The sequence below is a fragment of the Pristiophorus japonicus genome, chromosome 1, assembly GCF_044704955.1.
Source record: "Pristiophorus japonicus isolate sPriJap1 chromosome 1, sPriJap1.hap1, whole genome shotgun sequence".
Lineage (NCBI taxonomy): Eukaryota > Metazoa > Chordata > Chondrichthyes > Pristiophoridae > Pristiophorus > Pristiophorus japonicus.
The window spans coordinates 6,523-150,701 of NC_091977.1; positions in this window are offsets into that span (position 1 = coordinate 6,523).

Genomic DNA, 144,179 nt, shown 5'->3' on the forward strand with positions numbered 1-144,179 from the left:
ACACCTGGAGTATTGCATACTGTTTAGTTCTCCTTATTTAAGGAGGGATATACTTGCATTGGAGGCATTTCAGAGAAGGTTCACAAGACTTATTCCTGAGATGAAGGGTTTGTCTGATGAAAAAGGTTGAGTAGGTTGTGCCTATACTCATTGGAGTTTAGAATGAGAGGTGATCTTATTTAAAACACATAAAATTCTGAAGGATTTGACAAGTTAGATTAAGAGAAGACGTTCACCCTTGCGGGTGAATCTAGAACTAGGGGGCATAGTATGAGAATAAGGGGCCGGCCTATTTAAATGGAAATGAGGAGGAATTGCTTTTATCAGATGGTCGTAAATCTTAAGGAATTCTCTACCCCAGAGAAGTGTGGAGGCTGGGTAATTGAATATATTTAAAGTGGAGATAGACAGATATTTGAATAATAAGGGAGTCAAAGGTTATGGGAGTGGGCAGCGATGTGGAGTTGTGGTCAAAATCAGATCAGCGAGGCTCGAGGGGCCAAATGGCCTACTTTCCTGCTCCTATTTATTATACTTTTTATGTTCTTTTGAATTGCTGTTCCCAAAAAGCTTTGTCTGCGAGTTCAATTGACAATATGAAAACTGAAATTGATCATTTCTTGTTAGGCAAGTGTATGTAAGGTTATCGAATCAAGGCAAGTAAATTGAGTAAAAATGCGGTTCAGCCATGTTCTGATTAAATGACGGAACATGCTCGAGGGTTTTCAAGGCCTACACCTATTCCAATGTCCCACCTGGATTTCTCTTTTTTAATCCACATCAGAGAAAGGTTGTGGCCAACTGTCAGAAAAATGAAGAGGAAAGTCATGGGCTGCAGGAGGATATCAATCCACTGGTCAGGTGGGCAGAGCAGTGGCAAATGGAATTTAATTTGGAGAAGTGTGAGGTAATGCACTTTGGGAGGGCTAACAAGGAGAGGTCAGAGGGCAAGCATCGCGAGAGGTGAGCGGCTGTGGTGCTTCAAAAGGCAGCAGCAGGATCGGGAGGAGCTATCTACAGCAGCAACAGGAGTAAGGGACAAAAAGTAAAAAGAATCAAAATCGAAGTGTGACGTCACAGACAAGTAGGTAAGTGATTGGCTGGTGGATTGGTGAGCATTTTTCTTTTCTTTAAAAAAACCTTGGGCATTGGTGTAAGTTAGGAACTGCAATTAAATAGATCAGTGATCTTTATTATCTAAAGAGAACTAATTAATTCAATCAGCTGTTTGCTGAGTAGTGACTGGGTGTGTTTTGCGAAGGTTTAGAGTTTACTTCTACTTGATAGCTCCGAGTGTAACGAGAGGGATGGCAGGGCAGCTCAGTCCCGTGGATTGCACATCCTGTGGCATGTGGGAAATCCTGGATGCTTCACACAGCCGGGACGACCCTGTGTGCAGGAGCTGTCTCCAGCTGCACCAACTCCAGCTCCGTGTTTTGCAGCTTGAGCGGCGACTGGAGTCACTGCGGTGCATCCGTGAGACTGAGAGCTACATGGATAGCACGTTTCTAGAGGTGGTCACCTCGCAGCTTAAGAGTGTGCAGGCAGAGAGGGAGTGGGTGATCACCGGACAGAAGGGGAGGATTAGGCAGGTAGTGCAGGAGTCCCTGAGTCCATCTCGCTCTCCAACCGGTATTCACTTCTGAGTACCGGTGAGAGCGATGGTGGCTCTGGGGAGCGCAGACAGAGCCACATCCACGGCAACACGGGTGGCTCAGCTGCACAGTGGGGAGGAAAAAGAGTGGAAGAGCTATAGTGATAGGGGATTCAATAGTCAGGGGAGCAGACAGGCGTTTCTGCGGCCGCAGACCTGACTCCAGGATGGTATGTTGCCTCCCTGGTGCCAGGGTCAAGGATGTCACTGAGCGGCTGCAGGGAATTCTGGGAGGAGAGAGGGTGAACAGCCAGAGGTCGTGGTCCATATCGGGACCAATGACATAGGTATGAAGATGGATGAGGTCCTGCAGGCAGAGTTTAGGGAGCTAGGAGAGAGATTAAAAAGCAGGGACCTCAAAGGTAGTAATCTCCGGATTACTCCCAGTGCCACGAGCCAGTGAGTACAGAAACAGGAGGATAGAGCAGATGAATACGTGGCTGGAGAGATGGTGCAGGCGGGAGGGCTTTAGATTCCTGAGGCATTGGGACCGCTTTTGGGGGAAGTGGAATCTGTTCAAGCCGGTAGTGTTGCACCTCAACAGAGCCGGAACCAGTATCCTCGCGTGGGAGCGGGGGGGTTGTTAGTGCTGTTGGGGAGGGTTTAAACTAGCTTGGCAGGGGAATGGGAACCTGAAAGTAGATTCAGTAGGGAAGGGAGTAGAGCTGCAATTAGAAAACAAAAATAAAGAAAATGAGTCTGAAGGAGAGCAGGAAAAAAATAACAAATTTAAAGGCACTTTGTCTAAATGCACATAGCATTTGTAACAAGATAGATGCGTTGACGGCACAAATTGAGACAAATGGGTCTGATCTGATAGCCATTACAGAGATGGTTGCAAGGTGACCAGGACTGGGAAATAAATATTCAGGGGTATTTGACAATCCGGAAGGGCAGACAGAAAGGAAAATGAGGCGGGGTAGCTCTATTGATAAAGGATGGAATCACTGCAATAGTGAGAAATGATTTTGGCTCAAATATTGGAATGTTGGGTGGGGATAAGGAATAATAAGGGGAAAAAGTTACTGGTGGGCGTAGTCTATCGGCCCCCGAACAGTAGCAACTCTGTTGGTCGGAGCATAAACCAGGAAATAGTGGGGGCTTGTAAAAAGGGAACAGCAATAATCATGGGTTTTTTAACCTCCATATTGATTGGAAAAATCAAATTGGTCAGGGTATCCTTGAGGGGAATTCATAGACTGCATAAGGGATGGGTTCCTTGAGCAGTGTGTAACAGAACCAACCGGGGGGCAGGCTGTTAGGTCTTCAGAAGCTCTAATAACGACTCCATGAGATAATGTATTGTGCTTGAACTGTAGTAACCTTAGTACATTTAATGGCCCCAAGTTTCCACATGATTTGCTCCTGATTTTTAGGAGCAACTGGTGGAGAACGGAGTATCTTAGAAATCGGAATTCTCCACATTTAAGTTTTCTGCAGTTCTAGTCAGGGAGAACAGTTTCACTTTTGAACAGAATTGTTTTTTCAAAAGGGGGCGTGTCCGGCCACTGACGCCCGATTTGAAAGTTTCCACAGTGAAAACGTACTCCAAACTAACTTAGAATGGAGCAAGTGAAGCTTTTTGTACGCTTTAAAAAACCTTGTCTACACATTAAAAAATCAGGCGCAGGTTACAAATTAGGCGTCAGGAACGAGGTGGGCGGGAGGGGGGCGGGAAGTCATTACATTCTACAATCAATCCTTAGTTATACTGATACAAATATTATACAAATAAATCCAACCTGAATAAACATTTATAAGCAAAGAAAAGATTAAATAAACCATGTTCCTACCTGTGTGAAAGTGCTTCAGGCAGGCCTTTCAGGCAGTGGTTTGTTGTCAGGACTGACCGATGGCAGGGACAGAAAGCAGCAAGAAGCCTCAGTACTTGAGGCAGTGGTTTGTTGTCAGGACTGACCGATGGCAGGGACAGAAAGCAGCAAGAAGCCTCAGTACTTGAGGCAGTGGTTTGTTGTCAGGACTGACCGATGGCAGGGACAGAAAGCAGCAAGAAGCCTCAGTACTTGAGGCAGTGGTTTGTTGTCAGGACTGACCGATGGCAGGGACAGAAAGCAGCAAGAAGCCTCAGTACTTGAGGCAGTGGTTTGTTGTCAGGACTGACCGATGGCAGGGACAGAAAGCAGCAAGAAGCCTCAGTACTTGAGGCAGTGGTTTGTTGTCAGGACTGACCGATGGCAGGGACAGAAAGCAGCAAGAAGCCTCAGTGCTGATCATGGAGGGGCAATGTGGTTTTATTAAAAAATGTTAAAAATTGAACAGCTCCAAAGAATTTGAATAGTCTCAAACAAGTGCATGTGTCCCGTTTATCACAGTCTATCTTTAATTACTTAATGAGTGGTGGAGATTGAAACGGTAACGAGTTGTAAAGGCTGAATTAAAATGCACAGTTGCTGCAGTAAAAGAGCCAACACTGGTTAAAGAGCCAACATTAATTCAGCAGATGATTTATTCAGCAGTGCTGCTAAATGCACTCCCTCATACATCGAAATATCAAGAAAATTAAAATGCAAGCCTTTGCAAGGGTTCAATAAACAAATTTTCACTTTTTCTGCAGCACTTTTTAAAATGGCCGAGTGCCAATGTTTACTTCAGACTGCGCATGCGCGAACGCTCCAACGCGCACGCGCAGGGTTGCCGGCACCAAGAAGCCTCATTTAAATTATACCCGCCCCCTCCTATTTACAAAATCGGCGCGAGTGATAGGCTCCGCCCCCTGTGCGCCGCGCCAAGCAGACATCGAGCTCCAACGAGCTCGAGAATACCGCGGTTTTTTTCAGGCGCCGTTTTCGGCGCGAAAAACAGGCGCCCAGCTCTGAGGGGCGCCTTTTTCACCGCGTGTGGAAACTTGGGGCCAATGTAACTCCAGAGTGAGGATCACACCTGGTGGCCTGCCTTTTATACTAGGCCAAGCAGACCTGTACAGATAACCTACAAGTCTCCCACTGCAGTGACCTCTGATGTTACCCCTTGTAATAGTACAAGTAGTAACCATGTAGGAGACATGACATCACTCTCCCCCAAGTCCTTAGTGCAAATCGCCTTTGCATTGACTGTGCTCTGGACTTAGCTCCATCTGGCTGACCTTGGAGGGGTTTCCATCCTGGGTGAGTAGGTGGTGTTTCGCTGGCAGTAACATTGCTGGTGGTTTGTGCGTCCGTGACCACTCCAATCTCTCCCCCCCCGCCTCCCACCTCCCGCTGCCCGGCACATGCAGATTGTGCTGTTGGCTCATTACATTCATATACATTCAAGTATCAAATAAATTTGCATTTACAGTATTGCATTCGTGGTACGGTGGTGAGGTAAGTACATTTGAATGGTGAGGTACATACTTGGAGTCAGTGCTGGGGTCAGCACCGGTGCATGAGGACAAACTAGTGCCAGGACTGCAGGATGGTATCCAGATAGTCTGGTGGTGGCGCGGTGCCCAGTGCTGGCAGTGGGTACCCGGTTGGCTCAAGTTGCCTGCTCTTGGGGCTTTTGCCGTTGCGTCCAGCATCGGGCAGGTTCACTCAGGTCCTCTCCTTGCGTCCCGGGTCGCTGCTGCTCCCTGAGGAGCAGTCGTCTAGCAGTGCACAGGGAACTGCTGACTCACTTGGGAGATCGGTTGCGAGTGACCCTTCGTTCCCGGGTGTAACCTTGGTGGCGATAGGGTCTGGGGGCTACGCCCGAGCACAGTTTGCTCTGTCAGGCTCGTGGCGGTTGGTGCCATTGGGTGCCTGAGAGGTGGAGCCGATCAGGGGCAGGCTATCGATACTGGTGCCGTTGCCCTCCTGAGATCGCTTGCTCTGCAGCTTGTATATATTTGCTGCTTGTGGCCACACTCCGTTGTGCATCAGTCTGATCCCAGGGATGCAGGCTACACATTGGGTAGCTCGCTGGACCTGTGTGCTCCCGATGCGTGTTTGCCCGCTGCATTCACAGTATGCAGTTGAAATCCTACATCGCACAATGTTTCATTCCTCATTGTAAATACCCTGTAGTTCCGATCGCAATCGCATGACTTTTCCTTGCTTATTGCCTGTACACAACCCTGATCATCAATTACACATTTTACTAACTCACAGTTACTGTTACATTGATTGAGAGTGTGGAACTGTCATAGAAACATAGAAAATAGGTGCAGGAGTAGGCCATTCGGCCCTTCTAGCCTGCACCACCATTCAATGAGTTCATGGCTGAACATGCAACTTCAGTACCCCATTCCTGCTTTCTCACCATACCCCTTGATCCCCCTAGTAGTAAGGACTACATCAAACTCCTTTTTGAATATATTTAGTGAATTGGCCTCAACAACTTTCTGTGGTAGAGAATTCCACAGGTTCACCACTCTTTGGGTGAAGAAGTTTCTCCTCATCTTGGTCCTAAATGGCTTACCCCTTATCGTTAGACTGTGACCCTTGGTTCTGGACTTCCCCAACATTGGGAACATTCTTCCTGCATCTAACCTGTCTAACCCCGTCAGAATTTTAAACGTTTCTCTCAGGTCCCCTCTCATTCTTCTGAAGTCCAGTGAATACAAGCCCAGTTGATCCAGTCTTTCTTTTTATGTCAGTCCCGCCATCCTGGGAATCAGTCTGGTGAACCTTCGCTGCACTCCCTCAATAGCAAGAACGTCCTTCCTCAAGTTAGGAGACCAAAACTGTACACAATACTCCAGGTGTGGCCTCACCAAGGCCCTGTACAACTGTAGTAACACCTCCCTGCCCCTGTACTCAAATCCCCTCGCTATGAAGGCCAACATGCCATTTGCTTTCTTAACTGCCTGCTGCACCTGCATGCCAACCTTCAATGACTGATGTACCATGACACCCAAGTCTCGTTGCACCTCCCCTTTTCCTAATCTGTCACCATTCAGATAATAGTCTGTCTCTCTGTTTTTACCACCACAGTGGATAACCTCACATTTATCCACATTGTACTTCATCTGCCACGCATTTGCTCACTCACCTAACCTATCCAAGTCACTCTGCAGCTTCATAGCATCCTCCTCGCAGCTCACACTGCCATTTAACTTGGTGTCATACACAAATTTGGAGATACTACATTTAATCCCCTCGTCTAAATCATTAATGTACAATGTAAACAGCTGGGGCCCCAGCACAGAACCTTGCGGTACCCCACTAGTCACTGCCTGCCATTCTGAAAAGTACCCATTTACTCCTACTCTTTGCTTCCTGTCTGACAACCAGTTCTCAATCCATGTCAGCACACTGCCCCCAATCCCATGTGCTTTAACTTTGCACATTAATCTCTTGTGTGGGACCTTGTCGAAAGCCTTCTGGAAGTCCAAGTATACCACATCAACTGGTTCTCCCTTATCCACTCTACTGGAAACATTCTCAAAAAATTCCAGAAGATTTGTCAAGCATGATTTCCCTTTCACAAATCCATGCTGACTTGGACCAATCATGTCACCTCTTTCCAAATGCGCTGCTATGACATCCTTAATAATTGATTCCATCATTTTACCCACTACCGATGTCAGGCTGACCGGTCTAAAATTCCCTGTTTTCTGTCTCCCTCCTTTTTTTAAAAGTGGAGTTACATTGACTACCCTCCTCTCCATAGGAACTGATCCAGAGTCTATGGAATGTTGGAAAATGACTGTCAATGCATCTGCTATTTCCAAAGCCACCTCCTTAAGTACTCTGGGATGTGGACCATCAGGCCCTGGGGATTTATCAGCCTTCAATCCCATCAATTTCCCCAACACAATTTCCTGACGAATAAGGATTTCCCTCAGTTCCTCCTTCTCACTAGACCCTCTGACCCCTTTTACATCCGGAAGGTTGTTTGTGTCCTCCTTAGTGAAAAGCGAACCAAAGTACTTGTTAAATTGGTCTGCCATTTCGTTGTTCCCAGTTATGACTTCCCCTGATTCTGACTGCAGGGGACCTACGTTTGTCTTTACTAACCTTTTTCTCTTTACATATCTGTAGAAGCTTTTGAGTCCATTTTCATGCCCCCTGCAAGCTTCCTCTCATACTCTATTTTCCATGCCCTAATCAAACCCTTCATCCTCCTCTTCTGAGTTCTAAATTTCTCCCAGTCCCCAGGTTCGCTGCTATTTCTGGCCAATTTGTATGCCACTTCCTTGGCTTTAATACTATTCCTGATTTCCCTTGATAGCCACGGTTGAGCCACCTTCCCTTTGTTATTTTTACGCCAGACAGGAATGTACAATTGTTGTAGTTCATCCATGCGGTCTCTAAATGTCTGCCATTGCCCATCCACTGTCAACCCCTTAAATATCATTTGCCAATCTATCCTAGCTAATTCACGCCTCATACCTTCAAAGTTATCCTTCTTTAGGTTCTGGACCATGGTCTCTGAATTAACTGTTTCATTCTCCATCTTAATGTTGAATTCCACCATATTATGGTCACTCTTCCCCAAGGGGCCTCGCACAACGAGATTGTTAATTAATCCTCTCTCATTACACAACACCCAGTCTAAGATGGCCTCCCCCCTAGTTGGTTCCTCGACATATTGGTCCAGAAAAACATCCCTTATGCTCTCCAGGAAATCCTCCTCCACCGTATTGTTTCCAGTTTAGTTAGCCCAATCTATATGCATATTAAAGTCACCCATGATAACTGCTGCACCTTTATTGCATGCACTCCTAATTTCCTGTTTGATGCCCTCCACAACCTCACTACTACTGTTTGGAGGTCTGTACACAACTCCCACTAGCGTTTTCTGCCCCTTGGTATTCCGTAGCTCCACCCACACTGATTCCACATCATCCATGCTAATGTCCCTCCTTACAATTGCATTAATTTCCTCTTTAACCAGCAACGCCACCCCGCCTCCGTTTCCTTTCTGTCTATCCTTCCTAAATGTTGAATACCCCTGGATGTTGAGTTCCCAGCCTTGGTCACTCTGGAGCCATATCTCCGTGATGCCAACCACATCGTATCCGTTAACTGATAGCTGCACAATTAATTCGTCCACCTTATTCAAAATACTCCTCGCATTAAGGCACAGAGCCTTCAGTCTTGCCTTTTTAACACACTTAGACCCTTTAGAATGTTGCTGTAAAGTGGCCCTTTTTTGTTTTTTGCCTTGGGTTTCTCTGCCCTCCACTTTTACTAATTTCCTTTCTGTCTTTTGCTTCTGTCTCCATTTTGTTTCCCTCTGTCTCCCTGCATTGGTTCCCATCCCCCTGCCATATTAGTTCAAAGTGTAGGACGGTTGATGAACAGTGCCGTACATTTAAGGAGTTATTTCACAACTCTCAAGAAAAATATATTCCAGTGAGGAGAAAAGGGTGTAAGAGAAAAGATAGCCATCCATGGCTAACTAAAGAAATAAAGGATGGTATCCAATTACAAACAAGGGCATACAAAGTGACCAAAACAAGTGGGCGGATAGAAGATTGGGAAGCTTTTAAACGCCAGTAAAGAATGACAAAAAAATGATTAAGAAAGGGAAGATAGACTATGAAAGCAAACTAGCACGAAATATAAAAACAGATAGCAAGAGCTTCTATAGGTATATAAAAAGGAAAAGAGTGGCTTAAGTAAATGTTGGTCCCTGAGAGGACGAGACCGGGGATTAGTAATGGGGAACATGGAGATGGCAGAAACTCCGAACAAACATTTTGTATCAGTCTTTACGATAGAGGACACTAACAATATTCCAACAGTGGATAGTCAAGTGGCTATAGCGGGGGAGGAACTTAACACAATCACAATCACTACGGAGGTTGTACTCAGTAAGATAATGGGACTAAAGGCAAATAAATCCTTTGGACCTGATGGCTTGCATCCTAGGGTTGTAAGAGAAGTAGTGGCAAGGATAGTGGATGCATTGGTTGTAATTCACCAAAATTCCCTGGATTCTGGAGAGGTCCCAGCAGATTGGAAAATTGCAAATGCAATGCCCCTATTTAAAAAGGAGGGCAGACAAAAAGGAGGAAACTATAGACCAGTTAGCCTAACATCTGTGGTTGGGAAACTGTTGGAGTCCATTATTAAATAAGCAGTAGCAGCACATTTGGAAAAGCAAAATTGAATAAATTTAAGAGAGAAAGAGACAGTTTCTTAAATGATAAGGGGATAAGGGTTTATGGGGAACGGGCAGCGAAGTGGAGCTGAGTCCATGATCAGATCAGCCATAATCTTATTGAATGAAGGGGCATCAGTTACATAAGGTAGTATACAGGGGGGCATGGTTACAGGAGGTATTATACAGGGGGTCAGTTACAGAAGGTATTATACAGGGGGCGTGGTTACAGGAGGTATTATACAGGGGGTCAGTTACAGGAGGTATTATACAGGGGGGTCAGTTACAGGAGGTATCATACAGGGGGTCAGTTACAGGAGGTATTATACAAGGGGGCAGTTACAGGAGGTATTATATAGGGGGGTCAGTTACAGGAGGTATTATACAGGGGTCAGTTACAGGAGGTATTATACAGAGGGTCAGTTACAGGAGGTATTATACAGGGGGTCAGTTACAGGAGGTATTATACAGAGGGTCAGTTACAGGAGGTATTATACAGGGGGTCAGTTACAGGAGGTATTATACAGGGGGGTGGTTACAGGAGGTATTATACAGGGGGTCAGTTACAGGAGGTATTATACGGGGGGTCGGTTACAGGAGGTATTATACAGGGGGGCAGTTACAGGAGGTATTATACAGGGGGTGTGTTAGTGTGAATGTTTTCTCAGAAGAATCACTCAACACTCAGAGTCTGTGCCAACGCCAATGCAGCCTTTATTTTCGCTAGCGGGGAGGAAGCCTCAGGACTGGATCCAGGCACTTCTCTCCGACGAACAAAGAAACTCAGCGATATTTATATGTTTTACAACAGTTCTTTATAGTTACTCAGCCCACTTCGGCTGAACACAATCCAATCATAACGATTATAGATTACATATAGATTTCTTTAACCCAATAGAATTCCCCAGATACCTCAGGGGCTGTATGTTCGGTTTTTGTCAGCTTGGGCTGATTAATGACCTCGTTATGTGAGGCAGGTTCTCCCCTTATCTCTGTTCCTCGGGGCTCGGCTGTGTGAAGTCACTGATTATACCAGTGTACTATAATGGTTCGTTATAATTATCTTGTATCCAAGGCATTCCCGGTAGTGGGCCTCACAGGGTCATTGCTCGGTCAGTCAACAGTTCATTACTTGACGAACGGGGTTCCCATCATGCTTGGGCAGCCATTTTATATGTGGCCACTTTAAACCTATATGAGTTTAGATATATTCAGCAGGTGCCTAATGCCTACAACAATTCCCTCCTTTCGGTAAAGGGACTAGTCCTAGTCTCCCTTTAACCGACCGCCCTACCTTTATTAGATTTTGTGCACGGCCCGGTACTCCCTGCCTCAACGTGCTGGCCAGTCACGCAGTTTCAGGAGTCCCGGTTGCTTAAATCAAATTAACAAAGGTCAAATCCTCCTGCCCCTTTATTAGACAGGCTTGTTTAGTATTTGGGGACCGGTCATGGGTCCCTCTGCATCGTGCTTGGTGCCTGCATGCCTGGCAGACCATTATGCCCCATGTTATTGCTAAGATCAATTGTATCCCGACCAGTATGTGTGAAATTATTCGAATCCAAGGATGGATATTCACATTTATTCCCCAGTCCCAGACCTTTCTCCACCAACTCTGACTTTGTAAGTCTACATCGATATCTTCTTCCAGTACTTTGATTTTAGTTTGCAGTTGGTGGTAGAGCTTTACGGATTGACCCACCCTGAGCCTCAATTCTCGTAATACTTCGGTTAGCTGTGGGTAGGGACCTGCTCTGGCTCGTCATAATCCTGCAAATGATCGTGGAGCTGATCGGTTACATCAATAACTTCGGGCTTCCGGTGCCTAACCTGGGTGATATGCGCTTGCCCGATCGCGACAGGTCATAGTGGCATAAAGCAAAAGTTCGGCTGTCGTATCGAACACTGCAGGTCATTATACCGATATGAACACTCTGTGGTAGAGACGCAGTCTCTTCCCTTCCCTCCGTAGCCTGCTCTCGCGAAGTGCCTGTGTGCAGGCACTATTTCTAGTACACACCCGTCGGTTCGGTTAAACCCGCACTCGTCTAGCTCACCTCGGCCCACCGGGTGAGGACATACTGTGATCTCCCCCTTTGCTTGCATTCTGTTAGGGAAATCCCGGTAAGTATGTTGTTTCGACGAACGGCAGAGGTGGTGGTCAGATAGTAACGTATGGAGACATTTTCCCGTATTACTCCGATATTGTCTAATTGGTACAGGGGGAATGGCCCTGAGTCCGGCGTGGCTATAGGGATCACCAGGACTATCCCTATCCCAGTATTCCTACCCATCTAGCAATCTGGAATTGCTGGGTATACTCGGGTCAGTCCCTTCAGAGTACAGTTATCCAGTGTCCCCCTCTGGTTAGCCAACTGAGCTAAATGTGAACTGTCTATCCAATCGGGTACCTCCCCGCGTTGGATCTGGTCGAGATTGTGGCGGATCTGTCCCACCATCCACAGACCATAAGCGTGACAGAGTTGCCCCTGTCTTTGCTTTCCGGTATCTTCTCTTTCTCTATCAATGAGGTGATTGATGGTTTTGGCGTGAGCTTCCAGGACTGAGATGCCATCCAACTGGATCTCGGCACCCTCTTTTCCTAGGTTGGCTTGGTCTTCCTGGTTTTGCTCCACCCTTTCTAATAACCCCTTCATCACCCCTCTAAGCTGTTCCACCCTCTCGTTTAACCCTTGTATGTCTATCGAGTTTACTACGGAGGTCCCTGTATTGAAACCGGTAGCAACATCATTAACTATTCCCCTCTTTATCCTGGGGGCTGACCCCTGTCCTCGGAATCTACTGGCACCCATTGCATCGGCAGCCTGCTGCATTACAACTTTACTTAATACATTGTACATTTTCCTTGACTGTTCTGTACAGTATTCCGGCATCTGGATGCCTGAAATATTGATCAGGACAGGCACAATTTCATGTTTAACATTATCATACAATAGAAACATAGAAACATAGAAAATAGGTGCAGGAGTAGGCCATTCAGCCCTTCTAGCCTGCACCGCCATTCAATGAGTTCATGGCTGAACATGAAACTTCAGTACCCCCTTCCTGCTTTCTCGCCATAACCCTTGATCCCCCGAGTAGTAAGGACTTCATCTAACTCCCTTTTGAATATATTTAGTGAATTGGCCTCAACAACTTTCTGTGGTAGAGAATTCCACAGGTTCACCACTCTCTGGGTGAAGAAGTTTCTCCTCATCTCGGTCCTAAATGGCTTACCCCTTATCCTCAGACTGTGACCCCTGGTTCTGGACTTCCCCAACATTGGGAACATTCTTTCTGCATCTAACCTGTCTAAACCCGTCAGAATTTTAAACGTTTCTATGAGGTCCCCTCTCATTCTTCTGAACTCCAGTGAATACAAGCCCAGTTGATCCAATCTTTCTTGATAGGTCAGTCCCGCCATCCCGGGAATCAATCTGGTGAACCTTCGCTGCACTCCCTCAATAGCAAGAATGTCCTTCCTCAAGTTAGGAGACCAAAACTGTACACAATACTCCAGGTGTGGCCTCACCAAGGCCCTGTACAACTGTAGTAACACCTCCCTGCCCCTGTATTCAAATCCCCTCGCTATGAAGGCCAACATGCCATTTGCTTTCTTAACCGCCTGCTGTACCTGCATGCTAACCTTCAATGACTGATGTACCATGACACCCAGGTCTCGTTGCACCTTCCCTTTTCCTAATCTGTCACCATTCAGATAATAGTCTGTCTCTCTGTTTTTACCACCAAAGTGGATAACCTCACATTTATCCACATTATACTTCATCTGCCATGCATTTGCCCACTCACCTAACCTATCCAAGTCACTCTGCAGCCTCATAGCATCCTCCTCGCAGCTCACACTGCCACCCAACTTAGTATCATCCGCAAATTTGGAGATACTGCATTTAATCCCCTCGTCTAAATCATTAATGTACAATGTAAACAGCTGCGGCCCCAGCACAGAACCTTGCGGCACTCCACTAGTCACTGCCTGCCATTCTGAAAAGTACCCGTTTACTCCTACTCTTTGCTTCCTGTCTGACAACCAGTTCTCAATCCACGTCAGCACACTACCCCCAATCCCATGTGCTTTAACTTTGCACATTAATCTCTTGTGTGGGACCTTGTCGAAAGCCTTCTGAAAGTCCAAATATACCACATCAACTGGTTTTCCTTTGTCCACTTTACTGGAAACATCCTCAAAAAATTCCAGAAGATTTGTCAAGCATGATTTCCCTTTCACAAATCCATGCTGACTTGGACCTATCATGTCACCATTTTCCAGATGCACTGCTATGACATCCTTAATAATTGATTCCATCATTTTACCCACTACTGAGGTCAGGCTGACCGGTCTAAAATTCCCTGTTTTCTCTCTCCCTCCTTTTTTAAAAAGTGGGGTTACATTGGCTACCCTCCACTCCATAGGAACTGATCCATAGTCAATGGAATGTTGGAAAATGACTGTCAATGCATCCGCTATTTCCAAGGCCACCTCCTTAAGTACTCTAGGATGCAGTCCATCAGGCCCTGGGGATTTATCGGCCTTCAATCCCATCAATTTCCCCAACACAATTTCCCGACTAATAAAGATTTCCCTCAGTTCCCCCTCCTTACTAGACCCTCTGACCCCTTTTATATCCGGAAGGTTGTTTGTATCCTCCTTAGTGAATACCGAACCAAAGTACTTGTTCAATTGGTCTGCCATTTCTTTGTTCCCCGTTATGACTTCCCCTGATTCTGACTGCAGGGGACCTACGTTTGTCTTCACCAACCTTTTTCTCTTTACATACCTATCGAAACTTTTGCAATCCGCCTTAATGTTCCCTGCAAGCTTCTTCTCGTACTCCATTTTCCCTGCCCTAATCAAACCCTTTGTCCTCCTCTGCTGAGTTCTAAATTTCTCCCAGTCCCCAGGTTAATTCCCCTTCGTTGTACATTACGATCCCATTTTCTGGTCCTTTAGTCGTTGTGGGACAAGGCAGTTCCTTGGGCAATGTAGTGGTTCTTATGGGGCGCGGTGTCGGAGGGGGTGAGAAGCACACATACAATGATATTGCAGCCGCCCCCACCTCCTCGTAGTACCCACACAGCCCCACTCCCTTTTTGCGGATGACTGATTGTTGGGACTGTCCCGGAGGCGAGCAAATTATGCCGAAAGTACATTCATCGGGCCCTTTGACATCCCTCCGTTTAATGCAGCTGCTCCTTATACCCGTGGAGCACTGTACACATACCCGGTTCTTATTAGGATTCACTTGTAACCATGCATTAAAATAAGTCCTGCCCTTGCTCCAGTCCTTGGCTGCTGGGATGCACATTCCATCCGTTAAATTAAACAAGACTCCATAGTTCATGTAGTTGTTTATTTCCTGAGTGCGCTGCAATCCGTTGGTATCATCCAGTGTTTGCGTGGGTCTTGAGGTTCCCAGTATCATGAGTCCCCAGAGTCGGAGTCATCACTGCGGTCCCATCTTGGTGAGTGTTTTATCTGACAATTTTAAACAGATAGCCAGGTCGTCACCAGGTGTTAGGTTCTGGTCTACTTGTGTCGCTGTCACTCTGTGGACTCGGAGGTAAGGATTAGTTTATCCATATTCTTTATCGTCGTACCATCTCTATCACTTCATGTCCCTGTCTGGGCTGCCGTGGGTTTTGTGTTTGAGCCTGCTGTGCTCGAGCCTGCACGATGACCCATCTATATCGATATTATCCAAACTCCAATCAACACCAATGCCACTATTCCTCCAAACATCGCTGTCTGCTTTACCGTTAGGTTGGGTTTGTGAACTGCACCTACCCACCGTGGGGTACATTGGCTCTATTGCCATGGGTGATGGTGCTATGGCTGTGCACTGCACTATCCTTCTAGTCCCGTTTTTTAAAACATCTTTCCCAGCCTGTTTATCTTAGCTTTTAACTCTTAACCAGCTAGTTCCGTTTTATTTTTATTCTGAATATCCCACCATTTCCTCTGTCTGTCAGGTGAGTCTTCTTTATTTTATTAAGAAATCCAAATTAATAATGTCCAGTATAAAACAGCTGTCAATGGAAAGGGTTAACTCTTTTACAGGTTTGTAAGAAAGCCTGATGTCATTACGTGACTTCACGTAATCATCCGAAAAATTATTTTTTTTTTAAAGTCTCTGTGCCTCCGTTAAACAGCATAAATCATTAGTAAAGTGGTCATAATAAAAATCTTCTCATTGGGAAAGACAGCATTTTAGATTAAACTCCAATTTTTTCTTAACTTCTAATTCAAGTACTTGCCAAAGAATTTAAAAAAAATTGATTTAAAACGAGACCACACATTTTTAATAGCTATTTTGTTTACTGAAATTAAATTTTTTTTTTTAAATTTCTCTCTCAGCACAAAATCTAAACTTCTGTGCCAGTTCCATTTTTTCTTTCTATGCTGAGTTAGCATAGCTTAGATCTTTTCTTCTCGTTATTTTCATACATTCCAACATTTCGGGGGGTTTCTTACGGTCCCGTTCACTGGGCAAATCTTGTGTTTTATTTCTCTCTCAGCACAAAATCTAAACATCCGTGCCAGTTCCATTTTCTATAAGAATTTAAAAATTCAGTAAGATTCTCTAATTCACAGTTTTTTCTTTCTGTGCTGAGTTCGCATAGCTTAGATCTTTTCTCCTCGTTATCTTCAAAACCCTCCTGCTTGTTTAGACTTTTCGGGACTTTTCTTGATAAACACTGTCTATTTTGGAAATCTTTTCAAACTGCATTGAAACTTTCTCATAATTTAAAATCATTATCAATGTAGAGTGTCTTTTACCTCTTCCAATTTTTTTTCTTTTTCTAATTAAACCAATATCTTTTTCACAGCAAACATCAACTAGTATTTAGTAAGTTATGTCTTTTTCCATCACAAACACATTTTTTTTTTCAGCACTTATTTAGTACGTTACATTTTTTTTTTCAGATCTCCTTTCTTCAAATTAGGTTTTGTATTTTACACGGAGGGCTCGTGACTCCATAAATTTGTTAATTTAAAATCATTTGTTTACTTTCAAAGTAGCGTCTTTATCTTCTTTTTCCATAACTGGAATGGAGTCCAGCAAATAGGCTTTGAGGGCTGCTTTTCGTTATCTCAAAATGCTCCAGTTTCAAAGTCGTTAAAATGTCTCTTCTAAACTGCGAAAGCTTGCTGTTTTTTTAACATTTTTCAAAAGTCCCTTTTACACCTTCGCAGATAGCTCGCCACTCACCCAGGAGTTTGACCTGATCCCTGAAGGTATTTCTAGATTGTTTCCAAACCTTTTAGTTTTATATCTCCTTTTTTTTACTTTAAGAGATCAGATTTAAATTTAATAATTATTTTTTTTGAATCCCCCTCAGTATTTTGCTGTGCCTTCTCTGAATATCTCAAAATCCCAATTCAAACTTTGTAATTTCAATCTTTATTTAAAACTTTTTTTTGGAGCTAGAAGCTTTTTTAAAAGGCATTATTTATCTCATTCCGAGGCTAAATTTATGTCTTTCAACCCAATGTAATCAATCATTGCATGTTTTCTTTTGACAAGTAAGTGAGCGTGTCAAATAAATTATTTTTTTTAACCACCGGGACCATGTATTTTTTTCTTTTGCTCAACAAACCTATCCTTTGTACATTTCCTAGCTCTGTAACTTATCATCCGAATAAATCCACACCTGCGTTTCTAACTTAAAATGTCTTAAAACTTCCCACATACAGGGCAACACTACAAAGGGTTAAAAAAATGTTCACTCTGTTTAGAAAAGTGGGTGGAGCTAAAATAAACAGACACTTGCATTCCTCTTCCAACCAGGCTTTCGGAAACATGAAAACAGAAAAAAAAATTAATTCCGCAGTCAAAAAATCACACAAGGACTCTCAACGACAGACATTCACAAAAGTCTCTCTTCATTCAACAAAGCTTATTAATTTTTTTTTGGCCGGCTCTATTCTTGGATCCATATTTCACTTAAGGTAATCACTATCAGGTTTTTTTTGATTTCTTACATATTGATTTACTTCCTCTGTTAGTTTTATGTGGGCTCGCAGAATCAAGACCACAGCCTTTTCATTTTTATTCGCTGGCAGGTCCTGAGGATCCCACTCTGCTCTAATCATTTTCTCGATTAGTTTCTTTTGTTTTTCCACCAGGTGACGGGTAAGGGACCCTTCTGGTCCCCACTCGAGGTTACTTGTTTTCATGGCCATTCCTGGGTAGGACTAGAACCGTTAGGAATCTACTCTCAGAGGTCCGCTTTCTACCTAGCATGACTTGTAGTAGACCGTCTCCTGGCTACTGTCAGGTCACAAGTTCTGCTGTTACACAAACTTATACAATTCTTAAAATGTGTTTAAGCAATTCCTGCAGTGCGCTACGTATCCTTAACGACTACCTACCACCGCTCTGCCCGTAGGTCCGACCCTGTTCACAGGTTTGGATTCCGTTAGCCGCTGTACACCGCCTGGTTCTACCCCGGGGTATATTTCAAATCACACTACTGGGTCCGGAAGATGTCTTTCGGTATCACGATCCCACGGTCCAAGTGTGTTCCCGGCACCTACTTAGTTCCTGGCCGTCACATGGGACTAAAGTCCTCTTAATTCAGGCTCAGGTTAGGTGTTTGAGATATTGGACCATCTCCTTGTGTCGATCAACCAGCATCCACCTTCGGCACCCATTATAAAATGTTGTTTAAGGTATACTCACCCGGTTTCTCCAAGGACGTTCAGTGACCCCGAAATCCTGTTCGTGACGCCACTGTTAGCGTGAATGTTTTCTCGGAAGAATCACTCAACACTCAGAGTCGGTGCCAATGCCAATGCGGCCTTTATTTTCGCTAGTGGCGAGGAAGCCTCAGGACTGGATCCAGGCACTTCTCTCCGACGAACAAAGAAACTCATCGATATTTATATGTTTTACAACAGTTCTTTACAGTTACTCAGCACACTTCAGCTGGACACAATCCAATCATAACGATTATAGATTACATATAGGTTTCTTTAACCCAATAGAATTCCCCACATACCTCAGGGGCTGTATGTTCGGTTTTTGTCAGCTCGGGCTGATTAATGACCTCGTTATGTGAGGCAGGTTCTCCCCATATCTCTGTTCCTCGGGGCTCGGCTGTGTGAAGTCACTGATTATACCAGTGTACGATAAATGGTTCATTATAATTATCTTGTATCCAAGGCATTCCCGGTAGTGGGCCTCACAGGGTCATTGCTCGGTCAGTCCCAGTTCATTACTTGACGAACGGGGTTCCCATCATGCTTGGGCAGCCATTTTATATGTGGCCACTTTAAACTTATATGAGTTTTGATATATTCAGCAGGTGCCTAATGCCTACAACAGGGTGGTTACAGGAAGTATTATACAGGGGGGCAGTTGCAGGAGGTATTATACAGAGGGTCAGTTACAGGAGGGATTATACAGAGGGTCAGTTACAGGAGGTATTATACAGGGGGGCAGTTACAGGAGGTATTATACAGGGGGGCAGTTACAGGAGGTATTATACAGGGGGTTAGATACAGGAGGTATTATACAGGGGGGTAGATACAGGAGGTATTATACAGAGGGTCAGTTACAGGAGGTATTATACAGGGGGGGGCAGTTACAGGAGGTATTATACAGGGGGGTAGTTACAGGAGGTATTATACAGGGGGGTAGATACAGGAGGTATTATACAGGGAGGCAGTTACAGGAGGTATTATACAGGAGGGCAGTTGCAGGTGGTATTATACAAGGGGTCAGTTACAGGAGGTATTATACAGGGGGGTAGATACAGGAGGTATTATACAGGGGGGTAGGTACAGGAGGTATTATACAGAGGGTCAGTTACAGGAGGTATTATACAGGGGGGTAGATACAGGAGGTATTATACAGGGGGGGTAGATACAGGAGGTATTATACGGTCAGGTAGATACAGAAGGTATTATACAGGGGGGCAGATACAGGAGGTATTATACAGGGGGGCAGTTACAGGAGGCATTATACAGGGGGGCAGTTACAGGAGGTATTATACAGGGGATCGGTTACAGGAGGTATTATACAGGGGGGCAGTTACAGGAGGTATTATACAGGGGGTCAGTTACAGGAGGTATTATACAGGGGGTCAGTTACAGGAGGTATTATACAGGGGTCAGTTACAGGAGGTATTATACAGTCGGGTCAGTTACAGGAGGTATTATACAGGGGGGCAGTTACAGGAGGTATTATACAGGGGTCAGTTACAGGAGTTATTATACAGGGGGGGCAGTTACAGGACGTATTATACAGGGAGTCAGTTACAGGAGGTATTTTACAGGAGGGAAGTTACAGGAGGTATTATACAGGGGTCAGTTACAGGAGGTATTATACAGTCGGGTCAGTTACAGGAGGTATTATACAGGGGGGCAGTTACAGGAGGTATTATACAAGGGGTCAGTTACAGGAGGTATTATACAGGGGGGTAGATACAGGAGGTATTATACAGGGGGTAGTTACAGGAGGTATTATACAAGGGGTCAGTTACAGGAGGTATTATACAGGGGGGTAGATACAGGAGGTATTATACAGGGGGTCAGTTACAGGAGGTATTATACAGGGGGGGCAGTTACAGGACGTATTATACAAGGAGTCAGTTACAGGAGGTATCATACAGCGGGGTCAGTTACAGGAGGTATTATACAGGGGGTAGTTACAGGAGGTAATATACAAGGACGTGGTTACGGGGTGTAGTATAAGAAGGCAAATACAGGAGGTATTATACAGGGGTGTGTCGAAATCTCGACCTCAGAAAAGAATGACTCCGACGCTTACAGCTCCGATAGAAGTTTCCCTTTTAATTTACTTGCTCGCAAGGGGTAGGTTTCACTCAGTCAAGGGCTAAATGAAACCTCCGCAATGGTACAGCTTCACAAGATATTTATACAGTAAAACCCAAGTTCTGGCCTCTCCCTGTGTATTGCTCTGTCTCACAGTCAGTGAATACAGATAAAGAGTTAATTACTATATCCTGGTACTGAAATGGTGTCAAGATATTTCCTTTTGTCAGGGTTATCAGAAAGCCAAACGGCCATTACTCCATGAGTCATAGGTAATGGGCTATCACCTGTCTTGTATTGTATCAGGATTATCCAATTTCCTGGTCAGTTTACCTGTTTGCTTCAAATGGATGAGGTAAAGGAAAGAGATAATGGCTAGAAGATAAGGGTGGGGTGACATGGAACTCCTGTAGTGTAGACAATAGGAGAGCACCATGGGGGGTTACTTGTCTCAGCATGACTTGTCTCCTAGCTGTCTGATAACCATCAGCCATCTAACAGCAGGTTTAGCTGTTCATAATAAGCTGGCTGCAAAAATGCAGAAAGTTCTGGAAGGGCCAGGACTCCATTTTAATCAAAAGGCACACAAATACCGTATGGTATCAGCTTAGATAAAAATACATTTCCACATTCCCCCATTTTGTCCTTCACAAGGACAACTCAATCCATTCTGATCTTGTACAGTCTCTCCATTTCCATTTCTTTTAGTTTCATTACTCACTAGGCATTATACCCTCAGGATTTCCTATTCTGGGAGTAATGCTTAGGAAGGGAGGCTGATGGTTATTATCATAATTGGGCTGGTACCATCCCTGGAAGGCTGTAAGTTTATACCCTGCCGACCTCCATTCTGTTTGCTCCTTTGTTTCTGGCCCCTTAGTTAGTTTTGTCCTGTTTTGCACTGTCAACCATTCTACCATTTCTGATTCGTTAAAGGGGACAGATCTCAGGGGAATACTCCCCCTGGAGTGGACAGGTACATGGGAACATATCCAGCAACTCGACAAGTTTCTTTCTTGAGCATACCTATGACTCAGTGCCATAAATACGTTTACGTGCAATTCCCTTCGGTGGTGGGTCTGTACCCCTGGTGTAATCAATAATGCGAAGTAAAACCCTGTCAAGCCCAGCACCATCAGTCCCCATAGTCCATACAGTTCCTTATTCAGTCTTCCTTTTTCTGTTCCTCTGAGTCCTTCGTCCCTTCCTCCTGGTCGGGTGCCCGTTTGCAATGGGATGCGTGGATCCATGTTGGTCTTTCCTTTACCTTGATTGCAGTATTGGTCGCCAGCAGGACCTGGTATGGTCCTTCGAATCTTGGCTGTAGACTGCTTTTCCTTTTAAAAATCTTGATGTAAACGAATTCCCCTGGCTCCAGGTTATGACACTTCCCTTCCGCTGGCTTGACTTGGGCTTCCTTTACCTGTGAATGAAAGCTGGAAATACATTTGGTTAGTGCAATACAATAATTCAACATATTTTCCTCCATTTTGTGGATGTCCATCTGTTTTGCAGTAAATGGTGCTGTAAAAGGTAGTCGTTGGGGACGTCCCATAACTATCTCATGTGGTGACAGGCCTGTTGTTCTGTTGGTTGCAGATCGCATTACCATCAAAGCTAAGGGCAGCAGTTCTGTCCATTTCAGTCCAGTGTCATTGCATAGTTTTGCCAGCTTATTTTTAAGCATTCCATCATATCTTTCAACAAGTCCAGCTGATTGTGGATGATAACTGCAATGAAAACGTTGGTTAATCTGTAAAGCTTTACACATTTCTCTTATAACAGTTCCCGTGAAATGTGACCCGTTATCACTAGAAAGCTGAGCAGGGATTCCGAAGCGCGGTACAATTTCTTTTAACAAACATTTAGCAACAGTAGTGGCATCGGCCTTTTTACATGGAAAGGCTTCAATCCATCTAGAGAACACATCTACAATAACTAATACATACTTGAATCCCATACACATAGGTAATTCAATAAAATCCATTTGTAAATGTACAAAAGGCCCGACTGGATTTGGGTGGGAGGCAGATTCTACTTTTTCCGTCTTACCCGGATTCATTGTCTGACAGGTAACACAATTTTCACAGATTTGTTTTGCAATTGCCGAAATACCTGGTGCATACCAAGTTGCCAAAAATATAATCTGCCAATCCCCCTTTGCCTGCATGTGTGAATGTATGAACACATCGGGCAATCCATGGAAGTAAGGATCTAGGGGCCACCACGCGGCCGTCATGGTGAACCCATATTCCTTCTGGATTTTTATAACATTGATCCTTCGTCCAGGTCACCACCTCCTCCGTACTGGCCTGTGCCTGAAAGGTCAGCACGTCATTAATAGTGGGTGGTGGGTCTGTCTCCTCCTCCTCCTCCGTACTGGCCTGTGTCTGAAAGGCCAGCACGTCATTAATAGTGGGTGGTGGGTCTGTCTCCTCCTCCGTACTGGCCTGTGTCTGAAAGGTCAGCACATCATTAATAGTGGGTGGCGGGTCTGAGCAATTATTTTTCCTTAGTGGGAACAATGACACCTGCATCCCCCCTTTCGACAGAGCTGCTGACTTAGCTGCATTATCAGCTCTGGCATTCCCAAGTGCCACCTCATTCGACTGGCCTGTATGTGCTTGGCATTTGATAATGGCAAGTTTTAAGGGGCATTGAATGGCTCGCAGGAGATTTTCCACTTGTTCTGCATTTTTGATAGGGGTTCCTGAAGAAGTCAGGTACCCGCGAATCTTCCAAATTTGTCCATAGTCATGTGATACCCCAAAAGCATACCTGGAGTCAGTGTAGATATTAACTGTGTGTCCTTCAGCCAGAATACAGGCTCGAGTTAACGCAAACAATTCGGCTTGTTGGGCTGAAAAGGAGTCTGGAAGAGAGGCTGTTTCGACAACATTAAACTGAGTTACAATTGCATAAGCCGCTCTAGGTTGGCCCCTATCATTTCGTAAGGCTGATCCGTCAACATAGTACACTAGATCAGGATTACACATTGGTACATCTGTTAGATTGATACGTGGTTTAGTCACTAATTCGGTTACCATTTCACATGAATGGGGTTCGCCGTCGTCTTCCGTGGGGAGTAGAGTGGCTGGATTTAAGGTCGTACATCTTTTGATGACAAGGTTCGGATTTGATAACAGTTCGACCTCGTATTTGGTGGTTCTTGCGGAGGTTAGGTGTTGGGTGGCACATTTAGTAAGTAAAATCTCGACAGAGTGTGGGATATATAAAATGGTCTGATGATTTAGAGTTATTGTCTGAGCCTGTTGCATAGCATAATAAGCTGCTGCCAATGAAGGAAGACATCCTGGTAGTCCGCGTGCCACTGGGTCTAGTTGGGTACTGAAATACGCTACCGGCCGCTGCCTGTCCCCATGTAACTGAGTCAAAACAGATTGTGCAAAACCCGACTTGTGATGCACAAATAAGTTGAATAGCTTAGTGTAATCTGGTAATCCCAAGGCTGGTGCTGAAGTGAGGGACTGCTTAAGGTTCTGGAAAGCATTCCGGGATACTTCATTCCACATCCTTTAAGCATTGTGAGAATATAGTAGATTCATTCACAGCTCGTAGGTCATGGACAAACCTCCATTTGTGTGGGCTTCTGAACTGGACAAATCTGTGTGTTACACGGACTTCTCATTTATGCTTATAGTGATTCACAGATCACAGAATGTAAAGTACTTGTTTTCTAATCTTATTAAAAGGCCTCCAAACCCAAGATTTTTCCAATACACTCAAAATGTTGATCAAGGAGATCACCTGAAATATCTCAAAATCCCAATTCAATTATTGTACTGCCACTCTTTATCCAAAAAAATCCTCCTACTGAGTTAGAAGCTTTTGTACCAAGATTTTACACCAAGGACAATGAGAGTGTACTCCCCCAGCCTACACCTCGAGAGACCCACAAAGGCTTTTTAAAAAAAAAGGCATTACAACTTTTAACCACCGGGACCATGTCTCAACAAACCTATCCTTTGTGCATTTCCTAGCTCCGTAACCTCTCATCTGAATAAATCCACACCTGCGCTTCTAACTTAAAATGTCTTAAACTTCCCACATACAGGACAACACTATGAAGGGTTAAAAAAACTTCACTTTGTTTGAAAAAGTGGGTGGAGCTAAAACAAACAGGCAGTTCCACAACCTTTCCAAACAGGCTTCCAGACACAAGGAAAAAAGACAGAAGCACTCTCATTCAAAGACAAGACATTCACGCACTCTCATTCAAAGACAAGACATTCACAAGTCTCTCTCCATTCAATAAAGCTTTTTCTTTTACTAGCTTCATTTTTTTTTTCATAAGTCACTATCAGGTTCTCTTTTTTTTTTCATTTGGTTTACTTCCTCTGTTAATTTTACATGGGCTTGAAGAATCGGAACCCAGGCCTTTTCTATTACTTTCCTTTTTTTTTTACCTGGATCTCTGTTTATAAGACATTCCTCTAGACACGTTGTTCTCTCTAAATTAAATGAACCATCGGGTGGAAATGGCCTGTTTTCACCCTTAGTCCACTTTACCGTTTTTGTTTCTTTGGTCAATTGAAGACTGACCACAATTCTGGAGCATGACATAGGCTGGTGTGCCTTTTGTGGTGTTTTAACTTGCTCCGGCACCCATTCTGGATGATTAAGATTTTCCCACAGTTTCTGATCTCACAATCCATTCGGCCAACCGAGTTCTCTACGCCCACTTCTCCTGGCCGTTACGTGGCCTGAAAAGGCTCTTAATTCGGGCTCAGTCTGGGTGTGTGAGATATGTTGGCACAAACCAACCGTAGTTGATCAATCAGTTACTGTTTCTTTTCTTAATCAATCCTTGTGTTTTTTTTTTCGAATCACAATTTTCCCTAGTGACTCTTCCCGTTTCTCTAATGGCAATGACTCACAAAGGTATTGCACCCAACAGTAGTACAAGGACAACAAACAATCTTCCCGTGAGTACACAAATCATAACCTCTAAACAAATTCTCAGTCTGCGTTGTACGCCACTACAGACCGAGTCCTTAACTTATCCTAATAACAGCTGATAAAACTTAAGGTTCCGTACCCAAACTCTTTGATCGATTGCGCTCTTTTTTTTTAATAGTCTTATCACATAAGAACCCCTTCCGAATTAAAAACAATAAAAATCTTATCACATAAGAACCTTCGATCGATTATTAGCGCTTTCTTTTTTTTCTTTTCTTTTAATAGTCTTATCACATAAGAACCCCTTCCGAATTAAAAACAATAAAAATCTTATCACATAAGAACCTGGAACCCTTTTCGATCGACTAGCGCTTCCTTACCTACTGAAACCTTCCCTGGGCTGTCTCGAGATTTTTTCCAGAACCTGTTCTCTTCTGCTGGCGAGCTGAGAAAGAAATGGTTATAAAAAAAATACCTTTAACTTTTAAATGCCGAGTCTTGTAGATGCAGTACCTCAGCTGTGGACAACAGATTACATCTGCGATTCAACAGTGAAGAAACCTCTTGTGAGCAAAGGCTCACCTTGTTTGGCCACCGAAGCCTTTCACTGGAGAGGCACTATGCCTGTATCCGTTTTACTCACAGAACAGAGAGTATGCATCTCGGTGGAACCTCCAATAACTGTCGAAATCTCGACCTCAGAAAAGAATGACTCCGACGCTTACAGCTCCGATGGAAGTTTCCCTTTTAATTTACTTGCTCGCAAGGGGTAGGTTTCACTCAGTCAAGGGCTAAATGAAACCTCCGCAATGGTACAGCTTCACAAGATATTTATACAGTAAAACCCAAGTTCTGGCCTCTCCCTGTGTATTGCTCTGTCTCACAGTCAGTGAATACAGATAAAGAGTTAATTACTATATCCTGGTCCTGAAATGGTGTCAAGATATTTCCTTTTGTCAGGGTTATCAGAAAGACAAACGGCCATTACTCCATGAGTCATAGGTAATGGGCTATCACCTGTCTTGTATTGTATCAGGATTATCCAATTTCCTGGTCAGTTTACCTGTTTGCTTCAAATGGATGATGTTAAAGGAAAGAGATAATGGCTAGAAGATAAGGGTGGGGTGACATGGAACTCCTGTAGTGTAGACAATAGGAGAGCACCATGGGGGGTTACTTGTCTCAGCATGACTTGTCTCCTAGCTGTCTGATAACCATCAGCCATCTAACAGCAGGTTTAGCTGTTCATAATAAGCTGGCTGCAAAAATGCAGAAAGTTCTGGAAGGGCCAGGACTCCATTTTAATCAAAAGGCACACAAATACCGTATGGTATCAGCTTAGATAAAAATACATTTCCACAGGTGGGGGGCAGTTACAGGAGGTATTATACATGGGGTGGTTACAGGAGGCATTATACAGTGGGTCAGTTACAGGAGGTATTATACAGGGGATGGTTACAGGAGGTATTATACAGGGGGGCAGTTACAGGAGGTATTATACAGCGGGTCAGTTACTGGAGGTATTATACAGGGGGGTCAGTTACAGGAGGTATTATACAGGGGCGTCAGTTACAGGAGGTATTATGCAAGGGGTCAGTTACAGGAGTTATTATACAGGGGGTCAGTTGCAGGAGGTATTATACAGGGGGGCAGTTACAGGAGGTATTATACAGGGGGGCAATTACAGGAGCTATTAAACAGGGGGTCAGTTGCAGGAGGTATTATACAGGGGGGCAGTTACAGGAGGTATTATACAGGGGGGCAATTACAGGAGCTATTATACAGGGGGTCAGTTGCAGGAGGTATTATACAGGGGGCGGTTACAGGAGGTGTTATACAGGTGGTCAGTTACAGGAGGTATTATACAGGGGGGGCAGTTACAGGAGGTATTATACAGTTGGTGGTTACAGGAGGTATTATACAGGGGGGTCAGTTACAGGAGGTATTATACACGGGGTCAGTTACAGGAGGTATTATACAAGGGGTCAGTTACAGGAGGTATTATACAGAGGGGCAATTACAGGAGGTATTATATAGGGGGGCAGTTACAGGGGGTATTATACGTGGGGTGGATACAAGAGGTATTATACAGGGGGAGGAATGCAGGAGGCATTATACAGGGTGGAGGATATAGGAGGGATTATACAGGGGGCAGTTACAGGAGGTATTATACAGGGGGTCATTGGAGGATGTATTATAAGGTTGGGGGGGTGTTTACAAGCGGTATTATACAGGGGGGAGTGTTTGCAGGAGGTATTATACAGGGGCATGTTTACAGGTGTTATACAGTGGGGTGGTTACAGGAGGTATTATACAGGGCAGTCATTGGAGGAGGTAGTATAAAGGGGGGGTATTTACAGGAGGTATTATACAGGGAGAGGGTGTTTACAGGAGTTATTATACGGGGGGGAGGGTTTTCAGGGGAGGAGTTTCACAGTGTGGGAGTTCCACAGGGGGCCGGGATGGGATGTGGGGGTGGGGGGCTTCATAGAGTGTGGTTTTCACCGAGGGAAGTTTCACAGGGGAAAGTGTGTTTCACAATGGGGAGTATCACAGGGAGTGGGCACTACACACGGGTATTTCACAGGGAAGTGTGGAGTTTACAGAGAGACGGAGTTTCACAGAGGGGTCAGATTCACAGAGGGGGGAGTTTTATAGGAGGTCTTATATTTCCTTTGGTGGAGGGGTCAATTACGAGTTGACATAGGTTTAGGGTGATTGGTGGAAGGTTTCGAGGGGATTTGAGGGGAAGCTTCTTCATGCAGAGGGTTGTGGGGGTGTGGAACTCACTGCCTGAAAGGGTGGTAGAGGCAGAAGCCCTCACCACATTTAAAAGGTGCTTGGATGGGCATTTGAAGTGCCGTAACCTGCAGGGTTACAGACCGAGAGCAGGTAAGTGAGATTTGACTGTATAATCTCTTATTGGCTGGCGCAGATGCGATGGTAAATACTGTAGAGAATCTAATACGGCCAGAGTGATATCCTGGAGTCGTTTTGATCGCCTGGATGGATTGGAGAGGAATTTTCCCAGATTTTTCTTCCCTAATTGACTTGGGTTTTTACTTTTTTTTTGCCTCTCCCAGGAGATCGCATAGCTCCTGGTGGGAAGGAGTGTAAAATGTTGCGATACATGGCTTATCACAGTTGTGTGGGGCGGACAGGTTGGGTCAGATGATCTTTACCTTTCTGCCATTGTTCATTGTTCATAGGTTGATATGTAAAGTTCATGCACAAGGACCCCCAGGTCCCTCTGCACCTCAGCATGTTGTAATTTCTCCCCATTCAAATAATATTCCCTTTTACTGTTTTTTTCCCCAAAGTGGATGACCTCACACTTTCCGACATTGTGTTCCATCTGCCAAACCTTAGCCCATTCGCTTAACCTATCTAAATCTCTTTGCAGCCTCTCTGTGTCCTCTACACAACCCGCTTTCCCACTAATCTTAGTGTCATCTGCAAATTTTGTTACACTACACTCTGTCCCCTCTTCCAGGTCATCTATGTATATTGTAAACAGTTGTGGTCCCAGCACCGATCCCTGTGGCACACCACTAACCACCGATTTCCAACCCGAAAAGGACCCGAAAAGGACCCGAAAAGGACACATTGATCGTACTGTTTGGTGGTCTGTACACAACTCCCACTAGCGTTTTCTGCCCTTTGGTGTTCCGCAGCTCCACCCATACAAATTCTACATTATCCAAGCAAATGTCCTTCTTTACTATTGCGTTAATCTCCTCTTTAATCAGCAACGCTACCCCACCTCCTTTTCCTTTCTGTCTATCCTTCCTGAATATTGAATACCCGTGGAAGTTGAGTTCCCAGCCTTGGTCACCCTAGAGCCATGTCTCCGTGATGCCAATTGTATCATATCCATTAACAGCTATCCCCACAGTTAATTAATCCACCTTATTACGAATGCTCCTCGCATTGAGGCACAGAGCCTTCAGGCTTGATTTTTTAACACTCTTTGTCCTTTTAGAATTCTGTTGTTATGTGACCCTTTTTGATTTCTGCCCTTGGGTTTCTCTGCCCTCCACTTTTATTTTTCTCCTTCCTTTCTTTTGCTTCTGCCGCCATTTTATTCCCCTCTGTCTCCCTGCATAGGTTCCCATCCTCCTGCCATATTAGTTTAACCCCTCCCCAACAGCACTAGCAAACACTCCCCCTAAGACATTGGTTCCGGTCCTGCCCAGGTGCAGACTGTCTGGTTTGTACTGGTCCCACCTCCCCCAGAACCGGTTCCAATGCCGCAGGAATTTGAATCGCTCCCTTCTACACCACTCCTCAAGCCACGTATTCATCTGAGCTATCCTGTGATTCCTACTCTGACTAGCATGTGGCACTGGTAGCAATCCTGAGATTATTACCTTTGAGTTCTACTTTTTAATTTAACTCCTAGCTCCCTAAATTCGTCTCGTAGGACCTCGTCCCGTTTTTTACCTGTATCGTTGGTATCTATATGCACCATGACAACTGGCTGTTCACCCTCCCCCTTCAAAATGCCCTGCACCCGCTCTGAGACATCCTTGACGCTTGCACCAGGGAGGCAACATACCATCCTGGAGTCTCGATTGCAGCCACAGAAACGTTTATCCAGTCCCCTTACAATAGAGTCCCCTACCACTATAGCTCTCCCACATTTTTTCCTGCCCTCCTGTGCAGCAGAGCCACCCACGGTGCCATGAATTTGGCTGCTGCTGTCCTCCCCTGATGAGCCACCTCCCCCAACAGTACCCAAGGCGGTGTATCTGTTTTGGAGGGAGATACCTGCATGGGACCCCTGCACTTCCTTCCTTCCAATGCTCTTCCTGCTGGTCACCCATTCCCGATCTGCCTGAGTAATCTTTACCTGCGATCAGACCAACTCACTAAACGTGCTATTCACGACATCCTCAGCATCAAGATAGGTCTCATTCTGCACTACTTCACTTTATGTTACCAATCTCACGGGGCATTCATACTCCACTGGCTCCGCGTCGTTATGGAACCACAAAGGCTTTGTGTTGTCACTGACTGTGGGCTGTGAATCGGATGGGATGCATCACAGTGACTGAAGCAAAGCGGAGTGAGAGCCAATGCTCCAGGACACTGGGGAAAACTCCCCTGCTCTTCTTCTGAATCGTGCCACGGGATCTTTTACATCCTGAGAGAGCAGACGGGCCTCGGTTTAACGTCTCACCTGAAAGACGGCACCTCCGACAGTGCAGCGCTCCCTCAGCACTGCAGTGGCGTGTCAGTCTGGATTTTGTGTTGAAGTCCCTGGAGTGGGATTTGAACCCACGATTGGGACCCACACCACCTCGTTTGTGTGTCAGATCAGGCTCTGAATCCAGAGTCAAACTGCTTTGATGCTGTAACTGCAGCCTCAGTCACTCTGTAGTTTGAAGGCCTTACTCCAAGAGGCCAGAACGAAAGATAGTGTGAAAATGGGAAATGTTACATTGGTGTTGAGGCCCCAAGCCGAGACCCTGGTCTCTGTCAGCCAGGAAAATCTCTTTTTCCGCTCTGCACACCTGTCATATGTTATGTGTAACATACTGGAAGCCGGGAAAAGGAAATGTGGCCTTGAATTTCCACCCCATTCTCGGTGTGATTTATAGAATCAGACAGCACTGAAGCAGGCCATTCGGCCCATCGTGCCCGTCTCAGCTCTTTGAAAGGGCTTTCCAATTAGTCCCACTCCCCGCTCTTTCCCCACAGCCCGGCAAGTTTTCCTTTTCAAGTATTTATCCAATTCCCGGTTTGAAAGTTACTATTGAATCATCTCCCACTGCCCTTTCAGGCAGCGCGTTCCCGATCACAACAACTCTCTGTGTAAAATAATTTCTCCTTCTCCTCCCTCTGCTTCTTCTGCCAATTTTCTTCAATCAATGTCCTCTGGTTACTGACGCTCCTGGCAGTGGAACCAGTTTCTCCTTATTGACACTATCGTAGAATCAGAGAATCATAGAAATTTACAGCACGGAAGGAGGCCATTCGGCCCATCGTGTCCGTGCCGGCCGACCAAGAGCTACCCAGCCTCATCCCACTTTGCAGCTCTCGCTCCGTAGCCCTGTAGGTTAAGGCACTTCAACTGCTCATCCAAGTACTTTTTAAATGTGGTGAGGGTTTCTGCCTCTACCACCCTTTCAGGCAGTGAGTTCCAGACCCGCACCACCCTCTGGGTGAAGATATTTCCACTCATAGCTCCTCTAAACCTCCCCAAAATTACTTTCAATCTATGCCACCTGGCTGTTGTCTCTTTGGGGAAAAGGAAGACTCCTCTTCCTCAAGGTGGACTCTGATATAAGGAATCGACACCCGCAAGCATCCCCTCCCGTATCCCCCGTATCCCCCCTGTATCCCCCCCGTATCCCCCCCGTATCCCCCCGTATCCCCCCGTATCCACGATGCTGAGAATGACGTGAGTAGCACGTGTAGCGAGTTGGTCTTACCGCAGGTGAAGGGTCCACAGCCAGATAGGGAATGGAAGACCAGCAGGAAGAGCAGTGCAAGGAAGATAGTGCTGGGGTCCCCTGCGGTCATCTCCTTGCAAAACAGATACACTGCTTTGAGTACTGTTGAGGGGGATGACTCATCAGAGGAGGGCAGCAGCAGCCAAGTTCATGGCACCGTGGCTGGCTCTTCTGCACAGGAGGGCAGGAAAAAGAGTGGGAGAGCGATAGTGATAGGGGATTCGATTGTAAGGGGAATAGATAGGTGTTTCTGCGGCCGCAACCGAGACTCCAGGATGGTATGTTGCCTTCCTGGTGCAAGGGTCAAGGATGTCTCGGAGCGGCTGCAGGACATTCTGAAAAGGGAGGGTGAACAGCCAGTTGTCGTGGTGCACATTGGTACCAACGATATAGGTAAAGAAAGTTATGAGGTCCTACGAGGCGAATTTATGGAGCTAGGAGCAAAATTAAAAAGTAGGACCTCAAAAGTACTAATCTCGGGATTGCTACCAGTGCCACGTGCTAGTCAGAGTAGGAATCGCAGGATAGCTCAGATGAATACGTGGCTTGAGGAGTGGTTCAGCAGGGAGGGATTCAAATTCCTGGGGCATTGGGACCGGTTCTGGGGGAGGTGGGACCAGTACAAACCGGACGGTCAGCACCTGGGCAGGACCGGAACCAATGTCCGAGGGGGAGTGTTTGCCAGTGCTGTTGGGGAGGAGTTAAACTAATATGGCAGGGGGATGGGAACCAATGCAGGGAGACAGAGGGAAACAAACTGGAGACAGAAACAAAAGACAGAAAGGAGATGAGGAAAAGTGGAGGACAGAGAAACCCAAGGCAAAGAACAAAAAGGGCCACTTTGCAGCAACATTCTAAAGGGTCTAAGTGCATTAAAAAGACAAGCCTGAAGGCTCTGTGCCTCAATGCGAGGAGTATTCGGAATAAGGTGGATGAATTAACTGTGCAGATAGCAGTTAACGGATACGATGTGGTTGGCATCATGGAGACATGGCTCCAGGGTGACCAAGGCTGGGAACTCAACATCCAGGGGTATTCAGCATTCAGGAAGGACAGACAGAAAGGAAAAGGAGGCGGGGTGGCGTTGCTGGTGAAAGAGGAAATTAATGCAATTGTAAGGAAAGACATTAGCATGGATGATGTGGAATCAGTATGGGTGGAGCTACGGAATACCAAGGGGCAGAAAACGCTAGTGGGAGTTGTGTACAGACCTCCAAACAGTAGTAGTGATGTTGGGGAGGGCACCAAACAGGAAATTAGGGGTGCATACAATAAAGGTGCAGCAGTTATCATGGGTGACGTTAATATGCATAAATATTGGGCTAACCAAACTGGAAACAATACGGTGGAGGAGGATTTCCTGGAGTGCATAAGGAATGATTTTCTAGACCAATATGTCAAGGAACCAACTCGGGGGGAGGCCATCTTAGACTGGGTGTTGTGTAATGAGAGAAGATTAATTAGCAATCTCGTTGTGCGAGGCCCCTTGGGGAAGAATGACCATAATATGAGGAATTCGACATTAGGATAGAGAATGAAACAGTTAATTCAGAGACCATGGTCCAGAACTTAAAGAAGGCTAACTTTGAAGGTATGAGGTGTGAATTGGCTAGGATAGATTGGCGAATGATACTTAAGGGGTTGACTGTGGATGGGCAATGGCAGACATTTAGAGATGGCATGGATGAACTACAACAATTGTACATCCCTGTCAGGCATAAAAATAAAAAAGGGAAGGTGGCTCAACCGTGGCTATCTAGGGAAATCAGGGATAGTATTAAAGCCAAGGAAGTGGCATACAAATTGGCCAGAAATAGCAGCGAACCCGGGGTCTGGGAGAAATTTAGAACTCAGCAGAGGAGGACAAAGGGTTTGATTAGGGCAGGGAAAATAGAGTATGAGAGGAAGCTTGCAGAAACATTAAAATGGACTGCAAAACCTTCCATAGATATGTAAAGAGAAAAAGGTTAGTTCAGACAAACGTAGGTCCCCTGCAGTCAGAATCAGGGGAAGTCATAAGAGGAACAAAGAAATGGCAGACCAATTGAACAAGTACTTTGGTTCGGTATTCACGAAGGAGGACACAAACAACCTTCCGGATATAAAAGGGGTAAGAGGGTCTAGTAAGAAGGAGGAACTGAGAGAAATCCTTTTTAGTCAGGCAGTTATGTTGGGGAAATTGATGGGATTAAAGGCCGATAAATCCCCAGGGCCTGATGGACTGCATCCAAGAGTTCTGAAGGAGGTGGCCTTGGAAATAGCGGATGCATTGACAGTCATTTTCCAACATTCCATAGACTCTGGATCAGTTCCTATGGAGTGGAGGGTAGCCAATGTAACCCCACTTTTAAAAAAAAGGGGGGAGAGAGAAAACAGGGAATTATAGACTGGTCAGCCTGACATCAGTATTGGGTAAAATGTGGAATCAATTATTAAGGATGTCATAGCAGCACATTTGGAAAGAGGTGACATGATAGGTCCAAGTCAGCATGGATTTGTGAAAGGGAAATCATGCTTGACAAATCTTCTGGAATTTTTTGAGGATGTTCCCAATTGAGTGGACAAGGGAGAACCAGTTGATGTGGTGTATTTGGACTTTCAGAGGGCTTTCGACAAGGTCCCACACAAGAGATTAATGTGCAAAGTTAAAGCACATGGGATTGGAGTAGTGTGCTGACGTGGATTGAGAACAGGTTGGCAGACAGGAAACAAAGAGTAGGAGTAAATGGGTACTTTTCAGAATGGCAGGCAGTGACTAGTGGGGTACCGCAAGGTTCTGTGCTGGGACCCCAGCTGTTTACATTGTACATTAATGATTTAGACGAGGGGATTAAATGTAGTATCTCCAACTTTGCTGATGACACTAAGTTAAATGGCAGTGTGAGCTTCGAGGAGGATGCTATGAGGCTGCAAAGTGACTTGGATAGGTTAGGTGAGTAGGCAAATGCATGGCAGATGAAGTATAATGTGGATAAATGTGAGGTTATCCACTTTGGTGGTAAAAACAGAGAGACAGACTATTATCTGAATGGTGACAGATTAGGAAAAGGGGAGGTGCAACGAGACCTGGGTGTCATGGTACATCAGTCATTGAAGGTTGGCATGCAGGTACAGCAGGCAGTTAAGAAAGCAAATGGCATTTTGGCCTTCATAGCGAGGTGATTTGAGTACAGGGGCAGGGAGGTGTTGCTACAGTTGTACAGGGCCTTGGTGAGGTCACACCTGGAGTATTGTGAACAGTTTTGGTCTCCTAACTTGAGGAAGGACATTCTTGCTATTGAGGGAGTGCAGTGAAGGTTCACCAGACTGATTCCCGGGATGGCGGGACTGACATATCAAGAAAGACTGGATCAATTGGGCTTGTATTCACTGGAGTTCAGAAGAATGAGAGTGGATCTCATAGAAACGTTTAAAATTCTGACGGGTTTAAACAGGTTAGATGCAGGAAGAATGTTCCCAATGTTGGGGAAGTCCAGAACCAGAGGTCACAGTCTAAGGATAAGGGGTAAGCCATTTAGGACCGAGATGAGGAGAAACTTCTTCACCCAGAGAGTGGTGAACCTGTGGAATTCTCTACCACAGAAAGTTGGTGAGGCCAATTCACTAAATATATTCAAAAAGGAGTTCGATGTTGTCCTTACTACGAGGGGGATCAAGGGGTATGGCGAGAAAGCAGGAATGGGGTACTGAAGTTGCATGTTCAGCCATGAACTCATTGAATGGCGGTGCAGGCTCGAAGGGCCGAATGGCCTATTCCTGCACCTATTTTCTATGTTTCTATGTTTCAGGTATTATCTAACACCTTGTTACTCCTACATTGTGCTGAGACTTAACTTCTGTTTTCCTACTACCAACGGTCAGTTTCTGCTCTCACTCAGACTAACTTCTGCCTTTCAGCATGCTATTTTAACATGGGTCAGAAAGTGTTGCTTAAGCTCCTCTAGTAAAGCCAGTTTTCTATTTTCCTTATGTTCTGCTTCATTAACCGATACTATGCCAAGCTACTCTCTCTCTAATCCCCCTTCTTCAGTTCCCCCTTATGGCCTTTGGACATTACATGTCCCATACAGGCCATCCAATCTGGTCTTAACATTAGTTCCTTTCATTAGCATCTCGTAAAGGTGGTCACCTTTCCTATTCACCCTCTTGGATTTATGGGGTGCGTAACCACTTCTTCCCGTCAGCAGTAGGGTTTAAAGTTCCGTTAGATAAAGTTTCACCTGTTGGTAGCTAGGAACAGATTGTACAGGGGAAAACTTTCGAATCTTCGGTTTCTTCTCGAGGAGTTTCTTTCTTAGAATATGTCGATAGCGGTGGTTCGATGTTACCATGTTGGTTGTGGTCAGTTGTTGCCGCGACGATGATGTCTGGAGTCACTGGGAACTGCGTTTCTCTGCCTGTTTGATGATCTTCCTCCTCCTTCGGTGGCAGAGCAGTGTAGCCCTGGAGTGCCATCGAGGCTGAAGACGTTGATGGCCAGACGGCTGCGCAGAAGGCTGTGTAGCAAGCTCTCTCTAACCCGTAAAACAGGGTCTCAGTTATACTTTGGGAGCCTTTCTAATCTGAGCGCCAAATCAAACCCGATTCTTTGTCTTAACTTTGGCGGGCTCGAGATTTCTTTGTCAAATTTTGGCGGCTTGTTAACGATAATTTCTCTAGGATGTGTCGGTCTGTTGAATTCGAGTTGTAATTGTGAAAATTAATTTTGGTGTTTTCGTTGTCTGCCGAGGCCTGGGTTTTCCATGCAGGCTGGATGGGTGATTAACATTATGCATGTGCTGGATGGGTTTCATGCTTAGAGCTATGGCTGGCTATCTCTGGGTCCATTGCTGCTATGTTCATGTCTCCCTGGGAGCAGAGTTTTGGAGTATTCACAGTCCCCCAGACAATTTGTTTTGCTCGAATATCCCAAACAGCTCCAATACCCAAAGCTGGCCTTTTCCGAGCTAGTGTTCCCCTGGTTTTGCAGCTCCTTTTCCTTTGCAGACTCATACATCTTTTAAAATCTCAATGTTCATTTTAAGCGAGTCCAAAATATTCCTTCCTTCGGGTTTTCTTCACACAGAGGGGGAATCTTTGAATTTTGAGAAAACTCGAGTTTTACAGGTGTATTTGGACTTTCAAAAGGCTTTTGACAAGGTCCCACACAAGAGATTGGTGTGTAAAATTAAAGCACATGGTATTGGGGGTAATGTACTGACGTGGATAGAGAAGTGGTTGGCAGACAGGAAGCAGAGAGTTGGCTTAAACGGGTCCTTTTCAGAATGGCAGGCAGTGACCAGTGGGGTGTCATCGCCCCAACCCTCTTCTCAATCTTCCTCCCTGCCATGCTCCACAGTTGATAAGTTCCCCGCTGGAGTGGAATTGAACCAGAGGGAAGCTGTTTAACCTTCGCTGTCTCCAGGCCAGGTCCAAGACCACCCCAACCTGTTGTTGAGCTACAGTACGTGGACGATGCCTGCAGAGGCTGAACTCCAGGACATCGTCGACGTATTTACCGGGGCGTATGAAAGCCTGGACCTTATGGTAAACATCCGTAAGACAAAGGTCCTCCACCAGCCTGTCCTCCCTGCACAGCACTGCCCCCCAGACATCAAGATCCACAATGCGGCCCTGGACAACGTGGACCACTTCCCCTATCTCAGGAGCCTCCTGTCAACAAGAGCAGGCATTGACGATGAGATCCAACACCGCCTCCGGTGCGCCAGTGCAGCCTTCGCCCGTCTGAGGAAAAGACTGTTTGAGGACCAGGCCCTCAAAACTGCCACCAAGCTCATGGTCTACAGGGCTATAGTGATACCCGCCCTCCTGTATGGCTCAGAGACTTGGACCATGTACAGTAAACACCTCAAATCGCTGGAGAAATACCAACAGCGATGTCACCGCAAGATCCTGAAAATCCCCTGGGAGGACAGATGCACAAACGTTAGCATCCTCGTCCAGGCTAAAATCCCCAACATTGAAGCAATGACCACACTCGGCCAGTTCCGTTGGGCAGATCACGTAGTTCGCATGCGCTCTATTCGGAAATCGTCCACGGCAAACGAGCCAAAGGCAGGCAGAGGAAACTTTACAAGGACCCCCTCAAAGCCTCCCTGATCAAGTGCGACATCTCCACCGACACCTGGGAGTCCCTGGCCATAGAAACATAGAAACATAAAAACTTACCCAACATCGGGAACATTCTTCCTGCATCTAACCTGTCCAGTCCCGTCAGAATTTTATACGTTTCTATGAGATCCCCTCTCAGCCTTCTAAACTCCAGTGTATAAAGGCCCAGTTGATCCAGTCTCTCCTCATATGTCAGTACAGCCATACCTGGAATCAGTCTGATGAACCTTCGCTGCACTCCCTCAATAGCAAGAACGTCCTTCCTCAGATTAGGAGACCAAAACTGAACACAATGTTCCAAGTGAGGCCTCACCAAGGCCCTGTACAGCTGCAGTTAGACCCCTCTGCTCCTATACTCAAATCCCCTAGCTATGAAGGTAAACATACCATTTGCCTTCTTCACCGCCTGCTGTACCTGCATGCCAACTTTCAATGACTGATGTACCATGACACCCAGGTCTCGTTGCACCTCCCCTTTTCCTAATCTGCCGCCATTCAGATAATATTCTGCCTTCGTGGTTTTGCCCCCAAAGTGGCTAACCTCACATTTATCCACATAATACTGCATCTGCCATGCACTTGCCCACTCACCTAACCTGTCCAATTCACCCTGCAGCCTCTTAGCGTCCTCTTCACAGCTCACAACGCCACCCAGCTTAGTGTCATCTGCAAACTTGGAGCTGATACACTCAATTCCTTCATCTAAATCATTGATGTAAATTGTAAATAGCTGGGGTCCCAGCACTGAGCCCTGTGGCACCCCACTAGCCACTGCCTGCCATTCTGAAAAGGACCTGTTTATCCCGACTCTCTGCTTCCTGTCTGCCAACCAGTTCTCTATCCACGTCAGTACATTACCCCCAATACCATGTGCTTTGATTTTGCACACCAATCTCTTGTGTGGGACCTTGTCAAAAGCCTTTTGAAAGTCCAAATACAGCACACCCACTGGTTCTCCCTTGTCCACTCTACTAGTTACATCCTCAAAAAATTCAAGAAGATTTGTCAAGCATGATTTCCCTTTCATAAATCCATGCTGACTTGTACCGATCCTGTCACTGCTTTCCAAATGTGCTGCTATTTCATCTTTAATAATTGATTCCAACATTTTTCCCACTACTGATGTCAGTCTAACCAGTCTATAATTATCTATTTTCTCTCTCCCTCCTTTTTTAAAAAGTGGTGTTACATTAGCTACCCTCCAGTCCATAGGAACTGATCCAGAGTCGATAGACTTTTGGAAAATGATCACCAATGCATCCACTATTTCTACAGCCACTTCCTTAAGTACTCTGGGATGCAGACTATCAGGCCTCGGAGCTTTATCGGCCTTGAATCCCATCAACTTCCCAAACACAATTTCACGCCTAATAAGGATTTCCTTCAGTTCCTCCTTCTCACTAGATCCTCAGTCCCCTAGTATTTACGGAAGGTTATTTGTGTCTTCCTTCGTGACGACAGAGCCAAAGTATTTGTTCAACTGGTCCGCCATTTCTTTGTTCCCCATTATAAATTCACCTGAATCTGACTGCAAGGGACCTACATTTATCTTCACTCATCTTTTTCTCTTCACATATCTATAGAAGCTTATGCAGTCAGTTTTTATGTTCCCAGCAAGCTTCCTCTCGTACTCTATGTTCCCCCTCCGAATTAAACCCTTAGTCCTCCTCTGTTGAATTCTAAATTTCTCCCAGTCCTCAGGTTTGCTGCTTTTTCTGGCCAATTTATATGCCGCTTCCTTGGATTTAACACTATCCTTAATTTCCCTTGTTAGCCACGGTTGAGCCACCTTCCCCGTTTTATTTTTACTCCAGACAGGGATGTACAATTGTTGAAGTTCAACCATGTGATCTTTAAATGTTTGCCATTGCCTATCCACCGTCAACCCTTTAAGTATCATTTGCCAATCTATTCTAGCCAATTCACGCCTCATACCATCGAAGTTACCTTTCCTTAAGTTCAGGACCCAAGTCTCTGAATTAACTGTGCCACCCTCCATCTTAATAAAGAATTCCCGACCGCAGAGAGTTGTTGACGCCAGTTCATTGGATATATTCAAGAGGGAGTTAGTTATGGCCCTTACGTCTAAAGGGATCAAGGGATATGGAGAGAAAGCAGGAAAGGGGTACTGAGGGAATGATCAGCCATGATCTTATTGAATGGTGGTGCAGGCTCGAAGGGCCGAATGGCCTACTCCTGCACCTATTTTCTATCATTCTATGTTTCTAGTTCGATCATATTATGGTTACTCTTCCCCAAGTGGCCTTGCACAACAAGATTGCTAATTAGTCCTTTCTCATTACACATCACCCAGTCTAAGATGGCCAGCTCTCTCGTTGGTTCCTCGACATATTGGTCGAGAAAACCATCCCTAATACACTCCAGGAACTCCTCCTCCACCGTATTGCTACCAGTTTGGTTAGCCCAATCTATATGTAGATTGAAGTCGCCCATGATAACTGCTGTACCTTTATTGAACGCATCCCTAATTTCTTGTTTGATGCTGTCCCCAACCTCACTACTACTGTTTGGTGGTCTGTACGCAACTCCCACGAGCGTTTTCTGCCCTTTGGTATTCCGCAGCTCCACCCATACCGATTCCACATCATCCAAGCCAATGTCCTTCCTTACTATTGCATTAATTTCCTCTTTAACCAGCAACGCCACCCCACCTCCTTTTTCTCTCTGCCTACCTTTCCTGAATGTTGAATACCCCTGGATGTTGAGTTCCCAGCCTTGGTCACCCTGAATCCATATCTTCGTGATGCCAATTATCTCATATTCATTAATTGCTGCCTGTGCAATTAATTCATCCAACTTAATACGACTACACCTCGCATTGAGGTACAGAGCCTTCAGACTTGTCTTTTTAACACACTTTGCCCCTTTAGAATTTTGCTGTAATGTGGCCCTTTTTCCTTTTTGCCTTGGGTTTCTCTGCCCTCCACTTTTACTTTTCTTCTTTCTTTCTTTTACTTCTGCCCCCATTCTACTTCCCTCTGTCTCCCTGCATAGGTTCCCATCCCCCTGCCATATTAGTTTAACCCCTCCCCGTACTGGCTGCATACTGGCTAAAAAAAGTTCTCTGGAATGCATTTTGTCTGCCGTGTTTCCTACATTACAACAGTGACTGCACTACAAAAGTACTGAATTGATCTCTAACCAGCTATTTAACCCCACAAATCAGGAAACACACAGTAAGTTTGTTCATTTCCATTGCACATTTATTTTGAGATGTTAAACTTCTCACATTTAAGTTGTTGAAATAACGTGACTTGAAACATAAATGACGGACAGGGAAAGACCTGCTGCTCCATCCAGTCGGTCCTGCAGACAACATTCGGCATGACTTGAAACCGCTCGGTGAGTTGTCCTGAGTTCCCCCTTCTGTGTCGTTCCGGCTCGCACGGAGACCGCCCTCAATCTTGTGTTAACTGTCACACCCTTTAATTTGCCTTTCCTTTGGGCCGTGCCATACTCAGTGGATTGGAATTAAATTACAGAGCCAGCAATGCTCGGATGGAACATCGGCTCCTAAACATTAACGGGCTGAAGGGGGAAGGGGGGAGGGGTTGGGTGATGGGGGTGGGGGGCAGTAGGGGATGTGGACCTAATTATCGGGATGCATCGGTGTAATTTGTCTGGGTAAATGTTTTTCCCCTCCATCCCCGGCTCCCGTGCTGTGTTAACTTTTAGCACACTCCAGAACTCAGCTTGTTGACACCCAAAGACAACCCAGAACGAGGAGAATCCATTCACTTCCCTCCCCACAAGACACGAGAGGCAACCAGGTGGCTTGAAAATGCCGTCACTTGAAGAATGAAGAGGAGCTTACGAGGGAACAGCTTCCAAGGGAGCTGATCTTCAGTCGGGCATTCTCCACACACTGCTGGCGACTAACCAAGTAGCCGAGGACGATGGGAACAGCGGCTTAATGACCAGGACAGACATGATAAAGTGATCATTACCCATGAATGCCTCACGCAGGGATACCCTAATCTGATGGGCATTCCATCTCAACAGCCAGCCCACCAATCAGAAGCTGGCAAGATCCAAATCCAGGTCCTGATGGTTCAGTTTACTGTTTGGATCTGGCGCAGGCTCCTGTGAATAACACTCACTTTGATCAATTTGTTGTGAGAGCCGGAGAGTCTTTTCACTTGCAGTGTCGGTCCTTCTCACCCTGAGTACCACTGGGTCAGTGTCCAACAGTGTGTGGAGTGTGTTGGAACGGAGAGTGTGTTCCCGTGCAGGGCCCACCTTCTCACCCTGAGTACCACTGGGTCAGTGTCCAACAGTGTGTGGAGTGTGTTGGAACGGAGAGTGTGTTCCCGTGCAGGGCCCACCTTCTCACCCTGAGTACCACTGGGTCAGTGTCCAACAGTGTGTGGAGTGTGTTGGAACGGAGAGTGTGTTCCCGTGCAGGGCCCACCCTTCTCACCCTGAGTACCAGTGGGTCAATGTCCAACAGTGTGTGGAGTGTGTTGGAATGAAAAATAAAGAGTTCCTAAATAAAAAGTAGGCTTGTCTTTAATCTTCAAATGACTCCGTCTGTATATTGTCAACCCCGGCGTTCAAGCACCAATGGTAAACAACATGCCAACTTGACAGAGGGACCCAGGAGGGGGTCCCAGACTGAAGAAATACCGTACTACTGCCACACTGTCTGTCTGCAGATATAGAAATATAGAAACATGGAAATTTACAGCGCAGAAAGAGGCCATTCTGGCCCATTGTGTCCGCGCCGGCCGACAAAGAGCCACACGGCCCTCGGTCAGCAGCCCTGAAGGTTACATATAAACCTATAAACAATGACGGAAAGGCAAAGAGCACCCAGCCCAACCAGTCCGCCTCACACAACTGCGACACCCCTTCTACTGAAACATTCTACACTCCACCCCAACCGGAGTCATGTGATCCCCTGGGAGAGGGAAAAACCAGATAAAAAACCAGGCCAATTTAGGGAGAAAAAATCCGGGAAAATTCCTCTCCGACCCATCCAGGCGATCGACACTAGTCCAGGAGATCATCCTGGCCGTATTCTATTCCCTGCAGTACTTACCGTTATATCTGCACCGTCCAACAAAAGGTCATCCAGTCTAATCCCAATTACCAGCTCAAGGTCCGTAACCCTGCAGGTTACTGCACTTTAAGTGCCCATCCAACCATCTCTTAAAAGTGGTGAGAGTTTCTGCATCCACCACTCTTCCTGGCAGCGAGTTCCAGATCCCCACAACCTTCTGCGCAAAGAAGACCCCTTCAAATCTCCTCTAAATCTTCCACCAACCACCTTAAAACTATGCCCCCTCGTAATAGAGCCCTCCACCAATGGAAATAGACCCTTACTATCCACTATGTTCAGGCCCCTCAATATTTTGTACACCTCAATGAGGTCTCCTCTCAACCCCCTCTGTTTCCAATGAAAACAAACCCAGCCTATCCAATCTGTCCTCATAACAAAGATTCTCCATTCCAGGCAGCATCCTAGTGAATCTCCTCTGCACCCTCTCTAGTGCAATCACGTCCTTCCTGTAATACGGTGACCAGAACTGCACGCAGTACTCCAGCTGTGGCCTAACCAAACTATTATGCAATTTAAACATAACCTCCCTGCTCTTATATTCTATGTCTCAGCCAATAAAGGCAAGCATTCCGTATGCCTTCTTAACCGCCTTATCCACCTGGCCTGCTACTTTCGGGGATCTGTGGACAAGCACTCCAAGGTCCCTTTGTTCATCTACACTATTAAGTGGCCTACCGGTTAATGTGTGTACCCTTTCCTTTAGCCCTCCCAAAGTGCATTACCTCATACTTCTCTGAATTAAATTCCATTTGCCACTGCTCTGCCCACCTGACCAGTAGATTGAGATCCTCCTGCAGCCCATGACTTTCCTCATCATTATCAACCATAGACATGCTGACTTACCCCACACCGGGTCTGAAAGTGTACAATGTCCTATTATACCGTTCACACCCCGAGCCCGCTGAAATGACAAGTGAACACATCCATGACCACTGGCCCTGAAGCCCATTCCTCCTGAATGTCACAGCATTACCTGAAGAGCCTGATGGCTGTGGCCCAGATGCCTGGAGGACACTGTGCCCCAAGACCACCATCTCTTGTTCAGATGCTGCGACAAAGGAGAACTGTGGTAACATTACTGGCCGAGTGATAGACATCAAGAATGCTCAACTGGAGACAAATCTTACATAGAAACATAGAAACAGAGAAAATAGGTGCAGGAGTAGGATATTCTGGCCTTCGTGCCTGCACCACCATTCAATAAGATCATGGCTGATCATTCCCTCAGTACCCCTTTCCTGCTTTCTCTCCATACCCCTTGATCCCTTCAGCCGTAAGGGCCATATCTAACTCCCTCTTGAATTTATCCAATGAACTGGCATCAACAGCTCTCTGCGGCAGGGAATTCCACAGGTTAACAACTCTCTGAGTGAAGAGGTTTCTCCTCATCTCAGTCCTAAATGGCCTAACCCTTTATCCTAACACTATGTCCCCTGGTTCTGGACTTCCCCAACATCGGGAACATTCTTCCTGCATCTAACCTGTCCTGTCCCGTCAGAATCTTATACGTTTCTATGAGATCCCCTCTCATCCTTCTAAACTCCAGTGAATAAAAACCCAGTCTCTCCTCATATGACAGTCCAGCCATCCCTGGAATCAGTCTGGTGAACCTTCACTGCACTCCCTCAATAGCAAGAACGTCCTTCCTCAGATTAAGAGACGAAAACTGAACATAATATTCCAGGTGAGGCCTCACTAAAGGGCTGGACAACTGTGGTAAGACCTCCCTGCTCCTATACTCAAATCCCCTAGCTATGAAGGCCAACATACCATTTTCCTTCTTCACCGCCTGCTGTACCTGCATGCCCACTGTCAGCGACTGATGAACCATGACACCCAGGTCTCATTGCACCTCCCCTTTTCCTAATCTGCCGCCATTCAGATAATATTCTGCCTTCGTGTTGTTGCCCCCAAAATGGATTACCTCACATTTATCCACATTATACTGCATCTGCCAGGCATTTGCCCACTCACCTAACCTGTCCAAGTCACCCTGCAGCCTCTTAGAGTCCTCCTCACAGTTCACACTGTCACCCAGTTTAGTGTCATCTGCAAACATGGAGATATTACACTCAATTCCTTCATCTAAATCATTAATGTATATTGTAAAGAGCTGGGGTCCCAGCACTGAGCCCTGCGGCACTCCACTAGTCACTGCTTGCCATTCTGAAAAGGACCCGTTTATCCCGACTCTCTGCTTCCTGTCTGCCAACCAGTTCTCTATCCATGTCAGTACATTATCCCCAATACCATGCGCTTTGATTTTGCACACCAATCTCTTGTTCGGGACCTTGTCAAAAGCCTTTTGAAAGTCCAAATACATCACATCCACTGGTTCTCCCTTGTCCACTCTGCTAGTTACATCCTCAAAAAATTCCAGAAGGTTCGTCAAGCATGATTTCCCTTTCATAAATCCATGCTGACTTGGACCGATCCTGTCACTGCTTTCCAAATGCGCTGCTATTTCATCTTTAATAATTGATCCAACATTTTCCTCACTACTGATGTCAGGCTAACCAGTCTATAATTACCATTTTTCTCTCTCCCACCTTTTTTAAAAAGTGGTGTTACATTAGCTACCCTCCAGTCCATAGGAACTGATCCAGAGTCGATAGACTGTTGGAAAATGATGACCAATGCATCCACTATTTCTATGGCCACTTCCTTAAGTACTCTGGGATGCAGACTGTCAGGCTCTGGGGATTTATCGGCCTTCAACCCCATCAATTTCCCCAACACAATTTCCCACCTAATAAGGATATCCTTCAGTTCCTCCATCTCACTAGACCTACTGTCCCCTAGTACAATCGGAAGGTTATTTGTGTCTTCTTTCGTCAAGACAGAACCGAAGTATTTGTTCAATTGGTCTGCCATTTCTTTGTTCCCCATTATAAATTCACCTAATCCGACTGCAAGGGACCTACATTTGTCTTCACTAATCTTTTTCTCTTCACATATCTATAGAAGCTTTTGCAGTCAGTTTTTATGTTCCCTGCAAGCTTCCTCTCGTACTCCATTTTCCGCTCATAATTAAACCCTTAGTCCTCCTCTGTTGAATTCTAAATTTCTCCCAGTCCTCAGGTTTGTTGCTTTTTCTAGCCAAATTATATGCCTCTTCCTTGGCTTTAACACTATCCTTAAATTCCCTTGTTAGCCACGGTTGAGCCACCTTCCCTGTTTTATTTTTACTCCAGACAGGGATGTACAATTGCTGAAGTTCATCCATGTGATCTTTAAATGTTTGCCATTGCTTATCCACCGTCAACCCTTTAAGTATCCTTTGCCAGTCTATTCTTGCCAATTCACGCCTCATACCATCGAAGTTACCTTTCGTTAAGTTCAGGACCCTAGTTTCCGAATTAACTGTGTCACTCTCCATCTTAATACAGAATTCTACCATATTATGGTCACTCTTCCCCAAGGGGCCTCACACAATAAGATTGCTAATTAGTCCTTTCTCATTACACATCACCCAGTCCAGGATGGCCAGCACTCTGGTTGGTTCCTCGACATATTGGTCTCAATATCTTCATCAGTTGAGCCATTTGGATGACTATCTCTCAGTCTCAGTGTGGATGGTGACCAGTATTGCCCACTAGTAAATAGTTCCTCTGATGGTCAAACAAAGAAACATAGAGACATAGAAACATAGAAATTTACAGCGCAGAAGGAGGCCATTTCAGCCCATCGTGTCCCACCGGCCGACAAAGAGCCACACGGCCCTCGGTCAGCAGCCCTGAAGGTTACATATAAACCTTTCAACAATGGCGGAAAGGCAAAGAGCACCCAGCCCAACCAGTCCGCCTCACACAACTGCGACACACCTTGTACTGAAACATTTTACACTCCACCCCAACCAGAGCCATGTGATCCCCTGGGAGAGGGAAAAACCAGATAAAACCCAGGCCAATTTAGGAAGAAAAATCTGGGAAAATTCCTCTCCGACCCATCCAGACTAGTCCAGGAGATCACCCTGGCCGTATTCTATTCCCTGCAGTACTTACCATTATATCTGCGCCATCCAACAAAAGGTCATCCAGTCTAATCCCAATTACCAGCCCTCGGTCTGTAACCCTGCAGCTTACTGCACTTTAAGTGCCCATCCAACCATCTCTTAAAAGTGGTGAGGGTTTCTGCATCCACCACTCTTCCAGGCAGCGAGTTCCAGATCCCCACAACCCTCTGCGTAAAGAAGCCCCCCCTCAAATGCCCTCTAAACCTTCCACCAACCACCTTAAAACTATACCCCCTCATAATAGCCTCCTCCACCAATGGAAATAGGCCCTTACTAACCACTATGTTCAGGCCCCTCAATATTTTGTACACCTCGATGAGGTCTCCTCTCAACCTCCTCTGTTCCAATGAGGACAAACATAGAAATATAGAAATATGGAAAATATGTGCAGGAGTAGGACATTTGGCCCTTTGAGCCTGCACCACCATTCAATAAGATCATGGCTGATGATTCTTCTAAATTCTAGCGAATATAAGCCTGGTTGACCGAGTGTTTCTTGATATGTCTTGATATTTTCTATGTTTCTATGTCAGTCCTGCCATCCGGGAATCAGTCTGGTGAACCTTCGTTGCACTCCCTCAATAGCAAGAATGTCCTTCCTCAAGTTAGGAGACCAAAACTGTACACAATACTCCAGGTGTGGCCTCACCAAGGCCCTGTACAACTGTAGTAACACCTCCCTGCCCCTGTACTCAAATCCCCTCGCTATGAAGGCCAACATGCCATTTGCTTTCTTAACCGCCTGCTGTACCTGCATGCCAACCTTCAATGACTGATGTACCATGACACCCAGGTCTCGTTGCACCTTCCCTTTTCCTAATCTGTCACCGTTCAGATAATATTCTGTCTTCCTGTTTTTGCCACCAAAGTGGATAACCTCACATTTATCCACATTCTGGCCCATTGTGTCCGCGCCGGCCGACAAAGAGCCACACGGCCCTCGGTCAGCAGCCCTGAAAGTTACATATAAACTTGTGATCAATGACGGAAAGGCAAAGAGCACCCAGCCCAACCAGTCCGCCTCACACAATTGTGACACCCCTTATACTGAAACATTCTACACTCCATCCCAACCGGAGCCATGTGATCTGCTGGGAGAGGAAAAAAAACAGATAAAATTTCAGGCCAATTTAATGACAATATATCCGGGGAAATTCCTCTCTGACCCATCCAGGCGATCGACACTAGTCCAGGAGATCACCCTGGCCGTATTCTATTCCCTGCAGTACTTACCATTATATCTGCGCCGTCCAACAAAAGGTCATCCAGTCTAATCCCAATTATCAGCTCTAGGTCCGTAACTCTGCAGGTTACTGCACTTTAAGTGCCCATCCAACCATCTCTTAAAAGTGGTGAGGGTTTCTGCATCCACCACTCTTCTAGGCAGCGAGTTCCAGATCCCCACAACCCTCTGCGTAAGGACGCCCCCCTCTCTAATCCCCTCTAAACCGTCTACCAACCACCTTAAAACTATGCCACCTCGTAATAGACCCCTCCACCAATGGAAATAGACCCTTACTATCCACTATGTCGAGGCCCCTCAATATTTTGTACACCTCGATGTGGTCTCCTCTTGGACTCCTCTGTTCCAATGAGAACAAACCCAGCCTATCCAATCTGTCCTCATAACTAAGATTCTCCATTCCAGGCAGCATCCTAGTAAATCTCCTCTGCACCCTCTCTAGTGCAATCACGTCCTTCCTGTAATACGGCGACCAGATCTGCATGCAGTACTCCAGCTGTGGCCTAACCAAACTATTATACAAGTTAAACATAACCTCCCTGCTCTTATATTCTATGCATCGGCCAAAAAAGGCAAGCATTCCATATGCCTTCTTCACAGACTTATCCACCTGGCCTGCTACTTTCAGGGATCTGTGGACAAACACTCCAAGGTCCCTTTGTTCATCTACACTATTAAGTGGCCTACCGCTTAATGTGTATACCCTTTCCTTATTAGCCCTCCCAAAGAGCATCACCTCACACTTCTCTGAATTAAATTCCATTTGCCACTGCTCTGCCCACCTGACCAGTAGATTGAGATCCTCCTGCAGCCCATCACTTTCCTCGTCATTATCACCCATAGACATGCTGACTTACCCCACACCGGGTCTGAAAGTGTACAATGTCCTATTATATCGTTCACACCCCCAGCCCGCTGAAATGACAAGTGAACACATCCATGTCCACTGGCCTTGTAGCCCATTCCTCCTGAATGTCACAGCATTACCTGAAGAGCCTGATGGCTGTGGCCCAAATACCTGGAGGACACTGTGCCCCAAGACCACCATCTCTCATTCAGATGTTGCGACAAAGGAGAACTGTGGCAACATTACTGGCCGAGTGATAGACATCAAGAATGCTCAACTGGAGACGTATCTTCATCAGTTGAGCCTTCTGAGATGACTATCTCTCAGTCTCAGTGCAGATGGTGACCAATATGCCCACTCGTCGATAGTTCCTCTGATGGTCAAAAATAGAAACATAGAAATTTACAGCGCAGAAGGGAGCCATTTCAGCCCATCGTGTCCACGCCGGCCGACAAAAAGCCACACGGCCTTTGGTCAGCAGCCCTAAAGGTTACATAGAAACATAGAAACATAGAAACATAGAAAATAGGTGCAGGAGCAGGCCATTCAGCCCTTCTAGCCTGCACCGCCATTCAATGAGTTCATGGCTGAACATGAAACTTCAGTACCCCCTTCCTGCTTTCTCGCCATAACCCTTGATCCCCCGAGTAGTAAGGACTTCATCTAACTCCCTTTTGAATATATTTAGTGAATTGGCCTCAACTACTTTCTGTGGTAGAGAATTCCACAGGTTCACCACTCTCTGGGTGAAGAAGTTTCTCCTCATCTCGGTCCTAAATGGCTTACCCCTTATCCTCAGACTGTGACCCCTGGTTCTGGACTTCCCCAACATTGGGAACATTCTTTCTGCATCTAACCTGTCTAAACCCGTCAGAATTTTAAACGTTTCTATGAGGTCCCCTCTCATTCTTCTGAACTCCAGTGAATACAAGCCCAATTGATCCAATCTTTCTTGATAGGTCAGTCCCGCCATCCCGGGAATCAGTCTGGTGAACCTTCGCTGCACTCCCTCAATAGCAAGAATGTCCTTCCTCAAGTTAGGAGACCAAAACTGTACACAATACTCCAGGTGTGGCCTCACCAAGGCCCTGTACAACTGTAGCAACACCTCCCTGCCCCTGTATTCAAATCCCCTCGCTATGAAGGCCAACATGCCATTTGCTTTCTTAACCGCCTGCTGTACCTGCATGCCAACCTTCAATGACTGATGTACCATGACACCCAGGTCTCGTTGCACCTTCCCTTTTCCTAATCTGTCACCATTCAGATAATAGTCTGTCTCTCTGTTTTTACCACCAAAGTGGATAACCTCACATTTATCCACATTATACTTCATCTGCCATGCATTTGCCCACTCACCTAACCTATCCAAGTCACTCTGCAGCCTAATAGCATCCTCCTCGCAGCTCACACTGCCACCCAACTTAGTATCATCCGCAAATTTGGAGATACTGCATTTAATCCCCTCGTCTAAATCATTAATGTACAATGTAAACAGCTGGGGCCCCAGCACAGAACCTTGCGGCACTCCACTAGTCACTGCCTGCCATTCTGAAAAGTACCCGTTTACTCCTACTCTTTGCTTCCTGTCTGACAACCAGTTCTCAATCCACGTCAGCACACTACCCCCAATCCCATGTGCTTTAACTTTGCACATTAATCTCTTGTGTGGGACCTTGTCGAAAGCCTTCTGAAAGTCCAAATATACCACATCAACTGGTTCTCCTTTGTCCACTTTACTGGAAACATCCTCAAAAAATTCCAGAAGATTTGTCAAGCATGATTTCCCTTTCACAAATCCATGCTGACTTGGACCTATCATGTCACCATTTTCCAGATGCACTGCTATGACATCCTTAATAATTGATTCCATCATTTTACCCACTACTGAGGTCAGGCTGACCGGTCTATAATTCCCTGTTTTCTCTCTCCCTCCTTTTTTAAAAAGTGGGGTTACATTGGCTACCCTCCACTCCATAGGAACTGATCCAGAGTCAATGGAATGTTGGAAAATGACTGTCAATGCATCCGCTATTTCCAAGGCCACCTCCTTAAGTACTCTAGGATGCAGGCCATCAGGCCCTGGGGATTTATCTGCCTTCAATCCCATCAATTTCCCCAACACAATTTCCCGACTAATAAAGATTTCCCTCAGTTCCTCTTCCTTACTAGACCCTCTGACCCCTTTTATATCCTTACATATAAACCTATGAACAATGTCGGAAAGGCAAAGAGCACCCAGCCCAACCAGTCCGCCTCACACAACTGTGACACCCCTGTAAGGGATAAACTGTAAAAGTTGCAAATAGGTGGTCAGAATTATGCTGAAGGTAGTGAACTTGTCAGTATCAGGAGGGTCTGTATAATTGTCTATGTATGTAACACTAGCTTATGTAGGTATAGCACAAATGTATAATGCAATAAACTGAATCCGTAACCTCTGTAATACTTAAACAGCAAAATCAGCAGTTGTTGATCAGAAGTCCCTGAGGGAGAGATAAGGAAGCCAGTTTAGGCGCCTATTATACTGCGGCAAAGGGCAAGTGATGGACCAACACCATAGAAGGTAGGCAATTGTATATACCACTCAGGGACAGTTTGATAAGAGTCGACACATCAATGTAACTTCGCTGATAGAATTAGACCCAGCGAGGATTCTGTAGGAGGGTGCTCCTCTCCAAAACCTGTATAAATTGTACTTGAAACCTCTTGTACTTCCGAGGTTTTAGTCTGAACCTTCCCGTGCATTGCTGGTAATAAAAGGTTTGGTTTGGTTACTTCTGTGTTGGTTATACAGTGGGAGCTGGACGAGGTGTCGATTAACTATATCAGTTAGTCCACCCCGAGGGAGAGAGGCCTGTTTATACCCCAACAGAGGGGCAGGTCTCGATTCACTATATCAGTTAGTGCACCTTGAGGGAGAGAGGCCTGTTTATACCCCAACAGAGGGGCAGGTCTCGATTCACTATATCAGTTAGTCCACCCCGAGGGAGAGAGGCCCCTTTTACCCCAACAGAGGGGCAGGTCTCGATTCACTATATCAGTTAGTCCACCCCGAGGGAGAGAGGTCTGTTTATACCCCAACAGAGGGGCAGGTCTCGATTCACTATATCAGTTAGTCCACCCTGAGGGAGAGAGGCCTGTTTATACCCCAACAGAGGGGCAGGTATGGATTCACTATATCAGTTAGTCCACCCCGAGGGAGAGAAGCCTGTTTATACCCCAACAGAGGGGCAGGTCTCGATTCACTATATCAGTTAGTCCACCCCGAGGGAGAGAGGCCTGTTTATACCCCAACAGAGGGGCAGGTGTGGATTCACTATATCAGTTAGTCCACCCCGAGGGAGAGAGGTCTGTTTATACCCCAACAGAGAGGCAGGTCTCGATTCACTATATCAGTTAGCCCACCCCGAGGGAGAGAGGCCTGTTTATACCCCAACAGAGAGGCAGGTCTCGATTCACTATATCAGTTAGTCCACCTTGAGGGAGAGAGGCCTGTTTATACCCCAACAGAGAGGCAGGTCTCGATTCACTATATCAGTTAGTCCACCCCGAGGGAGAGAGGCCTGTTTATACCCCAACAGAGGGGCAGGTGTCGATTCACTATATCAGTTAGTCCACCTTGAGGGAGAGAAGCCTGTTTATACCCCAACAGAGGGGCAGGTGTGGATTCACTATATCAGTTAGTCCACCTTGAGGGAGAGAAGCCTGTTTATACCCCAACAGAGGGGCAGGTGTCGATTCACTATATCAGTTAGTCCACCCCGAGGGAGAGAGGCCTGTTTATACCCCAACAGAGAGGCAGGTCTCGATTCACTATATCAGTTAGTCCACCCCGAGGGAGAGAGGCCTGTTTATACCCCAACAGAGAGGCAGGTCTCGATTCACTATATCAGTTAGTCCACCCCGAGGGAGAGAGGCCTGTTTATACCCCAACAGAGGGGCAGGTCTCGATTCACTATATCAGTTAGCCCACCCCGAGGGAGAGAGGCCCCTTTTACCCCAACATTTGGCACCACGAACAGGATGCAGACCCTCTGACCTGGATGATATGACAGCTGACTGGCAGTGAGTATGTTTTGTACCAACTGAGCTGTAGCATTGACGGGGAAGGAGGTAATCTGTACAAAGAATTCGAAGGGGTAATCAGTAGAACAAGTTATAGCGAACCACGGAAGGATGAAAACCAAGCTTGGGGATAGGTGTATTGCCTGAAAAAGAAGGAATACAATCCAAGGGGGAGAGGACCCCAGCGATCGTTAGAGGGAAAATAAGGTGTATGACCCGAAGCGTGACACGGCAATAACACGGAGAAACCGGTATTGATCGTACACAGCGCAAACAGAGAATGAATACAATCTAAAAAGTGGGATGGGACCCCAGGATCCGAGGAAAACTAGCCAGTGGGATAAAATGCTGGCTGGGAATCATGGAAAATTAATACAAAGACAAATGCTGGAAAAACACATTGAATTTACAAAGTCAGCGTGTTTTTATCAAAAGATAAAAATGCGACCTTTAGGAAAATGGACTGGAGGAAGATCATCAAAATACAAAACCTAATTTGAAGAAAGGAGATTTAAATTGTCTGTGAAAAAGATATTTGTTTAAATATAAAAACTTACAAGTTAAACCCAACACAGAAGTTTTGTGCCTAGAAAGAGAAACAAAGATGTTTAACTGTGGACTAGAGGAAAGTCATCAAAAAATGATTAAGTTTGGATTCATAGAAACATAGAATCGTGGAAAATAGGTGCAGGAGTAGGCCATTCGGCCCTTCGGGCCTGCACCGCCATTCAATAAGATCATGGCTGATCATTCCCTCAGTACCCCCTTCCTGCTTTCTCTCCATACCCCTTGATCCCTTTAGACTTAAGAGCCATATCTAACTCCCTCTTCAATATATCTAATGAACTGGCATCAACAACTCTCTGCGGCAGGGAATTCCACAGGTTCACAACTCTCTGAGTGAAGAAGTTTCTCCTCATCTCGGTCCTAAATGGCTTAAAACCTTATCCTTAGACTGTGACCCCTGGTTCTGGATTTCCCCAACATCGGGAACATTCTTCCTGCATCTAACCTGTCCAGACCCGTCAGGATTTTATATGCTTCTACGAGATCCCCTCTCATTCTTCTAAACTCCAGTGAATACAGGCCCAGTCGATCCAGTCTCTCCTCATATGTCAGTCCTGCCATCCCAGGAATCAGTCTGGTGAACTTTCGCTGTACGACCTCAATAGCAAGAATGTCCTTCCTCAGATTAGGAGACCAAAACTGAACACAATATTCCAGGTGAGGCCTCACCAAGGCCCTGTACAACTGTAGTAAGACCTCCCTGCTCCTATACTCAAATCCCCTAGCTATGAAGGCCAACATTCCATTTGCCTTCTTCACCACTTTTAATTACCTGCATGCCAACTTTCAATGACTGATGTACCATGACACCCAGGTCTCGTTGCACCTCCCCTTTTCCTAATCTGCCGCCATTCAGATAATATTCTGCCTTCATGTTTTTGCCCCCAAAGTGGATAACCTCACATTTATCCATATTATACTGCATCTGCCATGCATTTGCCCACTCACCTAACCTGTCCAAATCACCCTGCAGCCTCTTAGCATCCTCCTCACAGCTCACACCACCACCCAGCTTAATGTCATCTGCAAACCTAGAGCTATTACTCTCAATTCCTTCATCTAAATCATTAATATATATTGTAAATAGCTGGGGTCCCAGCACTGAGCCCTGCGGTACCCCACCAGTCACTGCCTGCCATTCTGAAAAGGACCCGTTTATCCCGACTCTCTGCTTCCTGTCTGCCAACCAGTTCACTATCCATATCAGTATATTACCCCAAATACCATGTGATTTAATTTTGCACAACAATCTCTTGTGTGGGGCCTTGTCAAAAGCTTTTTGAAAGTCCAAATACACCACATCCACTGGTTCTCCCTTGTCCACTCTACTAGTTACATCCTCAAAAATTCTAGAAGATTTGTCAAGCATGATTTCCCTTTCATATATCCATGCTGATCCTGTCACTGCTTTCCAAATGTGCTGCTATTTTATCTTCAATAATTGATTCCAACATTTTCCCCACTACCGATGTCAGGCTAACCGGTCTATAATTACCCGTTTTCTCTCTCCCTCCTTTTTTACAAAGTGGTGTTACATTAGCTATCCTCCAGTCCATAGGAACTGATCCAGAGTCGATAGACTGTTGGAAAATCTCTTTCTCTTCACATAGCTATAGAAGCTTTTGCATTCAGTTTTTATGTTCCCAGCAAGCTTCCTCTCATACTCTATTTCCCCCTCTTAATTAAACACTTTGTCCTCCTCGGCTGGATTCTAAATTTCTCCCAGTCCTCAGTTTTGCTGCTTTTTATGGCCAATTTATATGCCTCTTCCTTGGATTTAACACTACCCTAATTTCCCTTGTTAGCCACGGTTGAGCCACCATCCCCGTTTTATTTTTACTCCAGACAGGGATGTACAATTGCTGAAGTTCATCCATGTGATCTTTAAATGTCTGCCATTGCCTATCCACCGTCAAACCTTTATCATTCGCCAGTCTATTCTAGCCAATTCAAGCCTCATACCATCAAAGTTATCTTTCCTTAAGTTCAGGACCCTAGTCTCTGAATTAACTGTGTCACTCTCCATCTTAATAAAGAATTCTACCATATTATGGTCACTCTTCCCCAAGGAGACTCGCACAACAAGATTGCTAATTAGTCCTTTCTCATTACACATCACCCAGTCTAGGATGGCCAGCCCTCTAGTTGGTTCCTCGACATATTGGTCTAGAAAACCATCCCTAATTCAAAAGGGGGAAAAGATCTAAGCTATGCAAACTCAGCACAGAAAGAAAAAACTGGGAATTAGAGAATTCTTAAACAAAATGGAACTGGCCGGAAGTTTAGATTTTGTGTCGAGAGAAATAAAACACAAGATTTGCTCAGTGACCGGGATGTAAAAACAAAATGCTGGAATGTATATAGCTTGTGTGAAAATTGGATTTCAGCAAACAAAATAGCTATTAAAAATGTGTGGTCTCGTTTTAAATCAATGAAGAAATCTACGGCAAGTATTTGAATTGGAAGTTTAGAGAAATTGGAGTTTAATCTAAAATGCTGTCTTTCCTGATGAGAATGTTTTATTATGACAACTTTACTAATGATTTCTGCTGTTTTAACAGATTCCGAATTTCTAAACAAGAACTTGGGGAGAAATTTTCGGATGATTATGCGAAGTCACGTAATGAGGTCAGGCCTTCTTATAAACCTGTAAAGGAGTTAACCCTTTCCATTGACAGCTGTTTTATACTGGACATTATTAATTTGGATTTCTTAATAAAAGGAAGACTCACCTGACAGACAGAGGGAATGGTGGGATAGTCAGAATAAAAATAAAACGAAGAAAGCCTATGTAATAATACTTGCCTGCTACAGAGCACAGATAGATACTCAAACAAAACAAATTCAAGAGTTAGTAGCTGAGGTAAATAAGCTGGAAGAGATAAAGACAGGACCAGACGGATAGTGCAGTACACAGCCATCACCTTCGGTAATAGAGCCAATGTACCCCACGGTGGGTAAGTGTAGACCACAAACCCAACCTAACAGTAAAGCAGACTGGGATAGTGAGTGTGGAGCAGAGTGGCCCCCGACACATGATAATGGCTATTTATCAGCGGCACCGATACATACTACCACCATTCCCACCAACGGACATAGAGCAGCCCACATCACCATACAGGAGGTACCCCTCAGCCCACAGGGGAGACACATTCTATTGAATCAGTTACTAACCCCTAAAGCAAATAGTAGAAATACAGAATTCTGACAACGATTGGAGTAGAATACTGAATGTGATTCAAAATGCAGGTGGAAGGGTAAGGGAGTACGGGGAACGAAAGTGGATGGAATACAAAGACCACTCTGGGGCGGGTGACCCCGACTAAAATGATGCAGCATTCTTGGCAATGCTTAAAGACGGACTAGGAGGGGCACATCAAAAGATAATTAAGTTAGGATTTAAGATCGGAGATAATTGCGATGAAAGTTTGGAATGGGCAGAACATGTAGAGGAGTTCAGGTTAGGACAAAGGGAGAAAATAGCAAAAATAGCAGCAACAGCGGGGGCAGCAGAGACGTAGGAGGAGGGGACACACCCCCACACAGCTCCCCTTATATGTGTTCACTGCAATCAGGGAGGCCACTTCGGTCAGGATTGCCTGCAGAAAGGGAAAGGTTACGGAAATTCTGAAGGGAAATGTCACAATTGTGGTAAACAAAAGATTGCTGGAATAAGGAGGGAGGCACGGGAAGGCGAGACCCACAACAGGCAGAGATCCTCAGCATAACCGGATAATTTTGGGGAATAAGCACGGAAACAGAATTAAGTTTGAACACCCGGGACACCAGCAGCAACGAGTGGCCGGAATAAACCTAATCCAGCCCGAGTGGGAAACAAAGGGTGTGTGAGGTAGTGTGTGCCAATTATACCCGACTCTGTGGGCACAATACAAGCAGGATTGTGGATTAGCAGAGACAACACCCATCAAAATTCCCCGACCCGAACACAAAGCTCAGCGACAGTACCCACTGAGACCTGAAGCTGAGGCAGCGGTCTGTCAGATAGTGCAGGGATTAGTGGAGCAAGGGGTAGTGAAACAGGTAATAGTCTCCACTAATTCACCTGTGTGGCCAGTAAACAAACCCGACAGGTCTTACCGACTAACTATCGATTATACCGCCCTCAATAAGGTAAACTCCCCGAGAACACCCAATAGTGGCAAGTCTGGCCACAATATTTAATGGCCTGGACCCAAAATATAAGATATTCTCCGTGCTGGATATAGTGAATGGATTATACCGCCCTGAATAAGGTGACTCCTGGAGAACACCCAATAGTGGCAAGTCTGGCCACAATATTTAATGGCCTGGACCCAGAACATAAGATATTCACCGTGCTGGATATAGTGAATGGATTATACCGCCCTGAATAAGGTGACTCCTGGAGAACACCCAATAGTGGCAAGTCTGGCCACAATATTTAATGGCCTGGACCCAGAACATAAGATATTCTCCGTGCTGGATATAGTGAATGGATTATACCGCCCTGAATAAGGTGATTCCTGGAGAACACCCAATAGTGGCATGTCTGGCCACAATATTTAATGGCCTGGACCCAGAACATCAGATATTCACCATGCTGGATATAGTGAATGGATTATACCGCCCTGAATAAGGTGATTCCTGGAGAACACCCAATAGTGGCAAGTCTGGCCACAATATTTAATGGCCTGGACCCAGAACATAAGATATTCTCCGTGCTGGATATAGTGAATGGATTATACCGCCCTGAATAAGGTGATTCCTGGAGAACACCCAATAGTGGCAAGTCTGGCCACAATATTTAATGGCCTGGACCCAGAACATAAGATATTCAACGTGCTGGATATAGTGAATGGATTTTGGGCCATACCGTGAGACAAAGAGTCCCAAGGGAAATGTGCCTTCAACGTAAAGGGAAAACAATACACATGACCAGAGTGCCACAGGGATTCCACAATAGCCTGAGCATATTTCATCGAGTATTGTCGGGGATTCTGGAACCAGGAGATGGAGGAGAAGGAAGCTCCCTTTGGCACTATGTGGATGATATCCTTATTGCCTCCAGCACAGAACAACAACACGTCCTAGCTTTAATTACAGTGCGAGGAGCTCTACAGAGCACAGGATTAAAAATAAATCCTGGGAAGGTGCAGGTGGGAAGGAACACAGTAACATCTAGGATACATGACAGATGGCTAAGGGCAGAAAGGAAGCAATTCGATCAATGCCCCGGCCAGGAACTGTGAAATGGGCCTGGCAGGTACCAGGGCTATTCAACTACTGCAGAAAGATCAGGTATTGTGGTTGTAAGGTTAAAACAAGTTCTCACAAGTGCTGCAGCCCTGGGATTACCCGACCTGAACAGGCCCTTCCACATCTATACCCACCACAGTGAAGATCATCACATGGGGACAGGCATAGGCCAGTGGCAGAGTAATGTCGGGTCACATACCCAGCATACCTTAGCAGCATTGTTTAACACAGGAAGGCTAAAACCGCTATCTAACAAGCAAAGGGCTAGGTGGGAAGCATAGAAACATAGAAACATAGAAAATAGGTGCAGGAGTAGGCCTTTCGGCCCTTCGAGCCTGCACCACCATTCAATAAGATCATGGCTGATCATTCCCTCAGTACCCCTTTCCTGCTTTCTCTCCATACCCCTTGATCCCTTTAGCCGTACGGGCCACATCTAACTCCCTCTTGAATATATCCAATGAACTGGCATCAACAACTCTCTGCGGCAGGGAATTCCACAGGTTCACAATTCTCTGTGTGAAGAGGTTTCTCCTCATCTCAGTCCTAAATGGCCGACCCCTTATCTTCAGACTGTGTCCCCTGGTTCTGGACTTCCCCAACATTTTTCCTGCATCTAACTTGACCAGTCCCGTCAGAACTTTATATGTTTCTATGAGATCCCCTCTCATCCTTCTAAACTCCTGTGAATACAGGCCCAGTCGATCCAGTCTCTCCTCATATGTCAGTCCTGCCATCCCGGGAATCAGTCTGGTGAATCTTCGCTGCACTCCCTCAATAGCAAGAACGCCCTTCCTCAGATTAGGAGACCAAAACTGTACACAATACTCCAGGTGAGGCCTCACCAAGGCCCTGTACAACTGCAGTAAGTCCTCCCTGCTTCTATACTCAAATCCCCGAGCTATGAAGGCCAACATACCATTTGCCTTCTTCACCGCCTGCTGTACTTGCATGCCAACTTTCAATGACTGATGTACCATGATACCCAGGTCTCGCTGCACCTCCCCTTTTCCTAATCTGCCGCCATTCAGATAATATTCAGCCTTCGTGTTTTTGCCACCAAAGTGGATAACCTCACATTTATCCACATTATACTGCATCTCCCACACGTTTGCCCACTCACCTAACCTGTCCAAGTCACCCTGCAGCCTTTTAGCATCCTCCTCACAGCTCACACTGACACCCAGCTTAGTGTCATCTGCAAACTTGGAAATATTACACGCAATTCCTTCATCTAAATCATTAATGTATATTGTAAATATCTGGGGTCCCAGCACTGAGCCCTGCGGTACCCCACTGGTCACTGCCTGCCATTCTGAAAAGGACCCATTTATCCCGACTCTCTACTTCCTGTCTGCCAACTAGTTCTCTATCCACGTCAGTACATTACCCCCAATACCATGTGCTTTAATTTTGCACACCAATCTCTTGTGTGGGACCTTGTCAAAAGCCTTTTGAAAGTCATAATACACCACATCCACTGGTTCTCCCTTGACCACTCTTCCAGTTACATTCTCAAAAAATTCTAGATTTGTCAAGCAGGATTTCCCTTTCATAAATCCATGCTGACTTGGACCGATCCTGTCACTGCTTTCCAAATGTGCTGCTATTTCATCTTTAATAATTGATTCCAACATTTTCCCACCTACTGATGTCAGGCTAACCGGTCTATAATTACCCGTTTTCTCTCTCCCATTTTCTTAAAAAGTAGTGTTGCATTAGCGACCCTCCAGTTTATAGGAACCGATCCAGAGTCGATCGACTTGGAAAATGATCACCAATGCATCCACTATTTCTCGGGCTACTTCCTTAAGTACTCTGGGATGCAGGTTATCAAGCCCCGGGGATTTATCGGCCTTCAATCCCATCAATTTCCCTAACACAATTTCCCGCCTAATAAGGATTTGCTTCAATTCCTCCTTCTCACTAGACCCTCGGTCCCCTAGTATTTCCGGAAGGTTATTTGTGTCTTCCTTCGTCAAGATACAACCAAAGTATTTGTTGAATTGGTCCGCCATTTTTTTGTTCACCATTATAAATTCACCTGAATCTGACTGCAAGGCACCTATGTTTCTTCTCACTAATCTTTTTCTCTTCACATATCTAGAGAAGCTTTTGCAGTCAGTTTTTATGTTCCCAGCAAGCATCCTCTCATACTCTATTTTCCCCCCTCCTAATTAAACACTTTGTCCTCCTCTGCTGTATGACAAAATTCACCCAGTCCTCAGGTTTGCTGCTTTTTCTGGCCAATTTACATGCCTCTTCCTTGGATTTAACACTATCCTTAATTTCCCTTGTTAGTCACGGTTGAGCCACCTTCCCCGTTTTATTTTTACTCCAGACAGGGATGTACAATTGTTGAAGTTCATCCATGTGATCTTTAAATGTTTGCCATTGCCTATCCATGGTCAAACATTTAAGTATCACTCGCCAGTCTATCCTAGCCAATTCACGCCTCATACCATCAAAGTTACCTTTCCTTAAGTTCAGGAGCCTAGTCTCTCAATTAACTGTGTCACTCTCCATCTTAATAAAGAATTCTACCATATTATGGTCACTCTTCCCCAAGGGGCATCGCACAACAAGATTGCTAATTAGTCCTTTCTCATTTGCAGCATGCTCTTACCCCCCAACGGGACGGTAACAATAACAGACAACTGTAACAACCCTGCAGGGTGGATTATTGCACAGGGAGAGGAGTATCGGTGTAGCCCGACAGGAGAAGGCGAGGGAAGTAGTCAGGCTTGAGGAGGCAAACATGGATCTATATGTAGATGGGTCTCGACGCTCTATGGGACACCACGGATGGGCCGTGGCTGATAGCCGCGGACAGGTCAAAGGGGAAGGACGGTTCAAGAGGATCAATCAGCTCAAGTGGCTGAATTAGTGGCTCTCACTGAGGCTCTGAGGCTGCCTCGGGGAAACGGAGTAAACATCTATACAGACACTCGGTCTGCTTTTGGAGTAGTGTATGATTATATGATAGCCTGGAACAGACGGGGATACATGACCTCAGGAGGAGGGCCAATTGTTAAATACTTAGTGGAAGCCTCCCTCCTACCCCAGGAGTGTGTGATCAACATCAATAGGGGAATGCACGGGCAGATAAAGCAGCCAAGTGAGTGGCAGAGACAGGTGCACTGGCCGGGGGAGCCCAGGTCGGAGCATGTACAATCGGGCCTGAGGGAGGAAACATGCTTCAGCTACAGGGAGAAGCCACTCCACAGGAAAAGGAGGGGTGGGAGCAGAGAGGGGCCCAACAAGGGATGGACAGGGTATGGAGGGAATGTGCTGGCCCCGGAATGTATCCGGGGAGCCTGTTAAATTGATACCACGGGTATGTCCATACGTAGAACCAACATGATAAGCTCCAGGTCCAGGTACTGGTGGTGGAAGGGAATGGGTAGAGATATAGAGGACCACTGTAGAAGGTGAGTGATATGTGCAAAATACAACCCAGGGGGGAAAGTAAAGGTCAGAATGGGACATCAGCCCTGACCAAAAGGCCCCTGGAAAAACTTACAGATGGATCTTACTGGACCGTTACCCAGCAACAAAGGGAAGACATACTGCCTAGTTATAATAGACCAGTTTACCAAGTGGGTAGAGGCTTTCACCACTAGACACCAAGGTACCCACTTCACAGGGAAGGTGATGGAACAGGCCTGCACTTTACTCGGGATCAGGTAAAAATATCCCATATCAAAGAGACTGGAAAGGGATGTGTAGACAGGATACCCCGAGTACTAATGAAGCTCAAGGCAACCCCTAGTCGGACAACAGGACTGACACCCTTTGAACAAAAACAAAGACACGATATAGAAATTTGAAATGGAACTCTGTAAGCAGTTACATGATTTAAAGACACAGGCTAGAGATTAGCAAATCACGGCCTGAGAGAATGACACTAAGGAACAGAAGGTCTAAACATCCCAAATAGGCAGTCAGGTGATTACCCCAGAGAGGTCCAGGCTGGCACCCAATGGACCAGTCCCTATCAGGTAATAATGGTAAGTTATGGTAGTTATAAGGGATATCGGTAAGTGGAAACACTGGACCCAGGTAAAAAAGCATGGTCACTAACTAACCGGGAAATATTGTTTTTTGCAGGACTCTGGTGCTCGTGGGAACAACGTGGGGTAATGCAGCCTCATATCAAGGACAACAGGCAGAGGGACGGCAAGGCCTGTATTACAGGGACTCGGGCAACATTAGTTTAATAAAGAATTAAAAACACTGATGGTGACGGACGGAGCAACAGTAGAGTAAAATAACGGGCATAAAACAACGTAACAAGGAAACAAAACACTTTGGGGATAGGCCAGTAATACGGGACCAATAATTAGCGGGAATAAGACCGCGGGGTGTTTTATAATCAGGAGGTACAGCGATACTGCCCCCGGGGGAAGGGGGTGCAGACTTCACTCAACATCTATGAATGGTGATGGAGGGATATCTCCCCAGATAGACCACCAACACAGCCACACCCACTACTTTAGTAACAGTGAGCAGTACCAGGGCCCCGACCACCACACCCCCAGTACCACCAACGTGTCCAACGATGAACGCTGGGGCAAAAGGGGGATTGATAAGGCAGACCAAGGATAAGATACACTTCGGGGTATGTCAGCGAATAATTACTGTATTCCTAAACTTAAACACTATAACCACCCCCAACTTCCGCGGGTTAAACACTATAAACCTGTATAGAAACCTGACCCTGCGAGCACTTAAAGGCCCGGAATCAAAAACCATGAAGTTTAATGTGGAGAGAGGGTCAGGTAAAAAATGGGACCGGGGAAAAAGAGGGATACTGGAAATGGTACGCGGCGGGATACACGGCAGGAAACTCAGCGGGACACACGGGGATACACGGGGGATACACGGGGGATACACGGGGATACACGGGGGATACAGGGGGATACATGACAGGATACACGGCAGGATACACGGGGGATACATGGGGAATACACGGCGGGATACACGGGGGATACAGGGGGATACACGGGGGATACAGGGGGATACACGGCGGGATACACGGGGGATACACGGCAGGATACACGGGGGATACACGGCAGGATACACGGCGGGATACACGGGGGATACACGGGGGATACACGGCAGGATACACGGCGGGATACACGGGGGATACACGGCGGGATACACGGGGGATACACGGCGGGATACACGGGCGATACATGGGGGATACACGGGGGATACACGGGGGATACACGGCAGGATACACGGGGAATACACGGGGGATACGCGGCAGGATACACTGGGGATACACGGGGGATACACGGGGGATACACGGCAGGATACACTGGGGATACACGGGGCATACACGGGGGATACACGGTGGATACACGGCAGGATACACGGGTGATACACGGGGGATACACGGGGGATACACGGCGGTGTTGTAGGCATTAGGCACCTGCTGAATATATCTAAAATCATATCGGTTTAAAGTGGCCACATATAAAATGGCTGCCCAAGCATGATGGGAACTCCGTTAGTCAAGTAATGAACTGTTGGCTGAGGCTGACCGAGCAATGATCCTGTGAGGCCCACTACCGGGAATGCATTGGATCATCCACTTGAGACAAGATAACTATAACGAACCATTATAGTGCCTGGTATGGAATGTCCTTAATCGAGGACTTCACACAGCAAAGCCCCGAGGAACAGAGATAAGGGGGGGCCTACCTCACATAACGAGGTCATTAATCAGTCCGAGCTGACAAGGACTGAACATACAGCCCCTGAGGTATCAGGGGAATTCTACTGGGTTAAAGAAACCTATATGTAATCTATAATCATTATGATTGGATTGTGTCCAGCCGAAGTGGGCTGAGTAACTGTAATGAACTATTGTAAAACATATAAATATCGATGGATTTCTTTGTTCGGTGGAGTGGAGTGCCTGGAGTTGACCAGAGGCTCTCTCCCCGCCGGAGTAATAAAGGCCGCTTTGGCGTTGGAACCGACCCAGAATGTCGAGTGATTCTTGCAGGAAAACATCCACGCTAACAGTGGCGTCACGAACAGGATTTCCCGGAGTCGCTGGACACTCTTGGAAAAACCCGGGTGAGTATAAAAAATGTTTAATTATAAAGGGTGTGGGAGGTGGAAGCTGGTTGATCGACACGAGGAGACGGTCTAATATCTCAAACGCCTAGCCTGAGCCTAAATTAAGAGGATTTTAGTCCCACGTGACGGCCAGGAACTAAGTAGGTGTAGGGAACACACTTAGACCGTGGGATCGTGATATCGAGCGACACTTCCCGGACCCAGTAGTGTGATTTGAAAATATACCCCGGAGACCAGGCGGTGTACAGCGACCAACGGAAACTAAATCTGTGAACAGGGTTGGACCAACAGACAAAACATTGGTAGGTAGTCGCTCAGGAGGCATAGGGCACTGCGGGAATTGCTTAAACGCGTTTTAAGAATTGTATAAGTTTGTGTAACAGCAGAACTTGTGACCTGACAGTAGCCAGGAGACGGTCTACTACAAGTTATGCTAGGTAGAAAGCGGACCTCTGAGAGTAGATTCCTAACGGTTCTAGTCCTACCCAGGAAAGGCCAATAAAGTAAATAACCTCGAGTGGGGACCAGAAGGGTCCCTTACCCGCCACCTGGCGGAAAAATAAAAGAAACTAATTGAGAAGATGATTAAGTCAGGATGGGACCCCCAGGACTTGCCAGCAAATCAGCGGGAATGGTGGGAGAAGGAAAAGAAAGATAAAAATGAAAAGGCTGTGGTCTTGATACTGCGAGCCCACGTAAAACTAACAGAGGAAGTAAATCAATATGTAAGAAATTTAAAAAAAATCTGATAGTGATTATCTTAAGTGAAATATGGGTCCAAGAATAGAGCCAGCGAAACAATAAACTTTGTTGAATGAAAAGAGACTTTTGTGAATGTCTGTCTAGGAATAAGATAAAGAACAGAGAAGGGAAATGCCTTTAAAAAAAAAGAAGCCTGTGTGGATGTGTCGAGGCTGCAGGCTGGGGAAGTACACTCCCAGTTTCCTTTGTATAAAACCTTGACGCAAAAGCTTCTAGTTCAGTAAAAAAATAGAGTTACAAAATTTTTATTGTGATTTTGAGATATTAAGAGAAGGCACAGCAAAATACTGAGATGGAGTCAACTAAAAAAAATATTTAATTATTAAATTAAATCTCTTAAAGAAAAAAGGAGAATAAAATTAAAATGTTTGGAAAAAAACTAGAAATACCTTCAGGGATGAGATCAAACTCCTGGGCGAGTGGCGAGCTATCTGCGAAGGTGTAAAAGGGACTTTTAAAACAGCAAGTTTTAGCAGTTTAGAAAAAACATTGTAACGACCTTGAAAGTGGAATTTGAGATAACAAAAAGCAGCCCTCAAAGCCTACGTGCTAGACTCCGTTCTAGTTATGGAGAAAAGAAAAAGATAAAGACACAACTTTGAAAGTAAACAAATTGAATGAATTTGAAAGAAAAGTGTCTTCGATTGTCTGATGATTTTAAATTGACAAATTTACGGAGTCACGAGCCCTCCGTGTAAAATACCATTTGAAGAAAGGTGATCTGAAAAAAAAGACGTAACACACTAATTAGATGTTGAAAAAAAGGGGGGTGTTTGTGATGGAAAAAGACATAACTTACTAAATACTAGTTGATATTGACTGTGAAAAAGATATTGGTTTAATTGGGAAAAAAAATATTTTGGAGGAGGTAAAAGACACTCTACATTGATAATGATTTTAAATTACGAGAAAGTTTCACTGTAGTTTGAAAAGATTTCCAAAATGGACAGTGTTTATCCAGAAAAGTCCCGAACAGTCTAAACAAGCAGGAGAGTTTTGAAAATAATGAGGAGAAAAGATCTAAGCTATGCGAACACAGCACAGAAAAAACTGGGAATTAGAGAATCTTACTGAATTTTTAAATTCTTATAGAAAATGGAACTGGCATGGATGTTTAGATTTTGTGCTGAGAGAGAAATAAAACACAAGATTTGCCCAGTGAACGGGACCGTAAAAAAACCCGAAATGTTGGAATGTATGAAAATAATGAGAAGAAAAGATCTAAGCTATACGAACTCAGCACAGAAAGAAAAAATGGAACTGGCACAGAAGTTTAGATTTTGTGCTGAGAGAGAAATTTAAAAAAAAATTGAATTTCAGGAAACAAAATAGCTATTAAAAATGTGTGGTCTCGTTTTAAATCAATTTTTTTTTTAAATTCTTTGGCAAGTACTTGAATTAGAAGTTAAGAAAAAATTGGAGTTTAATCTAAAATGCTGTCTTTCCTAATGAGAAGACTATTATTCTAACGGCTTTACTAATGATTTCTGCTGTTTTAACGGATTCCTAATTTCTAAGCAAGTTTTGAAGGCACAAAGACTTAAAAAAAAACGAAATTCGGATGATTACGCAAAGTCACGTAATGACATCAGGCCTTCTTACAAATCTGTAAAGGAGTTAACCCTTTCCATTGACAGCTGTTTTACACTGGACCTTACTAATTTGAATTAAAATAAAGAAGACTCACCTGACAGACAGAGGAAATGGTGGAATATTCAGAATAAAAATAAAACGGAACTAGCTGGTTAAGAGTTAAAAGCTAAGATAAACAGGCTGGAAGAGATGTTTAAATAAACAAGACCAGACGGACAGTGCAGTGCACAGCCATAGCACCATCACCTATAGCAATAGAGCCAATGTACCCCACGGTGGGTAGGTGTAGTTCACAAACCCAACCTAACGGTAAAGCAGACAGCGATGTTTGGAGGAATAGTGGTGGCATTGGTGTTGATTGGAGTTTGGATAATATCGATATAGATGGGTCATCGTGCAGGCTCGAGCACAGCAGGCTCAAACACAAAACCCACGGCAGCCCAGACAGTGACATGAAGTGATAGAGATGGTACGACGATAAAGAATATGGTTAACCTAATCCTTACCTCCGAGTCCACAGAGTGACAGCGACACAAGTAGACCAGAACCTAACACCTGGTGACGACCTGGTGATGACACAAAGATTCGTGGGAAAGTGGGTTGTGCAGAGGACACAGAGAGGCTGCAAGGAGATTTAGATAGGTTAAGCGAATGGGCTAAGGTTTGGCAGATGGAATACAATGTTGGAAAGTGTGAGGTCATCCACCTTGGGAAAAAAAACAAAAAAAGGGAATATTATTTGAATGGGGAGAAATTACAACATGCTGTGGTGCAGAGGGACCTGGGGGTCCTTGTGCATGAATCCCAAAAAGTTAGTTTGCAGGTGCAGCAGGTAATCAGGAAGGCGAATGGAATGGTGGCCTTCATTGCGAGAGGGATGGAGTACAAAAGCAGGGAGGTCCTGCTGCAACTGTACAGGGTATTGGTGAGGCCACACCTGGAGTACTGCGTGCAGTTTTGGTCGCCTGACTTAAGGAAGGATATACTAGCTTTGGAGGGGGTACAGAGACGATTCATTAGGTTGATTCTGGAGATGAGGGGGTTACCTTATGATGAAAGATTGAGTAGGCTGGGTCTTTACTCGTTGGAGTTCATAAGGATGAGGGGTGATCTTATAGAAACATTTAAAATAATGAAAGGGATAGACAAGAGAGGATGTTTCCACTGGTCGGGGAGACTAGAACTAGGGGGCACAGCCTCAAAATACGGGGGAGCCAATTTAAAACCGAGTTGAGAAGGAATTTCTTCTCCCAGAGGGTTGTGAATCTATGGAATTCTCATCCCAAGGAAGCAGTTGAGACTAGCTCATTGAATGTATTCAAGTCACAGATAGATAGATTTTTAACTAATAAGGGCATTAAGGGTTATGGGGAGCGGGCGGGTAAGTGGAGCTGAGTCCATGGCCAGATCAGCCATAATCTTGTTGAATGGCGGAGCAGGCTCGAGGGGCTAGATGGCCTACTCCTGTTCCTAATTCTTATGTTCTTATGTTGTATGATCTGTTTAAAATTTTCAGATAAAACACTCACCAAGATGGGACCACAGTGGTGACTCCGACTCTGGGGACTCATGATACTGGGAACCTCAAGACCCACGCAAACACTGGATGATACCAACGGATTGCAGCGCACTCAGGAAATAAACAACTACATGAACTATGGAGTCTTGTTTAATTTAACGGATGGAATGTGCATCCCAGCGACGAAGGATTGGAGCAAGGACAGGACTTATTTTAATGCATGGTTACAAGTGAATCCTAATAAGAACCGGGTATGTGTACAGTGCTCCACGGGTATAAGGAGCAGCTGCATTAAACGGAGGGATGTCAAAGGGCCCGATGAATGTACTTTCGGCATAATTTGCTCGCCTCCGGGACAGTCCCAACAATCAGTCATCCGCAAAAAGGGAGTGGGGCTGTGTGGGTACTACGAGGAGGTGGGGGCGGCTGCAATATCATTGTATGTGTGCTTCTCACCCCCTCCGACACCGCGCCCCATAAGAACCACTACATTGCCCAAGGAACTGCCTTGTCCAATAAATACCAAGGGGCCAGAAAATGGGATTGTAATGTACAACGAAGGGGAATTATTGTATGATAATGTTAAACATGAAATTGTGCCTGTCCTGATCAATATTTCAGGCATCCAGATGCTGGAATACTATACAGAACAGTGAAGGAAAATGTACAATGTATGAAGTAAAGTTGTAATGCAGCAGGCTGCCGATGCAATGGGTGCCAGTAGATTCCGAGGACAGGGGTCAGCCCCCAGGATAAAGAGGGAAATAGTTAATGATGTTGCCACCGGTTTCAATACAGGGACCTCCGTAGTAAACTCGATAGACAAACAAGGGTTAAACGAGAGGGCGGAACAGCTTAGAGGGGTGATGAAGGGGTTATTAGAAAGGGTGGAGCAAAACCAGGAAGACCAAGCCAACCTAGGAAAGGAGGGTGCCGAAATCCAGTTGGATGGCATCTCAGTCCTGGAAGCTCACGCCAAAACCATCAATCACCTCATTGATAGAGAAAGAGAAGATACCGGAAAGCAAAGACAGGGGCAACTCTGTCACGCTTATGGTCTGTCGATGGTGGGACAGATCCGCCACAATCTCGACTAGATCCAACGCGGGGAGGTACCCGATTGGATATAGACAGTTCACATTTAGCTCAGTTGGCTAACCAGAGGGGGACTCTGGATAATTGTACTCTGAAGGGACTGACCCGAGTATACCCAGCAATTCCAGATTGCCAGATGGGTAGGAATACTGGGAAAGGGATAGTCCTGATGATCCCTATAGCCATGCCGGTCTCAGGGCTGTTCCCCCTGTACCAACTAGAGAATATCGGAGTAATACGGGAAAATGTCTCCATATGTTACTATCTGACCAACACCTCTGCCGTTATACTTACCGGGATTTCCCTAACAGAATGCAAGCAAAGGGGGGAGATCACAGGATACCCTCACCCGGTGGGCCGAGGTGAGCGAGACGAGTGCGGGTTTAACCGAACCGACGGGTGTGTACTAGAAATAGTGCCCACACACAGGCACTTCGCGAGGGCAGGCTACGGAGGGAAGGGAAGAGACTGCGTCTCTAACACAGAGTGTTCATACCAGTATAATGACCTGCAGTGCCCGATACCACAGCCGAACTTTTGCTTTACACCACTATGACCTGTCACGATCGGGCAAGCGCATATCACCCAGGTTAGGCGCCGGAAGCCAGAAGTTATTGATATAACCGATCAGCTCCACGATCATTTGCAGGATTATGACGAGCCAGAGCAGGTCCCTATCCCACATCTAACCGAAGTATTACGAGAATTGAGGCTCAGGGTGAGTCAATCCGTAAAGCTCTACCACCAACTGCAAACTAAAATCAAAGTACTGGAAGAAGATATCGATGTAGACTTACAAAGTCAGAGTTGGTGGAGAAAGGTCTGGGACTGGGGAATAAATATGAACATCCATCCTTGGATTCAAATAATTTCACACATACTGGTCGGGATACAATTGATCTTAGCAATAACATGGGGCATAATGGTCTGCCAGGCATGCAGGCACCAAGCACGACGCAGAGGGACCCATGACCGGTCCCCAAATACTAAACAAGCCTGTCTAATAAAGGGACAGGAGGATTTGGCCTTCCTCAATTTGATTTAAGCAACCGGGACTCCTGAAACCGCGTGACTGGCCAGCACGTTGAGGCAGGGAGTACCGGGCCGTGCACAAAATCTAATAAAGGTAGGGCGGTCAGTTAAAGGGTTAGTCAAGCAATGAACTGTTGACTGAGGCTGACCAAGCACTGACCCTGTGAGGCCCACTACCGGGAATGCCTTGGATCATCCACTTGAGACAAGATAACTATAACGAACCATTATAGTACCTGGTATGGAATGTCCTTAATCGAGGACTTCACACAGCAAAGCCCCGAGGAACAGAGATAAGGGGGGGCCTACCTCACATAACGAGATCATTAATCAGCCCGAGCTGACAAAAACTGGACATACAGCCCCTGAGGTATCAGGGGAATTCTATTGGGTTAAAGAAACCTATATGTAATCTATAATCGTTATGATTGGATTGTGTCCAGCCGAAGTGTGCTGAGTAACTGTAATGAACTATTGTAAAACATATAAATATCGATGAATTTCTTTGTTCGTTGGAGAGAGGTGCCTGGATCTAGACCAGAGGCTTCCTCCCCGCCGGTGTAATAAAGGCCGTTTTGGCATTGGAACCGACCCAGAGTGTCGAGCAATCCTTGCAGGAAAACATTCGCGGTAACAGTGGGATACACGGGGGATACACGGGGGATACATGGCAGGATACACGGCGGGATACACGGGGGATACACGACGGGATACACGGGGGATACACGGGGGATACACGGGGGATACACGGCGGGATACACGGCGGGATACACGGCGGGATACACGGGGGATACACGGCGGGATACACGGGGGATACACGGGGGATACACGGCAGGATACATGACGGGATACACGGCGGGATACACGGTGGGATACACGGGGGATACACGGAGGATACACGGCGGGATACACGGGGGATACACGGGGGATACACGGCAGGATACATGGCGGGATACACGGCGGGATACACGGTGGGATACACGGCGGGATACACGGCGGGATACACGGGGGATACACGGAGGATACACGGCGGGATACACGGGGGATACACGGGGGATACACGGCAGGATACATGGCGGGATACACGGCGGGATACACGGTGAGATACACGGCGGGATACACGGCGGGATACACAGGGGATACACGGGGGATACACGGCGGGATGCACGGCAGGATACACGGGGGATACACGACGGGATACACGACGGGATACACGGGGGATACACGGGGAATACACGGCGGGATGCACGGCAGGATACACGGCGGGATACACGGGGGATACACGACGGGATACACGGGGGATACACGACGGGATACACGACGGGATACACGGGGGATACACGACGGGATACACGGCGGGATACACACAGGATACACAGCGGGATACACAGCTGGATACACGGGGGATACACGGGGGATACACGGCAGGATACACGGCGGGATATATGGCAGGATACACGGCGGGATACACGGGGGACACACGGGGGATACACGGCAGGATACAGGGCGGGATACACGGCAGGATACACGGCGGGATACACGGGGGATACACGGCGGGATACATGGGGGATACACGGGGGATACACGGCAGGATACACGGCGGGATGCACGACGGGATACACGGGGGATACACGGCGGGATACACAGGGGATACACGGCGGGATACACGGGGGATACACGGCGGGATACACGACGGGATACACGGGGGATACTCGGGGTATACACGGGGGAAACACGGCGGGATACACGACGGGATACACGGGGGATACACGGGGGATACACGGCGGGATACACAGGGGATACACGGCGGGATACACGGCGGGATACACGGGGGATACTCGGGGTATACACGGGGGATACACGGCGGGATACACGACGGGAAACACGGGGTATACACGGGGTATACACGCGGGATACACGGGGGATACACGGGGTATACACGGGGTATACACGGCGGGATACACGGCGGGATACAAGGCGGGATACACGGCGGGATACACGGCGGGATACACGGGGGATACACGGCGGGATACACGGCGGGATACACGGGGGATACACGGCGGGATACACGGGGGATACACGGGGTATACACGGGGTATACACGACGGGATACACGGCGGGATACACGGGGTATAAACGGCAGGATACACGGGGTATACACGGCGGGATACACGGCGGGATACACGGGGGATACACGGCGGAATACACGGCGGGGTACATGGGGGATACACGGCGGGATACACGGCGGGATACACGATGGGATACACGGGGGATACACGGGGGATACGCGGGGGATACACGGGGGATACGCGGGGGATACACGGGGGATACGCGGGGGATACGCGGGGGATACACGTGGGTTACGCGGGGGATACGCGGGGGATACACGGGGGATACACGGGGGATACACGGGGGATACACGATGGGATACACGGGGGATACACGGGGGATACACGGGGGATACACGGGGGATACACGATGGGATACACGGGGGATACACGGGGGATACACGGGGGATACACGGCAGGATACACGGGGGATACACGGGGGATACACGGGGGATACACGGCGGGATACACGGGGGATACACGATGGGATACACGGGGGATACACGGGGGATACACGGGGGATACACGGCAGGATACACGGGGGATACACGGGGGATACGCGGGGGATACACGGGGGATACACGGGGGATACACGGGGGATACACGGCAGGATACACGGGGGATACACGGGGGAGTTGCGATGGTAAACACTACAGACCTACACACGATTGATAATTGAGTTAATGCTCTAACACGAACCTTACAGGGATTGCTGGAAAGGGATGAGGATAATGAAAAGATACAGGCACAACTGGGTAATGGCGCAGAAAGGGAATTATTACAAGTGGCCCACACATTGCGAGACCACGCCAGAACTATAAATTCGATGAATAGAACAGAACGGAACTTAAGTAAAAGCATACAGACAGAACTATGTGCAGGATATGGAGCATGGTTGCTCAATGGTATACAACATAACCGAGAGCAGCTTCAGAATGGAAAGGTGCCGGATTGGATAACACTCGATGTATTTACCAACTGGACCTTGAACAAAAGCATGACTCAGACCTGCGAGGTGCAGAGAAGCAGTCATACTTGGGTCCCAAAGGCCAGATGTGTAACCAGACATTTAAATATAATAGGTTTTGTATTATCTATACCACAGTATGATGTGACAAAGGGAGATCCTCTGGACCAAACAATGTCGGAGAAATAAGGAATCAAACTCGCGTGTGGTACCATGACAAACCAGGAATGTAACTGAAGAGAACAACAGTACTCAGAGTCTCAGCTTCGATGATTGTGATAAAAATAACCAAGTTGCTCCATGTCGAGATCCACTACGATGACCAAAGATGACTGTGGATATGACCAAGTGGACGGATGCCACCTCGAGTATCACCCCCCTAACACTGGACTACTAAATTATCGCTGTTCCACGAGGAAATGGAGATTGATGTGTGAGCACCACGGCAACGGAAATGAAGAAAGGAACATCTCATGCACCTTTATGGATATTGATTCTGTTTTACTCCGCTTGAGGAGACAGATATAAAGGGGTTTATTATAACCCCTGAGCTAAGGGAGGAATGATCGGTGGGACGAGGAGGAGGTTATGTGAAGGCCATCGGGCCGCAAGGAAAACCGATACTGGACCTGAAAGAGGAACAAACACGACTGAATGGGACACCATTCAACAACATCGAGGGTACCCCAGGGGGGCAGGAATTCGGCAGGATACAGAATACCCGAAGTGGGGGAAAGATAGACACGAACTATCCTGGACTAAATGTACTGGTTGTAGTGCAAGGGACCTCACCTTGCTAGTAAAAAGGTGTAACTGACGTAAGAGGCAGGCCCTGGCCCGTACTATAGTTAAACATTGAATAAAGGGAAATCAGATAGTCTGGCAGAAAGGACTTACTTAGTACAACCTTGATGGGAAAGCCAACAGGTAGATCCTGCAGCTCGGGAAGTAGCACTACTCAGGCGAAAGCACAACCCTGGAAGCTCACCCATGAGGGATTAATTGGGCAATGGCCTATCTGGGGCAAATAGCCAAGGGCCATTAGAGGGGAATTGTAAGGGATAAACTGTAAAAGTTGCAAATAGATGGTCAGAATTATGCTGAAGGTAGTGAACTTGTCAGCATCAGGAGGGTCTGTATAATTGTCTATGTATGTAACACTAGCTTATGTAGGTATAGCACAAATGTATAATGCAATAAACTGAATCTGTAACCTCTGTAATACTTAAACAGCAAAATCAGCAATTGTTGATCAGAAGTCCCTGAGGAAGAGATAAGGAAGCCAGTTTAGGCGCCTATTATACTGCGGCAAAGGGCAAGTGATGGACCAACACCATAGAAGGTGGGCAATTGTATATACCACTCAGGGACAGTTTGATAAGAGTCGACACATCAATGTAACTTCGCTGATAGAATTAGACCCAGCGAGGATTTTGTAGGAGGGTGCTCCTCTCCAAAACCTGTATAAATTGTACTTGAAACCTCTTGTACTTCCAAGGTTTTAGGCTATCCCTTCCTCTGCATTGTTCGTAATAAAACCGGTAAACCTGAGGTTTTGTTTGTTTACTTCCGTGGTCGTTATACAGTGGGAGCTGGACGAGGTGTCGATTAACTATATCAGTTAGTCCACCTTGAGGGAGAGAAGCCCCTTTTACCCCAACACCCCTAATACTGAAACATTCTACACTCCACCCCAACTGGAGCCAAGTGATCTCCTGGGAGAGGCAAAAAACAGATAAAAACCCAGGCCAATTTCAGGAGAAAATATCTGGGAAAATTCCTCTCCTACCCATCCAGGTGATCGACACTAGTCCAGGAGATCACACCCTGGTCGTATTCTATTCCCTGCAGTACTTACCGTTATATCTGCACCGTCCAACAAAAGGTCATCCAGTCTAATCCCAATTACCAGCTCGAGGTCTGTAACCCTGCAGGTTACTGCACTTTAAGTGCCCATCCAACCATCTCTTAAAAGTGGTGAGGGTTTCTGCATCCACCACTCTTCCAGGCAGCGAGTTCCAGATCCCCACAACCCTCTGCGTAAAGAAGCCCCCCTCAAATCCCCTCTAAACCTTCCACCAACCACCTTAAAACTATGCACATGTGTAATAGACCCCTCCATCAAAGGAAATAGACGCTTACTATCCACTATGTCCAGGCCCTTCAATATTTTGTACAACTCAATGAGGTCTCCTCTCAATCTCCTCTGTTCTAATGAGGACAAATGCAGCCTATCTAATCTGTCCTCATAACTAAGATTCTCCATTCCAGGCAGCATCCTAGTAAATCTCCTCTGCACCGTCTCTAGTGCAATCACGTCCTTCCTATAATAGGGCGACCAGAACTGCATGCAGTACATCGAAACATAGAAACATAGAAAATAGGTGCAGGAGTAGGCCATTTGGACCTTCGACCTGCACCACCATTCAATAGGATCATGGCTGATCATTCCCTCAGTACCCCTTTCCTGCTTTCTCTCCAGACCCCATGATCTCCTTAGCAGTAAGGGCCATATCTAACTCCCTCTTGAATATATCCAATGAACTGGCATCAACAACTCTCTGCGGTAGGGAATTCCACAGGTTAACAGCTCTCTGAGTGAAGAAGTTTCTCTTCATCTCGGTCCTAAATGGCCTAACCCTTATCCTTAGACTGTGTCCCCTGGTTCTGGACTTCTCCAACATCGGGAACATTCTACCCACATCTAACCTGTCCCATCCCGTCAGAATCTTATATGTTTCTATGAGATCCCCGCTCATCCTTCTAAACTCCAATGTATAAAGGCCCAGTTGATTCAGTCTCTCCTCATATGTCAGTCCTGCCATCCCACGAATCAGTCTGGTGAACCTTTGCTGCACTCCCTCAACAGCAAGAACGTCCTTCTTCAGATTAGGAGACCAAAACTGTACACAATATTCCAGGTGAGGCCTCACCAAGGCCCTGTACAACTGCAGTAAGACCTCCCTGCTCCTATACTCAAATCCCCTCGCTATGAAGGCCAACATACCATTTGCCTTCTTCACCGCCTGCTGTACCTGCATGCCAACTTTCAATGACTGATGAACCATGACACCCAGGTCTCGTTGCACCTCCACTTTTCCTAATCTGCCGCCATTCAGATAATATTCTGTCTTCGTGTCTTTGCCCCCAAAGTGGATAACCTCATATTTATCCACATTATTCTGCATCTGCCATGCATTTGCCCACTCACTTAACCTGTCCAAGTCACCCTGCAGCCTCCTAGCGTCCTCCTCACAGCCCACACTGCCACCCAGTTTAGTGTCATCTGAAAACTTGGAGATATTACACTCAATTCCTTCATCCAAATCATTGATATATATAATAAAGAGCTGGGGTCCCAGCACTGAGCCCTGCGGCACTCCACTAGTCACTGCCTGCCATTCTGAAAAGGACCCGTTTATCCCGACTCTCTGCTTCCTGTCTGCCAACCAGTTCTCTATCCACGTCAGTATATTACTCCCAATACCATGTGCTTTGATTTTGCACAACAATCTCTTGTGTGGGACCTTGTCAAATGCCTTTTGAAAGTCCAAATAGATCACATCCACTGGTTCTCCCTTGTCCACTCTACTAGTTACATCCTCAAAAAATTCCAGAAGATTTGTCAAGTATGATTTCCCTTTTATAAATCCATGCTGACTTGGACCGATCCTGTCGCTGCTTTCCAAATGCGCTATTTCATCCTTAATAATTGATTCCAACATTTTCCCCATTACTGCTATCAGGCAAACCAGTCTATAATTATCCGCTTTCTCTCGCCCTCCCTTTTTAAAAAGTGGTGTTACATTAGCTACCCTCCAGTCCATAGGAACTGATCCAGAGTCGATCGACTGTTGGAAAATGATCACCAATGCATCCACTATTTCTCGGACCACTTCCTTAACTACTCTGGGATGCAGACTATCAGGGCCCGGGGATTTATCGGCCTTCAATCCCATCAATTTCCCTAACACAATTTCCCGCCTAATAAGGATATCCTTCAGTTTCTCCTTCTCACTAGAACCTCGGTCCCCTCGTACTTCCGGAAAATTATTTGCGTCTTCCTTCGTGAAGACAGAACCAAAGTATTTGTTCAATTGGTCTGCCATTTCTTTGTTCCCCATTATAAATTCACCTGATTGTGACTGCAAGGGATCTACGTTTGTCTTCATTAATCTTTTTCTCTTCACATATCTATAGAAGCTTTTGCATTCAGTTTTTATGTTCACAGCAAGCTTCCTCTCATACTCTATTTCCCCCCTCTTAATTAAACACTTTGTCCTCCTCTGCTGGATTCTAAATTTCTCCCAGTCCTCAGTTTTGCTGCTTTTTATGGCCAATTTATATGCCTCTTCCTTGGATTTAACACTATCCTTAATTTCCCTTGTTAGCCACGGTTGAGCCACCTTCCCCGTTTTATTTTTACTCCAGACAGGGATGTACAATTGTTGAAGTTCATCCATGTGATCTTTAAATGTTTGCCATTGCCTATCCACCGTCAACCCTTTAAGTATCACTCGCCAGTCTATTCCAGCCAATTCATGCCTCAAACCATCGAAGTTACTTGTCCTTAATTCAGGACCCTAGTTTCGGAATTAACTGTGTCTCTCTCGAACTTAATAAAGAATTCTACCATGTTATGGTCACTCTTGCCCAAGGGGCCTCCAGCTGTGGCCTAAACAAAGTATTATACAATTTAAGGATAACCTTGCTGCTCTTATATTCGATGCCTCGGCCAATAAAGGCAAGCATTCCATATGCCTTCATAACCACCTTATCCACCTGGCCTGCTACTTTCAGGCATCTGTGGACAAACACTCCAAGGTCCCTTTGTTCATCTACACTATTAAGTGGCCTACCGCTTAACGTGTACACCCTTTTCTTATTAGCATCACCTCACACTTCTCTGAAATAAATTCCATTTGCCACTGCTCTGCCCACCTGACCAGTAGATTGCTATCCTCCTGCAGCCCATGACTTTCCTCTTCATTATCAACCATAGACATGCTGACTTACCCCACACCGGGTCTGAAAGTGTACAATGTCCTATTATACCATTCACACCCCGAGCCCGCTGAAATGACAAGTGAACACATCCATGTCCACTGGCCTTGAAGCCCATTCCTCCTGAATGTCACAGCATTACCTGAAGAGCCTGATGGCTGTGGCCCAAATACCTGGAGCACACTGTGCCCCAAGACCACCATCTCTTGTTCAGATACTGCGACAAAGGAGAACTGTGGGAACATTACTGGCCGAGTGATAGACATCAAGAATGTTCAACTGGAGACATATCTTCATCAGTTGAGCCTTCTGGATGACTATCTCTCAGTCTCAGTGCAGATGGTGACCAGTATGTCCACTAGGAGATAATTCCTCTGACGGTCAAACATAGAAATATAGAAATTTACAGCACAGAAGTAGGCCATTTCGGCCCATCCTGTCCACGTCGGCCGACAAAAAGCCACACGGCCCTCATCAGCAGCCCTGAAGGTTACATATAAACCTGTGAACAATGTCGGAAAGGCAAAGATAGATTACGAAGGTAAACTTGCGCAAAACATAAAAACGGATAGTAAAAGCTTTTATAGATATATAAAACGGAAAAGAATGACTAAAGTAAATGTTGGTCCCTTAGAAGATGAGAAGGGGCATTTAATAATGGGAAATGTGGAAATGGCTGAGACCTTAAACAATTATTTTGCTTCAGTGGAAGACACAGAAACCATGCCAGAAATTGCTGGTCACAGGAATGTGGGAAGGGAGGACCTTGAGATAATCACTATCACTAGCGGGGTAGTGCTGGACAGGCTAATGGGACTCAAGGTAGACAAGTCACCTGGTCCTGATGAAATGCATCCCAGGGTATTAAAAGAGATGGCGGAAGTTATAGCAGATGCATTCGTTATAATCTACCAAAATTCTCTGGACTCTGAGGAGGTACCAGCGGATTGGAAAGCAGCTAATGTAACGCCTCTGTTTAAAAAAGTGGGCAGACAAAAGGCAGGTAACTATAGGCCGGTTAGTTTAACATCTGTAGTGGGGAAAATGCTTGAAACTAGCGGATTAAGGAAGAAATAGCGGGACATCTAGATAGGAATAGTGCAATCAAGCAGACGCAGCATGGATTCATGAAGGGGAAATCATGTTTAACTAATTTACTGGAATTCTTTGAGGATATAATGAGCATGGTGGATAAAGGTGTACCGATGGATGTGGTGTATTTAGATTTTCAAAAGGCATTCGATAAGGTGCCACACAAAAGGTTACTGCAGAAGATAAAGGTACGCGGGGTCAGTGGAAATGTATTAGCATGGATAGAGAATTGGCTAGCGAACAGAAAGCAGAGAGTCGGGATAAATGGGTCCTTTTCGGGTTGGAAATCGGTGGTTAGTCGTGTGCCACAGGGATCGGTGCTGGGACCACAACTGTTTACAATATACATAGATGACCTGGAAGAGGGGACAGAGTGAAGTGTAACAAAATTTGCAGATTACACAAAGATTAGTGGGAAAGCGGGTTGTGTAGAGGACACAGAGAGGCTGCAAAGAGATTTAGATAGGTTAAGCGAATGGGCTAATGTTTGGCAGATGGAATACAAAGTCGGAAAAAAAACAAAAAAAGGGAATACTATTTGAATGGGAGAAATTACAACATGCTGTGGTTCAGAGGGACCTGGGGGTCCTTGTGCATTAATCCCAAAAAGTTAGTTTGCAGGTGCAGCAGGTAATCAGGAAGACGAATGGAATGTTGGCCTTCATTGTGAGAGGGATGGAGAACAAAAGCAGGGAGGTCGTTCTGTAATTGTATAGGGTATTGGTGAGGCTGCACCTGGAGTACTGCGTACAGTTTTGGTCACCTTACTTAAGGAAGGATATACTAGCTTTGGAAGGGGTACAGAGACGATTCACTGGGTTGATTCTGGAGATGAAGGGGTTACCTTATGATGATAGATTGAGTAGACTGGGTCTTTACTCGTTGGAGTTCAGAAGGATGAGGGGGTGATCTTATAGAAACATTTAAAATAATGAAAGGGATAGACAAGATAGAGGCAGAGCGGTTGTTTCCACTGGTCGGGGAAACTAGAACTAGGGTGCACAGCCTCAAAATACGGGGGAGCCAATTTAAAACCGAGTTGAGAAGGAATTTCTTCTCCCAGAGGGTTGTGAATCTGTGGAATTCTCTGCCCAAGGAAGCAGTTGAGGCTAGCTCATTAAATGTATTCAAGTCACAGATAGATAGATTTTTAAAGGGAATTAAGGGTTTTGGGGAACGGGCGGGTAAGTGGAGCTGAGTCCACGGCCAGATCAGCCATGATCTTGTTGAATGGCGGAGCAGGCTCGAGGGGCTAGATAGCCTACTCCTGTTCCTAATTCTTATGATCTTATGTTCTTATAAAGAGCATCCAGCCCAACCAGTCCGCCCCACACAACTGCGACACCCCTTATACTGAAACATTCTACACTCCACCCCAACCGGAGTCATGTGATCTCCTGGGCGAGGCAAAAACCAGATAAAAACCCAGGCCAATTTAGCAAGAAAAACTCTGGGAAAATACCTTCCGACATCCTGGCGAACGACACTCGTCTTGGAGATCACTCCCTGGCTGTATTCTATTGCCTGTAGTACTTAACATTATATCTGCGTCGTCCAACAAAAGGTCATCCAGTCTAATCCCAATTATCAGCTCTAGGTCCGTAACCCTGCAGGTTACTGCACTTTAAATGCCCATCCAACCATCTCTTAAAAGTGGTGAGGGTTTCTGCATCCACCACTCTTCCAGGCAGTGAGATCCAGATCCTCACAACCCTGTGTAAAGAAGCCCCCCTCAATTCCCCTCTAAACCTTCGACCTACCACCATAAAACTGTGCATACGTGTAATAGACCGCTCCACTAATGGAAATAAACTCTTACTATCCACTATGTCCAGGCCCCTCAATATTTTGTACACCTCAATGAGGTCCCTCTCAACGTCATCTGTTCCAATGAGAACAAATCCAGCCTATCCAATCTGTTCTAATAACTAAGATTCTGCAGTCCCGGCAACATCCTAGGAAATCTCCTCTGTACCCTCTCTAGTGCAATCACATTCCTAGAATACAGTGACCAGAACTGCACGCAGTACTCCAGCTGTGGCCGAACCAAAGTATTATATAATTTAAACATAATCTCCCTGCTCTTATATTCTATGCCTGGCCAATAAAGGCAAGCATTCCGTATGCCTTCTTAACCACCTTGTCCACCTGGCCTGCTGCTTTTAGGGATCTATGGGCAAGCACTCCACTTCTCTGAAATATATTCCATTTGCCACTGCTCTGCCCACCTGACCAGAAGATTGAGATCCTCCTGCAGCCCATCACTTTCCTCATCATTACCAACCATAGACATACTGACTTACCCCACACCGGGTCTGAAAGTGTACAATGTCCTATTATACCGTTCACACCCCGAGCCCGCTGAAATGACAAGTGAACACATCCATGACCACTGGCCTTGTAGCCCATTCCTCCTGAATGTCACAGCATGACCTGAAGAGCCTGATGACTGTGGCCCAAATACCTGGAGGACACTGTGCCCCAAGACCACCATCTCTCATTCAGATACTGCGACAAAGGAGAACTGTGGGAACATTACTGGCCGAGTGATAGACATCAAGAATGTTCAACTGGAGACATATCTTCATCAGTTGAGCCTTCTGGATGACTATCTCTCAGTCTCAGTGTGGATGGTGACCAGTATGCCCACTAGTAGATAGTTCCTCTGATGGCCAAATATAGAAACATAGAAACATAGAAATGTACAGCACAGAAGTAGGCCATTCCGGCCCATCGTGTCCCGCCGGCCGACAAAGAGCTGCACGGCCCTCGGTCAGCAGCCCTAAAGGTTACATATAAACCAATGAACAATGACGGAAAGGCAAAGAGCACCCAGCCCAACCAGTCCGCCTCACAAAACTGTGACACCCCTTATACTGAAACATTCTACACTCTACCCCAACCGGAGCCATGTGATCTCCTGGGAGAGGAAAAAAACAGATAAAAAACAATTTAGGGAGAAAATATCTTGGAAAATACCTCTCCGACCCATCCAGGTGATCGACAATAGTCCAGGAGATCACCCTGGCCGTATTCTAGTCCCTGCAGTATTTACCATTATATCTGCCCATCCAACAAAAGGTCATCCAGTCTAATCCCAATTACTAGCTCTAGGTCTGTAACCCTGCAGGCCTACGACCACACTAGTGTGAAAACGTCTGATCTGCTCTGGTCTCTGAAGCTTCACAGAATCAGAACTGGTTAGTACTTGGATGGCAGACCACCTGGGAATACCAGGCGCAGTTGGCTTTAGCGCGTAGAGTTTTGTGGGAGGACCTGCCGAAGGTCGGCCCGGAGGGCGCCGAAAATCTGGACGCTCCGCTAAGCCTGGCGGAGCTGACCGGCGCCCCCGAGAGGAATAGCCCCGGGGCTGGACGGGCTGACCGTGGAGTTCCACAAGGCGTTCTGGGACGTCCTGGGGGGCAACTACGCGCGGGTCCTGGGGGAAAGTCTGGCGACCGGGGAGATGCCCCTCTCTTGGCGCAGGACAGTCATCGTCCTGCTGCCTAAGAAGGGCGATCTCCGCCAACTTAAGACCAGGCGCCCGGTCTCCCTCCTCAGCACGGACTACAAAATCTTCGCCAGGGCGATGTCTGCTCGCCTTGGCGCCGTGCTGGACCACATGATCCACCCCGACCAGTCCTACACGGTCCCGGGCCGGTCAATCCACGACAACATCCATCTGGTCCGGGACTTCATCCATCATTCCCAGGGGGCTGGTCTGTCGGTCGCCTTCCCATCCCTTGAGCAAGAGAAGGCATTCGACAGGGTGGATCATGAATATCTGTTCAGAACTCTGCGCACTTACGGGTTCGGGACGCATTTCATCGCCCGGATCCGACTTTTGTACGCCGCCGCGGAGTGTCTGATTAAGTTAACGGGTCCTTGACGGCGCCCCTTCACTTTAGGAGAGGGGTGCGCCAGGGATGCCCCATGTCCGGCCAGTTATACGCCGTTTGCGTGGAGCCTTTCCTGCGCCTCTTGCGGACGAGGTTGACGGGACTGGCTCTGCAAGGGCCGGGCGTGGAGGTCGTCCTCTCGGCTTACGCCGATGACGTGCTCCTCGCGGTAGAGGATCCCGCTGACCTGCGGAGGATGCGTGAGTGCCAGGAGATTTACTCGGCCGCATCCTCTGCCAGGATCAACTGGGAGAAATGTTCCGGACTCCTGGTGGGTCAGTGGTGGGTGGATTCCCTGCCGGAGGAGCTCAGGCCTTTTGCCTGGAGCACGACCCATCTCCGCTATCTCGGAGTCTACCTTAGCCCCGACGAGGAAGCCTGGCCGGCGAACTGGCAAGAGCTGGAGGCCAAGGTCACCGCTCGCCTAGGGCGCTGGACAGGACTGCTCCAAGTGCTGTCCTGCAGGGGTCGGGCGCTAGTCATAAACCAGCTGGTGGCCGCTATGCTGTGGTATCGGCTGGTCACTTTGACCCCTCCCCCTGCATTTGTCGCCAAGATTTAGAAGAAGCTGGTGGACTTCTTCTGGAACAACAGGAAGCACTGGGTCTCTGCCGCGGACTTGAGTCTCCCGCTTGAGGAGGGCAGTCAGTCGTTGGTGTGCGTCAGCACCCAGCTCGCGACTTTCCGTCTTCAGACCCTGCAGAGATACCTTTACGTCGAGCCCCCTCCTAGGTGGTGTGCTCTGGCGATGTATTTCTTCCGCCAGCAGCACGGCCTCAATGACGACACGCAGCTCCTGTTTGTGAACTTGGGGGGTGTCAGGACCGCCCTCCGGGAGCTGCCTGTCTTTTACAGGGAACTCATCAGGGTCTGGAACAAAGTCTCCACCAAGCGCAGCTCTCCACCGGCTGGAGTGGCGGCCGTCCTGCAGGAACCGCTGCTCGGGAATCCGTACCTCCACGGCCGAGGTTTTATGTGGCGGTCGGAAGAGAGGGCTGTGGCTGGTGAGGTGACCAGGGTCAGGGACCTGCTCGATGGCGGAGGAGCGGGCTGGATAGCACCAGACACGCTGGCGCGGCGCCTAAATTCTGCCAACGTCCGCCACGCGGCCGATGCCATCGAGTCGCTAAAAACAGTTCTGGGCCCTGACTCCGTTAGGTGCATCGAGGAGGCTCAAGCACGTGGGGAGATCCCGTCCGAACTGACCCCCGTCCGGACGGAATTCCTCATCGGCGCCAAACTCCGGAACCTCCCTCGGGAGCAGGTGCCTCACAACTTGAGCCGCCTCGGGGAAATCCCCTCCGTGCCTTTCAGTTCCGCGCGGAGGGGTTTCCTGTACGGGCTGCTCCTGCACACTCTCAACTTTGCCATCCTCGCCGGCCGTCCGGACACGCCATGGCGTACCATCTTGCCGTCCGGAGGAGGCGGGGGTCCCCGATGGAGGGCACTCTACGCAGGGGTCCTCCCACTATTTATCGGGGACTTGGCCTGGAGGGTGGTGCACGGAGCAGTGCCGTGCAGTAAGTTTTTAAGCCGGTTCACGGACTCCCAGGCCGCCTGCAATTTCTGCGGTCTGGAGGAGTCCGTGTTCCATGTTTTTATGGAATGCACGAGGCTGCAGACCCTGTTTTATTATTTAAAGGGGCTGCTCCTGAAATTCTGGCTGCACTTCAGTCCCACACTCCTGATCTTCGGGCACCCTGTGCGGAGGGGAACGGGTAGGTCCGAAGGCCTCCTCGTAGAACTGCTCCTGGGCACGGCCAAGGGTGCCATCAGCCGGTCCAGGCAGCGGGCGGTCGAGGGGGTCGTTCAACCTGACTGCCTGCCTCTCTTCCGCGCGTACATCCGCGCCAGGGTGTCCTTGGAGATGGAGCACACGGTGTCCACCGGTACGCTCGCGGCCTTCCGCGAGAGGTGGGCACCGGAGGGACTGGAGTGCATCATCACGCCCGGCAACCAAATTTTAATTTGATTTCACATGTTTTAAAATCTAATTTGTTTTATTGCCGGGTTTTAGTGTCCCCCTCCCCTTTTATAGGGGGCACTAGTATATATTTATGTTTTAATGCCCAAAAAATACAAAAAAAACACAAAAAAACACAAAAACCCACAAAAAAAAAACCAAAAAACAAACAAAAAAATAAAAGGGGCACTTCAAAAGTGTTTGGAATGTACCCCACTTTAATCAGGGGGCACTTGATTTAATGTTCATTTCTGTTCCAACCAAAAAGAGTTGTAACCCTGCAGTTTACTGCACTTTAAGTGCCCATCCAACCATCTCTTAAAAGTGGTGAGGCTTTCTGCATCCACCACTCTTCCAGGCAGCGAGTTCCAGATCTCCACAACCCTCTGCGTAAAGAAGCCCCCCTCAAATCCCCTCTAAACCTTCCACCAACCACCTTAAAACTATGCCCCCTCATAATAGACCACTCCACCAATGGAAATAGACCCTTACTATCCACTATGTCCAGGCCCCTCAATATTTTGTACACCTCGATGAGCTCTCCTCTCAACCTCCTCTGTTCCAATGAGAACACACCCAGCCTATCCAATCTGTCTTCATAACTAAGATTCTTCATTCCAGGCAGCATCCCAGTAAATCTCCTCTGCACCCTCTCTCGTGCAATCATGTCCTTCCTATAATACGGCGAACAGAAATGCACGCAGTACTCCAGCTGTGGCCTAACCAAAGTATTATACAATTTAAGCATAACCTCCCTGCTCTTATATTCTATGCCTCGGCCAATAAAGGCAAGCATTACATATGCCTTCTTAACCACCTTATCCACATGGCCTGCTACTTTCAGGGATCTGTGGACAAGCACTCCAAGGTCCCTTTGTTCATCTACACTATTAAATTGCCCAACGCTTAATGTGTATACCCTTTCCTTATCACCTCACACTTCTCTGAATTAAATTCCATTTGTCACTGCTCTGCCCACCTGACCAGTAGATTGATATTCTCCTGCAGCCCATGACTTTCCTCTTCATTATCAACCATACAGCCAATTTTAGTTTTGTCTCCATATATTCAAATCTAAATCGTTGATATATACCACAAAAAGCAAGGGACCCAGTACTGAGCCCTGCGGAACCCCACTGGAAACATCCTTCCAGTCACATTGGAAACCAAGCCACATTGTGAAAAACAAGCTGTTAATGCAGAGGATACTCACCATTTCTGGTCTCCTGAACCCAAGTGCCCTGAGTAATTTACTTCCACAGGGAAGTACTGGAAGTGACCCACCCACCCAGCCCTGTGGTGGGCTATCAGTGGTCACTTGGGGAGGTGGAGCTGGACAGGGTATCGAAGGTCACTTGTTGCAAGCTCTCTGTATTCCAGGTCCTATTCTGGAATGATGGGCTAGCGTGGTACAAAGGACATTGCGGTCCGGATAGAGCCTTGTAAAGGCTTATGGAGGTAAATGATTACATAGGATTATATGGGACACACGGCCCAGAAACAGGCCGTTCGGCCCAGTCAGCCAATGCCGGTGTTGCTCCAGCCACTCATCTAACTATCAGCAGAACCCTCTATTCCCTTCTCCCCCATAGGCTTGTCTAGCCTCCCCTTATATACATCGATACTATTCACTTCAACCACTCCCTGGGGTAGTGAGCTCCACATTCTCACCACGCTCTGGGTAAAGATTTTCAGGTACTGCAGGTACCCGTTGGTGCTGAGGGCTTCTTTGGTGAGCAAGTGGAGGAGCTGCTGCATAACGTCTCTACCTTTCAATTCTACCCCTCTAGAAATAAACCCTCGTGCTTGGTCTGTATTGTGGTACCTTATGGACTGGTCGCTAGTTCCCTGGACATGTTCTATCTCCCTTAAATACAGGAATGGATTGCTGGTGGTGCTACATTATCTGGAGAAGGAAGGTCCAGAAACAACCGCCTTTACATTTCCCGGGCGTACGTCTCCCACATTCTGGTGGCTTCCATACGGCCGGTGGGGTGCTGGAGGATGAGCGGCTCTGGGATTGTTTCCATCAATTCTGAACGTTCTGTGACAGCAGCTCCTCCACTTGCTCACCAAAGAAGCACCAAATACTAAAGGGCACCTGCAGAACCTGAAAGTGCCCCACGTTGTATGGCCAAGCTCATTGGCAAGGCAAGAGCCACTGGATGCTGGGCCCTGCTCCGATATTGAGGGCCCCCACACAGCTTGTTGCAGCAGTAGATGCTCTCTGAAGGTGGTCCTCACTCTGTGACAGGCAGTGCTCCCTCACTCACCTGCGGGGCATTAGGCCGCTGGTCAGTAAAGCCGGTTCCAATGTATTTGGTGACAGGGAGTTCGGGACATGCGCTAAACCCTGCAGGAAGGGCCGCCAGACCCTGAATGTGGGTGGATCAGTACTAGTTTCACTGGGCAATAACCTTCGTTCTGAAGCCTTCACCACTGAAGTTCACCAGGTGCCAATAACCTGCAAGGTGTGAAAGCAGGCTGGCGGGGGCACTATGGATACTGTCGACCTTGGCCTTAACTGGAGTGCACCCAAACTGTCCAGGAAATTGGTAGGATGAATACAGCTATAGCCTGAGGCCTTTGCAAGAGCCCAAGTAAAAACTAAAGCCTCCGCGCTCCCCCCCTCCCCCAAGTGAAGGGGCCTCCAGATCCCACAGTTTCAGACTCACTCACCCTCGTGTTAAATACATGAAAAAGCCTAAACAACTGGAGATCGTGGTCCGACTCAGGCTCCCAGCTTGGCTTCCGAAGGTGGGATGGCTCTGGGAAGCTGCCTCGGGCTGAAGAGACAGGGAAGGTTGATAGTGAGGGTCTGGGGACAGAGATGAGGGCCTCACGATCAGCCTTCCTGCCGGTTCAGCCCAAGGAAGCTACCTGGAGGCTTCCTGTCTTCGGAAGCGATTAGTTACAGGCTCATGAATACAAAGGCCGATTGAGATAGACCCTCCAGACATGAGCCCCCGCCTCGTGGGGGAGGTGACACTGAGGCACACATATCCTCCCTTGGAGTGAGAGCCCTTGGAATCTCGATGCCCCACAGGAATTGGGAGAGATCCTGGCACCAGCAGTCACGGACTCCTCCGAGCCAGCTGGTGCCAGGGGAGGGCTCCCTCTGAATTCTGGGAAGTCTCGGGGCAACAACCGGAGCGTCCATGCTTGAGACTTTCCTGTTAAGTCCCGAGGTGGACCCCTGGCTGGCACTGGTTGGAGATGATGGCACAGACTGGGCTTTACCCAGTGCCAGTGCAGGTCACCCCAAGCAGTGCCGAACTGAGCCTGGAGTTGGAGCAGGGTTGGTGCATGATGCTGATGCAGGGACATGAGGGCTCGATGGGTCTCTGGGGGAGGGGGGTTACTGGCCGTCAAATGAAACACAAATTGAAAGGTGTGGAGTTTGTACTGAGAAATGGATGGGACACAGAGCAAGGACATCGGGAGAATTTCAGTTACACCGCCCGCTCCTTCTGTGGTTTCTCTGCTGGAAGGGATTTGATTTCTGTCACGATGTGCTCTCTCTTGTGTGTCTGATCCACTTGTCTTTGTGGTTTTGTTACTCACAACTTTAGTCTGGAGGTACTTTGATGAAACTGCCCATTTTCTCTCTCTCATCCTGACGCCAATCGTGTACCTCTAGCAGAAGAAGAAATGACAGATTTGTTTTTAAATCACTGGATCACAACAAGACAACGACAGGTACTTTCGAGCGAGCCTTGTATAGTAAACGATTGAAGCTGTAAATGTTTAGTGCAGATTCTGGGGGCAAAATTATCAACGTGTTTCTTTCCATGTAATGTTGCTGGCCACAGATTCTGCTGCCACCTGAGTATTAAAGGTTGTGGAGTTGGGGAATGTACATCTTCTTCAGAATCCGAGAGATGGTCCAGAATGGAGGTAATGGCATCAGGTGAACCAGGATCACTGGGACAAGGAAATTCTCTGACAATCGGAGGGCTATTGCCAGCAGTACCTGAGCCAGCTGACCTGGGACCAGGTCAAGGTCAGAGGGCACCAGTAACAGCTGGGACAAGAGTTTCCCATCGACTCCTGGTCCCATGGATTACCCCAGTTGATCAGAACAACGAGCGAGTACTGATCTGGTTTCAGTTCCCAGGGTTTGAGCATTGATGTCTGCATGGTCACTGCAGTGGGTTATACTGTTACACACTCTGACTTTCACAGGGAATTATACAAGCTGGAATAAACAAACCTTCTACAGCAACACCCTTCCGACTGTCAGCTGGTTAGTGATGATTCCATTGTTCACGCTCCCTTCACCAGGTCTTCTAGCCGGCCACATTCACTCCTAGAGAGATCAGACAGTTAGTCACAGTCAGTACAGCTCCCTTTCCTTCACTGAAACTGCTTGTGCAGCCTCTCTGCCTCATGTTGCCCCTGTTTACAAACCTATCGTGATGTCAGTGATCACGTGATGCTCAGGGTAGGGTCAGGCTTGCCCTGTGATGTCACAGTTTGATCTATCCAGTTAAAGGGCCTCACTTTGATGCAATGGTGTTTGGCCAAAACGCCTTGGGCCTTAGGTTGGATGTGCTGGAATACAATAACAGCTTTGCACTTGGTTATGACCCAGAGAGTCGGGTGTGCGGGCAATGGGCAGTGATGGGATTGTTTGCCTTCTCCGTGCCCCCTTCTCTCAGTGGGGCCCAGTTACATGTGTGACTGTTGCTCACCCTGCAGACTGTCCCGAGCAATGCCCCGGGAGATCTACCAATGGTAAGTAGTTGTCTACATTTACAGAACACGGAGTGAGCACCAAACGCAAGGGCTGGGAGGGGCTGGTCAGTGAGGGAGCTGAGAGTGGGACTCAGTAACCATCTGTGAGCAGGCTGCAGGCTCCAGACTAACTATTAACAACCCCAAAGAAGATCGAATAATAACAAAGTGAACTGTTCCAACAAGCTACTGTGCACCAGTATTACTGTATCTATTAAACTTGTTATGTTGCTCATTCTGACTTTCACAAATGATGATACAAGATCAATAGGTTAATACCAATCTTTCAAAGCTCACAACCTTCTCTCTAATCTGCTGATTGATGATGTTTTCATCGTGTTCTCTTCGTAAAGCAAAAATGGTGAGATATTGTAAGCAGCCATATTCACTGCTAGAGAGATCAGCCAGTTAGTCCCAGTCAGTGCTTTCCTTCACTGAAACTGCTTGTGTCTCAGGTTGCCCCTGGGTATGTTATGTGTGTAATGCACTTATGAATGACTCCACGAGGCAATGTGTTTTACTCAAACTGTAGTGACCTTGGTCCTTTATACAGGTGACCCTCAGGTCTCCCACCACAGTGCCCTCTGGTGGACAGCCTCTGCCACAGGGGCAGGAAACCCCAGTCTCCACCAGTTGCACCCTCTAGTGGTGCCAGTATAGTATATACACTGTGTAAACCTTATTGATAATACATCAGGTAACAAGTCTCCATCTTATGCAACTATACAGTGACTACACAGAGAGTATATCTATAGTCTGCATATATAACATCACTCTCCCCCAAGTCCTTTGTGCCGATTACCTTTGCATTATATGCTCTGGCTTAGCTCTCCCCAGACATAAGTGCCGATAGCCTTTGTACCTTGGCTGTGCTTTGGCTTGGCTCTCTCCCTGTTAACCCCCAAGTCCTTTTGCCACAACGTTGGGTAGTGGTTACCAGTTTGGATGGTTCGATGATGCAGTGGAGGTTCCAGTGGGTTCTGGGTGTGATCCATGTGTGTGTCCATGGTTACATACATCCATTCCCCCCCCACCCCCCAGCGAGATCATGCAGCTGGCCCGTTACATTAACATACAGGATCAGACACAGTGCAAGTACAAAGAAATGACGTTACAGTTTGTATCGTGACACCTTGGTTCAGTGACTTACATTCGCTCTGTTTTACGGTCGTGCGCCAGGATTGGGTAGATTGCGTTCATGGTTCAGTCATGGTCAGTACTGAGGTATGTACAGGTATACGAGGACGCAGGTTCCAGAGCAACCGGACGTGGTCCTGGTCGTCTGATAGCGGCGCTGTGCCCCCTGCTCGCGGGGGGGCTTGGTTCACTCACCTAACCAGGACTCAGGGTCTTTACCATTGCCTAGTGGTGGGCAGAGCCACAGATGTGTGTGGCCTCCCTGTCCTCCTTTGAGGGCTGCAGAATCTTCTGCCTGCTCTCTAACGGTGTTGGGAACCTGGCTGTTCCAGGTCCCGTTTGGGGAACTCGCTGGATCTGACCTTTCACTCCCGGACATGGCCGAGGTAGGGACTGTGTCTGGGGGCTGCACCGTCTCCACCCGGGGGGTGGGCAATGGCAGCCGACTGCCTGTACTGGCGCCATTTCCGTTTCCGGGTCCGTGGGGAACAGTGCCATCGGGTGCCTGCAGTGTGGGATAGACCTGGGGCAGGGCATCAGGATCAGTGTCTTCACCCTCCTGAGGTCACTGGCCTATAACTTGTGGGATAGACCTGGGGCAGGGTATCAGGGTCAGTGCCTTCACCCTCCTGAGGTCACTGACCTATAACTTGTGGGATAGACCTGGGGCAGGGTATCAGGGTCAGTGCCTTCACCCTCCTGAGGTCACTGGCCTATAACTTGTGGGATAGACCTGGGGCAGGGTATCAGGGTCAGTGCCTTCACCCTCCTGAGGTCACTGACCTATAACTTGTGGGATAGACCTGGGGCAGGGTATCAGGATCAGTGCCTTCACCCTCCTGAGGTCACTGACCTATAACTTGTGGGATAGACCTGGGGCAGGGTATCAGGATCAGTGCCTTCACCCTCCTGAGGTCACTGACCTATAACTTGTGGGGACACCTGGGGCAGGGCATCAGGATCAGTGCCTTCACCCTCCTGAGGTCACTGGCCTATAACTTGTGGGGACACCTGGGGCAGGGTATCAGGATCAGTGCCTTCACCCTCCTGAGGTCACTGGCCTATAACTTGTGGGATAGACCTGGGGCAGGGTATCAGGATCAGTGCCTTCACCCTCCTGAGGTCACTGACCTATAACTTGTGGGGACACCTGGGGCAGGGTATCAGGATCAGTGCCTTCACCCTCCTGAGGTCACTGACCTATAACTTGTGGGGACACCTGGGGCAGGGTATCAGGATCAGTGCCTTTACCCTCCTGAGGTCACTGACCTATAACTTGTGGGGACACCTGGGGCAGGGTATCAGGATCAGTGCCTTCACCCTCCTGAGGTCACTGGCCTATAACTTGTGGGGACACCTGGGGCAGGGTATCAGGATCAGTGTCTTTACCCTCCTGAGGTCACTGACCTATAACTTGTGGGGACACCTGGGGCAGGGTATCAGGATCAGTGTCTTTACCCTCCCGAATACGCTCGCTTGCTACTTTTGGGGACACTCTATTCACGACATCTCGCAAAAACATTTTGTTCACAATCTTAATCGGCTCGTGACATTGATTGCCATGCATACAATGTCTCTTTAAGTTCAGTTGGTTGCAGGTTTCCTTTAAGAGAACCCTACTGGCTTTACCCCAATCAGATCCTTTGTTGGACACCACGTGTTGGTCCCTCAGCGTTGCACCTCGTGGTCTGGCCGCGGACATCTTTTTTTTCAGCCACGCTGCCCCTCGCTGCAGCAGGGACGCCATCTTGCCTCTGTCCTCGAGGTCGACTGCCTTGATCCTTCTCTCCCGCGATTCTGCCACAAAAGCTGGAAGCGTGCCTGTGAATTCGATCTTCCTCCCCAGGAGTCCTGCCACTGGAGCCGGGAAGGTACTTTTAGGTCGTGCCACGCAGCCGTGATGGACGGTCTGTGCCTCAGGTGCTGCACTGGTCTGTTCTCTGGTGCCTGGCCCAAGCGAAGGTGAGGTTTTGCTCTGCCTCTCAGCACGGGGGACATCGATTGCTGGAGTGAAGAGGTCTTCCCATTTCCACTGGATCTTCCACATCCACCTTCTTCCGAGTAACGTTGGACCATCACCTGCAACAATCCATAGAGGTAACTTGTGCATCACGCCATTATGGATTAGAGTAAAATCCGTACTACCGAGGACTGGGATCAGCTCCTTGGTGTAGGTGCACAGCTTTTCCTGGACTGGAACCAGCTCGGGTCGTTTTTCATTCCATAGTCTCTCAAAGGCATCCTGGCTCATCACTGACTGGCATGCTCCCGTGTCCACTTGCATGAAGACTGGAACGCTGTTTATCTCGACTTCCATCTTCACTGGAGGACAATCGGTGGTGCAGGTATACATAGAAACATAGAAAATAGGTGTAGGAGTAGGCCATTCGGCCCTTTGAGCCTGCACCGCCATTTAATGAGTTCATGGATGAACATGCAACTTCAGTACCCCATTCCTGCTTTCTCGCCATACCCCTTGATCCCCCTAGTAGTAAGGACCTCATCTAACTCCTTTTTGATTATATTTAGTGAATTGGCCTCAACAACTTCCTGTGGTAGAGAATTCCACAGGTTCACCACTCTCTGGGTGAAGAAGTTTCTCCTCATCTCGGTCCTAAATGGCTTACCCCTTATCCTTAGACTGTGACCCCTGGTTCTGGACTTCCCCAACATTGGGAACATTCTTCCTGCATCCAACCTGTCCAAACCCGTCAGAATTTTAAACGTTTCTATGAGGTCCCCTCTCACTCTTCTGAACTCCAGTGAATACAAGCCCAGTTGATCCAGTCTTTCTTGATAGGTCAGTCCCACCATCCCGGGAATCAGTCTGGTGAATCTTCGCTGCACTCCCTCAATAGCAAGAATGTCCTTCCTCAAGTTAGGAGACCAAAACTGTACACAATACTCCAGGTGTGGCCTCACCAAGGCCCTGTACAACTGTAGCAACACCTCCCTGCCCCTGTACTCAAATCCCCTCGCTATGAAGGCCAACATGCCATTTGCTTTCTTAACCGCCTGCTGTACCTGCATGCCAACCTTCAATGACTGATGTACCATGACACCCAGGTCTCGTTGCACCTTCGCTTTTCCTAATCTGTCACCATTCAGATAATAGTCTGTCTCTCTGTTTTTACCACCAAAGTGGATAACCTCACATTTATCCACATTATACTTCATCTGCCACGCATTTGCCCACTCACCTAACCTATCCAAGTCACTCTGTAGCCTCATAGCATCCTCCTCGCAGCTCACACTGCCACCCAACTTAGTGTCATCCGCAAATTTGGAGATACTACATTTAATCCCCTCGTCCAAATCATTAATGTGCAGTGTAAATAGCTGGGGCCCCAGCACAGAACCTTGCGATACCCCACTAGTCACTGCCTGCCATTCTGAAAAGTCCCCATTTACTCCTACTCTTTGCTTCCTGTCTGACAACCAGTTCTCAATCCACGTCAGCACACTACCCCCAATCCCATGTGCTTTAACTTTGCACATTAATCTCTTGTGTGGGACCTTGTCGAAAGCCTTACACTCCATAAACTTCTTCTTGGGGCTGAGCTGCCTCTCTGGTCAAATCATCATGCTCCCCGCTGGATTCAAAGTCATCTGCCGAGTCCTCTGCTCGATGGTGAGTCGTATTTCTTTTACACATACGCTGGAGGTGTCCCTTCGTGTTACAGGCTTTGCATACGTACTCAGCAAACCGACACTGGTGAGCCATTTGGTTTCCTCCACAACGCCAGCATGGTGCTACTCGATTAGCTCCCCTCGGCAGACTCTGAGTTCTGGAACCCTGAGGTCTGTGCTCTCTGCCCTGGGCAGAGCCACGTTCTACAGTCTTGCCTGTGAAAGGCACCATTCTGTGTACAGTACTTGCCGGGTTTGAGTCCACAGGATGAATAATTTGCTTGGTGCTACAGGTCGGGATCATGAACACCTGACTGATGCTGATGGCCTTCTGCAGGTTGACTGTGATGTCGGCAGCTAATAGCTTGTGAAGGAGGCCCTCGTGGCCAATTCCCATAACGACGATGTCCCGCAATGCTTCGTTGAGATGCGTGCCAAAATCACACGGTGCCGCAAGTCTCCTGAGGTCGACAATGTTATGTATGCAACACCTTGTAACCAGCGTTCTACCACCACCAGAGGGCGTATCTGTTGGAGTCCCAAGGGATCCCAGCATCCCTTGGGAGCACTGCATATAAGCCGGCCTCCCAAGCTGTGCCAGCACTCTGGAGTCAGAATAAAGAGACTAAGGTCACACTTACTCAAGTCGACAGTACTCAGTCACATTGCTTTATTTGAGACATAATAACTGGCGACGAGCAACAGATAACGAACCATCACGCGAAAATGCAGAGAACTGTTGGTATCCTGGAGAAATTCTCAGAAGGGGATGATTAGAAGGCCTTCGTGGAGCGACTCGACCAATACTTCGTGGCCAACGAGCTGGAAGGGAATGTGAATGCTGCCAAACGAAGGGCGATTCTCCTCACCGTCTGTGGGGCAACAGCCTATGGCCTCATGAAGAATCTTCTTGCTCCGGTGAAACCAACAACCAAATCGTATGAAGAACTGTGTACGCTGGTCCGGGAGCACCGAAATCCGAAGGAGAGCGTTCTGATGGCAAGGTATGGATTTTATACATGTCAACGGCGTGAAGGCCAGGAAGTGGTGAGCTACGTCACTGAATTAAGGCGCCTTACAGGACATTGCAAATACGGTGGATTCCTGGAGCAAATGCTACGAGATTGTTTTGTGCTTGGCATTGGTCATGAGGTTATGATTCGCAAATAAGTGACTGTTGAAACACCGATCCTGAGCAAAGCCATAACGATAGTCCAGGCATTTATGTTCACCAGCGATAAAACCAAACTAAGTTGGCAGCATAAAGATGCATTGGCAAGTACTGTACACAAAGTAACATCATTTTCAGGCAGGAATGCATATGGCAGAACGTACACGCCTGCAGCTGCTTGACCTCATATGATCCAGAGTCCGCCATCAAACGTTAATATGAGGCAGTTAACACCTTGTTGGCGCTGCGGAGGTGATCATTGAGCCCATCAATGCCGCTTCAAACACTATGTGTGCAAAGGCTGTGGAACAATGGGACACCTCCAGTGAATGTGCAGACGAGATGCAAACCCTGCAGACCACCACGTTGCAGAGGAAGACCGATCCATGGCGGATCAAACTGAACTAGAGACTCAAACTGAGGAGGCAGAAGTGTACGGGGTACACACCTTCACCACGATATGTCCACCGATCATGTTAAAAGTTGAACTGAACGCAATTCCAGTATCCATGGAATTGGACACGGGTGTGAGTCAGTTCATCATGAGCAAAAAGGCCTTTGAAAAGCTGTGGTGCAACAAGGCACACAGGCCCAAGCTGGGCCCCATTCATACCAAGCTGAGAACTTACACTAAAGAGCTGACCCCTGTAATTGGCAGTGCAGCAGTAAAAGTCTCCTATGATGGAGTGGTGCATGAACTCCCACTATGGATAGTACCAGGGGATGGCCCCACACTGTTCGGCAGAAGTTGGCTGGGAAAAATCCGCTGGAACTGGGATGACATCCGAGCGCTCTCGTCCATCGACGATGCCTCATGTGCCCAGGTTTTGAGCAAGTTCCCATCGTTGTTTGAGCCAGGCATCGGAAGTTTCTCTGGGGCGAAGGTGCAGATCCACTTGGTTCCCGGCACACAACCCATCCACCACAAGGCAAGGGCGGTGCCATACATGATGCGAGAGAAAGTGGAGATCGAGCTGGACAGGCTGCAACGAGCGGGCATCATTGCGACGGTTGATTTCAATGAGTGGGCCAGTCCGATTATTCCGGTTCTCAAGGTCGATGGCACGGGCAGAATTTGTGGGGACTCTAAAGTAACGATTGACCATTTTTTGCTGCAGGACCAGTACCCGCTACTCAAGGCAGACGATCTATTTGCGACGCTGGCAGGAGGGAAGACGTTTACCAAGTTGGACTTGACCTCGGCCTACATGACGCAGGAGCTGGCGGAATCTTCGAAAGGCCGCTCATATCGCTATTCTCAGAGAGCAATGGTATTAATACCAATGCCTCTGACCGCATCCAAAGATGGGTGCTCACGCTGCCTGCATACAACGATGTATTCACCACAGACCAGGCACAGAGAACTGCACTGATGCTCTCAGTCGGCTACCATTGCCTATCACTGGGGTGGAAATGTCACAGCCTGCAGACTTGCTCTTGGTGATGGATGCATTTGAAAACGAAAAGTCACCCGTTGTGGCCCGCCAGATGAGGACCTGGACCAGCCAGGATCCTTTACTGTCCCTTATAAAAAACTGTGTCCTCCATGGGAGCTGGTCCAGCGTCCCAGCGGAGATGCATGAAGAGATCAAGTCGTTCCAGCGGCGCAAATACGAAATATCCACCCAGGCATAGTAATGATGAAAGCTATAGCCAGGTCCCATGTGTGGTGGCCTGGTATCGACTCAGATTTGGAGTCTTGCGTGCGCCAGTGCAACACTTGCTCTCAACTGAGCAATGCACTCAGGGAGGCATCGCTAAGTTTGTGGTCATGGCCCTCCAAACCGTGGTCTAGGATCCACGTTGACTTCGCTGGCCCGTTTCTAGGCAAAATGTTTCTGGTTGTTGTGGATGCTTATTCAAAATGGATTGAGTGTGTAATAATGTCTGTAAGCACGTCCACTGCCACCATCGAAAGCCTACGAGCCATGTTTGCCACGCATGGCCTGCCTGATGTCCTTGTCAGCGACAATGGGCCGTGCTTCACCAGCACTGAATTCAAGGAATGGGATCAAGCACATCACATCTGCCCCGTTCCAGCCCGCATCCAACGGCCAGGCAGAACGGGTAGTCCAAACCATCAAGCAAAGCTTGAAACGCGTGTCGGAAGGCTTCCTGCAGACCAGCCTATCCCGAGTCCTGCTCAGCTACCGCACAAGATCCCAGTCGCTCACCGAGGTTCCCCCAGCCGAACTGCTCATGAAAAGGGCACTCAAAACAGGGTTCTCTCTAGTCCACCCTGATCTCCATGATCATGTCGAGGGCAGGCGGTATCAACAAAGCATGTAGCATGATCGTGTAAATTTGTCACACGATATTGAAGTCAATGATCCTGTATTTGTATTCAACTATGGACATGGTCCTAAATGGCTTGCTGGCACTGTCGTAGCCAAAGAAAGGAGTAGGGTGTTTGATGTCAAACTTGCAAATGGACTAACTTGCAGAAAGCATTTGGACCAAACCAAACTGCGATTCACAGGCAGCCACGAACAACGTGAAGAGGACACCAACAACTTCGACCCTCCGATACACACACATGTGGCAAGCGACATCACGGTTGACCACAAAGCTGAACTCATCATCCCCAGCAGCTCAGCAAGGCCAGCTGCACAGCAGCCCAGCGAAGGCCCAACCAACTCACCTGCATCTGTGTTTGTACCGAGACGATCGACTCGGGAGCGGAAAGCCCCAGATCGTCACACCCTGTAAATAAGTGGACTATTGACTTTGGGGGGGTGTGATGTTATGTATTCAACACTTTGTAACCAGCATTCTACCGTAACCAGAGGGTGCATCTGTTGGAGTCCCAAGGGATCCCAGCATCCCTTGGGAGCACTGTATATAAGCCGGCCTCCCATGCTGTGCCGGCACTCTGGAGTTAGAATAAAGAGACGAAGGTCACACTTACTCAAGTCTACAGTACTGAGTCACATTGCTTTATTTGAGACATGACAGGCAGCATATTTTGCAGTCTCCTGGCCCTCAGGACTGCGGTGAGTGTAGAATCTGTGCCTGGCCGTGAGGATGCTCTGTTTTGGTTTTAGTTGGTTGCGAGTTAGTTCAGTCAGCTCATCGTATGTCTTATCCTTGGCCTTCATGGGTGCCAGAAAGTCCCTGATGAGGCGGTAGACCTCGGGCCCACAACTGGTCAGCATCTCCCTTGCCAGGTCGTTTGCCACAAAATATTGATCCAGTCTTTCTATGTAGGCATCTCAATCATCACCCTCTGTAAAGTCTTTTAGTGTGCCAAAGGTAGCCATAATCACGTGAAAGTCCGTATTCTCGTCGCCAGTTGTTATGTCTGTAATGCACTTATGTAGGACTCCACGAGGCAACGTGTTGTACTCAAACTGTAGTGATCTTGGTCCTTTATTCATAATTCCAGAGTGAGGCATAAGCATGATGGGCAGCCATTTATACTGGGCCCTACACACCTATGCAGGTGACCCTCAGGTCTCCCACCGCAGTGGCCCCTGTTGGACAGCCTCTGCCTCAGGGGTAGGAAAGCCCGGTCTCCACCAGTTGCACCCTCTAGTGGTGCCAGCATAATATATACACAGCGTAAACCTTATTGACAGTACACCAGGTAACAGGTCTCCATCTTATGCAACTATACAGTGACTGCATAATAAGAACATAAGAACATAAGAATTAGGAACAGGAGTAGGCCATCTAGCCCCTCGAGCCTGCTCCGCCATTTAACAAGATCATGGCTGATCTGGCCGTGGACTCAGCTCCGCTTAACCGCCCGCTCCCCATAACCCTTAATTCCCTTATTGGTTAAAAATCTATCTATCTGTGACTTGAATACATTCAATGAGCTACCGTTAACTGCTTCCTTGGGCAGAGAATTCCACAGATTCACAACCCTCTGGGAGAAAATGTTCCTTCTCAACTCGGTTTTAAATTGTCTCCCCCGTATTTTGAGGCTGTGCCCCCTAGTTCTAGTCTCCCCGACCAGTGGAAACAACGTCTCCGCCTTTATCTTCTCTATCCCTTTCATTATTTTAAATGTTTCGATAAGATCACCCCTCATCCTTCTGAACTCCAACGAGTAAAGACCCAGTCTACTCAATCTATCATCATAAGGTAACCCCCTCATCTCCGGAATCAGCCTCGTGAATCGTCTCTGTACCTGCTCCAAAGCTAGTATATCCTTCCTTAAGTAAGGTGACCAAAACTGCATGGAGTACTCCAGATGCGGCCTCACCAATACCCTGTACATTGCAGCAGGACCTCCCTGCTTTTGTACTCCATCCCTCTCTCAATGAAGGCCAACATTCCATTCGCCTTCCTGATTACCTGCTGCACCTGCAAACTAACTTTTTGGGATTCATGTACAAGGACCCCCAGGTCCCTCTGCACCGCAGCATGTTGTAATTTCTCCCCATTCAAATAATATTCCCTTTTACTGTTTTTTTTCCAAGGTGGATGACCTCACACCTTCCGACATTGTATTCCATCTGCCAAACCTTAGCCCATTCGCTTAACCTATCTAAATCTCTTTGCAGCCTCTCTGTGTCCTCTACACAACGCACTTTCCCACTAATCTTTGTGTCATCTGCAAATTTTGTTACACTACACTCCGTCCCCTCTTCCAGGTCATCTGTGTATATTGTAAACAGTTGTGGTCCCAGCACCGATCCCTGTGGCACACCACTAACCACCAATTTCCAACCCGAAAAGGACCCATTTATCCCGACTCTCTGCTTTCTGTTCGCCAGCCAATTCTCGATCCATGCTAATACATTTCCTCTGACTCCGCGTACCTTTATCTTCTGCAGTAACCTTTTGAGTGGCACCTTATCGAATGCCTTTTGAAAATCTAAATACACCACATCCCTTGGTACACCTCTATCCACCATGCTCGTTATATCCTCAAAGAATTCCAGTAAATTAGTTAAACATGATTTCCCCTTCATGAATCCATGCTGCGTCTGCTTGATTGCACTATTCCTATCTAGATGTCCTGCTATTTCTTCCTTCATGATAGTTTCAAACATTTTCGCCACTACAGATGTTAAATTAACCGGCCTATAGTTACCTGCCTTTTGTCTGCCCCCTTTTTTAAACAGAAGCGTTACATTAACTGCTTTCCAATCCGCTGGTACCTCCCCAGAGTCCAGAGAATTTTGGTACATCATAATGAATGCATCTGCTATAACTTCCGCCATCTCTTTTAATACCCTGGGATGCATTTCATCAGGACCAGGGGACTTGTCTACCTTGAGTCCCATTAGCCTGTCCAGCACTACCCCCCTAATGATAGTGATTATCTCAAGGTCCTCCCTTCCTACATTCCTGTGACCAGCAATTTTGGGCATGGTTTTTGTGTCTTCCACTGTGAAGACCGAAGCAAAATAATTGTTTAAGGTCTCAGCCATTTCCACATTTCCCATTATTAAATCCCCCTTCTCATCTTCTAAGGGACCAACATTTACTTTAGTCACTCTTTTCCGTTTTATATATCTGTAAAAGCTTTTACTATCCATTTTTATGTTTTGTGCAAGTTTACCTTCGTAATCTATCTTTCCTTTCTTTATTGTTTTCTCAGTCATTCTTTGCTGGCGTTTAAAATTTTCCCAATCTTCTATTTTCTCACGATCCTTGGCCACCTTATATGCATTGGTTTTTAATTTGATACTCTCCTTTATTTCCTTGGTTATCCACAGCTGGTTATCCCTTCTCTTACCGTCCTTCTTTTTCACTGGAATATATTTTTTTTGAGCACTATGAAAGAGCTCCTTAAAAGTCCTCCACTGTTCCTCAATTGTGCCACCATTTAGTCTGTGTTTCCAGTCTACTTTAGCCAACTCTGCCCTCATCCCACTCTAGTCCCCTTTGTTTAAGCATAGTACGCTCATTTGAAACACTACTTCCTCATCCTCAATCTGTATTACAAATTCAACCATATTGTGATCACTCATTCCGAGAGGATCTTTTACGAGGAGATCGTTTATTATTCATGTCTCATTACACAGGACCAGATCTAAGATAGCTTGCTTCCTTGTAGGTTCTGTAACATACTATTCTAAGAAACAATCCCGTATGCATTCTGTGAATTCCTCCTCTAGGCTACCCCGTGCGATTTGTTTTAACCAATTGATATGTAGGTTAAAATCCCCCATGGTTACTGCCGTTCCTTTTTCACATGCCTCCATTATTTCCTTGATTATTGCCCGCCCCACCGTGAAGTTATTATTTGGGGGCCTATAAACTACGCCCATCAGTGACTTTTTCCCCTTACTATCTCAAATCTCCACCCAAGCTATCTTAGATCTGGTCCTGTGTAATGAGACAGGAATAATAAACGATCTCCTCGGAAAAGATCCTCTCGTTCATTCGCGCCAATATCAATACACAGAGAGTATATTTATAGTCTGCATATATAACAGGTAACAAAGCTAGCGTGATGTCAGTGATCACGTGATGCACCGGGTAGGCTCAGGCTTGCCCTGTGATGTCACGGTTTGACCCGTCCAGTGAAAGGGCCTCACCTTGATGTAACTGCGTTTGGCCAGAATCCCCTGGGCTTTAGATTACAAAGACTAGATGCACTAGAATGCAATAACAGCTTTACACTTGGTTATGACCCAGAGAAGAGGGTGCACAGGTGATGGACAATGATAAGCTTGTTTGCCTTCTCCCTGCCAACATCTTTGGGTGGAGGATGACTCTAGCACCCCAATGTCCTTCTGAAACAGCGTTGGTGTTTCTTGGGTTTGGAGCGCTGGACGCTCAGATCAACGGTGGTGCAGCAGTCATAAGAACATAAGAACATAAGAAATAGGAGCAGGAGTAGGCCATTCGGCCCCTCGAGCCTGCTCCGCCATTTAATACGATCATGGCTGATCCGATCATTGACTCAGGTCCACTTCCCTGCCCGCTCCCCATTACCCCTTAATCCCTTATCAGTTAAAAAACTCTCTATCTCTGCCATAAATCCATTCAATGTCCCAGCATCCAAAGCACTCTGAGGCAGTGAATTCCACAGATTTGCAACCCTCTGAGAGAAGAAATTCCTCCTCATCTCAGTTTTAAATGGGCGGCCCCTTATTCTAAGATTATGCCTCCTAGTTCTAGCTGGAATAAACAAACCTTCTACAGCAACACCCTTCCGACTGTCAGCTGGTTAGTGATGATTCCATTGTTCACGCTCCCTTCACCAGGTCTTCTAGCCGGCCACATTCACTCCTCGAGAGATCAGCCAGTTAGTCACAGTCAGTACAGCTCCCTTTCCTTCACTGAAACTGCTTGTGCAGCCTCTCTGCCTCATGTTGCCCTGTTTACAAACCTATCGTGATGTCAGTGATCACGTGATGCACAGGGTAGGGTCAGGCTTGCCCTGTGATGTCACAGTTTGACCCGTCCAGTTAAAGGGCCTCACCTTGATGTAACTGCATTTGGCCAGAATCCCCTGGGCTTTATATTACAATGACTAGATGCGCTAGAATACAATAACAGCTTTACACTTGGTTATGACCCAGAGAAGAGGGTGCTCGGGCGATGGCCAATGATAAGCTTGTTTGCCTTCTCCCTGCCCACATCTCTGGGTGGAGGATGACTCTAGCACCCCAATGTCCTTCTGAAGCAGCTTTAGTGTTTCTTGGGTTTGGAGCGCTGGACGCTCAGATCAACGGTGGTGCAGCAGTCATCAGAACATAAGAACATAAGAAATAGGAGCAGGAGTCGGCCATTCGGCCCCTCGAGCCTGCTCCGCCATTTAATACGATCATGGCTGATCCGATCATGGACTCAGCTCCACTTCCCTGCCTGCTCCCCATAACCCCTTATTCCCTTATCAGTTAAGAACCTGTCTAACTCTGTCTTTAATCCATTCAATGATCCAGCATCCAAAGCACTCTGAGGCAGTGAATTCCACAGATTTACAACCCTCTGAGAGAAGAAATTCCTCCTCATCTCAGATTTAAATGGGCGGCCCCTTATTCTAAGATTATGCCCCTAGTTCTAGCTGGAATAAACAAACCTTCTACAGCAACACCCTTCCGACTGTCAGCTGGTTAGTGATGATTCCATTGTTCACGCTCCCTTCACCAGGTCTTCTAGCCGGCCACATTCACTCCTAGAGAGATCAGTCAGTTAGTCACAGTCAGTACAGCTCCCTTTCCTTCACTGAAACTGCTTGTGCAGCCTCTTCTGCCTCATGTTATCCCTGTTTACAAACCTATCATGATGTCAGTGATCACGTGATGCTCAGCGTAGGGTCAGGCTTGCTCTGTGATGTCACAGTTTGACCTGTCCAGTTAAAGGGCCTCACCTTGATGAACGGTGTTTGGCCAAAAAGCCTTGGGCCTTAGGTTGGATGTGCTGGAATACAATAACAGCTTTGCACTTGGTTATGACCCAGAGAGTTGGGTGTGCGGACAATGGGCAGTGATGGGATTGTTTGCCTTCTCCGTGCCCCCTTCTCTCAATGCGGCCCAATTACATGTGTGACTGTTGCTCACCCTGCAGACTGTCCCGAGCAATGCCCCGGGAGATCTACCAATGATAAGTAGCTGTCTACATTTACAGAACACGGAGTGAGCACCAAACGCAAGGGCTGGGAGGGGCTGGTCAGTGAGCGAGCTGAGAGTGGGACTCAGTAACCATCTGTGAGCAGGCTGCAGGCTCCAGACTAACTATTAACAATCCCAAAGAAGATCGAATAACAACAAAATGAACTGTTCCAACAAGCTACTGTGCACCAGTATTACTGTATCTATTAAACTTGTTATGTTGCTCATTCTGACTTTCACAAATGATGATACAAGATCAATAGGTTAATCCCAACCTTTCAAAGCTCACAACCTTCTCTCTAATCTGCTGGTTGATGATGTTTTCATCGTGTTCTCTTCATAAAGCAAAAATGGTGAGATATTGTATCCGGCCACATTCACTGCTGGAGAGATCAGCCAGTTAGTCCCAAACAGTGCTTTCCTTCACTGAAACTGCTTGTGTCTCAGGTAGCCCCAGGTTACAAACCTATTGTGATGTCTGATCTCACTGTGATGCACAGGGTAGGGTCAGGCTTGCCCTGTGATGTCACGGTTTGACCCGTCCAGTTACCTTGATGTAACTGTGTTGGTCAAAAACCCCTGGGCTTGAGATTAAAATGACGAGATGCACTAGAATACAATAACAGCTTTACACTTGGTTATGACCCAGCAAGCAAATGTATTGAACGGAACTGCCGTCAGCATCCTAATGTATTGTATGGAATTGCTGACCGCATGCAAATGTACTGAACTGTCTTCCAATGTACCGTGCAAATTTTTATATGAATAAAGTATATAAATGTGAGGTTATCCACTTTGGTGGTAAAAACAGAGAGGCAGACTATTATCTGAATGGTGACAGATTCGGAAAAGGGGAGGTGCAACGAGACCTGGGTGTCATGGTACATCAGTCATTGAAGGGTGGCATGCAGGTACAGCAGGCGGTTAAGAAAGCAAATGGCATGTTGGCCTTCATAGCGAGGGGATTTGAGTACATAAGAACATAAGAACATCAGAATTAGGAACAGGAGTAGGCCATCTAGCCCCTCGAGCCTGCTCTGCCATTCAACAAGATCATGGCTGATCTGGCCGTGGACTCAGCTCCACTTACCCGCCCGCTCCCCATAACCCTTAATTCCCTTATTGGTTAAAAATCTATCTATCTGTGATTTGAATATATTCAATGAGCTAACCTCAACTGCTTCCTTGGGCAGAGAATTCCACAGATTCACAACCCTCTGGGAGAAGAAATTCCTTCTCAACTCGGTTTTAAATTGGCTCCCCCGTATTTTGAGGCTGTGCCCCCTAGTTCTAGTCTCCCCGACCAGTGGAAACAACCTCTCTGCCTCTATCTTGTCTATCCCTTTCATTATTTGAAATGTTTTTATAAGATCACCCCTCATCCTTCTGAACTCCAACGAGTAAAGACCCAGTCTACTCAATCTAACATCATAAGGTAACCCCCTCATCTCCGGAATCAGCCTCGTGAATCGTCTCTGTACCCCCTCCAAAGCTAGTATATCCTTCCTTAATTAAGGTGACCAAAACTGCATGCAGTACTCCAGGTGCTGCCTCACCAATACCCTGTACAGTTGCAGCAGAACCTCCCTGCTTTTGTACTCCATCCCTCTCACAATGAAGGCCAAAATTCCATTCGCCTTCCTGATTACCTGCTGCACCTGCAAACTAACTTTTTGGGATTCATGCACAAGGACCCCCAGGTCGCTCTGCACCACAGCATGTTGTAATTTCTCCCCATTCAAATAATATTCCCTTTTACTGTTTTTTTTCCCGAAGGTGGATGACCTCACATTTACTGATATTGTATTCCATCTGCCAAACCTTAGCCCATTCGCTTAACCTATCTAAATCTCTTTGCAGCCTCTCTGTGTCCTCTACACAATCCGCTTTCCCACTAATCTTTGTGTCATGTGCAAATTTTGTTACACTACACTCTGTCCTCTCTTCCAGGTCATCTATATATATTGTAAACAGTTGTGGTCCCAGCACCGATCCCTGTGGCACACCACGAACCACCGATTTCCAACCCGAAAAAAACCCATTTATCCCGACTCTCTGCTTTCTGTTAGCCAGCCTATTCTCTATCTATGCTAATACATTTCCTCTGAATCCGCGTACCTTTATCTTCTGCAGTAACCTTTTGTGTGGCACCTTATCGAATGCCTTTTGGAAATCTAAATACACCACATCCATCGGTACACCTCTCTATCCACCATGCTCGTTGTATCCTCAAAGTAGAGGGGCAGCGAGGTGTTACTACAGTTGTACAGGGCCTTGGTGAGGCCACACCTGGAGTATTGTGTACAGTTTTGGTCCCCTAACTTGAGGAAGGACATTCTTGCTATTCAGGGAGTGCTGCGAAAGTTCACCAGACTGATTCCCGGGATGGCGGGACTGACATATCAAGAAAGACTGGATCAACTGGGCTTGTATTCACTGGAGTTCAGAAGAATGAGAGGGAATCTCATAGAAACGTTTAAAATTCTGACGGGTTTAGACAGGTTAGATGCAGGAAGAATGTTTCCAATGTTGGGGAAGGCCAGAACCAGGGGACACAGTCGAAGGATAAGGGGTAAGCCATTTAGGACCGAGATGAGGAGAAACTTCTTCACCCACAGAATGGTGAACCTGTGGAATTCTCTACCACAGAAAGTTGTTGAGGCCAATTCACTAAATATATTCAAAAAGGAGTTAGATGAAGTCCTTACTACTAGGGGGATTAAGAGGTATGGTGAGAAAGCAGGAATGGGGTACTGAAGTTGCATGTTCAGCCATGAACCCATTGAATGGTGGTGCAGGCTCGAAGGGCCGAATGGCCTACTCCTGCACCTATTTTCTATGTTTCTATGTTTCTACTTTGAAATATTAAAAAAATGACCCAGACAAGAGGGTGCTCGGGCGATGGACAATGATAAGCTTGTTTGCCTTCTCCGTGGCCACATCTCTGGGGTGGAGGATGACTCTAGCACCCCAATGTCCTTCTGAAACAGCGTTTGCGTTTCTTGGGTTTGGAGCGCTGGACGCTCAGATCAACGGTGGTGCAGCAGTCATCAGAACATAAGAACATAAGAAATAGGAGCAGGAGTAGGCCATTCGGCCCCTCGAGCCTGCTCCGCCATTTAATACGATCATGGACTCAGCTCCACTTCCCTGCCCGCTCCCCATAACCCCTTATTCCCTTATCAGTTAAGAACCTGTTTAACTCTGTCTTTAATCCATTCAATGTCCCAGCATCCAAAGCACTCTGAGGCAGTGAATTCCACAGATTTACAACCCTCTGAGAGAAGAAATTCCTCCTCATCTCAGATTTAAATGAGCGGCCCCTTATTCTAAGATTATGCCTCCTAGTTCTAGCTGGAATAAACAAACCTTCTACAGCAACACCCTTCCGACTGTCAGCTGGTTAGTGATGATTCCATTGTTCATGCTCCCTTCACCAGGTCTTCTAGCCGGCCACATTCACTCCTAGAGAGATCAGCCAGTTAGTCACAGTCAGTACAGCTCCCTTTCCTTCACTGAAACTGCTTGTGCAGCATCTCTGCCTCATGTTGCCCCTGTTTACAAACCTATCGTGATGTCAGTGATCACGTGATGCACAGGGTAGGGTCAGGCTTGCTCTGTGATGTCATAGTTTGACCCATCCAGTGAAAGGGCCTCAGCTTGATGAACGGTGTTTGGCCAAAAAGCCTTGGGCCTTAGGTTGGATGTGCTGGAATACAATAACAGCTTTGCACTTGGTTAAGACCCAGAGAGTCGGTTGTGCGGGCAATGGGCAGTGATGGGATTGTTTGCCTTCTCCGTGCCCCCTTCTCTCAGTGGAGCCCAGTTACATGTGTGACTGTTGCTCACCCTGCAGACTGTCCCGAGCAATGCCCCGGGAGATCTACCAATGATAAGTAGCTGTCTACATTTACAGAACACGGAGGGAGCACCAAACTCAAGGGCTGGGAGGGGCTGGTCAGTGAGGGAGCTGAGAGTGGGACTCAGTAACCATCTGGGAGCAGGCTGCAGGCTCCAGACTAACTATTAACAACCCCAAAGAAGATCGAATAACAACAAAATGAACTGTTCCAACAAGCTACTGTGCACCAGTATTACTGTATCTATTAAACTCGTTATGTTGCTCATTCTGACTTTCACAAATGATGATACAAGATCAATAGGTTAATCCCAACCTTTCAAAGCTCACAACCTTCTCTCTAATCTGCTGGTTGATGATGTTTTCATCATGTTCTCTTCATAAAGCAAAAATGGTGAGATATTGTATCCGGCCACATTCACTGCTGGAGAGATCAGCCAGTTAGTCCCAGTCAGTGCTCTCCTTCACTGAAACTGCTTGTGTCTCAGGTAGCACCAGGTTACAAACCTATTGTGATGTCTGATCTCACTGTGATGCACAGGGTAGGGTCATGCTTGCCCTGTGATGTCACGGTTTGACCCGTCCAGTTACCTTGATGTAACTGTGTTGGTCAAAAACCCCTGGGCTTGAGGTTAAAATAACTAGATGCACTAGAATACAATAACAGCTTTACACGTGGTTATGACCCAGCAAGCAAATGTATTGAACAGAACTGCCGTCAGCATCCAAATGTATTGTATGGAATTGCTGACCGCATGCAAATGTACTGAACTGTCTTCCAATGTGCTGTGCAAATTTTTATATGAATAAATAATATAAATGTGAGATTATCCACTTTGGTGGTAAAAACAGAGAGACAGACTATTATCTGAATGGTGACAGATTAGGAAAAGGGGAGGTGCAACGAGACCTGGGTGTCATGGTACATCAGTCATTGAAGGTTGGCATGCAGGTACAGCAGGCGGTTAGAAACATGGAAACATAGAAACATAGAAAATAGGTGCAGGAGTAGGCCATTCGGCCCTTCTAGCCTGCACCGCCATTCAATGAGTTCATGGCTGAACATTCAACTTCAGTACCCCATTCCTGCTTTCTCACCATACCCCTTGATCCCCCGAGTAGTAAGGACTACATCTAACTCCTTTTTGAATATATTTAGTGAATTGGCCTCAACAACTTTCTGTGGTAGAGAATTCCACAGGTTCACCACTCTCTGGGTGAAGAAGTTCCTCCTCATCTCGGTCCTAAATGGCTTACCCCTTATCCTGAGACTGTGACCCCTGGTTCTGGACTTCCCCAACATTGGGAACATTCTTCCTGCATCTAACCTGTCTTAACCCGTCAGAATTTTAAACGTTTCTATGAGGTCCCCTCTCATTCTTCTGAACTCCAGTGAATACAAGCCCAATTGATCCAGTCTTTCTTGATATGTCAGTCCCACCATCCCTGAAATCAGTCTGGTGAACCTTCGCTGCACTCCCTCAATAGCAAGAATGTCCTTCCTCAAGTTAGGAGACCAAAACTATACACAAACAGTGTAAACAGGTGTGGCCTCACCAAGGCCCTGTACAACTGTAGCAACACCTCCCTGCCCCTGCACTCAAATCACCTCGCTATGAAGGCCAACATGGCATTTGCTTTCTTAACTGCCTGCTGTACCTGCATGCCAACCTTCAATGACTGATGTACCATGACACCCAGGTCTCGTTGCACCTCCCCTTTTCCTAATCTGTCACCATTCAGATAATAGTCTGTCTCTCTGTTTTTACCACCAAAGTGGATAACCTCACATTTATCAACATTATACTTCATCTGCCATGCATTTGCCCACTCACCTAACCTATCCAAGTCACTCTGTAGCCTCATAGCATCCTCCACACAGCTCACACTGCCACCCAACTTAGTGTCATCCCCAAATTTGGAGATACTACATTTAATCCCCTCGTCTAAATCATTAATGTACAGTATAAACAGCTGGGGCACCAGCACAGAACCTTGCGGTACCCCACTAGTCACTGCCTGCCATTCTGAAAAGTACCCATTTACTCCTACTCTTTGCTTCCTGTCTGCCAACCAGTTCTCAATCCATGTCAGCACACTATCCCCAATCCCATGTGCTTTAACTTTGCACATTAATCTCTTGTGTGGGACCTTGTCGAAAGCCTTCTGAAAGTCCAAATATACCACATCAACTGGTTCTCCCTTGTCCACTCTACTTGAAACATCCTCAAAAAATTCCAGAAGATTTGTCAAGCATGATTTCGCTTTCACAAATCCATGCTGACTTGGACCTATCATGTCACCTCTTTCCAAATGCGCTGCTATGACATCCTTAATAATTGATTCCATTATTTTACCCACTACCGATGTCAGGCTGACCGGTCTATAATTCCCTGTTTTCTCTCTCCCTCCTTTTTTAAAAAGTGGGGTTACATTGGCTACCCTCCACTCCATAGGAACTGATCCAGAGTAAATGGAATGTTGGAAAATGATTGTCAATGCATCCGCTATTTCCAAGACCACCTCCCTAAATACTCTGGGATGCAGTCCATCAGGCCCTGGGGATTTATCGGCCTTCAATCCCATCAATTTCCAGACTAATAAGGTTAAAAAAGCAAATGACATGTTGGCCTTCATAGCGAGGGGATTTGAGTACAGGGGCAGGGAGGTGTTACTACAGTTGTACAGGGCCTTGGTGAGGCCACACCTGGAGTATTGTGTACAATTTTGGTCTCCTAACTTGAGGAAGGACATTCTTGCTATTCAGGAAGTGCAGCGAAGATTCACCAGAATGATTCCCGGGATGGCAGGACTGACATATCAAGAAAGACTGGATCAACTGGGCTTGTATTCACTGGAGTTCAGAAGAATGAGAGGGGATCTCATAGAAATGTTTAAAATTCTGACGGGTTTAGACAGGTTAGATGCAGGAAGAATGTTCCCAATGTTGGGGAAGTCCAGAACCAGGGGTCACAGTCTAAGGATAAGGGGTAAGCCATTTAGGACTGAGATGAGGAGAAACTTCTTCACCCAGAGAGTGGTGAACCTGTGGAATTCTCTACCACAGAAAGTTGTTGAGGCCAATTCACTAAATATATTCAAAAGGGAGTTAGATGAAGTCCTTACTACTAGGGGGATCAAGGGGTATGGCGAGAAAGCAGGAATGGGGTTACTCAAGTTGCATGTTCAGCCATGAACACATTGAATGGCGGTGCAGTCTCGAAGGGCTGAATGGCCTACTCCTGCACCTATTTTCTATGTTTCTATGTTTCTATTTTTCTATTTTGAAATATAAAAAAAATGATCCAGAGAAGAGGGTGCTCGGGCGATGGGCAATGATAAACTACTTTGCCTTCTCTCCGTGGCCACATCTCGGGGTGGAGGATGACTCTAGCATTCCAATGTCCTTCTGAAACAGCGTTTGTGTTTCTTGGGTTTGGAGCGCTGGACGCTCAGATCAACGGTGGTGCAGCAGTCATAAGAACATAAGAACAGAAGAAATAGGAGCAGGAGTAGGCCATTCGGCCCCTCGAGCCTGCTCCGCTATTTAATATGATCATGGCTGATCTGATCATGGACTCAGCTCCACTTCCCTGCCCGCTCCCCATAACCCCGTAATCCCTTATCAGTTAAGAAACTCTCTATCTCTGTCTTAAATCCATTCAATGTCCCAGCATCCAAAGCACTCTGAGGCAGTGAATTCCACAGATTTGCAACCCTCTGAGAGAAGAAATTCCTCCTCATCTCAGTTTTAAATGGGCGGCCCCTTATTCTAAGATTATGCCCCTAGTTCTAGCTGCAATAAACAAACCTTCTACAGCAACACCCTTCCGACTGTCAGCTGGTTAGTGATGATTCCATTGTTCACGCTCCCTTCACCAGGTCTTCTAGCCGGCCACATTCACTCCTAGAGAGATCAGCCAGTTAGTCACAGTCAGTACAGCTCCCTTTCCTTCACTGAAACTGCTTGTGCAGCCTCTCTGCCTCATGTTGTCCCTGTTTACAAACCTATCGTGATGTCAGTGATCACGTGATGCTCAGGGTAGGGTCAGGCTTGCCCTGGGATGTCACAGTTTGACCCGTCCAGTTAAAGGGCCTCACCTTGATGTAAGGTGTAGAATTTACCAATATCTGGCAAAGATTCCAGGTACCTTTCCCCTACAGAGGAGAAGAATCCCTTTCTGGGCTTTTAAAATGAGTTTAAAGGGGCAGACGAAGCCTGCGGGGGATAAAAGGGGACGCATTCATGGAGACCACCCCCCCCAGTGTTTGGACTCATAAGAAAGGGAATTCAAAATGGAGCTAAATTGCAGAAGCCTGAGATCCCCTAAACATCTATGGGAAGGAGCATATCAATTTTAAGATTCTACAACATTTTGGCTGCGAAAAAGAGTTACCAAATACAGGAGGTAGAGCCAACGTCTGAAGCAAATTCGTGTATTAAGGATCCCAGAATGTCTGGGGGAACTATTCACCCTCTAAGAGATAATCGAATTACCCAATCAAGCACAATGGAAATCATGGTCAAAAAACTGGACAATCCTAAAACAATGCAAACCCAGTGATAGGACTTCCTCACACCCTAATCGAGTTACTGCTGACAAAGGAGACATTTGAAAATCAATGGACAGACAATTTAAACAGAGCCCAAGTGATTTGATGGGAGATAACAGAGCCTTTTTTGGGGGGATATATCTATAAGGAAAGGAGCAGCACACAGTCTAGCAGAACAAGGAAAACTAGCAGAACACAGAAACGAGCAGAAGACAGGAAAGAAGCAGAGCACAGACTGGAACACAGACACAGACACAAGCAGCTGGGGAGTGAAGAAATGGAGTAGTGAAGGAAACTACAAGAAATCGTCAAGGACCGACCGAGCACGAGGCCCACGAATTGGAAGGTTGTCAGCAACCAAATTGATAACCCGGGCTCCCACAACCAGCAAAACGCCCAACCAAAACCAACTCAGCAAAAACCGAAGAATCGACATTTATTTCCACTCTACAATCTACTTCTGAACGGCCAACGGGTGAGAAATTACCTAAAGGGACTAACTGAAACCAAAGAAAGTGGGTACTTATCCCATACATCCGAAACGCAACTTACCGCATCAACGGACGCACCCCAACTGAAGACTACGCAGTCCGAAGTCCTCTCCTCCGTCCGGGGTACGGCTCGCCGAGAAGGCCAAGTGCAGTGAACCCCGAAACCGTGATTCACCGGCAACTGTCTAAAGGGATTGGTGAGCATAGCCCCTGAACCCTCAGAGCTATAACTTAGTTAGTTTGGGGAATTGGGAGGGGGGAGGCTGGGATAACTTGTGTAAATGTATCTGCATTCTCCTCTTTACCCCAGTTAGAGTTTAAGCTGTATTCTTTTCCCCACAGTCTGAAATTTGACATTTTATTCAATGTGATGTACCCTTCAGTGTGTATTGGTCTGTGTGTGTTATTAAAGGATGCCTTTTACTTCTTTTTTTTTGAAACACAATAAAGCCATACCTGCTTCCTACCTTGAAACCGATTGTCTGTCCAAGTCTGACATAGTCCCTTCATAATTCCAGTGTCTAGAACCAAGGGTGTGGGAGCGATTCGGAACCGCTCATATAAGGTCAGAAGGGAAAGCTGACCCCCTGCAAACCACCCCTTACAAATGGTGTTTGGCCAAAAAGCCTTGGGCCTTAGGATGAATGTGCTGGAATACAATAACCACTTTGCAATTGGTTATGACCCAGAGAGTTGGGTGTGCGGGCAATGGGCAGTGATGGGATTGTTTGCCTTCCCCGTGCCCCCTTCTCTCAGTGGGGCCCAGTTACATGTGTGACTGTTGCTCACCCTGCAGACTGTCCCGAGCAATGCCCCGGGAGATCTACCAATGATAAGTAGCTGTCTACATTTACAGAACACGGAGTGAGCACCAAACTCAAGGGCTGGGAGGGGCTGGTCAGTGAGGGAGCTGAGAGTGGGACTCAGTAACCATCTGGGAGCAGGCTGCAGGCTCCAGACTAACTATTAACAACCCCAAAGAAGATCGAATAACAACAAAATGAACTGTTCCAACAAGCTACTATGCACCAGTATTACTGTATCTATTAAACTCGTTATGTTGCTCATTCTGACTTTCACAAATGATGATACAAGATCAATAGGTTAATCCCAACCTTTCAAAGCTCACAACCTTCTCTCTAATCTGCTGGTTGATGATGTTTTCATCGTGTTCTCTTCATAAAGCAAAAATGGTGAGATATTGTATCCGGCCACATTCACTGCTGGAGAGATCAGCCAGTTAGTCCCAGTCAGTGCTCTCCTTCACTGAAACTGCTTGTGTCTCAGGTAGCCCCAGGTTACAAACCTATTGTGATGTCTGATCTCACTGTGGTGCACAGGGTAGGGTCAGGCTTGCCCTGTGATGTCACGGTTTGACCCGTCCAGTTACCTTGATGTAACTATGTTGGTCAAAAACCCCTGGGCTTGAGATTAAAATGACTAGATGCACTAGAATACAATAACAGCTTTACACGTGGTTATGACCCAGCAAGCAAATGTATTGAACGGAACTGCCGTCAGCATCCAAATGTATTGTATGGAATTGCTGACCGCATGCAAATGTACTGAACTGTTTTCCAATGTACCGTGCAAACTTTTATATGAATAAAGAATATAAATGTGAGGTTATCCACTTTGGTGGTAAAAACAGAGAGACAGACTATTGTCTGAATGGTGACAGATTCGGAAAAGGGGAGGTGCAACGAGACCTGGGTGTCATGGTACATCAGTCATTGAAGGTTGGCATGCAGGTACAGCAGGCAGTGAAGAAAGCAAATGGCATGTTGGCCTTCATAGCGAGGGGATTTGAGTACAGGGGCAGGGAGGTGTTACTACAGTTGTACAGGGCCTTGGTGAGGCCACACCTGGAATATTGTGTACAGTTTTGGTCTCCTAACTTGAGGAAGGACATTCTTGCTATTGAGGGAGTGCAGCGAAGGTTCACCGGACTGATTCCGGGGTGGTGGGACTGACATATCAATAAAGAATGGATCAACTGGGCTTGTATTCACTGGAATTCAGGAGAATGAGAGGGGATTTCATAGAAACGTTTAAAATTCTGACGGATTTCGACAGGTTCGATGCAGGAAGAATGTTCCCAATGTTGGGGAAGTCCAGAACCAGGGGTCACAGTCTAAGGATAAGGGGTAAGCCATTTAGGACCGAGATGAGGAGAAACTTCTTCACCCAGAGAATGGTGAACCTGTGGAATTCTCTACCACAGAAAGTTGTTGAGGCCAATTCACTAAATATATTCAAAAGGGAGTTAGATGTCGTCCTTACTACTAGGGGGATCAAGGGGTATGGCGAGAAAGCAGGAATGGGGTACTGAAGTTGCATGTTCAGCCATGAACTCATTGAATGGTGGTGAAGGCTCAAAGGGCCGAATGGCCTACTCATGCACCTATTTTCTATGTTTCTATGTTTTTATTTTGAAATATTAAAAAAATGACATAGAGAAAAGTGTGCTCGGGCGATGGACAATGATAAACTTGTTTGACTTCTCCATGCCCACATCTCTGGGTGGAGGATGACTCTAGCACCCCAATGTCCTTCTGAAACAGCGTTTGTGTTTCTTGGGTTTGGAGCGCTGGACGCTCAGATCAACGGTGGTGCAGCAGTCATAAGAACATAAGAACATAAGAAATAGGAGCAGGAGTAGGCCATTCGGCCCCTCGAGCCTGCTCCGCCATTTAATACGATCATGGCTGAACCGATCATGGACTCAGATCCACTTCCCTGCCCACTTCCCATAACCCTTTAATCCCTTATCAGTAAAGAAACTGTCTATTTCTGTCGAATCCATTAAATGACCCAGCATCCAAAACCATGAGGCATTGAATTCCAAAGATTTAAACCCTCTGAGAGAAGAAATTCCTCCTCATCTCATTTTTAAATGGGCGGCCCCTAATTCTAAGATCATGCCCCCTAGTTCTAGTCTCCCCCATCAGTGGAAACATCCTCTCTGCATCCACCTTGTCAAGCCCCCTCATAATCTTAAACGCTTTGATAAGATCCCTTCTCATGCTTCTGAATTGCAATGAGTAGAGGCCTAACCTCCTCACCCTTTCTTTATAAGTCAGCCCCCTCATCTCCGGAATCAACCGAGTGATCCTTCTCTGAACTGCCTCCAAAGCAAGTATATCCTTTCGTAAATATGGAAAGCAAAACTGCACGCAGTATTCCAGGTGTGGCCTCACCAATACCCTGTATAACTGTAGCAGGACTTCCCTGCTTTTATACTCCATCCCCTTTGCAATAAAGGCCAAGATTCCATTGGCCTTCCTGATCACTTGCTGTACCTGCATACTAATCTTTTGTGTTTCATGCACAAGGACCCCCAGGTCTCACTGTACTGCAGCACTTTGCAATCTTTTTCCATTTAAATAATAACTTGCTCTTTGATTTTTTTCTGCCAAAGTGCATGACCTCACACTTTCCAACATTGTACTCCATCTGCCAAATTTTTGCCCACTCACTTAGCCTGTCTCTGTCCTTTTGCAGATTTTTTGTGTCCTCCTCACACATTGCTTTTCCTCCCATCTTTGTTTCTCCCGCAAACTTGGCTACGTTACACTCGGTCCCTTCTTCTAAGTCTTTAATATAGATTGTAAATAGGTGGGGTCCCAGCACCGATCCCTGCAACACCCCACTAGTTACTGATTGCCAACCAGAGAATGAACTATTTATTCCGACTCTCTGTTTTCTGTTAGTTAGTCAATCTTCTATCCATGCTAATATATCACCCCCAACCCAGTTAACTTTTATCTTGTGCAGTAACCTTTTATGTGGCACCTTGTCAAATGCCTTCTGGAAGTCCAAATACATTACATCCACAGGTTCCCTTTTATCCACCCTATTCATTATATCCTCAAAGAATTCCAGCAAATTTGTCAAACATGACTTCCCCTTCATAAATCCATGCTGACTCTGCCTGACTGCATTATGTTTTTCCAAATGTCCTGCTACTGATTCTTTAACAACATTTTCCCAACCCTGTCCTTTCACCAATCCTCAATCCATGCAAGTATATTACCCCGAATCCCATCAACCCTCATTTTGTTTAATAATCTCTGGTGTGGCACCTTATCAAATGCCTTCTGAATAGCCAAACAGACCACATTCATTGATTCCCCCGATCTATTCTGCTAGTTACCACCTCAAAAAACTAAACAGTTTGTCAAACATGTTTTCCCTTTCATAAATCGATGTTGACTCTGCCCAATCCTATTATTATTTTCTCAGTGCCCTTAATAATAGATTCTAGCATTTTCCCTACTACTGATGTCAGGCTAACTGGTGTGTAGTTCCCCGTTTTCTCTCTCCCTCCTTTCTTAAATAGTGGTGTAGCAACATTCCAGTCCACGGGAACCATTCTAGAATCTATGGGACTAGACTTTCGGCACATCATCGCCCATTTATCCCCCATTCATCGCCCAATTTATCGCCCATTCATCGCCCACTTATAGCCCATTTATCCCCCATTCATCGCCCATTGATCACCCATTTATTGCCCATTTATCACCCATTTATCACCCATTTAATGCTGAGATGCAGGCTATTGTCCATTTTTGCCAGAAAGTGGAAACTAGCACCCGATTATCGCCCATTTATCGCCGGCCAAACTTTCGGCACACATGAATGATGTGCTGCATCGCCCGGCTTAAGTTTTTTTTAAAAATGACGTTATCTGCGTGCCAGGCCGAGAATAGTGCTGAAAATGGAAACTTGCGCCCAATTATCAGGCAGGTGATCGCCACCGCAACTCCCGGCAATTCGCCCACACTTCGCCGAAATGATCGCTGGTCGAAAAAGTCGCTGACAAAAAGCTGCACTCACCTGACCTTAAGTCGGCGCTACTCAGCAGTACTCGGCAATACTCAGCAGTACTCGGCAATACTCGGCAATACTCAGCAATACTCGGCAATACTCAGCAGTACTCGGCAATAGTCGGCAATATTCAGCAGTACTCGGCAATACTCGGCAATACTCGGCAGTACTCGGCAATACTCGGAAATACTCGGCAGTACTCGGCAGTACTCGGCAGTACTCGGCAATACTCGGCAGTACTCGGCAGTACTCGGCAGTACTCGGCAATACTCGGCAATACTCGGCAATACTCGGCAGTACTCGGCAATACTCGGCAGTACTCGGCAATACTCGGCAGTACTCGGCAATACTCAGCAGTACTCGGCAATACTCGGCAATACTCGGCAATACTCGGCAGTACTCGGCAATACTCAGCAGTACTCGGCAATACTCAGCAGTACTCGGCAATACTCAGCAGTACTCGGCAATACTCGGCAGTACTCGGCAATACTCAGCAGTACTCGGCAATACTCGGCAGTACTCGGCAATACTCGGCAACACTCGGCAATACTCGGCAGTACTCGGCAATACTCAGCAATACTCGGCAGTACTCAGCAGTACTCGGCAATACTCGGCAGTACTCGGCAATACTCGGCAGTACTCGGCAATACTCGGCAACACTCGGCAGTACTCAGCAGTACTCGGCAGTACTCGGCAATACTCAGCAATACTCGGCAGTACTCGGCAGTACTCGGCAATACTCGGCAACACTCGGCAACACTCGGCAATACTCAGCAGTACTCGGCAACACTCAGCAGTACTCGGCAATACTCAGCAGTACTCGGCAACACTCGGCAGTACTCGGCAGTACTCGGCAATACTCGGCAACACTCGGCAATACTCGGCAGTACTCGGCAGTACTCGGCAATACTCAGCAATACTCGGCAGTACTCGGCAGTACTCGGCAATACTCGGCAACACTCGGCAATACTCGGCAATACTCGGCAATACTCGGCAATACTCAGCAGTACTCGGCAACACTCGGCAGTACTCGGCAATACTCGGCAATACTCGGCAATACTCGGCAACACTCGGCAATACTCGGCAATACTCGGCAATACTCGGCAATACTCGGCAATACTCAGCAGTACTCGGCAGTACTCGGCAATACTCGGCAACACTCGGCAATACTCGGCAGTACTCGGCAATACTCAGCAGTACTCGGCAATACTCAGCAGTACTCGGCAGTACTCGGCAATACTCAGCAATACTCGGCAGTACTCAGCAGTACTCGGCAATACTCGGCAATACTCAGCAGTACTCGGCAATACTCAGCAGTACTCGGCAATACTCAGCAGTACTCGGCAATACTCGGCAATACTCAGCAGTACTCGGCAATACTCAGCAGTACTCGGCAATACTCAGCAGTACTCGGCAACACTCGGCAGTACTCAGCAGTACTCGGCACCACTCGGCAATACTCGGCAATACTCGGCAACACTCAGCAGTACTCGGCAATACTCAGCAGTACTCGGCAACACTCGGCAGTACTCGGCAACACTCGGCAGTACTCAGCAGTACTCGGCAATACTCAGCAGTACTCGGCAATACTCAGCAGTACTCGGCAATACTCAGCAGTACTCGGCAACACTCGGCAGTACTCAGCAGTACTCGGCAATACTCGGCAATACTCGGCAATACTCGGCAGTACTCAGCAGTACTCGGCAACACTCGGCAATACTCGGCAATACTCGGCAATACTCAGCAGTACTCGGCAGTACTCAGCAGTACTCGGCAATACTCGGCAATACTCGGCAATACTCAGCAGTACTCGGCAGTACTCAGCAGTACTCGGCAATACTCGGCAATACTCGGCAATACTCGGCAACACTCGGCAGTACTCGGCAATACTCGGCAATACTCGGCAGTACTCGGCAATACTCGGCAATACTCGGCAATACTCGGCAATACTCGGCAATACTCGGCAGTACTCGGCAATACTCGGCAATACTCGGCAACACTCGGCAATACTCGGCAATACTCGGCAATACTCGGCAGTACTCGGCAATACTCGGCAACACTCGGCAACACTCAGCAGTACTCGGCAGTACTCGGCAACACTCGGCAACACTCGGCAATACTCGGCAATACTCGGCACTACCGACGCCTTTTCGACAGTCGGAGGATCTGTACTGAAAGGCTGCTTCAAGTGTTTGTGAGGAGAATCAATCTGTGAGTGATTTTAAGGGTCTTTTTGACCCTTGCCAATCATCTAATCACATTTGTATCTGTTGAGGACAAATTAAGGGCATTTATCGTGATTGATAGTGATGGGCCTGTAATTTCTCAGCCAGTATTGGTCACTAATCACATGCTGCAGACTGACGATGGGAGAAGGTATATTGAAGAGCATTATGTGCCCAATCAAAGAGTTGGCAGACTGGTGCAGAGGAGGAGACCTTACACCCAAAGCATTTACAGGGAAAAGTGATCATAGCTGAACTTGTCCGATAACATGTGCGTTAGGAGGCTACGATTCCGAAAGGAGGTCATCAGTGAGATATGCCAGCTCATCAAGGGAGATCTGCAGCCGACCAGCACCATCAGGACCGCACTGCCTGTTGAGGTTAAGGTTACTGCGGCACTTTCCTTCTATGCATCGGGCTCCTTTCAAACCTCAGCTGGCGACATTTGCGCTATCTCTCAGCACGCCCGCCACACACTGCTCCATTCGACAGGTGACTGAAGCCCTTTACGCACTCAGGATGGACTTTCTAAACTTCCCTATGGCCAGGGAGGCACAGAGTGTGAGGGCTTTGGGTTTCTTGTGAATAGCAAACTTCCCCAAGGTGCAGGGAGCAATAGACTGTACGCACATCGCCCTGCGAGCAGCTTTTCAGGATGTAGAAGTACTTCGGAAGTGAAAAGAATTCCACTCCCTGAATGTGCAGCTTTTTGTCAACCACAAGCAAATAATCCTGGCAGTAAATGCAATTATCCAGGCAGCATTCATGGTGCGCACATCTTGCATGAGAGCACTGTCTCTGACCTGTTTAAGAGTCAGCCACAAGGTCACTGTTTGATGCTGGGGGATAAAGGATATGACTTTGCCAGCTGACTCATGACCCCCCTGCGTAAGCCCCAGACGGAAGCCGAGAAGTGCTACAATGAAAGCCATATAGCGACATGCAATGTCGTTAGAAAGACAATTGGATGCCTGGACCACTCAGGAGGTAACCTACAATACCACCCTGAGCAGGTCGCTGAGTTTATTGTGGTGTGCTGCATGTTGCAGAACCAAGCTATCAGGAGAGGACAACAATTGCAGATGGGACCACCGGTCCACCTCAGGAGAGAGGGGAAGCGGAAGAGGAGGATGAGGAGGAGGATGACGAGGACCTCGGGGAGGACAATCAGCCTGGTGATGAACCCATGCTCCGCCCGCAAGACTGGAAAAGCCCCATGGTAGTTACGTGGCTGTAAAACCCTTGCGTTAACAGCTGATAAATGAAGACTTTGTGTGAGCTTACATAGGTGACAGTTACAGTTTTGTTGCGTTCCATCCTTGCCCGGCCTGGGCTGGCCATGGCCATTGTGTCCAACCCTTGTATTGATGTTTCACCTTACATTATTAGAAAACACTTGAGGACAATTGTAAAGTTAAATAAAAATATTTAACAGTTAAACTCACATCTGTCTGGGTGGTTGGTGGGACAGCACCTTGGGGTGCCACAAGGCATGGACAGTGTTGGTCATTTGACCCATTGCCACAACTATCCACTCCATGCCCTCCGATATTCATATGGACATTGTGGCAATGTTTCCGGTCAACCCACCAATCGCCTGGAGGAGCTGTCGACCGATATCGACACTGTCCCTGGACAGTGCCAACATGTTCTCGGTAGGATCTGCCTGTCGCAGAGCATGCCTACCTCGCTGACTCAACCTCCGCGGGGTTGGCCTGGGCACTGTACGCCTTGGAGTGGCCTGCTACAAGCCGCTTGGCCCGCTACTTCATCCGCCCATGAAGACGTGGCCGCAGGTACAACAGATGACAATTGGTCATCTTCCTCATCCTCAGTAGCCTCCTCTGGACCCGTGGTGATGACCACCTGCAATGGCACAGGCGTCCGTGGAGGGGCCTCCCTTCACACCTCGGGAATCTCGGGACCTGCAAATCATCATTGAGGTTATTGGAACAGAAGGGTAGACAGGAGAATGCTTGCGCTGTGCTGGGATATGTACGAGGAGCAACATTACTGCAATAAATGTGAACGAGAGACGTTACATATGATTACATCATATGATTGTACATCTATGGAATTCTCTGCTTCAGAGAGCTGTGGAGGCTGGGTCATTGAATATATTTAAGGCAGAGATAGACAGATTTTTGAGTGATAAGGGAGTAAAGGGTTATGGGGAGCAGGCAGGGAAGTGGAGCTGAGTCCATGATCAGATCAGCCATGGTCTTATTAAATGGAGGAGCAGGCTCGAGAGACCAAATGGCTGACTCCTGCTCCTATTACTTATGTTCTTATGTTCTTAAACTCAGAATACTACAGAAGCTGCATGCATAACATGGCATCATTATTATATTATAATGAAATGCCATTAAATGACTTTAAATTACTCTGGTTTACCACTGCTTTACACATTAGTCATGCGGTACAACAACGGGACCTGCACCACCGCGGGTGGCAGAGCGACTGTGACTGCCCACATGTGCTGCAGCACATTCTGACAAGTCAGTCAGGGTCTGTATATCAGCAGTGCCTCCTCCGGTGTACCTCTGCTCCACCTGATTCTTGGATATCTTCCTCTGTAAACGTGACAAGAGCATGGCATAAACTAATTGACTAGGTACTATTACGGAAAGACAACAGATGCTACGTTATATGCTAATACGGTTTGTATCCACAATGGATGCATGGTTATAACATCTACGTTCAGAAAAAATATTTGGACTTGCAAAAGGCTTTTGACAAGGTCCCACACAAGAGATTGGTGTGCAAAATTAAAGCACATGGTATTGGGGTAATGTATTGACGTGGATAGAGAACTGGTTGGTAGACAGGAAGCAGATAGTCGGGATTAACGGTAATCCTTTTTAGAATGGCAGGCAGTGACTAGTGGGGTGAAAGGTCAAAATTCACTGGAGACCTCCCCCCCCACCCCAGCCCGCCCCCCCGCCAGTGTTTGGGGTCATTGGAAAGGAAATTTAATTTGGGACTATCTACCGGAAAGTTTGAAATCCTAAAGTGTTTATGGAAGAAACCACGAACTTTAATCAAATTTTGGACTTTTAAAAGACAAATTCAAGTCTGTGGGCAGGCCTAAAAGAACTGAAGGAGCCAACTTGATTATTGGAACTGTCTGGGTGTTGGGGCTAAGGTAAAGTATCTGGAGAAATGGATATTTGAAAACCCTTCTCCACAAGAGACATTAACATTACAGCACTAACTCAGAGATAGCCAGCCATCCAACTGAACCGAGAAAAGCCATCTTCAGCACGCATAAAAACAAAAGGGCCCATTACAGCCTGTATGCAAAAACCAAGCACAAAAGAACATTGCGATTACCAAGCCAATATTTTCCATCAGGAAACAGATTTAGAAGAGCAACCCACCCGAGTCATACTAACTTTTAACGAGCCCGCCAAAATATTAAAAAGTAATGTCAAGCCTGCCAAATTTAAACAAAGAATTCTGGATTGATTTGGCACAAAGATTAGGACAGCTCAAACCGTATAACTGGCCTCTGGTTTAACAGAGGCTAGGTTGCTACTACCTTAGGAGACACTGAGTATGCTATGCTTGTATGCCATACTACGGCTATGCCATCAAGAAGGGAGAGAGACCAACGCGACAGTTGAAAACTAACTTCTCCAGCCTCGAAGTCCTGAAGTCCAAAAGGGAAGGAAGAAGATCACCATCATGGCAGCAATTGACTACAGCCAACTTGGTACCCATAAAAGCCACCGAGATCGACCAAACTCGAAACAAAACTCCAATGGAAAGAAACCAAAGAATTGAAAGTTTCCACTCTACAAGCTGTTCCTGAGCTACCAATGGATAAAACATAACCTAAAGTACTGTAAAAACCTACTTCTAACAATAGAAAATGGGTACTTACCCCACAAATCCAAAACACGCCTTTCCGCATCAGCGGACTCAGCCCAACTGAAGATTGTGAAGTAAGAAGTCCTCTCCGATGTTCGGGCTATGGCAAGCAGAACTTACAGAACTCAATGAACCCTGAAATCATGAACCACCACTAACTGACCAGAAAGGATTGGTAAGCATAGTCCCTGCCTGCCCTGGAGTCTAACCTAGCTAGGCTTAGGTACTGAGAGATGGGAGGTGTAATTTTTACTGTAACCTCTTTTGAATGTGTAATGTATTGTTCTTTATTACAGTGATTATAAGTTTGACATTGTACTTTCTTGTCTGTAATAAAGTCAAAGTTCTTTTGCACCAAACCAGTGTCCTCTGAGATCTCCCAGCATGCTCTCATCCCTCCAAATGAGAGAGATGAGGTCATGTATCAGCACCAACAGCGCCTCTCCGACATACTTTAGCGCCTCAGCAGGAATTCCATCCGCACCTGTAGCCTTGTTATTCTTGAGCTGTTTTATGGCTTTGCCTACCTCCTGCAGCGTTGGGCGCTCACTGAGTTGCTTGTGGGTTGCATGCTGCAGGATGTAGTTGAGAACACTCGAGTCAAAGGCAGAGTCTCGGTTGAGGAGATCTTCAAAGTGCTCCGTCCAGCGGGCCCTGACAGCCTCTCTGTCCTTGATGAGTGTTTCCCCGTTTTTGGCCAGGAGTGGGGTAGGGCCTTGGGAGTTTGGACCGTAGGTGGCCTTGACTGCAATGAAGAATCCTCACATATCATGGCTGTCGGCCAGTTGTTGTATCTCCTGTGCTTTCTCCATCCACCACTGTTCTTTAGGTCCTGGGTTTTTTGTTGGACCTCAGCCTTGAGCCATCTGTAATGTTGCTCTGCAGCTCCAGAGTTGGATTGTTGCTTGAGACTCAGAAATACTCTGCGTTTACGATGTATTAGTTCTTGGATCTCCTGATCATTTTCATCAAACCAGTCCTGGTGTTTTCTGGTTGAGTAACCAAGTGTCTCTTCACAGATACTGATTATAGAGACCTGGAGGGCAGACCAAGCACTGTGGTCATTCAGCATCTCAGGGTCATCAAGGCATGCCAGAGTAGCTGTGAGGCGCTGGCTATATAGGGCTCTCTTAGTTGGATCTTTAAGTGCCCCGGCATTAACTTTTTTGCGGCACTGCTTCTGCTGTCCCCTCTGCTTTGGGGCTATGTTAATATTGATGACGGATTGGATTAGGCGATGGTCCGTCCAGCAGTCATCAATTCCTGTCATGGCGCGGGTGATGCGCACATCCTTGCAATCCCTGGCTCGGACGATGACATAGTCGAGCAGGTGCCAGTGTTTGGAGCGAGGGTGTTGCCACGATGCCTTATATTTGTCCCTCTGGCGGAGCAGGGTGTTGGTGATGAGGAGTTCATGTTCTAGACATTTTGTCAGGGTAGGTTCCATTGGAGTTGGATTTCCCTACCCCCTCTCTGCCAATCACACCTCCCCAGAGGGCTGTGTCTTTGTCGACCCTGGCTTTAAAGTCACCTAGGATGATCAATTTGTCACCCATGGCGACGCGGATGTATCGAGGTTGGAATAAAAACCCTCATCCGTTGCATCGAATGTTGGGGCGCACACACTGATGACTGTGGTGCATTGGTTCCGGGATAAGGTAAGGTGAAGAGTCACGAGGCGTTCATTAACCCCGCAGGGGGAGTCTTTGAGGCGGCCGACCAGTTCATTTTTGACGCCGAAGCCAACTCCATGAAGGCGGCGTTCTTCGTCTGGTTTTCCTTTCCAGAAAAAGGTGTAACCTCCACCATGTTCCTTGAGCTGGCCTTCCCCTGCCCACCGGGTCTCGCTTAGGGCGGCGATGTCGATGTCAAAGCATCTAAGTTCCCGGGCAACTATAGCGGTGCGGCGTTCCGGCCGGTCGCTGTTGGAGTTGTCCATTAGGGTCCTGATGTTCCAGGTCCCGAACTTCATATTAGATGAGTGGAAGATGCCTGTGCATGAGTTCTTTTAACGTGGGGTGGTAACCACATGGGCTTAGCTGAGCAAGGTCTTGGTCCAGTGGCAAGGGAGTGCAAGACGACCGGGGATCAGGCACTGCTATATGAGCCGAGTTGCCGATGGCGAGATGTTGGCCGCAGGCTCGGCGTTGAGTAGCGCCCTTAATGGCAGGTGGTCTGCTGCTTGGTTGGGGGCAGGCATTGGAGTTCAGTGTGGAAGGTCAGGGTGGTCACAGCCATGGTACACACCACGTGCTGGGGGAGAAGAGGCCAGGTCATCAGCGGGGAAGGAGAGGCCCAATCGTCGCTGAAGAGGAGGAGGCCCAATTGCTGCCGTCGCTTGAGAAGTCCCGATCGCCGCTGGAGGGGGCCCGGTCGTCATTGGGAATGGTCCGATCGTCGTTGGGAATGGTCCGGTCGTCGTTGGGAATGGTCCGATCGTCGTTGGGAATGGTCCGATCGTCGTTGGGAATGGTCCGATCGTCGTTGGGAATGGTCCGATCGTCGTTGGGAATGGTCCGATCGTCGTTGGGAATGGTCCGATCGTCGTTGGGAATGGTCCGATCGTCGTTGGGAATGGTCCGATCGTCGTTGGGAATGGTCCGATCGTCGTTGGGAATGGTCCGGTCGTCGTTGGGAATGGTCCGATCGTCGTTGGGAATGGTCCGATCATCGTTGGGAATGGTCCGATCGTCGTTGGGAATGGTACGATCGTCGTTGGGAATGGTCCGGTCGTCGTTGGGAATGGCCCGATCGTCGTTGGGAATGGTCCGATCATCGTTGGGAATGGTCCGATCGTCGTTGGGAATGGTCCGATCGTCGTTGGGAATGGCCTGATCGTCGTTGGGAATGGTCCGATCGTCGTTGGGAATGGTCCGGTCGTCGTTGGGAATGGTCCGATCGTCGTTGGGAATGGTCCGATCGTCGTTGGGAATGGTCCGATCGTCGTTGGGAATGGTCCGATCGTCGTTGGGAATGGTCCGATCGTCGTTGGGAATGGTCCGATCGTCGTTGGGAATGGCCCGATCGTCGTTGGGAATGGTCCGATCGTCGTTGGGAATGGTCCGATCGTCGTTGGGAATGGTCCGATCGTCGTTGGGAATGGTCCGATCGTCGTTGGGAATGGTCCGATCGTCGTTGGGAATGGTCCGATCGTCGTTGGGAATGGTCCGATCGTCGTTGGGAATGGTCCGATCGTCGTTGGGAATGGTCCGATCGTCGTTGGGAATGGTCCGATCGTCGTTGGGAATGGCCCGGTCGCCGTTGGGAATGGTACGATCGTCGTTGGGAATGGTACGATCGTCGTTGGGAATGGCCCGATCGTCGTTGGGAATGGTCCGATCGTCGTTGGGAATGGTCCGATCGTCGTTGGGAATGGCCCGATCGTCGTTGGGAATGGCCTGATCGTCGTTGGGAATGGTCCGATCGTCGTTGGGAATGGTCCGATCGTCGTTGGGAATGGTCCGATCGTCGTTGGGAATGGTCCGATCGTCGTTGGGAATGGTCCAATCGTCGTTGGGAATGGTCCGATCGTCGTTGGGAATGGTCCGATCGTCGTTGGGAATGGTCCGATCATCGTTGAAGGGGAGGCGCCCGTTCTCCGCTGGAGAGGCCCAATCGCCTGGTCAGAGACTCACTTGGTTCATCAGACATCGAGGATCGTCATTACTTGTAGTTGTGTGGGGAGGCCCAGCTGCACCGTTGGGAGGGGCCCAATCGCCTGGTCAGAGGCTGACTTGGTTCATCAGACATCGAGGATCGTCATTACTTGTAGTTGTGTGGGGAGGCCCAGCTGCACCGTTGGGAGGGGCCCAATCGCCTGGTCAGAGACTCACTTGGTTCATCAGACATCGAGGATCGTCATTACTTGTAGTTGTGTGGGGAGGCCCAGCTGCACCGTTGGGAGGGGCCCAATCGCCTGGTCAGAGGCTGACTTGGTTCATCAGACATCGAGGATCGTCATTACTTGTAGTTGTGTGGGGAGGCCCAGCTGCACCGTTGGGAGGGGCCCAATCGCCTGGTCAGAGACTCACTTGGTTCATCAGACATCGAGGATCGTCATTACTTGTAGTTGTGGAGGAGAGGCCCAGCTGCACCGTTGGGAGGGGGCCCAATCGCCTGGTCAGAGGCTGACTTGGTTCATCAGACATCGAGGATCGTCATTACTTGTAGTTGTGTGGAGAGGCCCAGCTGCACCGTTGGGAGGGGGCCCGATCGCCGCTGGAGGAGATCCGATCGTGGTTCGAGGGGTGGATGCCCGATCGACTGGTCGGAGGCTCACCTGGCTCGCCGGCATTGTCGAGGATCGAGGATCCAGTGGGGCACCTGAGTAAACGTTGAAGAAAGAGGTCCAGGTCCAGGTCGCCGTTGCAGGAGGCTTGGTCGTTGGTAGTCTGGTCATTGTCACCGGTGAGAGGTGTGGCCGTTTGGAGGGGAGGTTCGCGTCTGAGGTAGGCCCAAATTTGTGGGATTTATGGGATTTGTAGGATTAGGATGTGAAGTGAAGTATTAAGAAAAATGCACCCTCTATTAGGGTCTATTAGGGCCAGGGAAAGTTTAGACAGTGGGATGCGGGAGGTTGAGGGTTAAAATTGGCGGATGGCGGGAGATGACGAAGGTAAAGTTGTTTTGGTCGGGGAGCTCCCTAGGGAGCTGCCATCCTGGCGGCCACCTTTTCCATAATGGCCTATATGTGACTCCAGACCCACAGCAATGTGGACTCTTAACTGCCCTCGGAAATGGTCCAGCACCCAGTCAGTTGTAACAAACCACCACGAAAAACAATAATAAGAATAAAACCGGACGAACCACCCGGCATCGAACTCAGCATCCACTTCAGACATGACAATGGCACATCCAGCCCAGTCAACACTGCAAATTCCTCCTCACTAACATCTGGCACTTGTGCCTCAATTGCGAGAGCTGTCCCACTGACCAGTCAAGCAACAGGCTGACATGGTCATACTCACACAATCATACCTTTCAACCAATGTCCCAGACTCCTCCATCACCATCCCTGGGTATGTCCTTTCCCACCGGCAGGACAGACCCACCCGAGGTGGTGGCTCAGTGGGAAGGAGTGGCCCTGGGAGTCCTCAACATTGACTCCTGTCCCCATGAGGTCTCATGGCTTCAGGTCTAGCATGGGCACGGAAACCTCCTGCTGATTCCCACCTACCGCCCTCCCTCAGCTGATGAATCAGTTCTCCTCCATGTTCACCACCACTTGGAAGAAGCACTGAGGGTAGCAGGGAGATAGATAGATTTCTAGAAACAAAAGACATCAGGGGGTTTCGGGAAAAGCGGGAATATGATGTTGAGATAGAGGATCAGCCATGATCATACTGAATGGCGGTACAGATTCGAAAGGTGGATAACCGGACCAGGTGAGTTCAGGTGCGTGCTTCTCCTGGGTCCGTGCAAGGTCAGGGGTGCACATCTTCCGGTGCCGGCCTGTCTTTTAAGCTGCACAAGGGCTCGCTGCATTGAAGGCGCTCAGTACATTGTAATCTGAGCGTGTCCGTGGTTTCAGAGCCACTCTTGTATCATTCACAGTGCAAGTTATTTGGTACTGTCGATAAGTGTCTGTTTGCACAGGTTTCACACCATGTTTAAAATGCACCTTTTCAAACAGAAGAGATGTTTGCTGTCGCAACACCTTCCCACTGAAAGAGGGCAGCAGTGCGCTGAAAAAGCTGAATTCATCCCAAGTCTGCAGCACATGGTGAATGAACCCTTCGCTCCAGGACACTCGAAAGGCTGTGAATGAAAAAGTAAGGGGTAAAAAATAGCACAGGAGTACCATCAGGTACAGCCTGACACAGACAACCTGCACCATGAGGGCAAATCCTTCACTTGTGTGTAGGGTGGGGTGACATAACAACAGAACATAAGAACAGAAGAACATAAGAACATAAGAACAAACTGGACGGTCTGCACCTGGGCAGGACCGGAACCAATATCCTAGGGGGGGTGTTTGCTAGTGCTGTTCGGGAGCAGTTAAACTAATATGGCAGGGGGATGGGAACCAATGCAGGGAGACAGAGGGAAACAAAATGGAGACTGGAGCAAAATACAGAAAGGAGATGAGTAAAAGTGGAGGGCAGAGAAACCCAAGGCAAAAAACAAAAAGGGTCACTGTACAGCAAAATTCTAAAGGGTCAAAGTGTAATAAAAAGGCAAGCCTGAAAGCTCGGTGCCTGAATGCAAGGAGTATTCGGAACGTAGGAGAGGGCTCTGAGCTAGTTAGAGTGGGTGAGAGGACCCCAAGAAAAAATTAAAAGGCAGGAGGCAACATAGCAACAGGGGTAAGTGTAAACCACAAGGTGATAGGAAGGGACAATATGTATGAATATAAAGGGGCTGCAGGAGGGGTCAAAACTAAAAACCATCGTTTAAAAACAAGTGTTAAAACACTCTACCTAAACGCATGCAGCATTCGAAATAAAGTTAATGAGTTGACGGCACAAATCATTACAAATGGGTATGATTTGGTGGCCATTACAGAAACATGGTTGCAGGGTGGCCAAGACTGGGAATTAAACATACAGGGGTATCTGACGATTCGGAAAGATAGACAAGAAGGGAAAGGAGGTGGGGTAGCTCTGTTAATAAAGGATGATATCAGGGCATTTGTGAGAGACGCTATTGGCTCTAATGAACAAAATGTTGAATCATTGTGGGTGGAGATTAGAGATAGTAAGGGGAAAAAGTCACTGGTGGGCGTAGTTTATAGGCCCCCAAATAATAACTTCACGGTGGGGTGGACAATAATCAAGGGAATAATGGAGGCATGTGAAAAATGAACGGCAGTAATAATGGTGGATTTTAACCTACATATCGATTGGTCAAATCAAATCGCACGGGGTAGCCTGGAGGAGGAATTCATAGAATGCATACGGAATTGTTTCTTAGAACAGTATGTTACAGAACCTACAAGGGAGCAAGCTATCTTAGATCTGGTCCTGTGTAATGAGACAGGAATAATAAACGATCTCCGAGTAAAAGATCCTCTGGGAATGAGTGATCACAGTATGGTTGAATTTGTAATACAGATTGAGGGTGAGGAAGTAGTGTCTCAAACGAGCGTACGATGCTTAAACAAAGGGGACGACAGTGGGATGAGGGCAGAGTTGGCTAAAGTAAACTGGAAACACAGACTAAACGGTGGCACAATTGAGGAACAGTGGAGGACTTTTAAGGAGCTCTTTCATCGTGCTCAACAAAAATATATTCCAGTGGAAAAGAAGGGCGGTCAGAGAAGGGATAACCAGCCGTGGACAACCAAGGAAATAAAGGAGAGTATCAAATTAAAAACCAATGCGTATAAGGTGGCCAAGGTTAGCGGGAAACTAGAAGATTGGGAAAGTTTTAAACGACAGCAAAAAATGACTAAGAAAGCAATAAAGAAAGGAAAGATAGATTACGAAAGTAAACTTGCGCAAAACATAAAAACAGATAGTAAAAGCTTTTACCGATATATTAAACGGAAAAGAGTGACTAAAGTAAATGTTGGTCCCTTAGAAGATGAGAAGGGGGATTTAATATGGGAAATGTGGAAATGGCTGAGACCTTAAAGAATTATTTTGCTTCGGTCTTCACAGTGGAATACACAAAAACCATGCCAAAAATTGCTAGTCACGGGAATGTTGGAAGGGAGGACCTTGAGACAATCACTATCACTAGGGGGTTAGTGCTAGACAGGCTAATGGGTCTCAAGGTAGACAAGTCCCCTGGTCCTGATGAAATGCATCCCAGGGTATTAAAAGAGATGGCGGAAGTTATAGCAAATTCTCTGGACTCTGGGAAGGTACCAGCGGATTGGAAAGCAGCTAATGTAATGCCTCTGTTTAAAAAAGGGGGCAGACAACTATAGGCCGGTTAGTTTAACATCTGTAGTGGGGAAAATGCTTGAAGCTATCATTAAGGAAGAAATAGCGGGACATCTAGATAGGAATAGTGCGATCAAGCAGACGCAAGATGGATTCATGAAGGGGAAATCATGTCTAACTAATTTACTGGAATTCTTTGAGAATATAACAAGCATGGTGGATAGAGGTGTAGCGATGGATGTGGTGTATTTAGATTTCCAAAAGGCATTCGATAAGGTGCCACACAAAAGGTGACTGCAGAAGACAAAGGTACGTGGAGTCAGAGGAAATGTATTAGCATGGATCGAGAATTGGCTGGCTAACAGAAAGCAGAGAGTCGGGATAAATGGGTTTTTTTCGGGTTGGAAATCGGTGGTTCGTGGTGTGCCACAGGGATCGGTGCTGGGACCACAACTGTTTACAATATACATGGATGACCTGGAAGAGGGGACAGAGTGTAGTGTAACAAAATTTGCAAATGACACAAAGATTAGTGGGAAAGCGGGTTGTGTAGAGGACAGAGAGAGGCTGCAAAGAGATTTAGATAGGTTAAGCGAATGAGCTAAGGTTTGGCAGATGGAATACAATGTAGGAAAATGTGAGGTCATCCACCTTGGAAAAAAAAAACAATAAAAGGGATTATTATTTGAATGGGGATAAATTACAACATGCTGCGGTGCAGAGGGGTCTGGGGCCCTTGTGCATGAATCCCAAAAAGTTAGTTTGCAGGTGCAGCAGGTAATCAGGAAGGCGAATGGAATGTTGGCCTTCATTGCGAGAGGGATTGAATACAAAAGCAGGGAGGTCCTGCTGCAACTGTATAGGGTATTGGTGAGGCCGCACCTGGAGTACTGCGTGCAGTTTTGGTCACCTTACTTAAGGAAGGTTATACTAGCTTTGGAGGAGGTACAGAGACGATTCACGAGGCTGATTCCGGAGATGAGGGGGTTACCTTATAATGATCGATTGAGTAGACTGGGTCTTTACTCGTTGGAGTTCAGAAGGATGAGGGGTGATCTTATAGAAACATTTTTAAAATAATGAAAGGGATAGACAAGATAGAGGCAGGGAGGTTGTTTACACTGGTCGGGGAGACTAGAACTAGGGGGCACAGCCTCAAAATACGGGGGAGCCAATTTAAAACCGAGTTGAGAAGGAATTTCTTCTCCCAGAGGGTTGTGAATCTGTGTAATTCTCTGCCCAAGGAAGCAGTTGAGGCTAGCTTATTGAATGTATTCAAATCACAGAAAGATAGATTTTTAACCAATAAGGGAATTCAGGGTTATGGGGAGCGGGTGGGTAAGTGGAGCTGAGTCCACAGCCAGATCAGCCATGATCTTGTTGAGTGGCGGAGCAGGCTCGAGAGGCTAGATGGCCTACTCCTGTTCCTAATTCTTATGTTCTTATGTTCTTATGTTCATTAACTGAGACCTGGCTCAGGAAAGGGCAGGATTGGGTATGAAATATTCCTGGTTTTAAGCTGTTCAGGAAAGATAGGGAGGGAAAGATTGGAGGTGGTGTGGCAGTATTGGTTAAGGAGAATGTTACAGTGCTGGAGAGGGAGGGTCCTGGAGGGGTCAAGGACAGAATCTATATAGCTAGAGTTAAGGAATAGTAGAGGTACCATTACATCATTAGGTTTATTCTATAGACCCCAAATAGTGGGAACGATATGGAGAAGCAAATTTACAGAGAAATTACAGAGAGGTGCAAGAGCTGTAGAGTAGTAATAATGGGGACTTCAGCTATCCTGATAAAGACTGGGATAGTAATGGTGAAAAGAGCGGAGAAAGGGAAGAATTTCTGACATGTGTTCAGGGTGGGAGCAAGGTGGCTTGCTCGGGATAGTCCGTGAATCTGAGTTTGATTTGGTCCAAGTTTTTCCAGTGAATGAGTCCATTTGAAAGTTTGACCTGAAACACCCTGCTCCCCTCTTTGGCCATGACAGTGCTGGGAAGCCACTTGGGACCTTGTCCATAATTTAATACAAATACAGGATTATTGATTTCAATCTCGCTTGACACATTTGAGCTATCATGGTATGCACTTTGTTGAAGCCACCTGCTCTCTACCTGTTCATGTAGATCAGGGTGAACTAACGAGAGCCTTGTCTTAAGTGCTCTTTTCATGAGTAGTTCAGCAGGTAGGATTCCAGTGAGTGAGTGGGGTCTCGTGCGGTAGCTAAGCAGGACTTGGGATAACGAGTCTGCAGTGAGCCTTCAGTTACCCTCTTCAAGCCTTGCTTGTTAGTTTGCACTACTCTCTCTGCCTGACCATTGGACGCTGGTTTAAACGGGGCAGTGTGACATGTTTGATCCCGTTATGGATCATGAATTCTTTGAACTTAGCACTGGTAAAACATGGCTCGTTGCCACTCACCAGGACATCAGGTAAGCTGTGAGTGGCAAACATGGCCCACATGGTTTCAGTCGTGGCAGCGGACGTGCTAGCCAACATTATCTCACATTCAATCCACTTGGAGTATGCGTCAACAACCACAAGGAACATTTTACCCAAGAACGGGCCTGCCTAGTCGACGTGTAGCCTCGACCACGGTTTGGAGGGCCAAGACTATAAACTTAGCGGCGTCTCCCTGGGTACATTGCTTAACTGCGAACATGTATTACATCTGTGAATGCAAGACTCTAAGTCCGCATCGATACCGGGCCACCACACGTGGGATCCGGCTATCGCTTTCATCATTATGATGCCTGGGTGGATACTGTGGAGGTCATTGATGAAAGTGTCTCTGCCCTTCTTGGGACCACTACTCGATTGCCCCACAGAAGGCAGAGACACTTTCATCAATGACCTCCACAGCTGGAACGGCTTTATCACTTCCTGCATTTCCACTGGGACACTGAACCAGCTCCCCGTGAAGCACACAGCTTTTGACTAGAGATAATAAGGGGTCCTGGCTTGTCCAGGTTTTGATCTGCTGGGCAGTGATGGGTGATTGCTCACACCCAAATGCTTCAATAACCATGGCTAGATCTGTGGGCTGCACCATTTCCACCCCCGTAGTGGCCAATGGCAGCCTACTGAGAGCATCGGTGAAGTTTTCTGAGCCTGGCCTGTGGCGGATGGCGTAGTTGTATGTGGACAATGTGAGCGCCCATCTCTGGATGCGGCTGATGCGTTGGTATTTATCGCTTTACTCTCGGAGAACAGGGATATAAATGGCTTATGGTCAGTTTCCAATTTGAATTTTAGCCCAAACAAGTATTGATGCATTTTCTTTACCCCATAGACACACGCTAACGCTTCTTTCTCAATCATGCTGTAGGCTCTCTCAGCCTTAGATGCCTGGATGCATAAGCAACCGGTTGCAGTTTCCCAAAATCATTAGCTTGTTGCAATACACACCCGACAACATATGACGATGCATCACATGCTAGTACCAAACGCTTACTGGATCATACAACACAAACAATTTGTTAGAGCACAACAATTTTCTCGCCTTTACAAAGGAATTTTCTTGGCTTTTGCCCCAAACCCATTCGCCCCCTTTTCGTAGTAAGACATGTCGTGGTTCTAACTGTGCTGAGACCCGGTAAGGCGTTGCCAAAGTAGTTCAAGAGTCCCAGAAAAGACCGCAGCTCCGTCACGTTCTGTGGTATCGGTGCGTTCTCGATTGCCTCCTTCTTCGCGTTGGTGGGCCTGATGCCGACCGCCGCAATCCTCCTTCCCAAGAACTCCACTTCAGGCGGCGAGAAAATGCACTTCGAGCTTTTTAACCTCAGCCCCATGCGGTTGAGTCGACTAAGATCCTCCTCCAGGTTCTGCAGATGCTCGACTGTGTTCCGACCTGTGACCAAGATGTCATCCTGGAAGACCACGGGTCTGTGCGGGACCGAGTGCAGTAAAGTTTCCATGTTTCTCTGGAATATCGCCGCCGCTGATTGGATTGCAAACGGGACTTTGTTATAAACAAAAAGACCTTTGTGCGTCTTGATGCCGGTGAGGGCCTTTAATGATTCCTCCAGTTCCTGCGTCATGTAGGCTGAAGTCAGATCCAGCTTTGTGAACGTCTTTCCTCCCGCCAGCATTGCAAAGAGGTCATCGGCCTTTGGTAGTGGGTATTGGTCCTGCAGAGAGAAATGATTGATAGTTACTTTGTAATTGCCACAGATTCTGACGGTGCCGTCTCCCTTGAGGACTGGGACAATAGGACTGGCCCACTCACTGAAGTCAATTGGTGAAATGATGCCCTCTCTTTGCAGCCGGTCTAGCTCGATCTCTACCCTTTCTCTCATTATGTACGGTACTGCTCTCGCCTTGTGATGGATGGGTCGCGCCCCCAGAATTAGGTGGATCTGCACTTTTGCTCTTTGGAAGTTCCCGATGCCTGGTTCGAACAGTGAAGGAAATTTGTTGAAGACCTGTGCACACGAAGTGTCGTCAGTGGGCGACAGTGCTCAGACATCGTCCCAGTTCCAGCGTATCTTTCCCAGCCAGCTCCTGTCGAGCAGCGTGGGACCATCGCCCGGTACCACCCAGAGTGGTAGTTTGTGCACCGCTCCATCGTAGGAGAGCTTTACAGTAGCACTGCCAATTACAGGAACCAGTTCTTTAGTGTAAATTCTTAGTTTCGTGTGAACTGGAGTTCAGACTGGCCTTGAGGCCTTGTTGCACCACAACCTTTCAAAAGTCTTTTTGCCCATGATGGACTGGCTCGCGCCCATGTCCAGCTCCATTGACACCGGGAGTCCATTCAGTTCAGCATTATCGGGGGACAATTTGTGGTGAATGTGTGCACCCCATGTATCTCTGCCTCCTCGATCTGAGGCTCTGGTTCATCGTGATCCTCCGTGGATCAGTCCTGCTTTGCAACATGGTGGTTTGCAGGTTTAACAGGCTTTGTAGCTTGCCCGCACACTCGTTGGAGTTGTCCCATTGTTCCACAGCACTTGCAAACGTACTCTTTGAATCGGCATGAATGGAAATGATGATCACCCCTGCAGCACCAACAAGGTGTTAATGGCCTTGCATTCATCACCCTTGATGGTCGACTCTGAGTCATCTGCGGATGTGCAGCTGCAGGTATGTGTGACCTGCTCTGTACGTTACGATTCGAAAACAACATCACTTTGTTCACAGTACTTGTAGCAGCACTTGTGTGCTGAGAGATTTGCTTCATATTGTCACTGGGCTATCGCTATGGCCTTACTCAAGGTTGGGGTCTCTACAGTGAAAAGTTTGCGAAGTATGGTTTCGTGGCCAGTGCCAAGTACGAAAAGGTCTCAGAGCATGTGCTCCAAATGTCCTCTTCAAATTCGCAATGTCCTGCAAGGCATCTTAGCTCGGTGAAATAACTCGCCACTTCCTGGCCTTCAGACCTTTTGTAGGTGTAGAACCGGTACCTCGCCATCAGAACACTTTCCTTCGGGTTCAAATGCTCTCGGACCAGTGTGCACAAATCATCGTACGATTTCTCTGTGGGTTTCGCTGGAGTGAGCAGATTCTTCATGAGGCCATACGTTGGTGCCCCACAGAGGGTGAGGAGGATCACCCTTCATTTGGCAGCGTTCTCTTCCCCATCTAGCTCGTTGGCCACGAAGTATTGGTCGAGTCGCTCCACAAAAGTTTCCCAATCATCTCCCACCGAGAATTTCTCCAGGATGCCCATTGTTCTCTGCATCTTTGGGTTCGCTATCTGTATCTTGTCGCCAGTTGTTGTGTATGGAGAAAGAGTCAGACTGAACACTGTGAGCTCAAAGGAAAGTGTGACCGTAGTCTTTTATTGCAGGTCTCCAGAGTGCCTCTCCAACCTGTGAAGCCTGCTTCAATTCCTGTGCTCCCAAGGGATTATGGAATCCCTTGGGACTCCAGGGGATGAGCCCTCTGGTGGCTGTACAGAGTAAATACAAGTCCACATATATAACATGTACGAAGGCACCTTGGAGTGCAGTACCGTGCCCCGCCACTATCGCATGTGGCATCGACAGAGGCGGTCTGCCCATGTATCTCCCGGATCATCTGCTGCATATCCTCCGAATTGTGAGCAGACACCCAGGACATGTCACTCATGTATACCACGAACGTTTTGAAGAGCTCTCGAGTTATCACAATGCAATCCATGCACAGTCTGGTCAAGCCCTCGATACGATCGACCAGAGGAGACATGTGCTGACCTCGCTGACTTGACCGATGTGGTGTTGGCGTGAGCACTAACATGTGCCTTGGCATCTAGGTTGCAAGCCACTCTGTCACGCTATCTCTTCTGTCGAAGCCGGCGTTATGGCCGCAGGTCCCACAGGTCCAGTGGAGCGATGCTACGGACATCCTCCTCTGTTTCCAATACTCCCCTCCTCCTGCTCCATTGACTCTACGTCATACTCATTTTCATCCCCCTCCTTCCCACCCGTAGTGTGGACCAAGGTCAAAGTTGTAGGTTGAGGTTGAGATTCCGGTCGCGTCTCGCTACGAAGGCAAATGGAATGTTGGCCTATACTGCAAGGGGGATCGAGTATAAAAGCAGAGAAGTCCTGCTACACTTGTCATCCAGATCTATTCCAGATCCCGACCGACATCCTGAAGGGTGGAAGATGCCTGTGCGTGGATTTTTTTAACATGTGGTGGCCGTTGCACACCAGCCACCACACGGGCTTGACAGAGCTAGGTCTTGGTCCAGTGGCAAGGGTTATCCAAGGTGACTGGAGACCTGCTCTGCTGCACGGGCCTAGTGCACACACATATTGCAGTGTGGGCTGGCCCGTGCTGCCCCTGGCCCCAAACTCACGCCTTTCCTGGGCCCCATCACATCATTCCACAGTCTCTCGCCGCTCCTGCTGTATCTGCCCATGCTCCAATCACTGACCTGGACCTTGATGATGTCACTATTCGCTGCCATCGCCCTCCTGCACCAGCTCGCACTGCTCCCTGAAGTGGTCTCCACACTGCTCCCGGACTGCCGCACCTCCACTCCTTTTATGCCCTGACTTGCCGCTGGTGTCCTCACGCAAGTCGCAGCCTCCACACTACAACTGTACAGGATATTGGTGAGGCCACACCTGGAGTACTGCGGACAGTTTTGGTCTCCGTATTTAAGAAAGGATATAATTGCAGTGGAGGCTGTTTAAAGAAGATTCACTCGGTTGATTCTGGAGATGAGGGGGTTGACTTATCAAGATAGGTTGAGTAGGTTGGGCCTATACACATTGGAGTTCAGAAGAATGAGAAGTGATCTTATCGAAACTTGTAAGATAAAGAGGGAGCTCGACAAGGTGGATGCAGAGAGGATATTTCTACTCATAGGAGAAACTAAAACTAGGGGACATGGTCTCAGAACAAAGCTGAGATGAGGAGGAATTTCGTCTCTCAGTGGGTTGTAAATCTGTGGAATTCTCTGCTTCAGAAAGCTGTGGAGGCTGGGTCATTTAATGAGGAGATAGACAGATTTTTGAGCGGTAAGGGAGTAAAGGTTAATGGGGAGTGGGCAGGGAAGTGGAGCTGAGTCCATGATCGGATCAGCCATGAACTTATTGAATGATGGAGCAGGCTCGAGGGACCAAATGGCCTACTCCTGCTCCTATTTCTTGTGTTCTTATGTTCTTATGATATTTGGTGGGATGGGGAGGTGCTGAGGATAATGGCTGGTGTTGGGAGGAGCTTAGGATATTAGTGCTGTGGGGAGAAACTGAGTATATTCGGTGGCACTGTAACTATTTGTACTGCACTTTTGTTGATAGCAGGCGTATGCCAGCCCGACCCCACCCCCTGCACCCCCTGACCGAACTACAATTTTTGAATGACAGACGACAAGCCCTGCACCCACCCCCTGCCACCCCCCCGCCCCCCCAGTCAAGCTGCACCCCTCTCCCGGCCGAATCATTCCAGGAACGTGGAGCCGAGAAGCAGGACCTGAGGCTACGACTCTCTCACCCCCGGCCGACATGAGCCCGATAGCGGCACTCCTGGGTCCGATGGTGGCGAAGGCAGCGGGGGGAGATAGCGAGATAGAGAGAGGTTGGTGGAGAGAGAGGTTGGGGGGAGAGAGCGAGAGAGAGGCTGGGGGGGAGAGAGAGAGAGAGAGAGGCTGGGGGGGAGAGAGAGAGAGGCTGGGCGGGGAGAGATAGAAGGGCTGGGGGAGAGAGATAGAGAGAGGCTGTGGGAGAGAGAGGCTGGCGGGAGAGAGAGAGGAGCTGGGGAGAGAGAGGCTGGGGGGGGGCGGGGAGAGAAAGAGGCTGGGGGAGAAAGAGAGAGAGAGAGGCTGGGGGGGAGAGAGAGAGTGCGTGGCTGGGGGGAAGAAAGAGAGAGAGAGGCTGGGGGAGAGAGAGAGGAGCTGGGGAGAGAGAGGCTGGGGGGGGCGGGGAGAGAAAGAGGCTGGGGAGAAAGAGAGAGAGAGAGGCTGGGGGGGAGAGAGAGAGAGAGGCTGGGGGGAAGAAAGAGAGAGAGAGAGGCTCGGGGAGAGAGAGAGAGAGAGAGGCTGGGGGGGAGAGAGAGAGAGAGAGAGAGGCTGGGGGGGAGAGAGAGAGAGGCTGGGGAGAGAGAGAGAGAGGCTGGAGGGGAGAGAGAGAGAGAGAGGCTGGGAAGAGAGAGAGAGAGAGAGGCTGGGGGAGAGAGAGAGAGAGAGAGAGGCTGTGGGGAGGGAGAGAGAGAGAGAGGCTGGCGGGGGGGGAGAGAGAGAGAGAGGCTGGGGGAGAGAGAGAGGCTGGCGGGGAGAGAGAGAAGGGCTGGGGGAGAGAGATAGAGAGAGGCTGTGGGAGAGAGAGGCTGGCGGGAGAGAGAGAGGCTGGGGGAGAGGGAGAGACCCTGGTGGAGAGGGAGAGGCTGGGGAAAGAGAGCGAGAGAGAGAGAGAGGCTGAGGGGAGAGAGAGAGGCTGGGGGGGGAGAGAGAGAGGCTGCGGGGGAGAGAGAGGCTGGCGGGGAGAGTGAGGTTGGGGGCAGAGAGAGAGGCTGGGGGGAGAGAGGTTGGGGGAGAGTGAGAGAGGCTACCGGGAGAGAGAGGCTGGGGGAGAGAGAGAGGGTCTGGGGAGAGAGAGGCTGGGGGGGCAGGGGGAGAGAAAGAGGCTGGGGGAGAAAGAGAGAGAGAGAGGCTGGGAGGAAGAAAGAGAGAGAGAGAGGCTGGGGGAGAGAGAGAGAGAGAGGCTGGGGGAGAGCGAGAGAGAGAGAGGATTTAACCCATGGGATTAAAGGGACAGGGCAGCATGGACATGACATTGGCTGAGAGACCGATAACAGAGAGTATTGGTGACTGGTTGTTATCCTTGGTGGTGGGGGCTATACTGCTGTCTCCCCCAGGGCTCGGGATTAGGAGTCCTGCTCTTTTTGCTATATTCATCAAGTAGAGTTGTGTACACACAGTATCATTTTATCGTTTGTAGATGATGAACCTGTATCGCTACATTTAGTGATTTGTGTAACTGTATCGTAGACAATGAGCACGATAGTAATAGACTTCAGGAGGGAATAGATTGACTGATCAACATTAGAATTTTAGAAATAGGAGCAGGAGTGGGCCGTTCGGCCCTTCGAGCCGGCTGTGCTATTCACTAAGTTCATGGCTGATCTTCGGTAAAAAGGACAATCTTTTAACTGACTGACCCTCATTCCTGCATATCAAGTTATCTCCTTACTCTGTTAACTGTTATATATGTTGCATTACCCGAATTAAAATATCAGTTGAGCCTAAAACAGGCCCTAACTTCCCAGCAAATGTATTCAGGCTAGAGGGCCTGAGAGCTACAGAGAAGTCCCTGACCTGGTCCGACACTTCCCCGGTGGTGTTTCAGTCCAAATCCAAACCCTTCGCTTACAACATAACACTAACTGTGATTCAAATGGGCAGACACATGGCAGATTAAATTTAACACAGAGAATTGTGAAGGGAGATATTTTGGCAAGAAGAATGAGGAACGGCAATATGAACTGAATGGTACAATTTTAAAGGGAGAGCAGGAACAGAGAGAACTGGCGGTGTATGTACATCAATCTTTAAAAGTTGCAGGACAAGGTGAGAAGGCTGTTAAAAAGCAGACTGGATCCTTGGTTTTGTTCATAGAGCAATAGAGCACAAAAGCAAGGAAGTTATGTTCACACTTTATAAATCACTGGTTAGGATTCAGCTGGGGTATAGTGTTCAGTTCTGGGCTCTGCACTTTAGGCAAGATGTCAAAGCTTTGGAGCGTGTACAGAAGAGATTTTCTCGAATGGTTCCATGGATGAGGAGATGACTCATCTTCTCTGGATTAGGGTGTCGCAGTTGTGTGAGGCAGACTGTTTGGGCTGGGTGCTCTTTGTCTTTCCATCATTGTTCATAGGTTGATTTATAATATTTAGGGCTGCTGACCAAGGGCCGTGCGGCTCTTTGTCGGCCGGCACGGACACGGTGGGCTGAAATGGCGCGATAAATTTCCATGTTTCGATGTTTCTAAAGGGGCAATGCAGATACTGCTTTCTAGGAGAAGTGTGATATTCTGGATGAAATAACTATAGTGAGAGAGGAAGTATTAAGGGGTTTAGCCACTTCTAAAGTAGATAAGTCCCCAGGCCTGGTTGAAATGCATCCCAGGCTATTGAGTGAAGTAAAAGAGGAAATAGTAGAGGCCTTTCCATCATTTTCCAGTCCTCTATGGGCATGGTGCCGGAGGATTGGAGGACTGCTAATGTAGTACCCTTGTTTAAGAAGGGAGAAAGGGATAGGCCGAGTAATTACAGGCCTGTCAGCCTAACGTCAGTGGTGGGACAATTATTGGAAAAATTCTTGAAAGACAGGATAAATCATTTGGATAGGCAAGGATTAATAAGGGACAGTCAGCACAGATTTGTTAAGGGAAGATCGTGTTTGACTAACCTGATTGAATTTTTTGAGGAGGTTACCAAGACGGTCGATGAGGGTAGTGCGCACGATGTAGTATATATGGACTTTAGCAAGGCTTTTGATCAGGTCCCGCATGGTAGACTGGTCATGAAGGTTAAAGCCCATGCGATCTAGGGCAAAGTGTCAAGTTGGATCCAAAATTGGCTTGGAGCTAGGAAACAAAGGTAATGATTGATGGGTGTTTTTGCGATTGGAAGGAAGTTTCCAGTGGGGTTCCGCAGGGCTCAGTACTGGGTCCCTTGCTTTTTGTGGTATATATCAATAATTTAGATTTGAATATAGGCAGTATGATGAAGAAGCTTGCAG